Source organism: Dryobates pubescens, chromosome 8, assembly GCF_014839835.1.
Source record: "Dryobates pubescens isolate bDryPub1 chromosome 8, bDryPub1.pri, whole genome shotgun sequence".
Taxonomy (NCBI): Eukaryota; Metazoa; Chordata; class Aves; order Piciformes; family Picidae; genus Dryobates; species Dryobates pubescens.
The window spans coordinates 38,571,577-38,673,727 of NC_071619.1; the positions used below are offsets into that span (position 1 = coordinate 38,571,577).

The 102,151-nt window shown below is 49.4% G+C and overlaps 3 protein-coding genes across 6 annotated transcripts; 2 read left to right on the plus strand and 1 right to left on the minus strand.

The window, feature by feature from the left end:
* Positions 1-15,887: 15,887 nt before the first annotated feature.
* On the plus strand, positions 15,888-53,848 carry LOC104298666 (galactosylgalactosylxylosylprotein 3-beta-glucuronosyltransferase 1). Of its 4 annotated transcripts, none has more exons than XM_054163226.1 (7): positions 15,933-16,049; positions 33,623-33,875; positions 44,160-44,308; positions 45,302-45,840; positions 47,499-47,795; positions 48,853-48,960; positions 52,731-53,848. In XM_054163226.1, exons 3-6 carry the CDS (start codon positions 44,197-44,199, stop codon positions 48,937-48,939), a joined length of 1,035 nt encoding a protein of 344 aa, XP_054019201.1. In that variant the 5' UTR covers positions 15,933-16,049; positions 33,623-33,875; positions 44,160-44,196; the 3' UTR covers positions 48,940-48,960; positions 52,731-53,848. The 4 variants fall into 4 exon arrangements, with proteins under 4 accessions (XP_009897058.1, XP_054019201.1, XP_054019202.1 ...); XM_054163229.1 differs by having other exon boundaries at positions 15,959-16,049; positions 33,619-33,875; XM_009898756.2 differs by lacking the exon at positions 33,623-33,875 and having other exon boundaries at positions 15,888-16,049; positions 44,164-44,308.
* Positions 53,849-62,041: 8,193 nt separating this feature from the next.
* LOC104298674 (beta-1,4-galactosyltransferase 3) lies at positions 62,042-85,404 on the plus strand. The gene is made up of 6 exons (XM_054163472.1): positions 62,042-62,326; positions 75,910-76,145; positions 77,302-77,492; positions 78,733-78,855; positions 82,791-82,895; positions 84,751-85,404. Exons 1-6 carry the CDS (start codon positions 62,089-62,091, stop codon positions 84,890-84,892), a joined length of 1,035 nt encoding a protein of 344 aa, XP_054019447.1. The 5' UTR covers positions 62,042-62,088; the 3' UTR covers positions 84,893-85,404.
* Positions 85,405-87,563: 2,159 nt separating this feature from the next.
* On the minus strand, positions 87,564-100,335 carry B4GALT4 (beta-1,4-galactosyltransferase 4). Its single transcript, XM_009898755.2, has 6 exons — positions 99,866-100,335; positions 97,114-97,346; positions 93,891-94,078; positions 92,341-92,463; positions 88,778-88,882; positions 87,564-88,196 (listed from the first exon to the last, which is right to left on the minus strand). Exons 1-6 carry the CDS (start codon positions 100,128-100,130, stop codon positions 88,055-88,057), a joined length of 1,056 nt encoding a protein of 351 aa, XP_009897057.2. The 5' UTR covers positions 100,131-100,335; the 3' UTR covers positions 87,564-88,054.
* Positions 100,336-102,151: the final 1,816 nt, after the last annotated feature.

Genomic DNA, 102,151 nt, shown 5'->3' on the forward strand with positions numbered 1-102,151 from the left:
ACGCTCTTCTACCTTCACCTGAACCAAAACATCCACTAGGGATTGCTGCAAGAGCATAACCCTGATTTCCTTGTCTCATTGTAATAGAAATGACTTGATCTCTACCTGGAATGACACAGCACAGCAAGAAACATCTCCTACACACCCATTTTCTCTTTTCAGGCAGGAGTGTTAGTCAAGCCACTTGGTTCCTTTGCAGTGAAGGCCCACTCAGTCAGATGAAAGGGACATAAGTGGGCTTTGGATTTAGGTGGTGTTTGAAGGGAGTAGGAGAAGGCTGCCAGATGTCTGAGAGAAGTGATTGCTTCCTTACTGGTGACCACTTGAGGAGGAATAATCAAAGTGGGACCATATAGAGATAGACCACAGGAGCAGACACCTGCACATATGGGGTGAACAGAGTGCTAAGGAGGGTAGGGGAAGGCTTCATCATGGTTCCCCAATTCTTCCCCCTTTCCCCACCACATATACTCCCTTTCTAAGGGGCTGCTTGCTGTTAAACATAATGTTTAGAGTAGAATAGAATTAATCAGGTTGGAAGAGACCTTTGAGATCATGGAGTCCAACTCATCACCCAACACTATCTAATCAACTAAACCATGGCTCCTGGCCCCTCCACACTGGGCATTTGACTGCAGATTTAACTCTTAACACTCAGCTCAGAGAGAAGTGGCAGCTTTGGATAATTGCAGTCTGGTCAACTGGAAAGCTGCACTGTCCATGCAGATGCCAACAAGCAGGAGATTCCCCATCTCCCCCAGCCAGCTCACACCTTACCGTGCCCGGACTGAGCACTGAGCTGCCAAGAGAGGAATCCCTCACTCGCTCCCTGACAGCTGCTGAGCCCTTGGAGAGAAGAGCACTTGGTAATGATGTGCACGCTTTGCTCTGTCAACATGAAGATTTGTCCCCCTGCTACCCTCCCCAACCTCACCCTGAGGCTGGATTTCAGCCAGCAGAAGCCCTTTAGAAAATGGAAATGGATGCATCTTTCACAGTCATTAGTGTGGATTGTGCTAATGGGATGTCATGATAAATACTGACAGTTAGCTGAGGGCAGCAGCGCTCCCTGTGAGACTCCAAATGAGAGGGCGGCAGATGCTACAACGAGCTTCAAGTGTGCCTGTGGAGGGGGAGGATGCAGTGGGAAGGCAGAGGCGAGCTGGCTGGCAGGTGGGCTGGTGATGGGGGAACAGCGCTTGCTGCTTCAAGGTCACCAAGCCTGAGAGCAGTCCTGGGTGCTGGCAGTGCCGCAGACTGGGAACAAGGGACACAAAGCCCTGCAATGGGTGGGGACTTGGAATGTGAGAAAGGTGAAGTGCTACTGAAACCTCAGGAGGATCCCACATCACAAAAGATGTTAGCCACAGAGATGACGAGGGGGCTGGTGCATCTCTCCTGTGAGGAGAGGCTGAGAGACCTAGGACACTTTAGCTTGGAAAAAGAGCAGATTGAGAGAGGATATTATCAATGCTTAGCAATACCTAAAAGGTGAGGTTGTGAGGATTGGGCTGGGCTCCTTCCAGTGGTGCTCAGTGACAAGACAAGGGGCAGTGGGTACAAACTAGAACACAGAAGGTTTCACTCAAGCTTAAGGAAACACTTGACTTGAGCAGAGCACTGGACCAGGCTGTGCAGAGAAGCTCTGGAGTCTCCTTCTCTGGAGACTTTAAAAACCTGCCTGGACATGTTCTTGTGCAACCTGCTCTAGATGAACCTGGTTTAGCAGGGGGGTTGGACTAGATGATCTCCAGAGGGCCCTTTCAACCCCTAACCATTCTGTGATTCTGTGATATGTGTGGGGCAGGGCAGGATGGGCAGAGGCAGGATCATGTCAATGCTACTTCTAGCAAGGGTAATTTCAGGGGAGAGCTGAGATGCTGATGTTCAGGGGAGGGGATTACTTGACTTGCATTATCATTTGAGCTCGCCTGCACAGGAGGAAAAAATGAGCTTAGAGCTTTGGTACCTCAGGGAACTGACCAGCATAACTATAGTTAGATAATTATACCATTAAATCTATGCTAATACTACTAAGGCTGGTCATGAATTTTTTAACAAACCAGGGTTGCATTGGAAAATAACCAACTGATTGGACCAGAGATGGAACTTTGCTCAAGGACAGGCACATTGCAGCTTGAAAAAAAATAAAGAAAATAATAATAAGTAAAAAAAAAGGAGACACACTAGGAGTCAGAGCACACACTTCTTATACTCATGTGTTTCCAGGACATTTCTCTCTAAGTAGGATTTCCAAGTAAATGGAATTCACCCATGAATCAGGCAATCACAGTATCAGTCAGGGTTGGAAGGGACCACAAGGATCATCTAGTTCCAAACCCCCTGCACCCCACACTAGATCAGGCTGGCCACAGCCTCATCCAGCCTGGTCTTAAACACCAGTTCTGGGCCCCTCAGTTTAAGAAGGACATCAAGACACTTGAACGTGTCCAGAGAAGGGCAATGAGGCTGGGGAGAGGCCTTGAGCACAGCCCTGTGAGGAGAGGCTGAGGGAGCTGGGGTTGCTTAGCCTGGAGAAGAGGAGGCTCAGGGGTGACCTTATTGCCCTCTACAACTACCTGAAAGGTGGTTGTAGCCAGGAGGGGGTTGGTCTCTTCTCCCAGGCAACCAGCACCAGAACAAGAGGACACAGTCTCAAGCTGCACTAGGGGAGGTTTAGGCTGGAGGGGAGGAGGAAGTTCTTCACCGAGCGAGTCGTTCGCCATTGGGATGTGCTGCCCAGGGAGGTGGTGGAGTCACCATCCCTGGGGGTGTTCAAGAGGGGATTGGATGTGGCACTTGGTGCCATGGTCTAGTCATGAGGTCTGTGGTGACAGGTTAGAATCAATGATCCTCGGGGTCTCTTCCAACCTTGGTGATTCTGTGATACTGTGATACTGTGACCTCCAGGGACCTCAAGCTGTGGATCCTCTACTCAGAGTGGACACTGATCAGCCAGCTGCTAAGGAGCTCTTCCTGCCCCCTTTGATTTATTTCCCCCCCAGGAAATCTCCAAAGAATCCAATTTTTATTCCAGTGCAGATCAGAAAGCAATGTTTTGCATCCTGAAGTTTGGTAAGGCAGGAAAAACTAGTTCATTCTCTGCTCTTAGTATAAGTCACCCTCAGGGAAACACTGTTCTAGAATAAAAGCATTTTCTTACTTTGGAGTAATTACTCTTATTCCAGAATAGATTAGGCACATGAGGGAGTTAAAATAACATAGCTAGAGCAATAACTCTGATTCTATTGCCACACTACTCAGATTCCCAGTACATTCAAGCCTTAAAGGATACAAAAGGACATGTGTAATCTGCTTCCTTATTGAGTGTTAGCTCTGTCACACACACAGAATGGTAGAGGGATCTCTGGAAATCATCTAGTCCAACCCCCCTACTAAAGCAGGATCACCTTAGGTCAGTGTTGCATAGTCATGTCCTATTGACAATAGTAGTTTTGCCTGGCAAAATTAGACCTGCAAAGACAGGTGAAGGATGAAGCATGACTCAGGAAAGATGCTGAGTTGCTGGCAGGTGTCCAGAGAAGGGCAACAAAGCTGGGAAGGGGTTTGGAGCACAGCCCTGTGAGGAGAGGCTGAGGGAGCTGGGGTTGCTTAGCCTGGAGAAGAGAAGGCTCAGAGGAGATCTTATTGTTCTCTACAACTGCCTGAAGGGAGGTTGTAGCCAGGTGGGGGTTGGTCTCTTCTCCCAGGCAAGCAGCACCAGAACAAGAGGACACAGTCTCAAGCTGTGCCAGGGGAGGTTTAGGCTGGATGTTAGAAGAAGTTCTTCATAGAGAGAGAGATTGGCCATTGGAATGTGCTGCCCAGGGAGGTTGTGGAGTCACCATCACTGGAGGGCAGACTGGATGGGGTGCTTGGTGCCATGGTTTAATTGATTAGATGGTGTTTGGTGATGGGTTGGACTCGATGATCTTGGAGGTCTTTTCCAACCTGGGTAATTCAATTCAATTCAATTCAATTCTATTCTATTCTATTCTATTCTATTCTATTCTATTCTATTCTATTCTATTCTACTCTCCTCTATTCTGTTCTAGTCTAGTCTAGTCTATGACTTGCTTGAGGAGTTAACATCGACTTTACTTTTTGAGCAGCACTGCTGTTCAGTGCTGGTGTGCACACATGTCGCTGTATGGACACACCTGCATGCACGTATACATGGAGCCTTTATACATTCGTGCTTCTTCCCTGTCCCTGGCATGATCCTTGGCTGATTCTGAGATGGGCAGTACAGAAATCAGGAGGCCTTTCATCACAGGTATGACAGAAATAAGGAGGGGATATGAGGTGTGTATGGTGTCAACACATTACGTTGCATGACATGCACCTATCATTTTTCTCCCGATGTTTTGCACTAGAAGCAGCTCTGAAGACATCACAATAATGACTATTGGCAGGATTTGTGTGGGTGAGGTGCTGAGAGCCAAATGAGCCCAAAGTCTGGGTTGCCATTTGAATCTCCCACGCAGAGTGGCCTCTTCAGCACTGAGATGAGGTCAACAGATGGAGGAGGATGGAAAGGAAGGGAATTCCATATCAGTGCTCATGAGCTCATCCCATTTCTTTGCACAGAGAGTATTTCCACATCTTCCAAGATGGGTGAAAATGCCTCTTGTTCTTAAAGGCAACCCATCAGCATGAGCATAATTCATGCAGAGGATTGTCCAGGGGTCTAGAAGGCTTTGTGAGGCTCCCTATGGCATTTTCACATTAGAATCATAGAATCAACAAGGTTGGAAAAGACCTCAAAGCAACCCCAGCTCCCTCAGCCTCTCCTCACAGGGCTGTGCTCCAAACCCCTCCCCAGCTTTGCTGCCCTTCTCTGCACACCTTCCAGCAACTCAATATTTGTGCTAAACTGAGGGGCCCAGAACTGGACACAGGACTCAAGGTGTGGCCTGACCAATGTTGAGTACAGGGCACAATGACTTCCCTGCTCCTGCTGGCCACACTGTTCCTGATGCAGGCCAGGATGTCATTGGCCTTCTTGGCCATCTGGGCACACTGCTGGTTCATGTTCAGCTGGCTGTCACCCAGTACCCCCAGCTCTCTTTCCTCCTGGCTGCTCTCCAGCCACCCTGACCCCAGCCTGTAGCACTGCTCTTGTCTGTGCTTGGTCCCCACTGGCTCACTGGATTAGTGCTTGGATGTGAGTTTGAGCATGCCAGCAGTTTTCTGGATTTGCAGCTTCAAAGTCACAGAGTCACAGAATGGTAGGGTTTGGAAGGAACTTCTGGAGATCATCTAGTCCAACACTCTTGCCAAAGCAGGATCACCTAGAGTAAATCATCCAGGAATAGGTGCTCAGGCATTTGAAAGTCTCCAGAGAAGGAAATTTCACAACCTCTCTGAGCAGCCCAGTCCAGTACTCCAGCAGCCTTGTAGGGAAGACAGTTTGCCTGATGTTGAAACGAAACCTCCTATGTTCTAGTTTGTGAATGTTGCACCTTCTCCTAGGCACCACTGAAAAGAGCCTGGCCAAGTCCTGTATGACAGACCTATACTTGAAGGTCAGAGAGACAATTTCTCTTCATGCTGACCTGGGTATCAGCTCTGATGGCATTCCTTGGTCTTTAAATAAGAGGCAGCCATGAATCCCTGTGGATTCTGCACACTAGCTGCAGATGAAGCATGAGCATGCAAAGAGATCTCACAAATGCAGCAGAAGCTTTTGATCACCTTCTGCTAGAACAGAATCTGCTTTGGGCTGTGGGTTAAGGACACACATGAGGATGGGTGCTGGTCTTTGTTGATATGCACTCAGCTATTTGTTCGTCCAGTTTTCTTGTGCATGTGGTTACACCTGACTGTGTCAACTACCAACACAAGTCTTGCTCATCCAGACAGCTGAGTCTGGGCAGTCTGGGCAGTCTGGGAAGTCTGGGAAGTCTGAAACCATTGATAAGAGAGCAGAAATTATCAAGGCAAAGAAGTATATCATAGAATCATAGAATCAATAAGGCAGACGACGCCAAGGTGGGAGCAGGTGTCGATCTGTTAGAGGGCAGAAGGGGTCTCCAGAGGGACTTTGACCAGCTTGACAGATGGGCAGAGTCCAACATGATGGCATTCAACAAGCCTAAGCGCTGGGTGCTGCACTTTGGTCACAACAACCCCATGCAGTGCTACAGGCTGGGGTCAGAATGGCTGGAGAGCAGCCAGGCAGAAAGGGACCTGGGGGGTTCTGGTTGATAGTAGGCCGAACATGAGCCAGCAGTGTGCCCAGGTGGCCAGGAAGGCCCCTCAGTTTAGGAAAGATGTTGAGTTGCTGGAATGTGTCCAGAGAAGGGCAACAAAGCTGGGGAGAGGCCTCGAGCACAAGCTCTATGAGGAGCGGCTGAGGGAGCTGGGGTTGTTTAGCCTGGAGAAGAGGAGGCTCGGGGTGCAGTTTGCCTTGCAACATGGTTTCCTTGAAGCCTTTAACCTCCTCCTCCTCGAGATGGACAGTCTGCACCACTCCAATGTACTCCTGCTCAGGTTTCTGCTTGGGGAATAGTTCGGACATTAGTGATTCAGTGCATTTAACGTTTCTCACTTTCTCTCTGGAAACCTCCTGGGCACTGCTCAGGACAAGGTGATTACAGCTGTGCTGAGTGGCATGGCTGGGGGGGGAAAAAACCCCACAATAAAAAAGAGCTGAATGCAGTTTCCATGCCAATCAGTATTGATGAAGTATGTGCCCATGGGATAAGCCAGGACTTGCATAGGACATTAGGCTGCAAATGTAAGGGTCTCTAGAAGAACAAAGGACTCTTGCTGATTGGTATATTGTGCCACCCTAGCAAATGGGAAGGTCACTGTGCCAGGCTTTTTCTTAAAGGCCTCTCAACCTTTAAGCTGTCATTTTTGAGTGCTTGTAATGCACAGCCAGTTAAGGATTTTTTGCAACATGAAACTCTCTTTCCAGCTTGAAATAGAGCATCACAAGGTGATGCTTGGACAATGTTCTGGGCCCCTCAATGTAAGAAGGATATTGAGACACTTGAGAAGGGCAATGAGGTTGGGGAGAGGTCTTGAGCACAGCCCTGTGAGGAGAGGCTGAGGGAGCTGGGGTTGTTTAACCTGGAGAAGAGGAGGCTCAGGGGAGACCTCATTGCCCTCTACAACTACCTGAAGGAAGGTTGTAGCCAGGTGGGGGTTGGTCTCTTCTCCCAGACAACCTGTGACAGACTAGAGGACACAGTCTCAAGCTATGTTAGGAGAGGCTTAGGCTGGATGTTAGGAAGAAGTTCTTCACAGAAAGATAGACTGGCCATTGGAATGCGCTGCCTGGGAAGGTGGTGGAGTCACCATCACTGGAGGTGTTTAGAAAGAGACTGGGTGAGTCAGTGCCATGGTTTAGTTGATTAGATGGTGTTGAGTGATGGGTTGGACTTGATGATCTCGAAGGTCTTTTCCAACCTGGTTAATTCTGTATTCTGCAAGTCCTGTCCAGCCCATCAATGTTGCAGAGATGCAGCACTGCATGTTGCAGAGATGCAGCACTGCATGTTGCAGCAGGCAGCAGTGCCCTGCCTGGCATTTGCCTCCTTCCCCGCCTGGATGTATGGACTCTGCCCCCCTGCGTCTGGTGCCAGGAGCAGAGCCAGCCTTGGGGCGCACACAACTGACGGTGATTGTGTGTCTGCAGGACAAGCCCATACTGTGTGAGACAGGTTCCAGCCTGTGCAGGCAGCGCTATTTGACCCTGCCGCGGCCCATTCATCCCCCTCACACAAAAGAAACTCTTGTGTAATTCGACGGCGCTGAAAGATGTGGAGCGGAGAGAAGCTCAGAAACAGAAGCCACTTTCTCATATAGCCAAGGAGCTGGGTGACAACTGCCCTCTGTTCTCCACCCCCCCCCCCCCCCCCAGCCTCCCTCCACCTCCCAAAGGCAACAGACAAAGGACATGTCATGATCTGCTCTTGGAAAAAGGAGGGCTTGACATGGCTGTCAGTGGAGCGGCTGTGGATAGCGGAGCCCTCCGCATCCTCCTCGAGGCAAGATTAATATTCGCTGTTAGGAGTGGCGGCACAGAGAGATCTGCCGTGGTCACTGTGTGTTGGGTGGCAGCAGTTCTGGGCCCCTCAATTTAAGAAGGATGTTACAGTATCACAGTATAACTAAGGTTGGAAGAGACCCCAAGGGTCATCAAGTCCAACCTGTCTCCACAGACCTCATGACTAGACCATGGCACCAAGTGCCACATCCAGTCTCCCCTTGAACACCTATTGCAGCACTCAAACGTGTCCAGAGAAGGGCAATGAGGCTGGGGAGAGGCCTCAAGCACAGCCCTGCGAGGAGAGGCTGAGGGAGCTGGGGTTGCTTAGCCTGCAGAAGAGAAGGCTCAGGGGAGACCTTATTGCTGTCTACAACTACCTGAAGGGAGGTTGTAGGTGGGGGTTGGTCTCTTCTCCCAGGCAAGCAGCACCAGAACAAGAGGACACAGTCTCAAGCTGTGCCAGGGGAGGTTTAGGCTGGAGGTGAGGAGAAAGCTCTTCCCAGAGAGAGCTGTTAGCCACTGGAATGTGCTGCCCAGGGAGTTGGTGGAGTCACCATCCCTGGAGGTGTTCAAGAGGGGATTGGACATGGCACTTGAAGCCATGGTTTAGTTAGCCATGAGGTGTTGGGTGACAGGTTGGACTTGCTGATCTCTGAGGTCTTTTCCAACCTCATTGATTCTGTGATTCTATGACCTCCTCAGGGGTTCTGGGACAGCCTTTTCAAAGGCTTCTCCTGCATCAGTTCAGTATAATGGCATGGATGAGCCAGCCTGTGCTTTCAACAGATAGCTCACTTAAGATGTAGCTTCCTATAAAAGCAGTTTCTTCCCTTTATGAAAAAGCCTTATTGAATTTAACAGAGTTGAGACTGACAGGATGGCATAGACATTATTCTTAAAGCTGACATTTTAATAGGGATTGACTTTCTTTTTTAAGCCATCCTATAGAAATCAGCCATCAGGATCTAAATCTCTGCTTGACATTAGAGGACAGCTCATAACTCAGTCGAAAGATAAATACACATTTTCCCTCTGCAAAACTTTACCAGAGGGGTGAGGTGCTGGTGTGCCATCCCCCGGGTGCACATGGAGCCCCCCACCCAAAGGGCTCAAGAGTTAAGGGAGACCAGAAAGGCTGGCTGCTCTGATTTTGTATCTTCAGGTTACTCACCTGCTGCTAGGGCTAGGGACAATTCAATCTGATTTTGTCACCTGAGCTGGGGTTTCTTTAAACTTCTCCATCAGTACAACACTCCTTCTCAACTCTCTCTTCCCATCCTATTCTCCCCCCATCACCTGGGAACATTCCCTCTTACTGGGGTGAGACCAAAGCTTGAGACTGCCTTCTGTTCTGCATTTCCTTGGCTGGTGGGCAGGATCAATCTTGTTTTGTAGGAGCTGGGGAAAGGCAGTCAGTGTCTCCAGCTTGTCATGGGTAGACCCCATGCCAAGGGTGCAAGGTATGTGCAGAGGCAGGCAAATAGCTTATCCCACACAGGAGTGTGATTGATGGTTGAAGGACTTGAACATCTGTCTTAAGAAGAAAGGTTGAGGGATTTAGGACTTTTTAGCCTAGAGAAGAGAAGACTGAGAAGGGATCCTATCAATGCTTATAAATATACAAAGGGTGGGTGTCAGGAGGATGGGGCCAGTATTTTTTCAGTGGTGCACAGTGACAGGACAAGAGGCAATGAATAGAATAGAATAGAATAGAATAGAATAGAATAGAATAGAATAGAATAGAATAGAATAGAATAGAATTAACTAGGTTGGAAGAGACCTTTGAGATCATTGAGTCCAGCCTATCACCCAACACCATCTAATCAACTAAACCATGGCACCAAGCACCCCATCCAGTCTCTTCCTAAACACCTCCATTGATGGTGACTCCACCACCTCCCTGGGCAGCACATTCCAATGGCTAACATCTCTCTCTGTGAAGAACTTTCTCCTCTCCTCCAGCCTAAACCTCCCCTGGTGCAGCTTGAGACCGTGTCCTCTTGTTCTGGTGCTGGTTGCCTGGGAGAAGAGACCAGCCCCCAGTAATGGGCATAAACTTGAACACAGGATGTTCCATCTAGACATGAGAAAGAACTTGTTTACTTCAAGGGTGGTGGAGCAGTGGAACAGGCTGCCCAGAGAGGTGGTGGAGTCTTCATCTCTATGGTCATTCAAAGCCTGCCCAAACATGTTTCTGTGCAAGCTGCTCTAGGTGACCCTGCTCTGGCAAGGGAGTTGGACTGGATGGTCTCCAGAGGTCAGTTCCAACCCCTACCATTCTGTGATGCCTCTGCCATACACACAGCAGTCCTTACACACACTCAATAACTGTAAGAAAATTCCCAGAGGTGTTTTGTTTTGCAAGCTCGCAGCTCCTCTGCAGTGATGGTGTCTCATGGATGGCTAGGAAGGAGACAGAGAGCTCTGGGAGCACTGAGCTGAAGCCTTCTTGGAGGCTGCAAGCCCAGACCTTGCAACAGCTCCTTGCTGTACCTTTGCAGTTGTGCTGCCAAGAGTCACCTCCCAGCTGAAGAGTAACAGATGCATTTACCACACATCAATCTGTCTCTGTCTGGGTCCTTGCACGGCCCCCATCATCATCCTATTCAAGAGTCTGCAAAGTGTTTAAAAATAGCATTAACACCAACAATCTCTCTTTCTTTCCTCCCCAGCTTGTAGCAGAAATAGCTTGATTAGTGCACAGCTCTGGTGCTTCAAGGGGGAGAGAAATGAAACTGCAGAGCTTGCAGAGCGGCTTTTCAGCTTTCTTCAAGCAGCAACTGCTGGCTGCTTGGCTGAAGCACAGACTCTTCAAAGGCTGGCAGGTTTTAGATCAAGGACTGTTTGTTCTGTCACACATCTTTCAAGGCAGATTTAAAATGAAGAGAGAGACACTGCTGCAGCTTTGGACCTTGGGAGAGAGGCACCTGACCCCCGCCCCCCTTTTCCCACCTCCTGCCGTCACTCCTTCACCACGTCCAGAAAAATGGACAGAGAATGAGTTGTGAAGGGGGTCTGTCCTAGGCACAGAGGATAGGGTAGGATAGGATAGGATAGGATAGGATAGGATAGGATAGGATAGGATAGGATGGAATAGAATAGAGTAGAATAGAATAGAGTAGAATAGAATAGAATAGAATAGAATAGAATAGAATAGAATAGAATAGAATAGAATAGAATAGAATAGAATAGAATAGAATAGAATAGAATAGAATAGATTTAACCAGGTTGGAAGAGACCTTTGAGATCATTGAGTCCAACCTATCACCCAACACCATCTAATCAACTAAACCATGGCACCAAGCACCCATCCAGTCTCTTCCTAAACACCTCCAGTGATGATGACTCCACCACCTCCCTGGGCAGCACATTCCAATGGCAAATTACTCTTTCTGGGAAGAACTTTCTCCTCACCTCCAGCCTAAACCTGCCCTGGCACAGCTTGAGACTGTGTCCTCTTGTTCTGGTGCTGGTTGCCTGGGAGAAGAGACCAGCCCCCACCTGGCTACAACCTCCCTTCAGGTAGTTGTAGAGAGCAATAAGGTCTCCCCTGAGCCTCCTCTTCTCCAGGCTAAGCAACCCCATCTCTCTCAGTCTCTCCCCATAAGCCTTGTGTTCCAAACCCCTCCCCAGCTTTGTTGCCCTTCTCTGGACACCTTCCAGCAAGTCAACATCTTTCCTAAACTGAGGAGCCTGAAGGGAGGTTGTCATGAGGTGGGTGTGGGTCTCTTCTCCCAGGTAACTAGTGATAGAATAAAAGGGAATGACCTCAGGCTGAATCACAGGAGGTTTAGACTGGACATTAGGAGGTTTTTTTTCCACTGAAGGGGTTCTCAGGCATTGAAGCCGGCTGCTTGGGGAGGTAGTAGAATCACCATCCCTGGGTATGCTTAAAAGCCATGTAGGTGTTGATGTGGCTTAGTGGTGGACTTGGTAGACTAGGGTTAATGGTTGGACGCTATGATCTTGAAGGTATTTCCCAACCTAAGTGACTCCATGATTCTACACCATCAAGGTCCCTGATGCCATGTAGCAAAATCCCTTGGCAAAAGGAAGGGTGGGAAGTGTGAAAAATTCACTCATCCACTCCCAGAAGGTGCCTCAGACACTCATGGTGCCACACCACTCAGTCCAGCTGGAGTAAGCCCTCAGGAGGCTCACAGTGCTGAGGCACTCCTTTGCAGCACGAGTCAGGGAATGTTTTCCACAGCATTTCTCCTGCTGTGCATCATCACTGCTGCAAGGCTCAGGGATGTGGGTCTGCCTCCAGGCTGACACAGCATCAGGTCCCTTAGGGCATAGCAGTGAAAAAGCAAGAAAAGCAAACTTCAGGAATAACTGGTGTATAGATTGGTGACAGTAAGCTACCCTCTCCAGCAGCATCTCTTCCAGGATCTCAAAATGCTTACCACTTGGGAAGGAGCTTAGCTTTGTGATGACCTTACAACGGAGATTCCACTGAGTTTTTCATCTCATGTTGTGCTTTCTCTGGAGGAAGTGTGGGCAGAGAGGGGCAGATGACATAGGAAGGCACAGTGTGCCGGGGAGAGCTGCCACCCAAGACACGGGAGTGGGGATTGCTGCATATGTCTGGGCTGGACACAGCCATGGTGGCAGTGGAAGGAGGTAGGACTCACACTGCCATGTAGCTGGGAACACAAACTGCCCCAGAGAGTGCTTTCAGGACAGATAAGGAAGATTATGATGCACTGGATACTCCTCTGTCCTCTCCAACAAATCTACTCTGGCTGCTCTAGCACAGGCCCTCATTCCCAGACCTGAATCTTGGTTCAAAAGCTTCTGCAGGGAGGCAGCTCTGACCAGGTGGGGAGAGCATTTTCCTTCAGATCCTCCAGTCCAGCCGGGGTGCACTGACCAAACAGTGGCTGTGAGTAGCAGTAAAACCATCATGTCAAAGGTTGCAGAGATACAAAGGGAAACCATGGAGTATAAGAAAGCAAAAGCTGAATGGTTAGGGCTTCTAGAGTTGCCAGAAGCCTTTGCACTCAAGAGTGATCCCAGGAGTGAAAATCCTTCTTAAACAACCTCTCCTAGAGAGGTCCCAGGGTTAAGGTGTTCACCCAAGAGTCATCTTCAACTCACTGACCACACAAGGTGTCTGTGATAATGAGTCAGTTGTCTCCTCTTCAAGTCCCTTCCCCAAACACAGAAGGACAAAATCTCTGTCCTGTCCCAGGGGATGCTGAGAGACTCAATGCCTAGCAGGAGCAGGCAGTCAATTCCTTCCATGCAGGTCTGCTAATTCTTGCAGCACAGTAAATGCTTCTGCCAGTAGAGCAGGAGCAATTCAGACTTCTGCTGTGCCATCTGCAGGGAAGCGTCTCGCCGTTTCCTGACACCCACATGCTGGCTTTCAGCCCTGAGCATACAGCACTCCTCGGGGCCCACCATACAACCTGGGGACTTCATGCCTCCAGCACTGAGGACAGTTGGGTGGGTGGGTGGGTAGGTAGGTGGATGGATGGATGGATGGATGGATGGATGGATGGATGGATGGATGGATGGATGACTTCCTCCCAGTGAGGGCAGCCTGGGATGCCAGGGAAGGATAGTGCCAGCCTTCACATATTTGGTGAAAGACAGCAGTGATTCATGCCCTGCCCTGGCCAAGGGAGGGGTGTGTGAGGACGCAGGCAGTGAGTCTACGTAGCTGTGAGCACAGCAGCAGTGAGCGTGGCAGCAAGTGCTGCCAGCACTGAGCACATCCAGCTCAGAGCATCCCTTTGGCAGAGGGAGAAGCAGGTGAGCGAAGTCACTGGCACACACAAGCCTGCTGCTTTGCCTGTATTGGGTTCACCTCTGTGTTGTACTTCTGTAAGTGTCATTTGGGCTGTAAAATGTCACTTGATGTCTTTCTTTCCAAGGTGTTTTCAGCAACATCTGCTCCAGAAGCGTGGCTGAGACCTGCCAGCAAACCCGAGAAGACAGACTTCCCTTGTTCTTCTCCAAAAGCATTTGCCAGCCAAGAATCTCAGAAACATTTTGCTCTGCCCAGTGTATCCCACAGCAGGAGCTTTGTTACCTGAAGCCAATCTTGATCAACAAGTCCACACCTGAGCCTGGGACTGTGCTACCTTCTGTGCCTTGTGGTTTGCCAAAAGCTATAGCAACCTCTTCTGGAGAAACTCCTAGGATATGGCAGTCACAGCTACAAGAAAGACATTGAGTTGCTGGAGTGTATCCAGAGAAGGACAACAAAGCTGGAGGAGGAGCAGCCAAGGGAAGTGGGCTTCTTTAATCTGGAGAAAAGGAGTCTGAGGGGAGACCTTCTCACTGTCTACAGCTCCCTGAAAGGAGGTTGTAGAGAGGCGTGGGACTGCCTCTTCTGCCAAGTAACTAGCAATAGGACAAGAGGAAATGGCCTCAAGTTGTGCCAGGGGATGTTTAGGTTGGATAGTAAGGAAAATTTCATCACTGCAAGAGTGGTCAGGCATTGAAACAGGCTGCCCCAGGGTGGTGGTGGAGTCACTATCCCTGGAGGTGTTTAAAAAACATGTAGACATGGCACTTTGGGACATGGTTTAGTGGGCATGGTGCTGTTGGGTTGATGGTTGGATCTTTGATGCCTTTCCCAGACTTAATGATTCTAGGAGAGTAAGCAGGGATTGGAAGTGTGCTGCTCATTCCTGTGCAAGAAGGTGGCTGCAAAGAAGTCTCTTAGAGTAGGGCTGGGGTGTGACAGCCCTCACTTCTCCTTCTACCCTGTGTGCATTTAGCCCCAGGTGAAAGGTTGAAGAGTTGCTTCATACAGACCACTTCAAGCAGTGTGGTGACTTTATGGCTGGGAGACACAGTTCATAAGGGAGACAGTCAGGGATAAAACAAAGCAGGGCTGTCTTCTCCCACATAATCTGCTGCTGGGTGGAGGCTGAGAGATAAAGCATTGGCTGTGGCTACTCATGTGGCCAAAGAAATCATCCAAGGGTCAATGCAGAAGGAAGTGGTTGCACTAATGTTCCTTGCCCATCTCACAGCTAGAAGGGAAACTGAGGTACACAGCAGCCATTTGAGCCATCAGGCAGCAAGCGGGTAAATCTTGTCAATGCTGATCAACATCTTAAGGGTGTAGGTCATGAGGATGGGGCTGGGCTCTTTTCAGTGGTGCCCAGTGATAGGCGCAACCCACAACAAGGGAGATTTCACTTGAACTTAAGGGAGCACTTGCTTACTTTGAGGATGCCAGAGCACTGGACCAGGCTACCCAGAGAGCTTGTGGCGTCTCCTTCTCTGGAGACTTTCAAAACCGGCTTGGGCACGTTTATCTGTGATTTACTATAGGTGATGCTGCTCTAGCAGGGGGGTTGGACTAGATCATCCACAGAGGTCGCTTCCACCCCCTACCATTCCGTGATTCTGTGAAACCAAAACCCAGAAGCGCCGTACCCCCCGACTTTGGTCAAACCCTCACGGTCTCTACCCGTGGCAGGTGGCTCCTCCTTGGAGTAGCCTCGATGGGGTACGAGAAATCAAACCAGTACCCACTCACCAACTAAACGCCCCCCGAGACAGACAAAACGAATCCCAGCCCCTCCTGGGGACGGGCAAACCTCTCTTTGCAAGGGAAAGAAAGGAAAGCCCAACTGAGCGGCTCGGCGCTCCCGGTGTTCGGGGCGGCGGGAGCAGCTGGGCGGCGGTGCGGGGCCGGGCTCCGCTCCCCTTCGCTACCCCCCGTTCCCCACCCTCCGGTTTGCTTCTCGCCGGCTCCGCTCTCGCCCGTTCGCGGCTTTAAGGTAGCCCCGCGGGATGCGCGGCGCGCAGGAGCCGGCCCTCGGCGCTCCCCCCACCCCCGGCACAAGGGTGGCCTTAAATCGGCTCCGCGCCGCGCGTAACCGCATCGCCGGCGCTGTCTGAAGGCGGCCGCCTCCATCCGCCGGTAGTACGAACGGGCCGGTCCCGGGGCCGGTCCCGGTCCCAGCGCGGCTGTGAGGACACACCTTCGCCTGATGCTCCCCCAGCAGCCCCCGGTGCAGTGCAGCCCTGTGGTCGGTGCCCCAGCATCTCCGCCCTGACCGGCGCATCTCGCCAGGTAAGCGGGATTTCCCCCCGTGCTGAGGTGCCGGGGTTTAGGTTTGGTTGGTTTTTTCTTCCTGGGGGGTGGGGAGAGCGTCGGGGATGAAGGGGTGACCTTGTGGTCCCCCCGAGGTGCCCAGTGCTGGGTTCTGGAAGGGGTACCCTGCCCGGCGACCATCAGCCGACTACCCCAAACTTCATCTGTGCTCAGTGCCCTGGCGATTCCCGGGAAGCCCGTGTCCTTGAACCCCAAGACCCCCCCGTAACCCGGCCCGGGGATCTTCCAGAGGTGAAACATCCCACTCCCAGACTGGAATTTTCCAGCTGTGGGGAAATATCCCCTGGTGTCTGTCCACCCCAACGCTGCCACGATCTCCAGCCGGGTTACCAAAACGCAGGTCCCGGGAACCCCCAAAACGTTTCATAGTGCCTTTTGGAGACAGATCCTGGGAAGCCGGAGCACAGGGTGGGTGACAGGGTTTGTGTGCAGGCACACGCAGCCCCGGTGGGAGCCAACACCGAGCAGGCATCCCCGTGAGGAGCTCCGCAGAGGTGCATCTGGGGAAGGTCTCAACCCGTTTTCACTCTTGCCTTGTCTGAGGGATGCACTTGCTGTTTTGTTCTGGAGCAGAGTTTAGGGCGGATGCTCCTAGGTGAGTTGGGAAGTACTTTTATTCGTTGTCCTGCTGCCACTCACCCATCCAGCCCGGGGCCAGGACAGGAGGAGAAGTAGGCTCAGCAGCTAGTGCTGTGAGAGGAATAATGCAGATCCCACCTCCCGTCCCCGGTCCAGGTGCTGAAAATGTGGAGAGAATCCCAGAATAGTAAGGATTGGAAGAGACCTCTGGAGATCATCTAGTGTGACCCTCCTGATAAGACAGCCAGAGAAGCAGCTGGTTCCTCAATAACTCCCCAGGAATACCTGCCAAGGGCAGTTTCTGTGCACACTTGGGAGAAAGGCTGTCTGGATCAGTGGGGCAGCACTAAGCATCCCTTAGCAGAGCAGCAATGGCAAGCAATAAATACCCAGCTGGCAACTTCAAGCCTGCACGGCTCAGAGAGTGAACCTACCAGAGGTTCAGCTTCTGCAGGTGCTTTCAGCTCCTTTCCTGGATCCAGACAAGGCCTCCTTGTGGAAAGCATGAACACAGAGAGCATAGCAGAGAAAAAGTGGCTTCACATATGAGTCTGAGTGCCCACCTTTGGTCAGGCTCAAACTTCACCTGGTGCAAAAGGGGGAAAAAAAGATGGTGAGGTTTGTGCTGTGCATCCCTGGGCTGCCAAACAGCCTTAGGTAGGGCAAGGAGCAGGGGCCACAGAGCAAGCTAGGAGATGGGTACACAAAAACAAGCGGGATGGGATGCTCACAGAAGGGAGGCCATCGTTGCTCCAAAATGAGACACCTAGGTAGATGATGGGGAGATCAGTCTCAGGTTTATAGAGAAGGTTACAAGGCAGGAAGGGTCCACTGGCAGAGCTGTGTGTGACAGACTGTGGCACATCTGTTTGCAGCTGTGCATGCTGCCAATCCCCTTCTCTCCATGCCTTGAAGCAGGATGCAGGGGCCAGGATCACTTTCGGTCGATGCCTGCTCCGAGGCTTCCTGGAAGCTATCAGTTAGTGGGCACACCTGGGGCACTGGTGGCTGAGGTCTGGCTGTGCTGGGGCAGTGCAAGGCCAGGAGGCTGGTGGCAGTGACTCCTCACTTCCCTCCTTCCCTGGACCAACTTCATTATCTGCTTTCAAAGCACTTCAGGCTGTGCTGAGTTAAGGCTCCGCAGGGCAGATGATGTGCAGAGGTAGATGCTGAGCAGCTGACACGTCGTGTCGGGTGCTTCAGGAACTGGGTGAGATCAAATTAAAGCTTGTGGCTTCCTTGACATTTTCAGTGTAGCAGTAATAATAATAACAATAATTACAATGATTGATAAACCATTTAGGCAACCTTGTAATCCCAAAGCAAAGCAGCCAGCTGACAGATCAGGGCTGAGATGTGGACACCTTTGCAGCAAAGGGCTTCAGCCTGGCTCACAAGATGCTCACCAGACACTCAGCATTTGGGCTGAGAATACTTGCTCCTGTGGCAGAGCTTTCTAACCAGAGAGGTTCCCACACCTTGGGGCTTTGTTGCGGTGTCATTTGGGAAGGCTGTTGCCTAGGGAGCTGCACAAAGCTGTGCAGCAGCTAAATGTATGCGACACAGAATAGACTTCCAAATTGTATAGCCCTTAAATTCACATTCTTTAGCTTTCTTTCTTTCTTTCATGTGATTTGAGAACCTCTTTCTGAACAGTGTTTGTGTCCTCTAATGGTATCTTCTATGCAAGGTGTCCAAGATGGTACTTGACAGCTGAACGCTGCATCTCCTGTGTACCCAGCATCCTTTCTTCTTGCCTGTGAAGCACCAGTAGAGGTGCTTTCTGGCAGGGAACCTACCTCTGCTTCAGCAGCAGGCCAGGAGATGACCTTAGTGGCTGAGAGCAAAGTCATACCTAGCAGGCAGCTTGCTGGCAGGAGCCTGGAGTGGATTTTCCCCAGCCATACCCCCAGATGTTTTTCCTCCCCTCTTCACCACAAGAATCACCTGCTAGCGGCACTGCCTTGCACACTCCCCTGTTTCTCACTGCTTCTCTCCCTTGGGATGCTGATTCTGCAAGCACAGCCACCCAGCTTCCCACCAGTGCCTTGGGAGGCAACATTACTGCCCTGGCTGTGAGGACCCACCTCACAATCTCATTCACCTCCCAGAGCATTTTTCCAAGGCCTCTTCTTCCTGCTCTTGAGCACTCTCAGTTCTCTCTCCTATTCCCAAAATTTGGGAGCAATAAAGAGATCTCCTGAGGTATGCTGCAAGCCTTTGTATGCATGCCTACAAGGGATGAGATATTTGATAGTCCCTAAAGATGCCCTTTACTGAGTATGCAAAATTGCTCTGGGAAACCTCTGCAATTATTCTGCAGGATGTACACAGGAAAGATGATATCTGTCCCCTTCCTCCTTGCATATAATTATTCCTAATAAAAGAAGAAGCCTAAAAAGGTGGTAATAAGCCAGCATGGAAGCCAGGTCCCACACACCTGCAGGGCCCTGAAGTAGTCCAGATTCCCTCTGTCCTTTTTGCTCCTGGCCTTTCTCTCTAATCACAAAGCATTATGCACGTCTGAGCTGCTTCCCATCCCGAGATCTCAGAGTACTCTGCATACGTGATTGAGAGCACTCCCTGCCCACATAGGGAGCTGTTTGTCAGAATGACTATCCCCACTTTACAAGGGAGACACTGCAGATGAGGGTGGCACAGCTGAGACATCCCCACATCATCTGTCTCCCAGGCAAGGTCGCTGCATCTCTTGAGAAGCACTTGCTGGGAAGCAGCTCAGCTTGACAGGACTCGGACCAATACTGTAAGAGTCTAATCAACAGAGCACGTGGATGAGACCTGTGGGTACCTGCAAATTCCTCTCAGGTGTAGATGACTGCCTAGAGCCAGCCCTTTGAAAGGGCTGCTGGTCAGACCCAACTTCCAGGTTGGGTTACGTGTCCAAACTGCACCCAGACCAGGAGCCAACACATTCATGAAAACTCGGTCCCTTATCCTTTCATGCTGTTTGAAGCTCTGCAAGCTCATAATTAAGAGCTTGAAGTCTCTTCTAGCTCACTCTCATGTGACATTAGTGCTCCCAAAGGTCTTTGCTTAAGAGCTCAAATTTATCTACTTTGCCAGCGTTCCCAAGTGTTCAATCAACTGCCTTGTTGGCTTCCTCCACTGCGCAGCGTGAGGGACTGCCTGAGATCCTTCTCCCCGAGATAAAAACACTGCACTCTGCAAGTTCCTCAGGTTCATAAAATGTGAGCTTAGTTTCCTCGGGAGACACAGCTTCCCAGGGCTGTGGCACAGAACTTGGATCCACAGCTCCAGTACAGGGACCTTCAGATTTCCTTTGTCGTTCATTCCCCCCTCTGAGCAGGTAATCCCACTAATGCCTGAGGCACAGAGAGAGTCATTAATACAGGGTAGTTGGCTCAGGGAGACAAACGAGGGGGGACATTGGGGTGAAAAACAAAGCCATCAACAATGTGGAAGAAGGAAAACAAATGCCTCTCTGCCTGGCTTTTCTGGGTAGAGCAACTGGATTGCATTGTGGGCAATGTGAAAGGTAGCAATTGGATGATAAAAGTAAGTATTTTCCCGTGCTGTGCTTAGTGGCTCATGGAACTCGCTGCTACAAGATGCTGCTGTTGCTGAGCCTAGGATTCAGGAAAAGGGGAGACATTTTGATGGATAGTAGACCATTCATCACTGGACAGGACAGCTGATCTGAAATAGCTCTGAATCTTCAGGATTCAACCTCTTACAATTGTCTAGCAGAGGATTTCTTATGACTTCCAAAACCCACAGCACTGATGAATGTGAGGGACAAAGGACAAAAGGAAACAGACATCTCCCAGTGGAGATCACTGGACAACCATTTCATTTCCATGCAGAAGCAAAAAAATAAGTGTTTTCCACACCGTGTGCTGACACTTGGCTCTCACAGGTTTGATTCTTGTCAGATGGAGCAGGTTCAGGTTAAGTTCTGGTGAGATTTGGGCTGATCCAGTGGTGCTTACACTGATGCTTCTCCTGCTTGTGCTGTGGATTTTAACAGAATGCCAGCATCCTGGCAACTGAGTGTGGTGCTGGTTTATGAATAATGCTGCATCACAAAGGAAAATGGTATTGTCCTATTCTTTGGATATTGCCCCTTGGCAAGGAAAGCAAGGGCATTTATTCCCAGTACAGCCAGCCTCTAGCCAAGCAAAGTGCTGGGATCACTTGGAGCTGAACAGAGTTAGCAGTCAGACAATCCCAGCTCTGGAGAAAAGATTTTAGAGCAGCAGTGTTGTCTCATGCTGCAAGTTCACGGTGGGTTTGCGTGTGGGAGTGCAGGGCACATGGGAACTGCATTCTGCTAGCAAAGCGGGATTGCTCTTCAGCGAGCCTCGTGTGGGAGAACTTGGAGGGGAAAAACCAAGGCCCAGGCAGGCAGCAGCAGCTTGCTCCCTGTGCAGTGAAGCTCCTCCTGTGGTGTGGCAGGGCAGCCTGGCTCCTAAAGACATTGTCTCTAAGGGCAGGGGTAGAGATGTGGTGTTAGCAAGGTCTTCTGTGTCTGACAAAAATCTCATGGCGCCTCTTGCTAGAAACAGCACACTTCATCCTTGCCTGGCAGGAGCAGAAGCTGCTGGCTCCAATCCCCTTCATGCCCCAGTCATTAAAGTAGGGTAGTTAATACTCACCTCACTCTGATCTTTCCTCAGCCTGAAAGTATGCTAGCAAACAGCTGTAAGGGGTAATTCATCCTACAGCTCACCTACAGCTCACAGATATACTTTATTCTTATGGTTATGTTTATAGCTCTGAGTGAAGCAACAGTGCTGCGCTCCATGAAAGCCCTGGCTGTGACCACAGCAATAGGACTGCCGTTCACTGGGGCAAAACTGCACAAAGGGCCACCTCAGAGATGAGTGCTGGGCAAGCCTAAGTGACAGCAAAGGATCCTCTCTGCAGTGCTGGGGTGCTTTCCCCACTGGAGGTGCCCCAGCCTAGCACATTCCTTGGGTCCTCCCCTCCACTTTCTCCTGCACACACCGTCAGCATGATCTTAACTTTCTCCCTCCTGATACTCCATCCTCTGTGTCCCTCCCTGCCACAGCCCTTCCCCCAGCCCAGATCCACACAAAGGTGAAAAGGAAGGAGGCACCGATGCCTTTCCTGTATCTGCCAGCTTCCCTCTCCACCTCTGACGTGAATGAGGCCCTTCATTTGCTCCTCTTGAGCAAACACAGATGCTTTTGTTTTATGGGCTGGTGGGACGGGATGGAATTAATAAATCAGAGCGCCAGTGCTGTGCTGCCACATTCCTGCCATTTTAAGGCAGGATCACATACAGAAAATAAGGCAGAAACAAAATAGGCAATCTCTTCAGAGAGCACTCAGATGCTTTGACTGTGCCCCCTGCTTGCTGTCCCACTCGGTCACCTGCTCCCTCACCCTTGCCGATTCCTCCTCCTTTCTCCTGTTCTTTCATTCCCATTAACCTCATCTTTCCTCCAGTACTCTCTTCTTTTGTCAGGAACCACTTTCAGTCACACTTTAGTATCTTACCCACATGCATTTTTCTTCCTTCATCTTCCTTTCATCTATGCTTCCTTTATGCCCACCCCACACTCAGGTCCACCCCAGGCTTGTCCCTTCAGGTATGAAGTTCAATGTTCTGCATGCAATCCTAAGAACAAGAAACACTTCAACTCTTACACTGTGGACCAAAACATCTCCTTTTATACCTGCTTCCTCCACCCTGTTTCAGTTTCTCCTCATGAGGAGAATGGTGCTACCTGAGAGATTCAGTGAATGATTCTGGGAATAATAATAGTGTGGCCAGCAGGAGCAGGGAGGTCATCCTGCCCTCGTACTCAGCACTGGTTAGGCCACACCTTGAGTACTGCATCCAGCTGTGGGCTCCTCAATTTAAGAAGGACATTGAGACACTTGAATGTGTCCAGAGAAGGGCAACGAGGTTGGGGAGAGGTCTGGAGCACAGCCCTGTGAGGAGAGGCTGAGGGAGCTGGGGTTGTTTAGCCTGGAGAAGAGGAGGCTCAGGGGAGACCTTACTGCTGTCTACAACTACCTGAAGGGAGGTTGTAGCCAGGTGGGGGTGGGTCTCTTCTCCCAGGCAACCAGCACCAGAACAAGAGGACACAGTGCCAGGGGAAGTTTAAGCTCAAGGTGAGGAGAAAGTTCTTCACAGAAAGTAATTTGGCATTGGAATGTGCTGCCCAGGGAGGTGGTGGATCACCATCCCCAGAGGTGTTCAAGAGGGGATTGGACGTGGCACTTGGAGCCATGGTTTAGTTAGTCATGAGGTGTTGGGTGATAGGTTGGACTCGGTGATCTCTGAGGTCTTTTCTAACCTTACTGATTCTATGATTCTATGATAATAGAACACATGAAGTATCACTGTTCTCCATTCACACGTGGTACAGAGCAGAATTAGATCCTGCCCCAGAACTGGCAGGCCCTCTTTCTCCTTGAGGGGTAACCAGAAATACTTTACCAGGCTTTGCTTAAATTAGATCTTTTGAGCTAGATAGTAGCATTTTAACATCTCTACTTGGCTACCATCTGGTGGTATAGGTCTAAAAGATCTTTTTTCTCCCCTATCATAGAATCATAGAATCATAGAATCAATAAGGTTGGAAAAGACCTCAGAGATCATCAAGAGCTACTTATCACCTAACACCTCATGACTACTAATCCATGGCTTCAAGCGCCACGGCCAATCCATTTTTGAACACCTCCAGGGATGGTGACTCCACCACCTCCCTGGGCAGCACATCCCAATGCCCAATCACCCTTTCTGGGAAGAACTTTCTCCTCACCTCAAGTCCAGCCTATCACCCAACACCTCACGACTACTAAACCATGGCTTCAAGTGCCACGTGTACTTAGCTAACTGTACATCAGCTTTGAGAAGGCAATGGGAACTGTTTAGTATAAGAACTGTTCAGTATAAGCTACTGACAAGGGGCTGAGACACCTTTTATTCACTGCAAGGCTTGTTTTGATTTTTTCCTCTAATGAGCTTAAGCACTTGAAAGTCATTTCCCCAGAGTGTTTATGTGTTGTTGTGCTTATCTTACCTGTGGGGCAACTGAGGCACTGAAGCAGGTGAAATGAGTTGCTCAGATCCATACTGACTGCGGAGTGGAAGGCAGGAAAAGAACCAAGAAATCTTGTTTCACAGCTGAGTGCTTTATCCTCTGGCCTCAGAGGAGGCCTGTAAAGACCTTTATCTTGTTTAGATGAGTGGATAGTCATTCCAAGAGGACGCTGGGGCAAGGGTATCTTTCTGCACTAATACATGCCTTAATGAGTGCTGTTGCTGAGCGGCTTCAAGGATGGATCATGCATCTTCTTCACTAAGCATTGAAATACATTTTTAATTATTAAAGCTAATATCAAGTCCTCAGAAACATCCAAATCTCGCAGCAGGGGCTCAAATTAGCAAGCAAACAGAAACCAAATCCTGATTATCCCTGTGCACCTCTACAAAGCTCACAGGCAGCATCTGCTGAACTCAAACACGAGCCTGGCTGAGCCGCATCTCAGAGCTGGGCTAGGCAGTCAGAGGCAAGCTGACAAATTCTGCTGCTCCAGGGTGCACAGTAAGATTCTTTCCTGCCTCAGGCATGCATGATGCCAGCTCCTTCTCTCTGTGGAGCAATAGGAAAGGAGGTAAGGGCATTAACCACTCACTCCAGGTAGCAGAGGTGTCCTTTGGCAGACCTTTAGAAAGGAGAAGGGCAACAAGGCTCGAGCACAAGCCCTACGAGGAAAGGCTGAGGGAGCTGGAATTGTTTAGCCTGGAGAAGAGGAGGCTCAGGGGAGACCTTATTGCTCTCTACAACTACCTGAGGGGTCATTGTAGCCAGGAGGGAGTTGGTCTCTTCTCTCAAGCAACCAGCACAAAATGAGAGGACACAGTCTCAAGCTGCACCACGGGAAGTTTAGGCTGGAGGTGAGGAGAAGGTGTTTCCCTGAGAGAGTTGTTAGCCATTGGAATGTGCTGCCCAGGGAGGTGGTGGAGTCACCATCCCTGGAGGTGTTCAAGAGAGAATTGGACATGGCACTTGGTGCCATGGTCTAGTCGTGAGGTCTGTTGGGACAGGTTGGATTTGATGATCCTTGGGGTCTCTTCCAACCTTAGTTATACTGTGATACTGTGATCTCAGCCTGGCCAGCATTTCTCCCCCACTCCATTGTTTTTATTTCCCCTTAGAACTGACTCTTCCACCCTACTCCGTTCAACCTCTTGCAGCTTCTGTTTTGTCAACAACTAGAAATGTCAAGTGTCCTCCCCAGCCCAGCCTCCTGCTCTGCCTTCACTCGCTCATCTCTCCACCACCGTGGAATACCAGCGCCTCTTGCACTGCAGCAGTGCGTAGGCTTCTCCATAGCTCCTCCACTAATCCCAGCATTTTTTCCCAGTTCTGGCTAGCAACTCTCATGCTGTTTTGTGTTTTCCTCAAACTTACAGCACTTGGCAGTTGTGTTTTCAAATTCTAACAGGAGCCTTCTTTACAGCAGAAGTGGTGTTTCTAATTTCTATGTTAGAAGAGGAGTCTTGGAGCATTGAGGAAGACACAAAGCTCTTAGGGACGACACTGCTAAGCACTTTGCTAAGATCCAGTCACCACTGCTGGTCTCTTCTCCCAGGCAACCAGCACTAGAACAAGAGGACACAGTCTCAAGCTGTACCAGGGGAGGTTTAGTCTGGATGTTAGGAAGAAGTTCTTCACAGGAAGAGGGACTGGCCATTGGAATGTGCTGCCCAGGGAGGTGGTGGAGTCACCATCACTGGAGGTGTTTAGGAAGAAACTGGATGGGGTGCTTGGTGCCATGATTTAGTTGATTAGATGGTGTTGGGTGATAGGTTGGACTCTATGATCTTGAAGGTCTTTTGCAATCTGGTCTATTCTATTCTATTCTATTCTATTCTATTCTATTCTATTCTATTCTATTCTATTCTCTATGCTATGAAAACTTTTGTGGGTATAAATAGCCTACCCCTAAGGATTCTTCAGGAAAGGATAGTTTAAAATTGCTTTTACCACTTCCAGGAGCCTTCATTCATGGCACTCCCTTCTTTTGTCACTTGAGAATAAATCCAGTGCAGTGCATGCATTAGATCCAGACCCCCCAGTTGTGCTCCCCATCACATTAGCCACTGCAGGCTTCATCCCACCTAGCAGCTTCCTCTGGAGGTGCTGCAAAGGACCTCTGTGGCTCTCCTGTCAACACCTGCTCCCATTCAGCAGTATATAAACTATCAACAGCAAGTTTTATTCACAGTCCAGCAAGCCGAGCCACACTTGGATTGTAGCATCCTGGAAGTCAAACCAAGACCTTTATCTGTTAAACACTGGTGCATAATAGCTACCAGGCATGGTTTCTGCTCTTTTGTACTCCCTTCTGCATTGCACCTCTCAGCCAGATAAAATCTGACACTAGGTATTCCTCTCCCAACCCACACATGAGTCCTGACCTGAGCATCAGGACAAAGACAAAAGGCCTAGAAATTAGTTACAGCATCAGAAGCAGGAAGTTTCTTCCCTCTTCCTCCCCAAGATGTTTCAGCATATTGCTCCAAATGATCTCCCTAGAAACTGTTGCTGGACCTTCAGGAGTACTTTTTTCAGAACTGATAAGGTATGGCAGCAGTTTGCACATGGTAAGCTGGGAATGCCTCACCTGGCTCTCTGACTTCCACAAATGCCTTTGCTTTTGGTTCCACCCTGCTGTATCTCAGAAAGACCAAGGTGGGATCTGGGGAGGAAATGGATGGGAGCAACATTAGTAACATCATCTTAAGGCTATCCCAATTTGGATAACATCCAACATCCTTCTGCTGGGAGGGAGTTAATAAATTGAAGGAGACTTTATTGCAAGAGGAGGGGAAAGACTGTTCACCAGTCACATACTGCAGGGAATCTGGTTAAGGACAAACACTGTGAAAGGCAACTGTAAGTGCTTTCTGGGGGCAGGAGTTCATTGTCTAGAAAGGACAACTCAAACCTCTGCTTAAGGCATTCCTGAGCATCTACAGATCCATTTTCTGGTTCTGCAGCTGCCTCTTCTATCAGCATCACTGTCCTTGGGAGACTATGAACTGACCCAATGCTCAGAAAGCTTTTTGATAACCAGAGGGTGCTTTCTTCCCCCCAGCACAAGGAAAGAGACAGGTTCACCCCAGAATCCACCTCTAAGAGTCACAGTTTGCAGCCCATTTCTTGTTTCAAAGAGAGATTCCTCTTTGCCTGCCATGACGTTTCAGGCCAACCTGATCTGCCTTTGAAGTGAGTTCAAAGGCCTCTCAAAGTTAAAAACCAAGCCAAGTTCATCTTTCCTCTCCAGAGAGGTGCCTGTTCCTCGGTTATTCTGCCTAAGGTCAACTGGTCGCCCATACACATAGAAGAGAGGTAGAAAGAACAGCACTCCCCAGCAGCCTTGAGTGCAGAGAAGCAGGAGCTGGGGAGAAGCATCTCCCTGTATTTTGTTACTGGTATTTGTGCAAAGATCACACTCAAAGCAAGACAGAGCAGATAACTTGCCAGCTTGGAAGGCAGCGTCAATAAGGGTAGCATCCTGTATTGCATCCAGACCTTGAGCATCCTGAAGCACACAAATTCACAGTGTAAGCTGAACTCCCTCCCAAGAGAAGGTTTATAGACACCATAGGCAAAGACCACTTTCAGCCCAAGTTACTTTAATGTGCAATTCAGGAGCAGAGCAGAGAGCTGTTTCTACACAAGCAAGCCCTAAAGCAAGTCTTCTACACTCTAAGAGAGAGAGAGAGTCTGAAGTTTGCTTCTTGAGCTGTGAGCCCATCAGCTTTCAGTTCCCTCAAAGTCTTCCTTGCCTTCCCAACAGACAAACTTCTTCCATTTTACCAGTGCAAGTCATGGGAAAAAAACCACACCTAAATAAGCCAAACCCTGCACCTTTTATTTCTGATAGGACTAGATGCATATTAGAAAAGGGCAGTCGGCTTTTGATACTCCTCAGCTCCATCTTTTGGCCAAATGCATCCACTCTGCACTTTTTCTATAAGGAAAAGCTTATTTCTCTCATAGTATCACTAAGGTTGGAAAAGACCTCAGAGATCAGCAAGTCCAACCTATCACCCAACACCTCATGACTAACTAAACCATGGCACCGAGTGCCACATCCAATCCCCTCTTGAACACCTCCAGGGATGGTGACTCCACCACCTCCCTGGGCAGCACATTCCAATGGCCAATCTTTCTGTGAAGAACTTTCTCCTCACCTCCAGCCTAAACTTCCCTTGGTGCAGCTTGAGACTGTGTCCTCTCATTCTGGTGCTGGCTGCTTGAGAGAAGAGACCAACTCCCTCCTGGCTACAACAACGCTTCAGGTAGTTGTAGAGAGCAATAAGGTCTCCCCTGAGCCTCTTCTCCAGGCTAAACAATCCCAGCTGCCTCAGCCATTCTATGATTCCATAGCAGAAAACAGAGCTGCAAAGGCTTTTAGCTACCACCAGGAAACAAAGGAAGCTGCTGTGAGCCTGCAGTGATGCAAACCCTGCCAAAGCCTGGCTTGTCCCATAGAATCATAGAATCACCCAGGTTGGAAAAGACCTCGGAGTGACTCCACCACCTCCCTGGGCAGCACATTCCCATGGCCAATTACTCTTTCTGTGAAGAACTTTCTCCTCACCTCAAGCCTAAACTTCCCCTGGTGCAGTTTAAGACTGTGTCCTCTTGTTCTGGTGCTGGTTGCCTGGGAGCAGGTGATGTAGGGTTATCTTCTGGCAGCTGCTGCTGGTGCCTAAGTTATGTATTTCAGCAATTGCTCTGACTGCTTCGCTGGAGCAGTCCACCCCGGAAGGTAGGCTCACATATGAGTCTCTTGACCTACCTGTGTCATCCAGAGTCAACAGAGCTTCCATATTAGGACAGGGAAGGAGATCAGACTCTTAAACATGTGGTGTATGTTTCATGAGATTGCATGGCCAAAAAAAAAATAATCAAGGGGACAATGGGAAATTCAATTCTTAGGAATGCCCTGCAGGCACACCCAGGACTAACAGTTTGTGATTTGAAGGTCAGCACTGGCTCTTCAATTTATGTGGTTGCAACCACAACCCATGAACAACGTAGCTCAAGGCTGCAGAAGCTGTTGCTTTTGTGCCTGTGCCTTTGGATATGTGCTCACAATGTGAACTGTGTTCTGTCTCTCAGCCTGGAGACCAGGGAGTTGGTGGAGTCATCATCACTAGAGGTGTTGAGGAGGAGGGGTGCTTGGTGCCATGGTTTAGTTGATTAGATGGTGTTGGGTGATAGGTTGGACTTGATGATCTTGAAGGTCTCTTCCAACCTGGTTTATTCTATTCTATTCTATTCTATTCTATTCTATTCTAAATGTTGTATCTTCTTGCTACCACAGCATCTATCACTCTCAGAATCAGTCCAGAAACATCTGTTGGAACAGTGCACAAGCTTTACTCTCGATGCTCATTTTCTTACCTGGATGCTAACTTTGTCTGCCAGATATTTAAATTGGATTTTGTTACTGCTTTGCATCAGTAAAGGAGAGACAGGGTCATCCCTGGCTGCCCAGGGAGGTGGTAGAGTCACCATCCCTGGAGATGTTCAAAAACCATGTAGACATGGCACTCTGGGACATGGTTTGGTGGCCATGGTGGTGATGGATTGAATCATCGAGTCATAGAATCGATAAGGTTGGAAAAGACCTCAGAGATCATCAAGTCCAACCTGTCACCCAGCACCTCATGACTAACTAAACCATGGCACCAAGTGTCATGTCCAATCCCCTCTTGAACACCTCCAGGGAGGGTGACTCCACCACCTCCCTGGGCAGCACATTCCAATGGCTAACAACTCTCTCGGTGAAGAACTTTCTCCTCACCTCAAGCCTAAACTTCCCCTGGCACAGCTTGAGACTGTGTCCTCTTGTTCTGGTGCTGGTTGCCTGGGAGAAGAGACCAACTCCCTCCTGGCTACAACCTCCCTTCATGTAATTGTAGACAGTAATAAGGTCTCCCCTGAGCCTCCTCTTCTCCAGGCTAAGCAACCCCAGCTCCCTCAGCCTCTCCTCACAGGGCTGTGCTCAAGGCCTCTCCCCAGCCTTGTTGCCCTTCTCTGGACACCTTCAAGTGTCTCAATGTCCTTCTTAAACTGAGGGGCCCAGAACTGGACACAGCACTCAAGGTGTGGCAGTTGGACTTTGTGATCTTAGAGGTCTCTTCCAGCCTTTATGATTCCATGATTCTGTGACAACCCTAGCAGGACACTGGCTGTCACCTTCCTGCCCCTTCCTTCCTTCCCTCCCTCCCTCCCTCCATTTTCATTTGATGTGCAGAGGGCAGGAGAATAACCACTGCAGCCCTCTGACTCTGATTTTCATTCTGGTGTTTCTTTTAACTGAGTCCAAGCTATACAAATCAGCTGTGGCATTTAAGGTACAAATCAAGCAGTGGACCATAACATCTATCTATTGCAAGAGACAATTCTCTAGGTGCCACTTTATTTCTCCATTCTCCATTTGTTTTTAAGAGTGTCTGCATGGCACTTGGGTGTTGCATAGCAAGTGGCAGGTCTAATGAGTGCAGATGATTCATTTGGAGGAAGAAATCAGAATTAGCATTTTGGACTGTCTCGACTAGTTACAGAATGAGCACATTTCACACTGCTTGGGGAGCTGCAACAGCAAAAATGTCCATCAGTGTCCACTCTGGTCTGCTCTTTCCACCTCTCATCTAATGAGGGCCTGCCTGATGTGGTGGGGCCTGCCTGATGTGGTGGCAACTCATCAGTGCCAGTCCACATCCGTTCTGGGTTACTCTATGGAGTGGCCATCCATGACAAATGTTCTGCCCAAATTTTTCATAGACTCATAGAATCAATAAGGTTGGAAAAGACCTCAGAGATCATCAAGTCCAACCTGTCACCCAACACCTCGTGGCTAACTAAACCATGGCTCCAAGTGCCATGTCCAATCCCCCCTTGAACACCTCCAGGGATGGTGACTCCACCACCTCCCTGGGCAGCACATTCCAATGGCCACTTTGGTCTCCTCTTTTCACCTCTCCTTTAAGCAGGGCCTGCCTGCTGTGGTGGTGGTGTGGGTTGGAAGGCAGATTCTCCCTTGTCTCCCACTGGGGCATCAAAAACAAGACTCAGACAAACAGACTGCAGAAGTGGTGGAAAGTTTAAATGGAAAAGCAGTGAGTGTTTTACAGAGAGCCACAAGCACAGTGACACAAAGGAGATCCCAAAGCATACCCAGAAGCATCCCAACACTCCCCTCTCCCCACCTGAGGGTACACCCAAAACCCCCAGGTCTCTTTCTTCTCCCCCCTCCACTGTTAGGCTAATCTCAGCTGGCCAGATCTGAGGTTGCCCTTCCCCCTTCTCCTCTTGGCATTAGGCCTGGCCAGGCCTAAAAGGCCTCGAGATAACTCCCCCCTCCATCACCAGACAGGGAGCATCTCCCATGGTAGCGGTGAGGGAAGAAAGAGGAAGTGTGAGACCTTGCAGATGGATTTATAGGGAGCAGGACATTATGGGAATGAAATAGGCAGCTTCCTGTGTCCACCCACTGGGCACCAAAGGTGTATCTCGTGTGGTAGCAGCAGAAGGCACCCAGCCTAAACTACCACAGGTGGCAACTCATTGGAGCCAGCCAGCATCCATTCTGGGTTACTCTATGGAGTGGCCATCCATGACAAATGTTCTGCCCAAATTTTTCCATTTTGTCTGTTTTTGTGTAAGCCAGTCCCAGGGAACTTGCATTTTTTCATGTTTACTGTTAACAAGCCCTGTGAAAGTCTCATCTTGCCTATGGAAAAGGAAAACAAAAAGGACAAATAAATCTGGGCATAACCAGATAATAGGCCTGGGAGAAAACACTGTTTCAAAGCCTTGCAGCCCAGGGCACAACAGATGTTTGGGATCTCCTTCCTTTGCTTCCCAGCCACCAGTGAAGGACCACGACTATCCATCTCAATTGTCTGATGTAGGCAGTGTAAATAAACAGTGCAGGAGGCTGGGGAAACCTGAAGAGGAAGATCACAGAATCATAGAATCAACAAGGTTGGAAAAGACCTCAGAGATCATCAAGTCCAACCTATCATCCAACATCTCATGACTACTAAACCATGGCTTCAAGTGCCACATCCAGTCCCCAGTCACCAGGGATGGTGACTCTACCACCAGCCTAGGCAGCACATTCCAATGGCCACAACTCTTTCTGTGAAGAACTTTCTCCTCACCTCCAGCCTAAACTTCCCCTGGTGCAACTTGAGACTGTGTCCTCTTGTTCTGGTGCTGGTTGCCTGGGAGAAGAGACCAACCCCCACTTGTGAGTGTTTGTCTCTTCTACATAGCAGCAAGTGATAGGAAGAGAGCAAACAGTCTCAAGTTGTGCCAGGGGAGGCTTGGAATGGGTATTAGGAAAAAAATTCTTTACTGAAAGAGTGGTCAGGCATTGTAACAGGCTGCCCAGGGAGGTGGTGGAGTCACCATCCCTGAAGGTGTTCAAAACTATCCAGACATGGCACTCATAGACATGTTTTAAGTGGGCATGGTAGTGTGGGGTTGACAGTTGAGGATCTTAAGGAGGAGGCTCAGGCAAGGATCTTGAGGAGGCTCAGGGGAGACCTTATTGCTCTCTACAGCTGCCTGAAGGGAGGTTGTAGCCAGGTGGGGGTTGGTCTCTTCTCCCAGGCAACCAGCACCAGAACAAGAGGACACAGTCTCAAGCTGCACCAGGGGAGGTTTAGGCTGGATGTTAGGAAGACATTCTTCATAGAGTGAGTGATTTGCCACTGGAATGTGCTGCCCAGGGAGGTGGTGGAGTTACCATCACTGGAGGTGTTTAGGAAGAGACTGGATGGGGCGCTTGGTGCCATGGTTCAGTTGATTAGAAGGTGTTGGGTGATAGGTTGGACTCAATCTCGAAGGTCTCTTCCAACCTGGCTAATTTTATTCGATTCGATGGTGTTGGGTGATAGGTTGGACTTAATGATCTTGGAGGTCTCTTCCAACCTGGTTGATGCTGTGATTCTGTCTTTTCCAACCAAGGCAATGCTGTATTTCTGTGATTGTGTTATTTGCACAATGCTTTTATTGATCCCATCACTCAGCCAGTGCTCCCAAATAAAAACTCCAGGGAATTGTTGCCCGTGCATCCTCTGCCCACAATTATTTCTCTGCAATAAGTGGTCTGGGCTCTGATTCTTCAGGGTGCCAGCACACAAGTGTAACCATTAAAATGTCAGTGTTTCCACAGGGTTTTGGGGGAAGACTGCATTTTAAAGGGCACAAGTGCTGTTCCACTCATTTGCAGTGTGATTTCAGCCCAAGCAGCTTTTTCAGCTAGGAATAACTGGGAAGTCCAGCAGGGAAGAGCATTTTGACATTGCCTTTGAAAGCTGGAGGAAAACAAGCTGTCCAAATCAATCAAGGGTGTGCATTAGCAATAGTGTGTTCCTCTGGAGGTCTGCATTTGATGTCATATTGACACGTAGCTAAGATCAAAGTCTGTCTCTGCATCCTGGCTGCTGCCAGAGGAGCAGCATTGGCCTTTGGGCCTCATATCTATTTACAAGGAGCTTGTGATCAGCGTGTTGGGTTGGTTGCTTTATTTCTGCACCCCCCCTCAGAACAAGCACCTCTGAAAGGTAATTATCCATCAAATAATGCCTAATGCCTTTTCCTCTGGTGGTGGTGGTGGTGGAGGGGGGGGAAGTAGTGTTCTGGAAGCAAACACTGGGGGTTTTTCCTTTTGGCTTTTGTGAGCAGCCTGTGAAATGACAGCTCCCACTCCTGCTGAACAGGCATCAGCTGTTAACTCAGTAGGCAAAGCACTGGATGAGATGTACAGATGCTTTGGAACAAGCCAGGGTTGTTTCTGCTTCCTTAGAATTATTTTTCCTTCTTGGAGAAAAAAAAAAGAAAAAAAAAAAAGGAATTTCTTTCTTTATTTAATTATTTCTTTTAATGAGGCAGATATTGGGGCTGATTCACGCTGGTACATGTGGAATGATTATGCTGTAACAGTCATCAGCATCTCAAAAGGACCTCGGTTCTGCCAGAGCTCAGCAGCGGGGGAGAGAAGTCAACATTTGAATAAGCCCCCGACTTCCCTTTCAAGAGATGATAACTCCAAGCAGAGAGGTCTCTCAGGGGAGAGCTGGCTTTCTCAGGAGACATCTGGCACCTCCTGCTTCTCTTCAGGCCTGAGCTGCCAACCTTTCTCCAGGTATTTCTGGCACCCCTGGATTACGGCTCTGCGGCACAAGGGAATTGGGATGGGGCAGAGGGCTGTGTCCCTCTGAGTCACAGCCCACCCTTGCCAGAGCTCAGGGGAAGGTGATGACAGGGTCACATGGACCGATCGTGAAGGGCGTTTGGGTCTGGGCTGAGTAAAAATAGCCTGGTTTAGACTTCCTTTTGCAGGCTCCAGAAGGCTCCCTGCATAGCTGGGCTTTGCAGCCAAGTTCAAGGTCTAGTCTATATCCGAACTGGGTTATCTCCATTCCTGCTGATAGCCCAGATAGTGCCTGGGTATCCTTGATCTTTCTGGGGATAGCAGCCTGAGCCATGCACTGTCTCAAAAGCACTGGCTCCCACAGGACCTAGCCAGCAGATTTAATTAGCTCCACCAGTGGTGCTGTTTTGGTTTCTGTTGCATTTTGTGTGTTTGTTGCCTTTTTCTCTTATTTATTTTTTAACCTGGGAACAAATCCCTTTGTAAGATATCATCCTTGGAGTTGTCTCTGTGCTACTCAAACACAAGCCCCACATCTGGGATAAGGATACTCTCAGGAAAGGTGTCGTGCTGAGCTGTCTAAAGACCAATGTTGGAGGCAAGATGCTCGGCTTGCGTTTACAGGGGTGGTGGAGGGATGAGGGGGGCTGCACAGCATGTTCCCCAAGGACAAGCCTGGTTTCTGGGCTGAAGTAACTGCAGTCCCATATGGTGAAGGGATTAGAGCTGGCAGTGAGAAGATGAAGCCTTACTGAGGAAGAAGTGTGGGGGCCTGGGAAGGGCAGCTGCTTCACTGGGGGTGACTCACTTCCCAGGGAAGTTGTCCCTGCAGGAGACTGCACACTGACAAGAGCATAGATGGGGCTAAGCCTTGAAACCCCACAGCTGCTGGTAGCTCCACTCTTCCTGCCCTGGGGAAAGACCTTCCCTGTATTGTTTAATTATTTGCAGTTCTCTAATTTTGGTCTCTCTGGTGGGGCTCAGTTAATTTTGCCTTGCCCTCTGTCCCCATGAGCAGTAGGGAAGTGCTCACCTCCTTCCAATGGCAGGTGATGTTTACCCAGAGCCATTCACAAGGTCTGTGGCAGAGGAAACATTCAGACCCCCAGCAGAAGAGCACCCTTCCGTCTTTGGACAGGACTGAACTGGCCTCTGCATTTCCTGTGTACTGGGATGTCAAGATCCCAGTTGTGGGTTTAGGAAAGAGCCTTTCCCTTCCCTGTTTCATCATTAAAATTTCCCTGTCTAGAAAAAAATACTCTTGCTTTTTCTTTTCTTTTCTTTTCTTTTCTTTTCTTTTCTTTTCTTTTCTTTTCTTTTCTTTTCTTTTCTTTTCTTTTCTTTTCTTTTCTTTTCTTTTCTTTTCTTTTCTTTTCTTTTCTTTTCTTTTCTTTTCTTTTCTTTTCTCCTTTTCTTTTCTTTTCTTTTCTCTTCTTTTCTTTTCTTTTCTTTTCTTTTCTTTTCTTTTCTTTTCTTTTCTTTTCTTTTCTTTTCTTTTCTTTTTCTTTTCTTTTTCCTTTCCTTTCCTTTCCTTTCCTTTCCTTTCCTTTCCTTTCCTTTCCTTTCCTTTCCTTTCCTTTCCTTTCCTTTCCTTTCCTTTCCTTTCCTTTCCTTTCCTTTCCTTTCCTTTCCTTTCCTTTCCTTTCCTTTCCTTTCCTTTCCTTTCCTTTCCTTTCCTTTCCTTTCCTTTCCTTTCCTTTCCTTTCCTTTCCTTTCCTTTCCTTTCCTTTCCTTCTTTTTTTTTCTTTTCTTTTTTCTTTTCTTTTCTTTTCTTTTCTTTTCTTTTCTTTTCTTTTCTTTTCTTTTCTTTTCTTTTCTTTTCTTTTCTTTTCTTTTCTTTTCTTTTTCTTTTCTTCTCTTTTCTTTTCTTCTCTTTTCTTTTTTCTTTTCTTTTCTTTTCTTTTCTTCTCTTTTCTTCTCTTTTCTTCTCTTTTCTTCTCTTTCTCTTTTCTTTTCTTTCTCTTTTCTTCTCTTCTTTGCTTTTCAGCCACCCAGTTCCAGCAGAGTTTGGGGGAGAATCACAGACTAACAGAATGGTAGGGGTTGGAAGGGACTTCTGGAGATAATCTAGTCCAACCCCCCTGCTGTCACAGATATACCTAGAAATTGCTACTTATGGAGCAGAACCCCAAATCTCTGCTTTCCCCATCTGTTTACCACCACCACAGAAAAATACAGCTGGATGTGACCCCTTGGGCTCTGCCCCTTAGACCCAGCCTGTCCTTCCACTGAGAAACGTGCTGTTGTGGCTGTGTTTGCACAGAAATTGCCCCTGCTTAACTCAGAACAATAACCTGCTCCACCCACTGCTGTGGTTCCTTGAAACCATCCTCCCCCCTCACTGTGCGCATCTCAAACCGGCAGGAGACTGCCCGGCGAGGGGAAGTGCTGCAGTAGCTTGGCGTGTCTCCGTTTTGAAACGGCATTGAAGTTTGCCCTGAAGGCTCTGACGGGCCTGAGGGGACGGTGGGGACAAGGGACAGCAGCGGCTTGTGGATTTCAGCAAAGCAGAGGCAGAGCCGCTGCTGATCACCGCAAATACCGGCGCTGCCATGAATTATGCATTCCTTGTTTAAAGAGAGGTCGCTCTCATCAATAATTGAAAGCTCCCTGCTCTGCCTTCAGCATCACATCTCCCACACCGGGAGTTAGGGAACTCATGAAATCTGCATGGACTTCCTCAAGGTGGCTAAGGGGCGGACGGAGCGAGGCAGCAAAATGCAGCAAAAGCAGAGCAAACCCTTCTGACAGGTTTGGGGTGTGAAATTAAGCCATCTGCACCTGCCAGCAGTTCTGCTCCAGTTGTGCCCCTCACACCCCTCTCTCCTCCCCTCTCCACACCTCACACCTCTCTCCTCCCAGAGTATGCACAAAATGGAATCATAGATTCAATGAGGTTGGAAAAGACCTCAGAGATCAGCAAGCCAAACTTGTCAGCCAACACAACACCTCATGACTAACTAAACCATGGCACCAAGTGCCACGTCCAATCTCCTCTTGAACACCTCCAGGGACAGTGACTCCACCACCTCCCTGGGCAGCACATTCCAATGGCTAATAACTCTCCCTGTGCAGATGGTAGGCTTGCTAACATGACACAAACCAAGATTAGGGGGTGTTTCTTCAAGGTTTTGGCTCCATCAGCTGATACTAGTCTGCTTTGTGTGCTTGCCTAGAAAATCTCTACACTAGGCAGTGGGATGTTCACAGGGGACATTTTGAACTGTGAAATTTGTCCCTGTGGGTAGTTCCCCGTGTGAGAACTGAAAGGAGGTTGTAATGAGGGGGAATTGGTCTCTTCTGCCAAGTTGGAACAGAATGGAATGGAATGGAATGGAATGGAATGGAATGGAATGGAATGGAATGGAATGGAACGGAACAGAATGGAATGGAATGGAATGGAATGGAATGGAATGGAATGGAATGGAATGGAGTAGAATAGAATGGAATAGAATAGAATAGAATAGAATAGAATAGAATAGAATAGAATAGAATTAATCAGTTTGGAGAAGACCTTTGAGATCATCAAGTCCAACCTATCACCCAACACCAGCTAATCAACTAAACCATGGCACCAAGCACCCCATCCAGTCTCCTCTTAAACACTTCTAGTGATGGTGACTCCACCACCTCCCCAAGCAGCACATTCCAATGGCCAATTACTCTTTCTGGGAAGAACTTCTTCCTAACATGCAGCCTAAACCTCCCCTGGCACAGCTTGAGACTGTGTCCTCTTGTTCTGTTGGTGGTTGCCTGGGAGAAGAGACCAACCCCCACCTGTCTACAATCTCCTTTCAGGTAGTTGTAGACAGCAATAAGGTCTCCTCTGAGCCTCCTCTTCTCCAGGCTAAGCAACCCCAGCTCCCTCAGCCTCTCCTCACAGGGCTGTGCTCCAAACCCCTCCCCAGCTTTGTTGCCCTTCTATGGACTAGTGGAGAATGCAGGCAATAGAATACTAGCAACATGGCAAGAGGAAATGGCCTCGAGGTGTGCCAAGGGAGGTTTAGATCAGATATTAAGAAAAAATTTCTTTACTGAAAGAGTGTTCAGGCACTGGAAGAAGTGGCCCAGTGGAATCACCACCCATAGAGGTGTTAAAAAAATGTGTAGTCATGGCACTTTGGGACACAGTTTGGTAAGCATGGTGCTGTTGGGTTGACAGTTGAACTTGATGACCATAGATGTCTTTTCCAACCTTAATGATTCTGTGGTTCTATGATCATGATCTTTAGAGCATGTGTCTGAGACTACAGACATACAGCCCTGGGGCAGGTCTTGGTCCAGCACTCACAGTCTTGTAAGCCTGGTACAGACAGGCTGGCTGCCCTGAACCAGCCTGCAAGGTTTTTCTTTCTTGCAGGGGAAACTTTTTCAAAGGTGCTGAATCTGGTACTGAACCAGGAGACCAGAACTAAAACCTCAAAAGAGAAGAAGTTGTTGGCCATTGGGATGTGCTGCCCAGGGAGGTGGTGGAGTCCCCATCCCTGGAGGTGTTCAAGAGGGGACTGGACGTGGCACTTGGTGCCATGGTTTAGTAGTCCTGAGGTGTTGGGTGACAGGTTGGACTTGCTGATCTCTGAGGTCTTTTCCAACCTTGTTGATTCCATGATTCTATGATAATTCTTACATAAGGTGTGAAGCAACTACCAAAGCCTGTGCAGTCCTAACTGTTTCTGGGTTACCAAAGAGGATGTAATCAAGCAGCTTTTCAGCCCAGCTATAAGAAAATTGCAGGCACTTAAACTCACATGCCAGCCTTAGCATCCCCAGTCAGATGTGCTTCTATCTAACTTCTACCTTTCTCTATCATTCACCCAACATTTCACAGAATCAGAGGATGATAGGGGTTGGAAGGGACCTCCAGAGATCATCAAGTCCAATGCTCCTGCTACAGCAGGTTCACCTGGAGCAGGTTGCACAGAAGTACCTCCAGTTGGGTTTGGAAAATCAAGAGACTCCACAACCTCTCTGGGCAGCCTGGTCCAGTGCTCCAGCACCCTCAAAGGAAAGAAGTTTCTCCTTAAGTTCAAGTGAAACCTCCTGTGTCCTAGTTTGTGCCCATTGCCCCATGTCCTATCACTGGACACCACTGAAAAGAGCCCAGCCCCACCTTCATGTCCTCCACTCAGAACTGGACACAACTTCAGGCACGTTGCTGCCTCAGTAGTGAACCCGTTATCCACCAGCACTCCCAGGTCCAGCTCCAGGGAGATGCTTCTCTTTCAAACTACTCTGCAGCTCACAAAAAAGGTCACATATGTGACCTCTTAAAGTTGTATCTGAAGAGTAAGGCCTACTGGGATGTTCTCTAGCCTGGGAATCCTTATCCCTCTCCCAACAGCTGAGGTGCTCTACCTGTAACAAATTGTACCCTGTTGGTGACAATAGTTAAGGGCAATGAAAGGATGGGTCACACAGGATGCTCTTGAACCTCAGACAGGTCTTGCTTCCCTTCAGCATCAGTCTAGGGCATCTAGGCTGGGCTCTCACTCAGCATGTGCTTCTCTCATTCTCTGCTCCTGAATCCTTTCAGATGAACGCCCTCTGCATGAGCACGTGAGCTTAAGTGGGGACTGGATGGTGCTGTGCTCTGGGAATTGAGGAGTTTGACAAAGCAGCATGAGGCAAGAGGAGTATGAGAGACATTTTGTCCCTATCATACTCAGCTTTGTGCTCTGTGTATGCATTTGTTCATTCTTTAATGGGGAACAGAAGATTGATGGATGAAATTAAGAAGAGGGATGTATAATTGGAAAACAGCTCGGGAAGGCTACAGGCAGCATATTGAAGGCATCCATCAAACATCCAGCTAATGCTGTTAGGGGTGCATAAAACAAACAAGGGCAGCAGGAGACACTGGGTAAAAAAGGCAAGAGAAAGGGGAATAGGTGGGAAAGGAGAAATAGCAAGGGAGGAGAAGAGCTAGTGGGAGAGGACAATCGCTAATATCTGTGGCAATCACATCCAAAGGCTCCTGTTGGGATCAGCACAGGACTGCTCAAGGCCATTAAGAGACAGTCCCTGCCCTCTACAGCTTAAACCTGGGAATTACGGATGGGATGGTGGCAGGATCTCGGTTTAGTGATCGCTGGATCCCAAGGTTTTCAGGGCAACGAGGCTGGGGAGAGGTCTTGAGCACAAGCCCTGTGACGAGAGGCTGGGGGAGCTGGGGTTGCTTAGCCTGGAGAAGAGGAGGCTCAGGGGAGACCTTTTTGCTCTCTACAACTATCTGAAGGGAGGTTGTAGCCACGTGGGGGTGGGTTTCTTCTCCCAGGCAACCAGCACCAGAACAAGAGGACACAGTCTCAAGCTGTGCCAGGGGAGGTTTAGGCTGGAGGTGAGGAGAAAGTTCTTCACAGAGAGAGTTGTTAACTGTTGGAATGTGCTGCCTGGGGAGGTGGTGGAGTCCCCATCCCTGGAGGTGTTCAAGAGGGGATTGGATGTGGCACTTGGTGCCATGGTTTAGTTAGTCATGAGGTGTTGGGTGACAGGTTGGACTTGATGATCTCTGAGGTCTTTTCCAACCTTATTGATTCTATGATCTTGAATCTCATTTAATAGGATCTACTCTGAATGGGTTTAAAGGCAGAAGGCAGGTAGCTGGTTGTGCCAAGAATACCCAGAGCAGTGCCTGCCAGCCAGGCAATTAATCTGAGCCTCTTTGGGTACTTTGGTTTTAATTATAAAATGTAGGTTAAAGCATGTGCAGTAAACCTCTGGAAGCCCCACTGGGACCATCAGCAGGCTACCCAGAGGCACTGGCATGCAATTGGGTTGTGATGCTGTGTTTTTCCCAGAGGATGGGCTGATGCTTTCATGGATCACTTTGTGGGAAATACTCCACACAGGGTGGACATTAAGAAGATGCAAAGAACTTTTCTGTGGGGAAAGAGAGAGGTTAAGAGGCTAACATTACTGGTGAGCTTATAGTCCTGGAAGACTAGCAGGTAAGAAGAGGCACTCTTAAGGACTGAGAAAAGGCAAGTTCAAGATGAAAAGGAACAGAGAAGAGCATAAGCATGATGAATAGAATAGAATAGAATAGAATAGAATAGAATAGAATAGAATAGAATAGAATAGAATAGAATAGAATAGAATAGAATTAACCAGGTTGGAAGACACCTTCAAGATCATTGAGTCCAACCTATTATCCAACACCATCTAATCAACTAAACCATGCAAACAAGCACCTGAGCAAGTCTCCTCCTAAACACCTCCAATGATGGTGACTCCACCACCTCCCCAAGCAGCACATTCCAATGGCCAATCTCTCTCTCTCTGTAGAACTTCTTCCTAACATCGAGCTTAATCCTTCCCTGGTGCAGCTTGAGACTGTGTCCTCCTGTTCTGGTGCTGGTTGCCTGGGAGAAGAGACCAACCTCTGCCTGGCTACAACCTCCCTTCAGGTAGTTGTAGAGAGCAAGAAGGTCTCCCCTGAGCCTCCTCTTCTCCAGGCTAAGCAACCCCAGCTCCCTCAGCCTCTCCTCACAGGGCTGTGCTCCAAATCCCTCCCCAGCTTTGTTGCCCTTCTCTGGACACCTTCCAGCAACTCAACATCTTTCCTAAACCGAGAGGCCCAGAACTGGACACAGGACTCAAGGTGTGGCCTAACCAGTGCAGTGTACAAGGGCACAATGACTTCCCTGCTCCTGCTGGCCACACTGCTCCTGATGCAGGCCAGGATGCCATTGGCCTTCTTGGCCACCTGGGCACACTGCTGGCTCATGTTCAGCCTACCATCGACCAGTACCCCCAGGTCCCTCTCTTCCTGGCTGCTCTCCAGCCACTCTGACCCCAGCCTGTAGCACTGCATGGGGTTGCTGTGGCCAATGTGCAGAACCCAGCACTTGGATGTGTTCAATCTCATAGCTTTGGATTCTGTCCATCTGTTCAGCTGTCGAGGTCCCTCTGCAAAGCAGGAGGTGGCAGTAGGGGAGAGAAGGAAATTATTTAAAGAGAAAATAAAATATTCCAAGACATTTACTGAAAAAAATGGGTTAACGTAATGCCCTCTGTGAGGTTCCCAAGTGGCCTGGTGCTTTATGTGGGGTTGAAGTTCTTCAGCATTGCATGCTTTGGAAAAGCAATAGAGAGAAGGTATACACAGAAAGAAAGGGACAAGGAGCACCTTGGGAGCTGCACACACAGACAGCACCTTCCACTCATTTGTGGTGTTTGGGAAGCATGAACAGGGTTGACCATGAGGAGGAGGATGAGAAAGGACTAGAAAGGTAACTGCTTAAAGCTTTATAAACCTGATCACCTCTCCTCTGTGCTCTCTTGGTAACGCAGCTGCCACCACCACCTCCTCTTTTTCCTTCCCTCCAGCAGCAACCCAAGTTTGCAGCAGTGGCAGGACCATGCATGGAAACTGTGCCAGTATAATTAAGGTCTTCTTTTAAAGGGAAGAAACACTGACTGCCTGATTCTGATGCAGGGACATTTGTACTTGCAAGCATACTAGAGGAAGCAAGGAGCTGTGATGATCCTGAGCCAGGGCCCATGTGAACTTAGGTCTCTGCTGCTGTGATGAGACAGAGCAGAGCACTCCTTGGACCAGTTTCCCAACAGAAATATCTCTGCAGGAGGCTAATCAGAGTTTTTGCTCCCTTTAGCCTCCTAATGAGCATCACTGTGGTAGCAAGGAAGTCTACTGAGAGAAGTATGTGGAATCAGAAAGGTAATAGCAGAGGAAACAGATTACAGATGTTACCCAAGGAGAGAGAGTGGATTAAAATCCAACCGTGGAACATCTGGCATCCTTTTTTGAATGACAGCAGAAAGTCCTCAGATGTTAACAAGTACCTTTGCTCTGTACCCCTCAGTGTTTCTATGGGCTGCTGTTCTACAGTACCAGAAATGGACCCCTCTTTCTGAAGCACTGCATTTGTTGCTGGTGTGTAATAACAGAACCAGGAGATTTTGTACTCAGAGAGGGACCAAAAGAAAAGCTCAAAGTTGGAGGAAAATCACAGAATCACAGAATCACCAAGGTTGGAAGAGACCTCAAGGATCACCAAGTCCAACCTGCCACCACAGACCTCATGACTAAACCATGGCACCAAATGTGACTCCCTGTGGCAGAGCCATGCAGACACCAGCACGTACACTAGCCATGTGTGCTGGGCTTCCACAAGTAACCTCTAGCATCTCATCTTCAGATGATTTAGTGCACACAGGCTGCAAAGGTCTTTCAAAGAGGAGAGCCAGGAGCAGGATCACATCACACTATGACTTTACACAGGACAGAGAGATGTCTTCAGTTCAGGAGGCTCAGGGAACTACTGGAGAGAGTCCAACAGAGGGACACAGTGACAAGCAGGGGACTGGAGCACCTCTCTTACAAGGAGAGGCTGAAAGACCTGAGGGTATCTTATCAATGCTTACCAATATCTAAAGAGTGGAGGCCAAGAGGATGGGGCTGGGCTCTTTTCAGTGGTGCCCAGTGCCAGGACATGGGGCAGTGGGCACAAACTGGAAGGTGGGAGCTTTCACTTGAATTTAGGGAAAAACTTTGCTGTGAGGGTGCTGCAGCATTGGACCAGCCTGCCCAGAGAGGCTGTGGAGTCTCTCTCTCTCTCTGGAGACTTTCAAAACCCATCTGGACTCAATTCTGTGCAACCTGCCCTAGGTGAACCTGCTTTGGCAGAGCAGTTGGACTAGATAACCTTCAGAGGTCTCTTCCAACCCCTACCATTCTGTGATTCTGTACTGCTGTATAAGGAAGAGGAATTAAAACTGCAGGACTGAAAGAGATGCTGGCTGCCTTGAGGATGCCTGGCATCTTCTGTTTTGTCCCTTCACATAGGCAGAAACCCAAATCTTGCACACAGTTTTTAAAAGTGCTGTTAAAAGAAGGAAATGAAATGGTCACCACAGAGCTCAGAAATAAATACCAGCCCTGGAGGCGGGGGGCAAGTAACAATCTTGTTTGGCTTCGGAATCAGCAGTGGGGACAACCCTAAAGCCAAGGGCAGAGGGTTCATCATGGGGCAGCGGGAAGCTCTTTATAGCAACATCAATAGATAAAAGCCTCTATTCAATAGCACAGGAATTGGCCAGGGCAGCTGGATAATGGTCTGGGCCTGTAACATTAATGGGGCTCCTTGTAAAGTTAGACAAAGGCTGTGCTGCATCAGGGCCCAACATTTATCACATCTCCCTCCAAGCAAGCCAAAGGCAGTCTATTAGTTTGGCCTCTAGACTTACTGTCCTAATGTTTGTGGTGGCTGATATTTCAGAGGCCTTACTTAACTCTTTTCTCTGCTCTGAAAGGTAGAGAGATGCCTGGGCATTGGAAGCTCTCTGCAGCATGCTGAGGAGACGTAACCTTCTTACCACGCTCCTGATTGCCTTGCCATGGGCTCTCCTCCTAACCTTGTGGCACCAGTACCCAACCACCCATTACCTCAGCCTGCTGAGAAGTAAGTGCAAGAGTTCTGTGGTCAGTGTGGTGGCAGCTGTGGTGATTGCTGGTGTGAAACCTCGGTAACAGACACTCTCTCCTGGAATGGCTTAATGAGAGACAAACCTGTCTGAAGGCACCCTCAAGGTTTGCCTACAAGCCAGCACACAAGCTGTACTTTAGAGCACATTAATCAGTCACCTTAGGCTGGCTCTGGGGAGAGAGTGCTGGTAGATGGTTGTGCCAAGAATACCCAGAGCAATTCCTGCCAGCCAGGCAGGCAATTAATCTGAGCCTCTTTGGGTACTTTGGTTTTAATTATAAAATGTAGGTTAAAGCATGTGCAGTAAACCTCTGGAAGCCCCACTGGGACCATCAGCAGGCTACCCAGAGGCACTGGCATGCAATTGGGTTGTGATGCTGTGTTTTTCCCAGAGGATGGGCTGATGCTTTCATGGATCACTTTGTGGGAAATACTCCACACAGGGTGGACATTAAGAAGATGCAAAGAACTTTTCTGTGGGGAAAGAGAGAGGTTAAGAGGCTAAAATTACTGGTGAGCTTATAGTCCTGGAAGACTAGCAGGTAAGAAGAGGCACCCTCAAGGTTTGCCTACAAGCCAGCACACAAACTGTACTTTAGAGCACATTAATCATTCACCTTAGGCTGGCTCTGGGGAGAGAGTGCTGGTGTGCTGAGCACTGGTTCCAGACAGACCTGTCCCTGACGCTCCCCATAGAGGAAGCAGCCCAGCAGTGATTAGTTTTTAACATCTTTCTCCTTCCTTCCTTCCTTCCTTCCTTCCTCCCTTCCTTCCTCCCTTCCTTCCTCCCTTCCATCCTCCCTTCCTTCCTTCCTTCCTTCCTCCCTTCCTTCCTTCCTTCCTTCCTCCCTTCCTTCCTCCCTTCCATCCTCCCTTCCTTCCTCCCTTCCTTCCTCCCTTCCTTCCTTCCTTCCTTCCCTCCTTCCTTCCTTCCTTCCTTCCTTCCCTCCTTCCTCCCTTTCGCTGCAGAAGAGACAGATGAGAATGTGACCTCTAAAGCTCTCCTCAATGGTACCTCTGCACTGAGAGACGAAGGCTTCCCATCATGCACTCGGCAGCAGCAAAGCCTAGGGGCAACACCTAAAGTCATCCACAATTATGTGTACTCCAGGCCTCCTCCATGGTCAGACAGCCTGCCAACCATCTTCGTTATCACCCCTACCTACACCCGGCCCGTGCAAAAAGCTGAGCTGACTCGTCTGGCCAACACCTTCCTACATGTACAGAACCTGCACTGGGTGGTGGTGGAGGACTCTCCCCGGAGGACCAACCTGGTATCCAACCTGCTGGAGAAGGCAGGCCTCAATTTCACCCATCTCAATGTGGAGACACCCAAGAGTCTGAAACTAGGACTGTCCTGGATCCCATCCCACACCCCAAGGGGGACACTGCAGAGGAACCTGGGGCTGCACTGGCTGAGGGACAGCTTCAGCAACACTGCACCACCAGAAGGGGTAGTGTATTTTGCTGATGATGATAACACCTACAGCCTGGAGCTCTTTGAAGAGGTAAGAGCCTTAAAATGGCATGGGACAGAAAAGCAGGGTAGAGCTGCAAAACCTCTCAAGACCAGATTGCACTTGCAAAGACCTTTAAGTTAGGACTACCATATAGACTAATAGCATTAACTGGAAGACGTTGCCTAGAGCCTTCCTCGCCCACCCTGCACTCAGTGGGACCTGGGTATAGGGCAGATGAAAACCTAGAGTTGATCTAACCCAGTAGTTATGCTGCTAGGAGCACATCTGCCATGGTATAGGCTGCAGATGTGAGTAAGTTCAACAAGGGAAGTGTAGGGTACTGCACTTAGGGAGGAATAACCCCCTGCACCAGTACAGGTTAGGGACTGACCTGCTAGAAAGCAGCTCTGGAAAGAAGGACCTGGGAGTGCTGGTGGGTAACAAGTTCACCAAGAGCCAGCAATGTGCCCTCATGGACAAGAAGGCAAATGGCATCCTGGGCTGCATCGAGTGTGGCCAGCAGGTAGAAGGAGTTTTGCCTTCCCTTCTACCCTGGTGAGGCCTCATCTGGAGTACTGTGTCCAATTCTGGGCTCTGTGGTTCAAGAGGGGCAAAGAACTCCTTGAGAAGGCATGGTAAAGGGCTACAATGATGATTAGGGGACTAGAATATCTCTCTTATGAAGAAAGACTGAGGGACTTGGTGCTTTTTAGCATAGAGAAGACTGAGGGGGGATCTTGTCAATTCTTCTAAACACTTAAAGGGTTGGTGTCAGGAGGATAGGGCTGGTTTTTGTTTCTCAGTGGTGCCCAATGACAGGGCAAGAGGTAATAGGCACAAACTGGAACACAGGAAGTTCCACCTGAATATGAGGAGAAACTTCTTTAACTTGGAGGTGGGTAGAGCACTGGAGCAGGCTACCCAGAGAGGCGCTGGAGTCTCCACCTCCACAGTCATTCAAAACCCACCTGGATGCTGCCCTGTGCCAAGGACCAGAGCATGTTTATACCCTCAGGGAGAGATGACCTGATTTAAAGAAGCACAAGAGACAAAATTCTGGCAAAGCACAAATCTGAAGTGTTTTAGGCGTGTGATGGGTAGAATAGAACAGAACAGAACAGAACAGAATAAGAATAGAATAGAATAGAATAGAATAGAATAGAATAGAATAGAATAGAATAGAATAGATTTAACCAGGTTGGAAGAGACCTTTCAGATCATTGAGTCCAACCCATCACTCAACACCATCTAATCAACTAAACCATGGCACCAAGCACCCCATCCAGTCTCTTCCTAAACACCTGCAGGGATGGTGACTCCACCACCTCCCTGGGCAGCACATTCCAATGGCCAATCTCTCTTTCTGGGAAGAACTTCCTTCCAACATCCAGCCTAAACCTCCCCTGGTGCAGCTTGAGACTGTGTCCTCTTGTTCTGGTGCTGGTTGCCTGGGAGAAGAGACCAACCTCTGCCTGGCTACAACCTCCCTTCAGGTAGCTGCAGAGAGCAATAAGGTCTCCCCTAAGCCTCCTCTTCTCCAGGCTAAGCAACCCCAGCTCCCTCAGCCTCTCCTCATGGGGTTTGTGCTCAAGACCTCTCCCCAGCCTTGTTGCCCTTCTCTGATTCTCTGATTCCATGACTGTATAATGGGTTGGGACAAAGGTGGCAGTGTGGAACTCTCAGCACTGTTTCTTTCTGGCACACAGATGCGCTACACCAGGAGGGTGTCCGTCTGGCCTGTGGCTTTCGTTGGGGGGCTGCGCTACGAGTCCCCGAAGGTGAGCCCGGCAGGGAAGGTGGTGGGCTGGAAAACCGTCTTCGACCCCAACCGGCCCTTCGCGATTGACATGGCTGGCTTTGCCATCAGCATCAAGCTGATTTTGGAGAAGCCTCAGGCCAGTTTCAAGCTGGAGGGAGTGAAAGGAGGCTACCAGGAAACCAGTCTGCTGAAGGATCTAGTGACTATGGATGGGCTGGAGCCCAAAGCAGCCAACTGCACCAAGGTGAGTGTGGTGGTTTAAGCCTTAACTGGGAGTTAAGAGCTCAGATGGGGGCAAGGCTGAGAATCTCTCCCCGGCTCCCCCTTCCTCCCTCCCAACAGAAAGGGGGAAAAAAGGGAAGAAGCAAATCCACCAAGCAATAATTTGGAGTCAGCCTGGAAGTAGAGAGGTAAAGAGTTTTCTTTAAACTATATATATGTATATATATATATAACAATAACAGGTAAGGTTCACAAGGGCAAGGAACAAGGATGGATGGGAGGGGGACAAAGAAGAACACAAAACCAGTCTCTCTCTGAAGAGGCACAGAGGCAGCAGGGAGAAGGATCAGGCCTGACCACGTGGCAGAGGAGCAGGAAGGCAGCTGCAGTAGCTCTCATCCACAAGAGGCAAGAGCCAAAAGGAGACCTAATAGCTGCAATGCCCTACTTTTTATATCCTAGCTGGGCAGGGAGGGGGGAGTGGAACAGACTCAGTTTCCCAGGGGGAAAACACCCTGCAGGGAGGGCAAAGCACCCGGAAGCCCTCCCCCCTGTTTTGGTTTTGTTTTCAGAGTGGGCCTTGACCCACCACAGTGAACTTGGAGATGCACTTTCCTTGTAGGGTCCTGGCTTCTTTTTTTCAGCCTCCTGCCATGCTTCTCCACCTTCCACTGTGCCTGCCCTGTGCTGGCAGGAGTCAGTGCAGAATGGTGTTAGAACAGGCAGGCAGAGCTTGCCAAATTCTTCATAGATGCAAAGCTCAGAGAGCACTGAGGTACCATTAGTGTTATGCACTCTCTTAACAAAGAGCCTCAGATGTACACTTCGTGCCCAGATTGTTTTTCCAATATCCAGGAGGATTGGCAGAGGATTGACTCTGGGGTTTCAGTCCAGAATGATCCTTTCTTCTTCTCACTGTTTCATGGGCCTGTGAAGTCTCTCCCAGGTTTAACCCCTTTGAATTGCGTGCTTCAAACAGCTGTGAGCCATGGGTTGCTGAGGATCCCACCTGATGAATGCACTGCTCTCAGCGTTTCCATGGCATCCAGAGTCCCTGAACTCTCTGTGATTCCCTCTAGGTGTTGGTCTGGCACACAAGAACTGAGAGGCCCACTCTGGTTAATGAAGGCAAGCGTGGATTTACAGACCCCAGAGTAGAGGTGTAAGCAGAGAGCCTGCTCCAGGGTGTGAGTAACCTTGTCTTGATTGGTTTGGGAGAGAGAAGCTGCACTTGTTTTCTTATTTATGTGATTATTCCCTTAAAGACTGCATATATGTTTGTCCCAGTAACTCCCTTACCATGCCACCCTTTCCACAAGAAGTAGACCCTCAACTTTACCCACTTGTGATCAATATTTCATACTTCCTCAAGTCTCCTTGCAGCAAGGCTGGTGAAAAGCCTCGAGCACATGCCCTATGAAGAGAGGCTGAGAGGGCTGGGGTTGTTTAGCCTGGAGAAGAGGAGGCTCAGAGGAGACCTTATTGCTCTTTACAACTACCTGAAGGGAGGTTGTAGCCAGGTGGGGGTTGGTCTCCTCTCCCAGGCAACCAGCACCAGAACAAGAGGACACAGTCTCAAGCTGTGCCAGGGGAGGTTTAGGCTGGATGTTAGGAAGAAGTTCTTCCCAGAAAGAGAGATTGGCCATTGGAATGTGCTGCCCAGGGAGGTGGTGGAGTCCCATCCCTGGAGGTGTTTAGGAAGAGACTGGATGGGGTGCTTGGTGCCATGGTTTAGTTGATTGGATGCTGTTGGGTGACAGGTTGGACTTGATGATCTCAAAGGTCTCTTTCAACATGGTTCATTCTATTCTATTCTATTCTATTCTATTCTATTCTATTCTATTCTATTCTATTCTATTCTATTCTATTCTATTCTATATGGAACCTCGGCCTGAAACCAGAGAGAGAAAAGTGGCAGAAGAACATCACAAGCCAAATTCCTTGCTCTCCTATTTCTGCCAGCTTCAGCCTCCCTTTAGTGTCAAAGTTGTCCCCCAGTGTGTAGAAACAGACCACACCCCTGTGAACCTTGCCACCTCTGCAGTGCTTTCTGCATCTACCTGCAGCTTTTAGCCTGCAGGGACAACCGTGGTGTGGGTGCAGCAGGGAAGGGCTGAAGGGACACTTAGAATAGAATCATAGAATCATAGAATCAATAAGGTTGGAAAAGACCTCAAAGATCATAGAATCATAGAATCAGTAAGGTTGGAAAAGACCTCAAGGATCATCAAGTCCAACCTGTCACCCAAGACCTCATGACTACTAAATCATGGCTTCAAGTGCCACTTAGACCACTTCAAAACAGGAACCAGGAAAGCAAAACCTACACCAGCTCTCACAGAATTTGAGTGGTTTAGCACCAATTTTTCCAAAGCTAGGAATATATCTGCTGCTGAAGAGAAGTAGTAAAGGCACTGGGAATGCCTTTGTGATCCACAGAGCCAGGTCAGCAGGAGGATGGGGGATTATGGCCACCAGAGGTGAATGCTGAAATGTATCAGAGATCAGTGATATGTTCCAAGAAATAAAGACTGGTGAAGAATAAGCCTCAGCAGAGCTACAACCTCCTCTGCCAACTGCCACGCTTTCTGACCCCAGTGTCTGCCCTGAGCAGATTCCTAGCCCAACAGTCCCAAAGGAATAAAGGTATCCAGTCTGGCAGTACTCAGCTGTTTCTGGAATGACTCATATCAGTGGCAGGCATACAGGATGCTGAATGATTTACTCCTACTTTGGAAGATACGCCAGGGCTGCTTTCAGTCCTGACCCCAATAGACACCTCAGCTCAGCTCTGCTGGTAGAAATAAAACTGACAGCTTTCATACAGGCAGCTGTGAGTACTTCAGCTTCTGCACTGATCTGCTGTGTGCATTACCAGTAGCTGCACACTGCATTGCCACATCATCTCATCGGGAGTGACAGCTGTACAAAGAGTGCAAAGCAATCCCAGCGCCTGCATGCTCAGCGACAGATGGGAGGGACAGGTGTCACTTGCCTAAACACAGACACCTGGTGTCACCACAGGGACCCTGGGGTAGCCTACCTGTCCCTCCTTTAGGGCACAAACTCCTTACCATCCAGAGGGACCTTGACTGGCTGGACAGATGGGCAGAGCCCAACAGGATGGCATTCAACAAGTCCAAGTGCCAGGTGTTGTACTTTGGCCACAACAACCCCATGCAGAGCTACAGGCTGGGGTCAGAGTGGTTGGAGAGCAGCCAGGCAGAGAGGGACCTGGGGGTACTGGTTGACAGTAGGCTGAACATGAGCCAGCAGTGTGCCCAGGTGGCCAAGAAGGCCAATGGCATCCTGGCCTGCATCAAGAATAGTGTGGCCAGCAGGAGCAGGGAAGTCATTGTGCCCTGTACTCTGCATTGGTTAGGCCACACCTTGAGTCCTGTGTCCAGTTCTGGGCCCCTCAGTTTGAGAAGGACATTGAGACACTTGAATGTGTCCAGAGAAGGGCAACGAGGCTGGGGAGAGGCCTTGAGCACAGCCCTGTGAGGAGAGGCTGAGGGAGCTGGGGTTGTTCAGCCTGGAGAAGAGGAGGCTCAGGGGAGACCTTCTTGCTCTCTACAACTACCTGAAGGGAGGTTGTAGCCAGGTGGGGGTTGGTCTCTTCTCCCAGGCAACCAGCACCAGAACAAGAGGACAGAGTCTCAAGATGCACCAGGGGAAGTTTAGGCTGGAGGTGAGGAGAAAGTTCTTCCCAGAGAGAGTTGTTAGCCATTGGAATGTGCTGCCCAGGGAGGTGGTGGAGTCGTCATCCCTGGAGGTGTTCAAGAGAGGATTGGACGTGGCACTTGATGCCATGGTTTAGTATTCATGAGGTGTTGGGTGACAGGTTGGACTTGATCTTTGAGGTCTTTTCCAACCTTATTGATTCTATGATTCTATATCTGCCAGCTTTTGATTAATATCTCAGATATCCCAGCAACCCACAAATGATGCTAGATGCAACCCACAAATCATAGAATCATAGAATCATAGAATTAATTTGGTGTGGAGGTCCTTGCTGTCAATGCTGCTGAGCTGCAGAACCTTGGCACACATGATCTGGATAAGCCAGTGGTGAGAATAAAAAGAGGTAAAATTGCTCCCCTGAGGATGTTCTGTTCTTAGGCACATCAGGGACAGTATTTCTGTCTTTCCCTCCTGGTGGTTAGTCCTTGTTGAGGATCTGATCAAGCCTTTTAACACCAGCATATGGGAGGCAGGCTGACATTACTTGGTTTGCATTCGGTGCTCTAGTTGGACCATTTGCTTGCCACATGGAATGTGCTGCCCAGGGAACTGGTGGAGGAGAGATTGATCAACAGACAAATGACCATGAGCCACCAGTATGCCCAGGTGGCCAAGAAGGCCAACAGCATCCTGGCCTGTATCAAGCCAGTGTGTCAAGCAGGACCAGGAAGGGATTGTGTCCCTGTACTCACTATTGGTAAGAGCACAGCTTGAATACTGGGCTCAGTTTTGGCACCCTCACTACAAGAAAGACATTGAGTTGGTGGAGGAGGTCCAGGGAAGGGCAATGAAGATGGAGAAGGGTCTGGAAACAGGTCTTGTGAGGATGGCTGAGGGATCTGGGATTGTTTAGTCTGGGGGAAAGAAGACTGAGGGGAGTCTACTCACTCTCTACAGCTCCCTGAGAAGAGGTTGTAGTGAGATGGATGTCAGGCTCTTCTCCCAAGTAACAAGTGACCGGATAAGAACCAGTCTCAAGCTGTGCTAGGGGAGGTTTAGATTGGCTATTAGGAAACAACTTCTTTACTGAAAGAGTGGTCAGGCATTAGAACAGGCAGCCCAGGGAGGTGGTGGACTCACCTTTCCTGGAGGTGCTCAAAAAACCATGAAGATATGGAGCTTAGGGACATGGTTTAACGGCCAAAGGGCTTTTCAAACCTTAGTGATTCTATGGTTCTATGACTCTTACCTCATCTCATGTTTGCTTTAACAGAGGCAGCAAGCAGTGATCCTGAACTTTGTCAGCAACAACAGCAGCTGTGTGCCCCTGCCTGCTCTGTCTAATCCTCTGCCCTACTGATGAAGGATGATAACCACCCCCAAAAACGTCTCCATGTCAGCGAGCTCCCACTGCACAAAAGGTGGTAACAACCAGGGACAGAGCTGAAGTGGTGCCCTGCAATCCTATAGCTCTTCACCTTTAACTTGATGCAAAATCTCTTGTTGCCCACCTGGGAGAGCAGTGCTTCTCCTCCCCTGCAGGTTCTGTGTTTTTAACCATTCCTTAACGTTTATTCCATGTGATCTCCACTCTCAGCTGTGCCAGTATAGAGGCTGAAATCCAGGATGGGTGCAGGTGCCTCTGAAGGTTTCTCCAGGCATATCATAAAACCTGAACTTCAGTACAGCAGCTGTGGAGCTGCAGTGGTTCAAGGACATGAGCTGTTGCACAAACACAAACGTGGACCTGTTACCCTGAGGCTGGTATGTTCTCAAAACCACCTTAAAACAAAGCTAGTCTGAAAGAGGCTTTTCCTCTGAAGGATGCACCCAGCTAACTCCATGGATCAGCCTTCAGTATTGGAGAGGAGGCTGAGCTGAAGCACCTCATTTGGGGTTTGTGAGTTCAGAAGGGATCTGGAGCCTGTGCCTTTGCTGACAACTTGAACTGCCCTCGCTTGACATTGTTTTGGAAAATGCCATCCCAGATTCCCAGAGCCATCTGGATAAATATCCTCTCCCTCTCAGGGAGACCCAGGAGGTACTGCAGCTCAGAGGCCATGCCTCCATGTCTCACTGGAGAGACCAGAAAGGAGGGGCAAAGATGGGTAGACTGACAAGTGTTGTTTCTAGCCTGGAACCCTGCTGCAGCACCATCAGGAACTTCAGTAGCCTCAGATCACAGATTTGCTTCCTAGACCTTCAGAAGGGAAAACACCTCTCTGAGCTGGGGGTGGGTGAGAAGTGCTCAGAGAAAAGGAACTCTCAGCCTGCACTCCTCTCCTGTGAGGAGGAATCTGGAGAGACATCATTGAGAAACATTGTTTTGAGCATGTAGATGATAAGTGAAATAGCAAATGTGACATGGGTTTCCAGTAGAGCGCTGAAAGCCATGGGAAATGAGAGAGGATGGTGGCATGTGGAGGGGTTTCCCTTTCCCTCAATAAAACAGGAAGGCAGCCAGGTGGAAGGCAGCCCACAAAGGAGGAGGTGGCAAATGAGGACTACAGGAAGGATGCACTGGATTAAAAGCACAAGTGTTGGTAGCATGTGTGTGCGTGGGGAGTGGTGTCGCTGTGACTCTCCCGGGAAGATTCCTTGAATGACCCAGAAACCCCTCTGAAAACCATCCTGAAAAGCCTCCTCACTCAGGCCATGAGAAACAAGGCTGTAGGCATTCAAAAACACATTGAGGGTTTCACAGCTGGGGAAAAGTTGTGAGCATTTGAGTCATTCCCTGCCCAAGGAATTCTAGGCTGGCAGGAACCTTATTGATTTGTTGATTCGTTTACGCTGGGATTCTTCTCTGCCCCCTCCTCATTTCCTTTTCAGCTTAGATCACCTGACATGTTCATGAGGAAAGAATATTCTCACCCCAGAACTGTAGAGCCTGGTGCTCACTGATGAATGTCTTATGTTCTGCTCTCCCTGGGGTTTCTTCACAGTGGTGTCTTAAACTGGCAAAATAATCAGGATCACAGCAAGGAGGAGAATGGAGCAAAGGGAATTACGGTTCCTTATTGAAGAGACGTGGGTGGCACTAAGTTTCTGGCTCCTGAGCAAATGTGGCAAGGTAAAAACATGTGCAAAGGAGTACCTCAGTCATCAGAGAGTCCCCATGGGACCTTGGGAAGCCTCCATGAAGGGGGTTCTTCGAAGGGTATCTGAGAGAGGAAGCCAGGCTTCAAACGGGGAACAAGCAGCTGCACAATCTGCTATAGAGGGAGGCTAAAATGCAGGAGGGGGCAAAGAGGATGAGATGCCTCCTGTCAGAGATGGTTGCAGGAGAGAGCAAAGAACAGGCAGTAAATAGAGAAATGGAGGCTGTGGCCAGGAAATGGAAGGCTTAGGTCAGGGACTTTCTACATGAACACAGCCTGCTAGCTATGTCAGAATGAAGAAATACTGAATGGGCTGTGAAAACAGTGTCTGCTCTGGACCCCAGAAATGTCCTTGCAGAGGAAGGGTCTGGCATACTGGCACTAGATAGCATGAACGAGGCCTGGAGTCCACAGAACACTTCTTATTCTCCATTTGCCAGAGCTTTGTGCACAGGTCTTGCACTCCAGTGGATGCTGACAACCCATCCTACAACCAGAGAAGTGGGCTCAATGCTTCCATCCAGCACTAAACCAAGACTAAGTCCCTTTGTTTGTGTTTTTGAGGAGTTGATCAATGATGCTCCATTTTCTCCTCTGAGATGGGCATGGGTTTTGCCCATATGAACAGGGGTGGGGAATATGGGGTTAAATTCCCTGATCTTTAACCTTGTACAGGTCCTACACAGGGATTTTGGCACTGACAGTGGGTGTTTGTATTAAGGATCTATTCCCACCGTGAAAGATACCCTCACACATGTGTCTCTAGAGGGTTGTTCTTTAGTCATCCTTACAAGAAAGCAAAAGTGGGGTCTGGCTTCCTGTGATGTGCATTATACTATCAGCTCACTGCCAGGCAGGCTGGCCCCAGCACACCATCTCTATTCTTGCCCCAGCCTGGCCCTGTGGTGGAGAGTTTCTATCAATCAAGAAATTCTGTCAGCTGCTAAATTGTGCAGGACCAAGACCTCGTACGGACAGCATGGATGTACACAGCCAATATTCCAGGCTAGCAGGCATTTGGACCTGGTCAGCACAGATACTCCCATTCCTGTAGAGCAGCTTAAAGACAGCAAGGACTGCTGCTGGTCAAGGTGTATCAGTGAAGGGTAGCTGAGTAACAGACATCACCATTTAGGAGAGCTGTTTGTTGGCAGAGCTGGGTTGGGAAGCACAGGGATGGAGGAGCAGTCAGAGCTACAGGCTTCAAGGAAAGCAAATGCTGTGAAGGAGGGAAGCTGCAGGCCAAGCCTGAAGTATTTAGAGAAGGCACCTCAGCACCTGGTTTTTACTAGCATATTAGTCTCTGATATTCATGTTCTCTGAGATTCATCCAGCTCACCAACCAATGGATACTACTAACGTTTTCTGTTGCAGAAAATCCTGTGGACAAGGGAAAGAAAATGTCAAGGAAGTACTTTTTAATGGTTATTTATTTATATTGAATGGTACTAGAGCGTTATTAAATATGATGTGAATAGTATGTATAGAAGCTGTGCTGTTCTCTTGTCTGCTCCCTACCCAGGAAAACACAGCCTGGACTCCATTATGGAGAAGATATCAGTCATAGAATAGAATAGAATAGAATAGAATAGAATAGAATTAACCAGGTTGGAAAAGACCTTCGAGATCATCAAGTCCAACCTATTACCCAACACCATCTAATCAACTAAACCATGGCACTAAGTGCCTCATCCAGTCTCTTCCTAAACACCCCCAGTGATGGTGACTCCACCACCTCCCTGGGCAGCACATTCCAATGGCCAATCTCTCTTTCTGGGAAGAATTTCTTCCTAACATGCAGCCTAAACCTCCCCTGGTGCAGCTTGAGACTGTGTCCTCTTGTTCTGGTGCTGGCTGCCTGGGAGAAGAGACCAACCCCCTCCTGGCTACAACCTCCCTTCAGGGAGTTGTAGAGAGCAAGAAGGTTTCCTCTGAGCCTCCTCTTCTCCAGGCTAAGCAACCCCAGCTCCCTCAGCCTCTCCTCACAGGGCTGTGCTCCAAATCCCTCCCCAGCTTTGTTGCCCTTCTCTGGACACCTTCCAGCAGCTCAACATCTTTCCTAAACTGAGGGGCCCAGAACTGGCCACAGGACTCAAGGTGTGGCCTAACCATTGCAGTGTACAGGGGCAGAATGACCTCCCTGCTCCTGCTGGCCCCACTGTTCCTGGTTGCTACCTTCCTCTTCCTGTGAAAGAACCCCTGGCAACTGGGAGGCCAGTGGGTAAGACCCATTGATCAGTACTGCCCGAGTGCCCTGCTTGGTGTCACTCTGTTACACTAGTGCATCCTTCCTCCCTTCCTTGGGCCCTGCATTTTCAAGGCCAAGCTTCCCAGCCACTTTGCTGCATTTTCAACAGGGATCTGGGGCAAGCCCCAAGAGGCAAAGCAGAGAGGAGAAGGGGGAAAAGAAAGAGAAAGCAAGAATGAATCCTATTAAATGGAGCGAGGTACTTCTCAGTCTCTCATCATGTTTGGGGCTGATTGGAGGTGAAATTACAGTTGGAGAGAGTGAAAGCCCCCTCCCCTGGGACAATCCAGAGGCTCTCACACAAACTTAATTTCAAGCTCTGCTGCAGATGGTGTTTGTCTTTTCTATTTTTTTTCCCCCTTGTATACATTCAATTTAATTTCTCAGGCAGACATGTGAAAATGAGAAAGGCAGACCTTTGACTGTGAAGACAGCCCAGTGCTGGCTTCTTACAAACCCAGCCTCACATATTTTTTTCCCCCCCTTCCTCACCACTCTCAATAAATTTGTGTGCAGGTGTTGCTACAGTGCCCAACACCTCCCTTCCATGCTTCAGTGGAGACACATTTGTTTGGGGTTTTTTTAATGCATTTAAGCAATCTGATTCATTTTTCATTCAAAACACAGCCCAGTCATCCACAGCTCAGTTTAAAACAGGAGCACTGTGACCTTGAAAAGGCTCTGACCTGCTGGCACCACAAAATTCTGATCTGTACTCTGCTTTCCAGTCCTTACTTGTTTGCTCTCTTGTGAGAAAAAGGCTTATAGTGGTTTCTGATTCACCTGTTTCAGTGACAAGAGCTGAAGGGTAAGGAGAGGAGCTGCATTCAGCTTTGGAAGGCTCCTGAGGGAGGGATTCCTGGAGAATGGAATGGAATGGAATGGAATGGAATGGAATGGAATGGAATGGAATGGAATGGAATGGAATGGAATAGAATAGAATAGAATAGAATAGAATAGAATAGACAGGTTGGAGAAGACCTTCAAGATCATCAAGTCCATCTAATCAACTAAACCATGGCACCAAGCACCCCATCCAGTCTCTTCCTGAACACCTCCAGTGATGCTGACTCCACCACCTCCCTGGGCAGTACATTCCAATGGGTAATCACTCTTTCTATGAATAACTTCTTTCCAACATCCAGCCTAAACCTCCCCTGGCACAGCTTGAGACTGTGTCCTCTTGTTCTGGTGCTGGCTGCCTGGGAGAAGAGACCAACCCCTTCCTGGCTACAACCTCCCTTCAGGTAGTTGTAGAGAGCAATAAGGTCTCCCCTGAGCCTCCTCTTCTCCAGGCTAAGCAACCCCAGCTCCCTCAGCCTCTCCTCACAGGGCTGTGCTCCAAACCCCTCCCCAGCTTTGTTGCCCTTCTCTGGACACCTTCCAGCATCTCAACATCTTTCCTAAACTGAGGGGCCCAGAACTGGACACAGGAATTCTCTCGGCCCACACAGAAACACATGCCGTTCAGCTGCTCTGCAGACAGCTGATCTAGGCAGTTTTCTGTTAGTTTTCCAGTCTTCAGAGAACACACAGAGAGATAAAAATTCAGCTTCAGGGAGGTTGTTTCCTTTCCAGCTGACCTGCTGCTGCTTCCGCCCAGAAACTGACAGAGGGTGACCACTTTTACAACTAAGCTCTGACTACAAGGAAGTTAGGAGAGCCACTGGAGCTGGACAATTCCAGTGGGCTTCAGCTTTTCCCTGTCTCCAAGACAGATGGAGGCAGACAGGCCTTGCCTAAGTTATTCCTACATCATGATTTCCTACTGTGACCCAAGGCAGGATTGCAAGCAAAGCATGAAGCATAAAGCAGTACCAGGCTCTATAACAATTGGTGTCTGCAACCCTAGGTCATACCATGAAAAGCTTGGTTCCTCTGTTTGTTTCATGGTTGACACAGAGATTAATTCCTTCCTGTCCATGGCATTGTACTTCCCAGGCCTTCCAGCAGAACAGTCATTGTTGCTTTGTTTTATGGAGGGGAGAACAGGCAGGGTGGGTTTGCCATGGGGCAAATGGCACAGGGAGAACATAAATGGTGGAAACTCACAGCAGCCTGCAAGAGCAGTGGGTGGGTTTCAATAAAGCAAGACTTTGCCTAGGCAGAAGAAAGGTTCCATTCATTTTTCATTACAAAAAACCCAATTAATATTAAATGTGACAATTTGCATCCAGGCCTTAAGCAATGCACTTAAACTGAGTAACAGGTTGGTCTACACAGCAGAATGACTGAGGTGATGTTTCCTATAGATGTGTCCCCTACATCTTCACCCAGTTCTGAAGTGTGAGTACTCCAAGCTCCCCATATAGATAAAATCATATCATCATTTTGGTTGGGAGGGACTGTGCTTTCCCACATACCACCATCAGGCCTGGTGTCATATAAAACCAACCATGATCAAAGAACCTAAAGCCCTGCCTGTAGCACCAGTCTCTGGGCCAAGTATTTACTGAATGCATGCTTCAATGGAATGGAATGGAATGGAATGGAATAGGTTCCAGGTTGGAAGAGACCTTCAAGATCACTTGTCATCACCTGCAGCTGGAAGAAGGGAAAAGAAAATATCTTGCACCCCAGACTCTTTCACCAACTTCCCCAAGGCCCTGAATTCTCTCTTCATTCCTCTCAGGTTACAGGGTAGCTTCTTCCTTGCCTGCCTGGAAGATCAGTAGTGGGTAACAGTCTGACAACCACACCAGGCTGGAGAATTTCCTAGTGGTATTCCTGAGTCAAGCTCCAGGAAAAATACAGACTTCCTTATGATGAGGGTCAGCCCAGCACTTTGGGCCCTCTGTTCCTTTTAGGAGTAAGTCTCCAACAATTACAAGTCTTCTTCCTTGGGGAAGAGGTTGTTATATGGCTAAAAGCTCTGCCACTCTGTCGAGGCTAATCTCAGCTGATCCAGAGGGTGATCTCTGCAATATGACCAACAGATGCAACTTGAAGTAATTTCCACTCATCCTATCACTTTTTACTAAGGAGAAGAGATTGACATCACCTAGCTACAGCCTCCTTTCAGGGAGTTGTAGAGAGTCAGAAGGTCTCCCCTCAGACTCCTTTTCTCCAGGCTGAACAACCCGAATTCCCTTTAGCTGCTTCGCATAAGACCTGTTCTCCAGACCTTCCACCAGTTTTGCTGCCTTGTCGGCAATGCTATCCCCCATCTTTTACCCATGCCATCCTGATGGGAGACATATAATATTGGCAGCACTTATTTTTGTCTCCCAAATTGAAGTGAAAATGGGCAACATGTTAAGAATCCATCCCAAGAGCATGCAGACAGACTGACCCCACCATCTCATAAGCCCTATTGTGTTAAGAAACCAGCTGGGAAAGAGAGGGGTGACCTCATTGCCCTCTACAACTACCTGAAAGGTGGTTGTAGACAGGAAGGGGTTGGTCTCTTCTCCCAGGCAACCAGCACCAGAATAAGGGGACACAGTCTCAAGCTGTGCCAGGGGAGGTTTAGACTCGAGGTAAGGAAAAAGTTCTTCACTGAGCGAGTCGTTCGTCATTGGAATGTGCTGCCCAGGGAGGTGGTGGAGTCACCGTCCCTGGAGGTGTTCAAGGGGAGATTGGACGTGGCACTTGGTGCCACGGTCTAGTCGTGAGGTCTGTTGGGACAGGTTGGACTTGATGATCCTTGGGGTCTCTTCCAACCTTAATTATACTGTGAAAAGCCAAAGTTTTGACTGGCACTGAGTCCATGACAGGAGGCTCCTCGCTGTGTCCCTTCAGACACTGGCAGAAAGCAGCACATGCATTTCAGAATCACAGAATTATACAACTGTTAAGGGTGAGAAAGACCTTTTGGATCATCAAGTCAAGCTGTGAACTCAACACTACCATGCCCACTAAATCATGTCCCAAAGTACCATATCTACACAGTTTTTAACTGGTTAGGGGTTTGGAGCACAAGCCCTATGAGGAGAGGCTGAGGGAGCTGGGGTTGCTTAGCCTGGAGAAGAGAAGGCTCAGAGAAGACCTTATTGCTCTCTACAACTACCTGAAGGGAGGTTGTAGCCAGGTGGGGGTTGGTCTCTTCTCTCAGGCAACCAGCACCAGAACAAGAGGACACAGTCTCAAGCTGTGCCAGGGGAGGTTTAGGCTGGATGCTAGGAAGAAATTCTTCACAGAGAGATTGCCCAGGGAGGTGGTGAGGAAGAGACTGGATGGGGTACTTGGTGCCATGGTTTAGTTGATTAGATGGTGTTGGGTGATAGGTGGGACTCCATAATGTCAAAGGTCTTTTCCAACCTCGTTAATTGTATCCTATCCTATCCTATCCTATCCTATCCTATCCTATCCTATCCTATCCTATCCTATCCTATCCTATCCACTCCACCACCTTCCTGAGCAGCCTGTTCTAACACCTCACCACTCTCTCAGTAAAGAATTTTTTCCTGATGTTGGATCAGTCCTTTAACTAATTTACGCCTGGAAGAGCGGCACCCATCAGCATCCACCCTTACCCTTCTGCCCACCCCACAGCGCCGCTTGTCGCCGGCCGCCCTGTCTGAGGGCCGTGCTAGCGCCTGGCGCTGGGGAGAGCCCGGGGCCTACCTTTCCCAGAATGCCCTTCGGCGGCAGGGCCGGGGCGGGCTGTGCCCTGCTCCGCGTTGCATGCCGGGAGCTGTAGTCTCGCCAACGCAAGGGAACGACGGGCGCGGGTTGTGGTGGCGGTTGAGGCTGCGTGGTAACCGGCCTCAGCGCTGCCTGGCAGTTGCGCGGCGGGGTGAGGACTCTCTCCTCCCCTACCCCGAGCTGGGGCGGAGCAGGGGAGAGCTGGTTTGCCCTGCGCGGGGGATGACTACAGGCGAGTTTGGCTGCCTCCCCACACACGGTTTCCCCAGCCCCGGCCCGGAGGTGTGCCGCTCGGTCCCGTGCGGTCGGTAGTCCCCCGCAGCCGCCGGCATCCCGCCGCTGGGGCTCTCTCGGAGGGCCCGTCCGGCGGCAGGCGTAAAGGGGGTGTGGGAGAACGGGAGCTGCGCCTGTGCCGCTGCCCCCCTTTCCCCTCCCCTCCCCCTGCCTCTCCACCCCCTCCGGGTATCCTGGAACGGCTTTCCCCCTCCTTAAGCCCGCTCTGCAGAGCTTGTAGCGAGAACGGATTTGGCTCGAAGCACCCTGGCGAAGCCGTGTTAGGAGAGTACGCTGCCGCCTCGGAAAGTTTGAAGAGGAGGTGGAGATCTTCCGCGCACAGCGATGTAGCCCTGAAAGGCAGCCTGCAGAAGGCAGCTCCACACCTCGCTGCTCGGATTCCGGAGCATGGGCGATAAGCTATGTCCCTCTCTCGTGTCGAGAGCCCTTGCTTTCTGTGTTTTCTGTTCGTCTTCCAAGCGATATTTATCCTGATCCTCTACCGAGGTGCACCTTCAAATGTGTTCCGTGGGGTTTTAGACTCGAAACAGGTTCTGGACTACTCCAAAACTCACGATGTCTACACCAACCTCAGCCTCTTCACCCAAGCTCCTAATGAAGAGACGATGCCGTACTGCTCAGTGCAGTCACCGATATTTGGTAGGTATGAACCCATAGTGTTTGAGGTGTTGCTTTGGTACACGATTGAAGCTGAGCACTTAATAGTTATGTAGTTCTAAAACTTACCCATTAACCAGAAAAAAATGCTATACTGATGTAATACACTGACAAAACTTGTGTTAATTAACTCCCTGCTATTGGTGTTAATGAGGAAAAGTAGTTTACTGATCTAAAGACCTCCAATAGTAGGGGTTTGGCATCATAGAATAAGTAAGGTTGGAAAAGACCTGAAAGATCATCAAGTCCTCAAGCACAAGCCCCATGAGGAGAGGCTGAGGGAGCTGGGGTTGTTTAGCCTGGAGAAGAGGAGGCTCAGGAGAGAACTGTCTATAACTGCCTAAAGGGAGGTTGTAGCCAGGTGGGGGTTGGTCTCCCAGGCAACCAGCACCAGAACAAGAGGACACAGTCTCAAGCTGTGCCAGGGGAGGTTTAGGCTCGAGGTGAGAAGAAAGCTCTTCATAGAGAGAGTTGTTAGCCATTAGAATGGGCTGCCCAGGGAGGTGGTACAAGAATGAAAACAGTACATGATGCCAATACCAAGATACAAATTGATTAAGTTGGTTTTAATTATCATTTATATGAGACTGTAACTCGGCGCCCTGCTCTTTGTGGTGCTCTTTCTGGCCTATGCTTGTGTGCTTTAGACTTAGAAACTTCTCTTTTAGACTTAGAGGTCTGGTCATGGGTTAATTTGTAATTATGCTAGGACCAAATTACACCTGATCCTGGAGGCCTCATTAATCCAACTGCTAAACCAGTTGACAAATATGAAGTAAAGGTTAAGTCAAATCCATAAACCAGGTCTGTTGGTAGCATCTCTGGTAATAGTTCCACACAGGCAAGAATGGATGAGTTCTGTAAACATGCAGTTCCAGCTGCTTTGGGGACATCTGCTTAGGCTACTGTGTTGTGAGTTCCCTTGTCTGGTTTCCCATATTGAACAGGTTCCAGCTTATCTTAGTCTTGTGTCTACCTTGAAGCATTACTTAGTAGTTGCCCCACTGTTCTAGGAAAGCCGATCACTGCATGTGGAGCAGAGAGAGCAAATGGCCGACCTCAGTTCACAGGTGGAAGTACTGTGGAAAGCCAGTGCTGTGGTTACTCTTGGGTGAAGTTGCTTGCTTCAGTTAGAGACCACTGCTGAATGCTTTGGGCAAGCCTTTTTAGGCTGAGAACACGTAACAGTGCTTGTTCTTTTGGGAAGTTCTGCCTCCAGTTCTGGAGCCCCTATTACAAGAAGGATATGGAGGTGCTGGAAGGTGTCCAGAGAAGGGCCATGAGGATGAGCAGAGGGCTGGAGCACCTCTCCTGTGAGGACAGACTGAAGGAGTTGAGGCTGTTCAGTCTGGAGAAGAGAAGGCTCTGAGGTGACCTAATTGTGGCCTTCCAATATCTGGAGGGGGCCTACAAGAAGGCTGGGGAGGGACTTCTCAGGATCTCAGGTAGTGATAGGACTAGGGGGAATGGAATGAAGCTGGAGGTGGGGAGATTCAGGCTGGATGTGAGGGGAAGTTCTTCACCGTGAGAGTGGTGAAGCCCTGGAATGGGTTGTCCAGGGAGGTGGTTGAGGCCCCATCCCTGGAGGTGTTTAAGAGCAGGCTGGATGAGGCTGTGGCCAGCCTGATCTAGTGTGGGGTGTCCCTGCCCATGGCAGGGGGGTTGGAACTGGATGATCCTTGTGGTCCTTTCCAACCTTGACTGATTCTATGATTCTAATTTTCCTTCCTTCCTCTGTTGAAGAAGTTAAATGAAATATGGGCAGTATGTATGTATGATGAAATCAGGTAACTTTGGGGTATATGCCTCAGCATTTTCCTTGGAATCAGCTCTACTAAGTAAATACTGAAATACTACTAATAATACAGAACCTTTTTGCACAGGTACCAGTTGTAAAGGCCTTGGGGCAGTCTCTGGTCATCAGTAGCAGCAGCCCATCCTCAGTTCTTTTGGGAAGGTACAATTTTGTGGTTTAGACTGAATTACAGTATCACCAAGGTTGGAAGAGACCTCAAAGATCATCAAGTCCAACCTGTCACCACAGACCTCATGACTACACCATGGCACCAAGTACCACATCCAATCCCCTCTTGAGCACCTCCAGGGATGGTGACTCCACCACCTCCCTGGGCAGCACATTCCAATGGCGAACGACTCTCTCAGGGAAGAACTTTCTCCTCACCTCCAGACTAAACTTCCCCTGGTGCAGCTTGAGACTGTGTCCTCTTGTTCTGGTGCTGGTTGCCTGGGAGAAGAGACCAACTCCCTCCTGGCTACAACCTCCCTTCAGGTAGTTGTAGAGAGCAATGAGGTCTCCCCTGAGCCTCCTCTTCTCCAGGCTAAACAACCCCAGCTCCTTTGTTTTACTTGGAAAAAACACAACAGAAATATGCCTGCACCCTACTTGTTTCACTGCTGATTATGATCTGCTGTCCTGAAAGGAGCCAAATGAGAAAGCTTTGGTCTTACAAGAAAAGAAAACCAAACAAAACTAGGTGTAATTCTGTGCACTGGCTGCAAACCATCAGATAAGGAGTAGTGACGCAATGGAGGAGGCAGAGTGAAATTACACTTATCAGTGCACTTCGATTTGTGAGGTCTTATCAACACTTCTGCTCACTGTGGCCCCTGCTGAGAACAGAGGGGACGGGGAATCAGCCTGCATGTGGTGTTTCAGAGTTAAATGAAAGCTTGATGTTAGTTACAGGCAGAAACAAAACTCAGCACCTTGAGTACTGTGTCCAGTTCTTGGCCCCTCAATTTGAGAAGGACATTGAGACACTTGCATGTGTTCAGAGAAGGGCAATGAGGCTGGGGAGAGGCCTTGAGCACAGCCCTGTGAGGAGAGGCTGAGGGAGCTGGGGTTGTTTAGCCTGGAGAAGAGGAGGCTCAGGGGAGACCTCATTGCTGTCTACAACTACCTGAAGGGAGGTTGTAGCCAGGTGGGGGCTGGTCTCTTCTCCCAGGCAAGCAGCGCCAGAACAAGCAGACACAGTCTCAAGCTGCACCAGGGGAGGTTTAGGCTGGAGGTTAGGAAGAAGTTCTTCCCAGAAAGAGAGATTGGCCATTGGAATGTGCTGCCCAGGGAGGTGGTGGAGTCACCATCACTGGAAGTGTTTAGGAAGAGACTGGATGGGGTGCTTGGTGCCATGGTTTAGTTGATTGGATGCTGTTGGGTGATAGGTTGGACTCAGTGATCTCAAAGGTCTTTTCCAAGCTGGTTAATTCTGTTAATTTCTGTTAATTTCCTCTGAGGAGGAAAATAAAAGCAACAAAAAGGAGGGAAATTAATTGTGGAAGTTTTGCTGCATCCAAGTCTTGGGTTGAGCTTCTGAAGCCTTTTTGCTGTTAGACACAAATCGTTTGGAACATTGATTCAAGTTCAGCTGAAGGAAAATGAGCACTCTTGTTACAGCCTCACTTTTACTCAATGATACTTCCCCTTGAAGTATCAGAAGTAAATGATTGCCTTTTGTATGTGATGTGTGCATCTCAATAGAAATGTAAATACTTCATAAATGCCTTGATTGGTTGTTGTCATCTCCTCTCATGGGACTGATCTGTCTTGGAAGCACATTCTATCAGAGAGAAGGATGCCTTTTAATGTTCATTTCATAAACTTCATTAAATGAGATTTCAAATCCATTCTGGAGGACTCCAGTTTCCAATTCAGAGCTGCTAATAAGTCACTGTGTCCACTCCAAAGAGTGCTAAAGGAAGTGGAAGAATGCCAAATGGCTTAAATGGTTTCCACATCAGGGCTTTTATGAAGTGCAGCACTTTTCCCACTTATGTATGTAGTAGATCATTTTGATAACTATTTGAATGTGAGATCAGCTTGCTGCTCATCTGTCTTTTCCCAGCCTCCTTGGAGCTGCAGTGTCTTGGTTCTTCCAGGACTGTGGAGCAAGAATTAATGTGTAATTGCTAAACATCTCTGCCCTGGAGGAGCTAGACTCTTGCTGGCTACTGCTGCTTTTTAAATGCTTGGTAGTGTCCATTGAACCTTCTGTGACCAACAGCTTTAACAGAATTGTATTAAGTGTCTTCATCAATACTTTGAACAAAATTACTGATGTTCCCTTAAAGGTCTGCAGAAAGGGACCTGGGGGCACTGGTTGACAGTAGGCTGAACATGAGCCTGCAGTGTGCCCAGGTGGCCAAGAAGGCCAATAGTATCATGCCCTGCATCAGGAATAGTGTGGCCAGCAGGAGCAGGGAGGTCATTGTGCCCTGTACTCAGCACTGGTTAGGCCACACCTTGAGTCCTGTGTCCAGTTCTGGGCCCCTCAGTTTAGGAAAGATGTTGAGATGCTGGAATGTGTCCAGAAAAGGGCAACAAAGCTGTGGAGGGGTTTGGCGCACAGCCCTGTGAGGAGAGGCTGAGGGAGCTGGGGTTGCTTAGCCTGGAGAGGAGGAGGCTCAGAGGAGACCTTATTGCTCTCTCCAACTACCTGAAGGGAGGTTGTAGGCAGGTGGGGGTTGGTCTCTTCTCCCAGGCAACCAGCACCAGAACAAGAGGACACAGTCTCAAGCTGTGCCAGGGGAGGCTTAGGCTGGATGTTAGGAAGAAGTTCTTCATAGAAAGAGAGATTGGCCATTGGAATGTGCTGCCCAGGGAGATGGTGGAGTCACCATCACAGGAGGTGTTTAGGAAGAGCCTGGATGAGGCACTTGGTGCCATGGTTTAGTTGATTAGATGGTGTTGGGTGATAGGGTGGACTCAATGATCTCAAAGGTCTTTTCCAAACAAATAACCATTTGCCTGTTTCCTCCTCCTTTGGAAAAAACCAAGGGGCTCATATGCTAGAGGTGTGCCCGTTCAATCATAACGAAGTAGTAGTTGAATTCAAAGTCTAACTTTCTAACATTGCATGCAAATTGGGTGGTTTCTCATTTACCAGGAAGAAGCTTCATGCCATAAAGACTCAGGTTTTCTTCTTTGTTTTTTTTTTTCTTTTAAGAGGTGCCTTGATGAATGATTTGTGCTGAGCAGGTTGGTTTGGCCCTTGAGGTCACCCTCCCTGGAGGTGTTCATGAGGGGATTGGATGTGGCTCTTGGTGCCATGGTTTAGTCATGAGGTCTCTGGTGATGGGCTGGAGAATGGTAGGGTTGGAAGAGACCTCTGAAGGTTGTCTCATCCAACTGCTCTGCCAAAGCAGGTTCACCTAGGGCAGGTTGCACAGAATTGAGTCCAGATGGGTTTTGAAAGTCTCCAGAGAGAGAGAGAGACTCCACAGCCTCTCTGGGCAGGCTGGTCCAATGCTGCAGCACCCTCACAGCAAAGTTTTTCCCTCAATTCAAGTGAAAGCTCCCACCTTCCAGTTTGTGTCCATTGCCCCATGTCCTGGCACTGGGCACCACTGAAAAGAGCCCAGCCCCATCCTCTTGGCCTCCACTCTTTAGATGTTGGTAAGCATTGATAAGATACCCTCAGGTCTTTCAGCCTCTCCTTGTAAGAGAGGTGCTCCAGTCCCCTGCTTGTCACTGTGTCCCTCTGTTGGACTCTCTCCAGTAGTTCCCTGAGCCTCCTGAACTGAAGACATCTCTCTGTCCTGTGTAAAGTCATAGTGTGATGTGATCCTGCTCCTGGCTCTCCTCTTTGAAAGACCCTTAGCAGCCTGTGTGCACTAAATCATCTGAAGATGAGATGCTAGAGGTTACTTGTGGAAGCCCAGCACACATGGCTAGTGTACGTGCTGGTGTCTGCATGGCTCTGCCACAGGGAGTCACATTTGGTGCCATGGTTTAGTCATGAGGTCTGTGGTGGCAGGTTGGACTTGATGATCCTTGAGGTCTCTTCCAACCTTGGTGATTCTGTGACTTTAATAGTTGAATGTTCTGACTGTAACTGCTGTTGCAATTTACTCATGCTATGGAAGAGTTTTTGTCCCAGCCCTTCTTACAGCAGTTACTCCCTTTCATTCCCATCTCTCATAACCTTTGCATGACTGTGACCATCTGGTGTGGTAATGAGTTGCTCCTGCTGCATTTCCTAATTGGTGCTCTCCTACTGGAGTTTCTTCTCTTGGATTTGAAGGGAAGTATAAAGATGGCAATGCTGGGCTTTATTTTTGTCTGCAGTTGAGGCAGTGTTGTGTTCTGCCATTAGCAAACAGTGCTTAAATTAAAGCTGTCAATCTGCCTTTGCTTTTTTTGCCTTCATTTTTTTCCCCCTGCCAAACAGTGGTGGAATCATACCAATGTGACTCTATTAATGTGGTGTGTGGTACTGCACTTTCTCACTGAGGTAGAATAGAATAGAATAAACCAGGTTGGAAGAGACCTTCAAGATCATCATGTCCTACCTCTCACCCAACACCATCTAATCAACTAAACCATGGCACCAAGCACCCTATCAAGTCTCTTCCTAAACACCTCCAGTGTTGGTGACTCCACCACCTCCCTGGGCAGCACATTCCAATGGCCAATCTCTCTTTCTATGAAGAATTTCTTCCTAACAGCCAGTCTAACCCTCCCCGGCACAGCTTGAGACTGTGTCCTCTTGTTCTGGTGCTGGTTGCCTGAGAGAAGAGACCACCCCCCACCTGGCTACAACCTCCCTTCAGGTAGTTGTAGACGGCAATAAGGTCTCTCCTAAGCCTCCTCTTCTCCAGGCTAAGCAACCCCAGCTCCCTCAGCCTCTCCTCACAGGGCTGTGCTCAAGGCCTCTCCCCAGCTTTGTTGCCCTTCTCTGGACATGTTCAAGTGTCTCAATGTCCTTCTTAAATTGAGGGGCCCAGAACTGGACACAGGACTCAAGGTGTGGCCTAACCAGTGCTGAGTACAGGGCACAATGACCTCCCTGCTCCTGCTGGCCACACTGTTCCTGATGCAGGCCAGGATGCCATTGGGCTTCTTGGCCACCTGGGCACACTGCTGGCTCATATTCAGCCTACTGTCAACCAGTACCACCAGGTCCCTCTCTGCCTGGCTGCTCTCCAGCCACTCTGACCCCAGCCTGTAGCACTGCATGGGGTTGCTGTGGCCAATGTGTAGAACCTGGCACTTGGATGTGTTCAATCTCATGCCCTTGGACTCTGCCCATCTGTCCAGCCTGTCAAGGTCCCTCTGCAGAGCTCTCCTACCCTCTAACAGATCAACTCCTGTCCCCCAGCTTGGTGTCATCTGCAAATTTACTGATGATGGACTCAATCCCCTCATCCACAGAAAGAGAGATTGGCCATTGGAATGTGCTGCCCAGGGAGGTGGTGGAGTCCCCATCACTGGAGGTGTTTAGGAAGAGACTGGATGGGGTGCTTGGTGCCATGGTTTAGTTGATTAGATGGTGTTGGGTGATAGGTTGGACTTGATGATCTCAAAGGTCTTTTCCAGCCTGGTTAATTCTATTATATTAATTCATGCTGCCCTTCCTGTTTGTTTAGTCTGTGAAAGTTCTGCTTATTCTGTTTGGACTCAGTTCAGTTATAGCTTTTGGCTCTAATTGTGCAGCAAAGGGCTTAGAAGTCATGTAATTTCTTCCTGAACAGCTAGATCTGGTCAGTGTCAATAGATCCCCCTGACAGTGAAATGTGTTGGCCAGAAAGTAAGGCAAGCAGGGATCATGCTGTCACTGGGCATCAGCTAACAATACAGACAGGGAATTGTGAGGTTGAACTCCACACACCAAGATTTCCATTTAATTAAATGTGATGATGCAGGCACAAAAAGAGTTCAGGAACTGAACTAAGGAGACATTGCCTGGATCCATCAGGGTGTTGATTCTGTACTCTGTCTGAAGTGGCATCCTGTGCTTTCTAATATGTCCAGGCAGGGTTTTTCCTCCTTTCCCAAAGCTGTGTTTTATTTTTCCCTATTGGCTCCAGCTCTGTTCACATCTGGGATTTAATTGGAGTAGAGAGCATTAGCCTTTTCTTGGCTGGCCAAGAAGGAGACCTGAGAGCCCTAGAATTTCACCGTCCCCCACAGCAAACTGCTGGCCAAGCTGTCAGCCCCTGGCTTGGACAGCAGCACTCTGAGCTGGGTTAGGAACTGGCTGGAGAGCTGAGCCCAGAGAGTGGTGGTGAATGGTGCCACATCCAGCTGGCAGCCAGGCACCAGTGGTGTCACCCAGGGATCAGTGCTGGGCCCTATCTTCTTTAACATCTTCATTGATGATCTGGATGGGGGGATTGAGTCAGTCATCAGCAAATTTGCAGATGACACCAAGTTGGGAGCAGATGTTGGTCAGTTAGAGGGCAGAAGGGCTCTGCAGAGGGACCTTGACAGGCTGGACAGATGGGCAGAGTCCAACAGGATGGCATTCAACAAGTCCAAGTGCTGGGTGCTGCACTTTGGCCACAGCAACCCCAGGCAGAGCTACAGGCTGGGGGCAGAGTGGCTGAGAGCTGCCAAACAGAGAGGGACCTGGGGGTGCTGATTGACAGCTGCCTAAACATGAGCCAGCAGTGTGCCCAGGTGGCCAAGAAGGCCAATGGCATCCTGGCCTGCATTAGGAATAGTGTGGCCATCAGGAGCAGGGGAAGTCATTGTGCCCTGTGCTCCGTACTGGTTAGGCCACACCTTGAGTACTGTGTCCAGTTCTGGGCCCCTCAGTTTAAGAAGGACATTGAGACTCTTGAACGTGTCCAGAGATGGGCAGCGAAGTTGGGGAGAGGCCTTGAGCACAGCCCTGTGAGGAGAGGCTGAGGGAGCTGGGGTTGCTTAGCCTGGAGAAGAGAAGGGTCAGGGGTGACCTCATTGCTGTCTACAACTACCTGAAGGGTGGTTGTAGCCAGAAAGGGGTTGGTCTCTTCTCCCTAGCAACCAGCACTAGAACAAGGGGACACAGTCTCAACCTGTGCCAGGGGAAGTTTAGGCTGGAGGTGAGGAGAAAGTTCTTCCCAGAGAGAGTTGTTAGCCATTGGAATGTGCCGCCCAGGGAGGTGGTGGAGTCCCCATCCCTGGAGGTGTTCAAGAGGGGATTGGATGTGGCACTTGGTGCCATGGTTTTGTCCTGAGGTCTGTGGTGACAGGTTGGACTTGATGATCTTTGAGGTCTCTTCCAACCTTGGTGATACTGTGGTACTGTGAATGTAGGGCAGCCAGAGGTTTTGGGGCTGTAAGTCACAGGCTAACCTTTTTCCTGTGCTTCCTTGGCACATACTAGATTGAGTTGTTGAGGTATGGAGCCAGGCATCTCTGGAGAGAATGTGCCATCTTGAAACACCTGAAAAATGCAGCTGTTACCCTCATGAGTCACATGCTTGGGCATAAAAGGGGAAAGGGAGAAACTATTGCACACATTACTCATCTCTTCTGTCCAAATTTAGGTTTGATTGATTGTATTTATTTAATTTAAGGATTATTGCTCCAGAATCTTACTCTGCAATACAAAGAGCCTTGGTTGTATGAGAGGAAACAAAGCCCTGCCTTAGTGGTACAACAGAAGGGAGTAATTCTCTTTGCTATATTTTTTCCCTTGGAGCAGTGATCTGTAGTTGAAATTTTACATTCAAATTGCCTCTCTTTTTTTTGTTTAGCATGCTCAAGCTGACATCAAATCAGCAGTTAATGCTGCTTCATTTAAATGACCTGCTAATCAGGGACTTCATAAATCTAAAAAGCAACATAATTCACCATGTTAAAACCAATGCTGGACCGAAACATGGTGCTCTGAAAGGCAGGAAAAAGAATGGAGTTGTGGAATGCTTTGGGTTGGAAAGGACCTTTAAAGATCTAGGCCAACTCCTGCAGGGAACAGGGATGTCCTCTGTTACATCAGGTTGCTCAAAGCCCTGTGTTCAACCTAACCTGGAATGTTGCCAGGGTTGGGTCATCTATCATGTCTCTGGGCAACATGTTCCATATGTTTATTCTATTCTAGTGTTAATTCCACCCCATTCCAGTGTTCACTCCACTCCACCACACTCCAGTGTTCATTCCACTCCACTCCACGCCACTCCAGTGTTCATTCCACTCCACCCCACTCCAGTGTTCATTCCACTCCACTCCACCCCACTCCAGTGTTCATTCCACTCCACTCCACCCCACTCCAGTGTTCATTCCACTCCACTCCACCCCACTCCAGTGTTCATTCCACTCCACTCCACCCCACTCCAGTGTTCACTCCACTCCACCCCACTCCAGTGTTCACTCCACTCCACTCCACCCCACTCCAGTGTTCACTCCACTCCACTCCACCCCACTCCAGTGTTCACTCCACCCCACTCCAGTGTTCATTCCACTCCACTCCACCCCACTCCAGTGTTCACTCCACTCCACTCCACCCCACTCCAGTGTTCACTCCACTCCACTCCACCCCACTCCAGTGTTCACTCCACTCCACCCCACTCCAGTGTTCACTCCACTCCACCCCACTCCACCCCACTCCACCCCACTCCAGTGTTCATTCCACTCCAATCCACCTCACTCCAGTGTTCATTCCACTCCACCCCACCCCACTCCAATGTTCATTCCACCCCACTCCACCCCACTCCAGTGTTCATTCCACTCCAATCCACCTCACTCCAGTGTTCATTCCACTCCACTCCACCCCACTCCAGTGTTCACTCCACTCCACCCCACTCCAGTGTTCACTCCACCCCACCTCACTCCAGTGTTCCCTCCACTCCACTCCACCCCACTCCAGTGTTTCACCATCCTTGTAAAAATGCTCTTCCTTTTTTCTAGTCTAAAAGGAGACTGCATAGAAGTAGGTAATAAGACCACAACATGCTAACTGTGAGTGTGACCTAGATTTATGGCTCTCTGAAGAACTGCTTTGCTGTTCCTGTTGCAAAAGTACAGCACTGCACACCAGAGTGTGGTGCTTTAGATGCCACAGGAAGGACTGAAAAGTGATGCTTCAGAGACAGCTATTGCAGGAGCTTGCTGACCAGCAAAATTCAGGTCTTCCTTTCAAAAACAAACCAAAACCCAACTCACCAACAAAACCAACCTGTGAAGTGGGATTCCTTGTTGGGGTGCTCGGTGCCATGGTTTAGTTGATGAGATGCTGTTGGATGATAGGTTGGACTTGATGATCTCAAAGGTCTCTTCCAACCTGGTCTGGTCTGTTCTATTCACTGTGGCTAGTGATGGTAATCACCATCACTGAAAGTGTTTAAGAGGACTGAATGAGGTACTTGGTGCCATGGTTCAGTTGATTAGATGGTGTTGGGTGATAGGTTGGACTTGATGATCTCAAAGGTCTCTTCCAACCTGTTCTATTCTGTTCTATTCACAGTGGCTAGTGATGGTAGTCACCATCACTGGAGGTGTTTAAGAGGACTGAATGAGGCACTTGGTGCCATGGTTCAGTTGATTAGATGGTGTTGGGTGATAGGTTGGACTTGATGTTCTCAAAGGTCTCTTCCAACCTGTTCTATTCTATTCACAGTAGTTAGTGATGGTGGAGTCCCCATCACTGGAGGTGTTTAAGAGGAGACTGGATGAGGCACTTGGTGCCATGGTTTAGCTGATTAGATGGTGTTGGGTGATAGGTTGGACTTGATGCTCTTGAAGGTCTTTTCCAACCTGGTTTATTCTATTCTAGGCATTTTGGGCAGCATGAGAAATGGGATCAGTCACTGTTCAGATCAGGAAATGCTGTTATGAGTGTTCCTTGAGAGGGGGTGGGGGAGGGAAAGGACACTTTTACTGAATAAGAAAACCCAACCCAAAAAAGCAGTGGAAGGCTGTTGCTTCCTTCTGTGTCAGTTAAACAGGATGTGGGTGAACAGAGGCTCCGCTGGTTGTGGTTCGAATCGTAGCAGACACTTGAAGGGAGGATGGGCTACAAGGAGCTATCTTCTGGACTCACCTGCTTAAATACTTACATTGGACTTCCTTTCCCAGCTCAAATGAAAGCTGCTAAAAACTGGGCCTAAATATTTGCTCTCCTTCTCTTGAGCTGCATTGTTTGGATTTTTTAGAGAGAATACTTCATTTCAGTTGTGTAAGAGGCAGCCTTACTTTCCCAGCTCCTGAAAACTTGCTGTATGCCTGCTGTAGCATTAAATGTGAGCTTGAATGATAAAGAAGGTCTGTCTTAACTATTTAAAAACCAAAGCAAAGCCACCAAACCCTGGTCTCTCAGGCTCTTGATGCAAACAAATGTTTTGAGTAGCGTGGCCTGCAGAGGAGTCCTGCTTAAAGCTGTCATGTGTCAGCTTTTCATTGTGATTTAGGTGAAGGCTTGTTCTTAGTTCATTTAATTAATGCTGGAATGGCTTAGGAGGGAAGGAACCTTAGAGATCATCCACATTCAGCTGGCAGCCAGTCACTAGTGGCATCCCCCAGGGATTAGTGCTGGGCCCCATCCTCTTTAATATCACTATTGATGATCTGGATGAGGGGATTGAGTCCCCCATCAGGGAATTTGCAGATGACACCAAGCTAGGGGCAGGAGTTAATCTGCTGGAGGGTAGGAGAGGTCTGCAGAGGGACCTCGACAGGCTGGACAGATGGGCAGAGTCCAAGGGCATGAGATTGAACACATCCAAGTGCTGGGTTCTGCACATTGGCCACAACAACCCCATGCAGTGCTACAGGCTGGGGTCAGAGTGGCTGGAGAGCTCCCAGGGAGGGACCTGGGGGTACTGGTTGATAGTAGGCTGAACATGAGTCTACAGTGTGCCCAGGTGGCCAAGAAGGCCAATGGCATCCTGGCCTGCATCAGGAACAGTGTGGCCAGCAGGAGCAGGGAGGTCATTGTGCCCTGTACTCAGCACTGGTTAGGCCACACCTTGAGTCCTGTGTCCAGTTCTGGGCCCCTCAGTTTAGGAAAGATGTTGAGTTGCTGGAAGGTGTCCAGAGAAGGGCAACAAAGCTGGGGAGGGGTCTGGAGCACAGCCCTGTGAGGAGAGGCTGAGGGAGCTGGGGTTGCTTAGCCTGGAGAAGAGGAGGCTCAGGGGAGACCTTGTTCCTGTCTACAACTACCTGAGGGGAGGTTGTAGACAGGAGGGAGCTGGTCTCTTCTCCCAGGCAACCAGCACCAGAGCAAGAGGACACAGTCTTAAGCTGTGCCAGGGGAAGTTTAGGCTGGAGGTGAGGAGAAAGTTCTTCCCAGAAAGAGTTGTTAGCCATTGGAATGTGCTGCCCAGGGAGGTGGTGGAGTCACCCTCACTGGAGGTGTTCAAAAAGGGATTGGATGTGGCACTTGGTGCCATAGTTTAGTTGTCAGGAGGTGTTAGGTGATAGGTTGGACTTGATGATCTCTGAGGCCTTTTCCAGCCTTATTGATTCTATGATTCTATATATCCCTGGAGGTGTTCAACAAAGGATTGGATGTGGCACTTGGAACCATGGTTTAGTTGTCAGGAGGTGTTAGGTATTGGGTAATAGGTCTGAGGTCCAAACCAGGTCCATCCTGGTTCATTCTGTGATTCTGTGCTGAGCCTAACACCCTTTGGTGTGGAGTCATGAGAAGGTGACCAGCAGTCAGTGGTGGAATTCATGCTGTGTGCTGTTGGCTGTTCTGGGGTAGGGCTGCTGCCTTCGGTAGCAAACGTATGTCGACAACCTGATCACTTGGGAGGACAGCTGAGAAACAGCACTGATTTTTATTTTTTTTTCCTTTTTTTTTTTTTAATTGTCTCTTTTTTCCTGTCTCTCCTCACAGTTGGTCCATTAACCATCACCTTCAGGGTGCTCCCTAGTGAGAGGCTGATCATCAAGAAGAATCCTTTTGTTCAGGCGGGCGGCCGCTACAGACCGCCGCACTGCTTGGCTCGCTACAAATCAGCCATCCTGGTGGCCTACAGCAACCAGCAGAAGTACCTGCACCACCTGCTCTACTACATCCACCCCTTCCTGCAGCGCCAGCAGCTCAGTTACAGCATCTACTTGATTCAGCAGGTAAGTCTGAGTAAGATCTGTCTGGTGGTGTTGCTGAGCTTCCCCTAGTTATGGGTTAGGTTCTGACGGAGGTGTGTGAGTCTTCTTCTGTGGAACTAGAGGAGAGGCTGAGGGAGCTGGGGTTGCTTAGCTTGGAGAAGAGGAGGCTCAGGGGAGACCTTATTGCTCTCTACAACTACCTGAAGGGAGGTTGTAGCCAGGTGGGGGTTGGCCTCTTCTCCCAGGCAACCAGCACCAGAACAAGGGGACACAGTCTCAAGTGCCACGGCCAATCCCCTCTTGAACACCTCCAGTGATGGTGACTCCACCACCTCCCTGGGCAGCACCTTCCAATGGCCAATCTCTCTTTCTGGGAAGAACTTCCTCCTCACCTCCAGCCTAAACTTCCCCTGGCACAGCTTGAGGCTGTGTCCTCTTGTTCTGGTGCTGGTTGCCTGGGAGAAGAGACCAACCCCCACCTGGTTACAACCTCCCTTGAGATAGTTGTAGAGAGCAATAAGAATGGAATAGAATAGAATTAACCAGGTTGGAAGAGACCTCTGAGATCATCAAGTCCAACCTATCACCCAACACCATCTAATCAACTAAACCATGGCACCAAGTGCCTCATCCAGTCTCTTCCTAAACACCTCCAGGGATGGTGACTCCAACACCTCCCTGGGCAGCACATTCCAATGGCCAATCTCTCTTTCTATGAAGAACTTCTTCCTAACCTCCAGCCTAAACCTTCCCTGGCACAGCTTGAGACTGTGTCCTCTTGTTCTGGTGCTGGTTCCCTGGGAGAAGAGACCAATCCCCACCTGGCTACAACCTCCCTTCAGGTAGTTGTAGACAGCAAGAAGGTCTCCCCTGAGCCTCCTCTTCTCCAGGCTAAGCAACCCCAGCTCCCTCAGCCTCTCCTCACAGGGCTGTGCTCCAAACCCCTCCCCAGCTTTGTTGCCCTTCTCTGGACACCTTCCAGCACCTCAACATCCTTCCTAAACTGAGGGGCCCAGAACTGGACACAGGACTCGAGGTGTGGCCTGACCAGTGCTGAGTGCAGGGGCAGAATTGCTTCGTTATTCTGGGATAGGGTGGGGTTTTTTACTGACATCACTTGCAATGGAGGGTTAGCACCTCTGTGGTTTTGGTGGAGAAATGCAGGTTTCTCTTGCAGGTGGGCAATGGCACGTTCAACAGAGCCAAGCTGCTGAATGTTGGTGTCCGGGAAGCCCTGAAGGATGAAGACTGGGACTGCCTCCTCCTGCACGATGTCAATCTAGTGCCTGAGAATGATTACAACCTCTATGTTTGTGATGAGCACTATCCCAAGCATATGGCCAGTGCCATGGATAAGTTCCAGTACACGTAAGTGCCTCTGTCTGCTCTCCCCGCTCATTGCAGGGGGGTTGGACAAGATGACTTTCCAGGGTCCCTTCCAACCTGATGCATTCTAGGATCCTATTCTCACTGCTGCACTTTCTGCATGGAACTATCTATGGGGGCAGTGAAAGAGACAACCTTGAAGGGTGGTTTTTGTTTGGTTTTGCAGTAGTGACCTCCCCAGAGCAAGGTGTTCTTGGCCTAAGCATGCAGCCTTGAACTGTTCCTTGCCTGCAATTCCACTGTTAGCTCAGCTTTGCAAATGTGTGGCTGATTGCTGTTTGCCTTTCCTAAGTATAGGGTTGGATTATTGGGTCATGTGGGAGATGCATCAGGAATAGTGTGGCCAGCAGGAGCAGGGAGGTCATTCACCCCCTGTACACCACACTGGTTAGGCCATACCTTGAGTACTGTGTCCTGTTCTGGGCCTCTGAATTTAAGAAGGACTTTGAGACACTTGAATGTGTCCAGAGAAGGGCAATGAGGCTGGGGAGAGGTCTGGAGCTCAAGCCCTATGAGGAGAGGCTGAGGGAGCTGGGGTTGCTTAGCCTGGAGAAGAGGAGGCTCAGGGGAGGCCTTATTGCTGTCTACAACTACCTGAAGGGAGGTTGTAGCCAGGTTGGGGCTGGTCTCTTCTCCCAGGCAACCAGCACCAGAACAAGAGGACACAGTCTCAAGCTGTGCCAGGGGAAGTTTAGGCTGGAGGTGAGGAGAAAGTTCTTCCCAGAAAGAGAGATTTGCCATTGGAATGTGCTGCCCAGGGAGGTGATGGAGTCACCATCCCTGGAGGTGTTCAAGAGGAGACTGGATGTGGCACTTGCTGCCATGGTTTAGTTAGTCAGGAGGTGCTGGGTGACAGGTTGGACTTGCTGATCTCTGAGGTCTTTTCCAACCTTCTTGCCTCTCTGATTCTGTGTGTGAGAGGATGCAGGTAATTGTAACTGCCCCAAAATGGGAATTTTAAACCCACCTTTACTTTGGTGTGCTGGAGGGGAAAGGCTGGGGGTGGGGAATGATGGAGGGAATGGAACATGCTGGGAACAACACTGGTGTTGCTATTTTGGGAGGTTGGCATTGTCATGGTAATGTCTGTCAGGTGCACAATTAATGGATGTGTGACTTGGCTCCCATTGTTAGTTTGTGGGGGACTGGTATTAGCATATTAGCCTGCATTATTAATGTGGGGGGGTTTTCTCCCCCTTTTTCTCTGGCTTTTCTCTTTCAGACTGCCATACAAGTCCTTTTTTGGAGGTGTATCTGCTCTGACTCCAGACCATTACATGAAGATGAATGGTTTTCCAAACACATACTGGGGCAGTGGTGGTGAAAATGATGACATTGCTACAAGGTAATCATGCACAGAATAGGCTTAAAATAGAACCAGACTGGCTGGTGAGACAGGGAGCATTACCCTAAGGGAGGAGCTAAGATGCTGTCCTTCTGTGTGCTTGTGGTGTCATTAGAGTCCAAAACACTGCTGATTAATGTCAGAAGATGCTCAGAACCTATGAATCCAAACATTGTGTGCTGAGAGGACAAAGTGTTCCTCAGACTCTGGAGGGCAGAATGTTACTTCATATCCTTGGGCCTCCCCTCACTCTGGAGTGCATCCAAGGGCTTATAATCACCAATAGCTGACAAGCTGACTCCATTGACATTATCAGCCCCAAGGGAGGGAAGGAATCTGCAAGGCTGGTGAATAAGAAAACCAAGAGGGTACTTAGCAATTCTCAGACAGTTGGGAATTTAAGTGATGTTAAGTGCATTTGGGTTGCTCCAGGTATTACCTAATCACCAATACTTGGAATGAAAGAACTCAAACTTCTGTCTGCAGTAGTGGGTGATGGAGAAGCCTGTGTGCTGCTGCAAGTCTGATAGCAAGATCTGATGGCTTTTTTCATGTACTTAGTTGCCATGGCAGCAACAGACTACAGAAAGGAGTATAATGAGTTTAGTTCTAGGTACTCTGCCTAAGGCAGATTCTTAGAGTACAAAATCATGGCTGTAGAATAGAATAAACCAGGTTGGAAGAGACCTTGGAGATCATCAAGTCCAACCTATCATCCAACACCACCTAATCAACTAAACCATGGCACCAAGCACCCCATCAAGTCTCCTCCTAAACACCTCCAGGGATGGTGACTCCACCACCTCCCTGGGCAGCACATTCCAATGGCCAATCTCTGTGTGAAGAGCTTCTTCCTAACATCCAGCCTAAACCTGCCCTGGTGCAGCTTGAGAGTGTGTCCTCTTGTTCTGGTGCTGGTTGCCTGGGAGAAGAGACCAACCCCCACCTGGCTACAACCTCCCTTCAGGTAGTTGTAGAGAGCAATAAGGTCTCCCCTGAGCCTCCTCTTCTCCAGGCTAAGCAACCCCAGCTCCCTCAGCCTCTCCTCACAGGGCTGTGCTCCAAACCCCTCCCCAGCCTTGTTGCCCTTCTCTGGACTCCTTCCAGCAACTCAACATCTTTCTTTGTTCAGCTTTACAGTTGTAATGTGCACCTTCATCATCCAGGACTGAGGCAAGATCACCAGCAGTTTACAAAACTAAACTGGCAATGAAGGCCTTGTGTGCTTTTTGGTGTTGCCCAGTGTGATAACTTAGACAGTTGTGGTGGCACCTTCTGCTGGAGGCCTGCAGGAGTCTTTTACAAAGCAGCATTCTGCTGGGAATTGGGAGTTGGATTTTCTACCACTGAATTCCTCCTCCTTTCAGAGAAAGCTAACTAAAAGGGTGTGTGATTGTTCAGACATTCAGCCTTGACTAAAGGAATGGAATGCCAGGAAAATAGAGCTTAACATCAGGCACAACAATTGTGGGTCTGTTCAGCTGTTCTTAGTACAACTTCAGCAAGTACTGTGGTTTTCAGTGCCATGGTAAAGAGTCATGCCAGTCACAAGTAGGAGTGCACTGCCTTACACAATCCTCTCATGGCAAGTATGTTCTGTAGATTCCAAACTAGCCTTGGGAAGGGAAGTAAATCATCTGTTGCTCCTCTGAAAACTTAACACTGGGGATTATCACAGTGTCAGTCAGGGTTGGAAGGGACCACAAGGATCATCCACTTCCAACCCTCCTGCCATGGGCAGGGACACCCCACACTAGATCAGGTTGGCCAGAGCCTCATCCAGAACTTCAGAACTGGGAAATGTTAGTCCTAGCAAACAGCAGAATTGACCTTCAATGAGAAGAGAACACTACTTGGAACCACTCCTGTGTTAATGTTACTTGAAGGTGTCCAGAGAAGGGCAACAAGGCTGGGGAGAGGCCTTGAGCACAGCCCTGTGAGGAGAGGCTGAGGGAGCTGGGGTTGCTTAGCCTGGAGAAGAGGAGGCTCAGGGGAAACCTTATTGCTCTCTACAACTGCCTGAAGGGAGGTTGTAGCCAGGTGGGGGTTGGTCTCTTCTCCCAGGCAACCAGCACCAGAACAAGAGGACACAGTCTCAAGCTGCACCAGGGGAGGTTTAGGCTGGATGTTAGGAAGAAATTCTTCCCAGAAAGAGTGATTGGCCATTGGAATGTGCTGCTTGTGGAGGTGGAGGAGTCACCATCACTGGAGGTGTTTAAGGAGAGACTGGATGAGGCACTTAGTGCCAAGTTTTAGTTGATGAGATGGTGTTGGGTGATAGGTTGGAGTAGATGATCTCAAAGGTCATTCCCAACCTGGCTAATTCAGTTCTATTCTGTTTCGTATAATGGTTCCAGTTCAATCTTGAATGGAAAAACTCTTAACAGCAAAGCTAGGATAGTGGTTTTGCTTTGAAGGTACAGTAAGCTTCTGTTCAGAAAACAAGGAACCTTGTCTAAAACTCAGTTTGAAGTAAGTGTGTCTCGCTGTCAGTGAAGTGGTGTTGTGATGCCTCTTAGATGTGCAAACCTTTTCAGCTCTGTAACACTCCTGCTTCAGTGCAGCCTGCTGCTCTACCAGATCTCAGCAGAAGGTAATCAGATGGTGCAAATGTGCCAGTTAGATAACCTCAGCTGAGCAAACACTCATTCCTTCCTGCCCAGGAATGTTCTCTGCACAAGAGCTGCCCTGTGCTACCAGAGCTCTGCTGGCCCTGGCGCCCTGGCAGGTGCTTGTTGTTCATAGACCCACGGAGATGGCGTCAGCAGGGGGGTGCTTGAAAGTCACCCCCAAAAGCTGATCTTAGCAACTCTCTTCTGGAATTCTGAGCCTGCAGGGTGCTTTTGTCTTCTCTGTCATGCAGCTGAGCAGCTCACAGCTAGGGGTCTGGTGCCTGTATTTATCACTAATCTTTAATGAAGCCTGATCTCTAATCAGGCTATTGCTCAGAGGGCCTTAATCTGGAGCTGAAACTCAGGACTGGCTTGCTTTCACAAGCTGCAGGTTTGGGTTCAGTTGGGGTTTTACTAAGTGTAGTTGATGCACCTCTAGGCAGTAAGGGCTCTGCTCTTACAAGGAAGTGAAAACAATACTGCTGCTCTGTCAGAGTCCTGGGAATTGTTCTCAAATGCTCTGTATAGAATAGAATAAACCAAGTTGGAAGAAACCTTTGAGATCATTGAGTCCAACTTATCACCCAACACCACCTAATCAACTAAACCATGGCACCAAGCACCCCATCCAGTCTCTTCCTAAACACCTCCAGTGATGGTGACTCCACCACCTCCCTGGGCAGCACATTCCAATGGCCAATCTCTCTTTCTGGGAAGAACTTCTTCCTAACACCCAGCCTAAACCTCCCCTGGCACAGCTTGAGACTGTGTCCTCTTGTTCTGGTGCTGGTTGCCTGGGAAAAGAGACCATCCCCCACCTGGCTACAACCTCCCTTCAGGCAGTTGTAGAGAGCCATAAGGTCTCCTCTTGAGCCTCCTCTTCTCCAGGCTAAGCAACCCCAGCTCCCTCAGCCTCTCCTCACAGGGCTGTGCTCCAAACCCCTCCCCAGCTTTGTTGCCCTCTGGACACGTTCAAGTGTCTCAAGGTCCTTCTTAAATTGAGGGGCCCAGAACTGGATACAGTTCTCAAGGTGTGGCCTAACCATTACTGAGCACAGGGGCAGAATGGTTCATTCCCTGCTTGCTGTACCCAGCTCTTTGTACCCTGGCAAAGCAAGCTGCAGATGGGAGCTTCCTAGCCAAAGCCTAGTCAGAAGCTACTAGAGAACAGAATGCAGCACTGTGGCATTGAGCTCACTCCTGTCAGCTTCTCCATTTTGTTCTGATTGCATTCACACTGAAAATCACCTTTAACTTTGCCATAACTAAGCCTCCAAGTAGCCCCTGTGTGCCTAAGCAAGCATTTTGTTTGTTGTCTTACAGAATCCAGTTAGCAGGAATGAAGATAGTCCGGACCTCACCTCACCTGGGACGCTACAAAGTGATGGACTACAATGACCAGGCAGAGGGACAACATCCTTGGAGAAGGTAACACTTCTGGGGCTGGCAGTTAGGAGGCTACCCTTTGCCCTGTTGCAGGTTGACTGTTGCCATGATCTTCCTCAGAAAGTTGACTTAAATGCCACCACTTTTTCCTGCTTCATTGGGGTTTTCTCTTACTTCAGGGTGGCTGCTGAAAAAGCCTCCCAAGGCCTGGAGTTCATCATCTTGCAGATGACACCAATCTGGGGGCAGGAGTTGATCTGCTGGAGGGTAGAGAGGCTCTGCAGAGGGACCTCGACAGGCTGGGCAGATGGGCAGAGGCCAAGGGCATGAGATTGAACACATCCAAGTGCCAGGTTCTGCACATTGGCCACAGCAACCCCATGCAGAGCTGCAGGCTGGGGTCAGAGTGGCTGGAGAGCAGCCAGGCAGAGAGGGACCTGGGGGTGCTGGTTGGCAGTAAGCTGAACAGGAGCCTACAGTGTGCCCAGGCAGCCAAGAGGGCCAATGGCATCCTGGCTTGTATCAGGAACAGTGTGGCCAGCAGGAGCAGGGAGGTCATTGTGCCCCTGTACACTGCACTGGTTAGGTGACACCTTGAGTCCTGTGTCCAGTTCTGGGCCCCTCAGTTTAGGAAAGATGTTGAGTTGCTGGAAGGTGTCCAGAGAAGGGCAACAAAGCTGGGGAGGGGTTTGGAGCACAGCCCTGTGAGGAGAGGCTGAGGGAGCTGGGGTTGCTTAGCCTGGAGAAGAGGAGGCTCAGGGGTGACCTTATTGCTCTCTACAACTACCTGAGGGGAGGTTGTAGCCAGGTGGGGGTTGGTCTCTTCTCCCAGGCAGCCAGCACCAGAACAAGAGGACACAGTCTCAGGCTGCTCCAGGGGAGGTTTAGGCTGGATATTGGGAAGAAGTTCTACACAGAGAGAGTGATTTGCCATTGGAATGTGCTGCCTGGGGAGGTGGTGGAGTCACCATCATTGGAGGTGTTCAGGAGGAGACTTGATGGGGTGCTTGGTGCCATGGTTTAGTTGTTTAGGTGGGTTGGGTTAGTTGATAGGTTGGATGTGATGATCTTGAAGGTCTCTTCCAACCTGGTCTGGTCTATCCTATTCTATTCTACTGCATCCAGGTTTCTCCTAGTTTCCTCCTGTTAAGGATTTGGGCTAGCTAGGGAGCTCACTCCTATCAGATTTAAGTATCAGATGATTAAGGAGATAAAACTTTACCCCTAAAAAGATACTGCCTGCTTTATCAACAGGGAGAGTTCATTCTGAAGAGGCACTTCCTTACAATTTCCCTCTAATAAAACCTGGCTCTCCCATCTGTCTGGATTTACAGCATGCCATGAAACTAGTAGAGAGCTGTGTGTTAGTTTGAAGACAGGAAGCAGGTGCTGTGAGTTACCTTAGCAAAGACCCAGTTTTACAGGGAAAAGCTGGAGGAGGGTGTTGGGTCAAGTGCTGGTGGCAGCTTCTCCTCCCAACAGTGCTGACTTCCCTGTCATCTCAAAACTCAGGTTTCCATAACAACCCTCCCTTACAAGCTACCTCCAGCAGCCTGTGTACACTGTTGCTGCCAGCCTCTCTGTGGCACTCCCAGGTCTCTCTAAACTGCTGCCAGATTCACTGGGGGCTTTTTGCACCCAGTTGGCACCGCACTGGACTTCCTGTCAGTCCAAGTTGTCCCTTGTTTAGAATACTCAGTATGAATTTCTTCTAAGCTGTGTAGACTCATGAAATGCCTTCTCTCTAGTCTGTGTTAGGTGAGAAGAATTTTCTTGGGGCTCCTCTGCTAGTAGCTTTCTTCTGTTAAGCCTTCTGGGGAAGTCCTTGATCTGCAGCTTCAGCTGCTCTCATCACCTTTCTTCTTCTAGCTAACTGCAGCTTTTCTTCCTCCTTCAGGCCTGCTCCCCGCCACAACACCAGAAAGACATGGAAAGATGATGGGATGAATTCTTTGGAGTTCAAGCTCCTTTCCAGGAGGAAGCATCCTCTTTACACCAACATCACTGTGGACATTGGCTATGTTCCCCCCTTTTCTTGAGAGAATTGCAACAAAAGCAGAGTTGGGTCTCAGCAGGGCAATGTGTGTGTTTGCACTCAGCCTCCTGTTGTGGAGCCTGCAGCACCTGAGCCCAACCCTGGTGTTGTTCATGCAGTTCACTTTTCTTCTGCCAGTTTTAAGAGTGGGAAGGAAAGGCTTCAGGACTAGGGTGACAGCTGATAAACAGACTGTGACTTGCTCTGAAATTGCCAGAGCACTGTGCAACTAACTACTGAGGTCGCCCTCAAGGGCTGAAAGTCTCCCTTGACAGTAAGTGACCCAGGTTTTCAGGGAGATGTGTTCCATAGCTGGGCAACTTTGTCCTGCTTTGTGTGCTTAAGTGTTCATTGGGATGCAAGCCATGCTGGCAGATGGGCCTCTCAAGGGCTGTGTTTTGAAAGTGTTGAAGCCATTTAACAGTTCTGTAAATACCTTTTGTGAATCTTGACTAAAATAAGTTAACTTACAGGCTTGGGTTAAGAGTGCCAGAATAGTTAATAAGAGTATAAATAAAGGAGAAAGTTGCCTTTGACTATACAGAAATAGAGACTCAGGCCTTGGGTTTATTTCTAGCTTGATCCCTCGGTGTCAAAATGTGGGGCTTGTGTAGTTCTGGGTAATTCAGGCTGGATGTGGCCTAAGGCTGTCACCTAGCCTAACCTCCTGCTCAAAGCAGGGACATCAGCCCAGTTTTTCAGTTCAAACCTTCATTACCTTTCAAGGTTGCTCTGTCTCCAACAGAAAATACTTCTGAGAAACGGAATACTGGAGGAAAAACTTAAACATGTCAAGAGGGGAGCTGTGCCCCTGGAAGGAATGGTTTTGTACTTACCTGACTCTGAGACTGACACAGCCTGCCCCAAACCTTCCCCCTTCTGGTGTCTGTCTTCTATAAAGTCAGTCAGCAGCACTGCTGCCCCAGCCTCATTGTTTTGCAAGTATGACACAAGGTGGTTTTTGCATGTTACAAGTAGATACCAGAATGCCCTGCTCTCTGAAACAGCTGCAGCTCTCCCCTTCACTCCCTACAACTTAAAACTTCAGTCTCCTTTCCAGTTAGAATAACATGTCTACCCCCTAGAAGGCCATTCTTCAATGTTAAGGTAAGCAGAAGTTGCCTTTTGTCAGGGAATTCTTAAACATTAGACTAGAATAGACCAGGTTGGAAGAGACCTTGGAGATCATCAAGTCCAACCTCTCACCCAACACCACCTAATCAACTAAACCAAGCAGTCAAGCACCCCATCAAGTCTCCTCCTAAACACCTCCAGGGAAGGTGACTCCACCACCTCCCCAAGCAGCACATTCCAGTGGCCAATCTTTCCATGAAGAATTTCTTCCTAACATCCAGCCTAAACCTCCCCTGGCACAGCTTGAGAGTGTGTCCTCTTGTTCTGGTGCTGGTTGCCTGGGAGAAGAGACCAACCCCCACCTGGCTACAACCTCCCTTCAGGTTGTTGGAGAGAGCAGTAAGGTCTCCCCTGAGCCTCCTCTTCTCCAGGCTAAGCAACCCCAGCTCCCTCAGCCTCTCCTCACAGGGCTGTGCTCCAAACCCCTCCCCAGCTTTGTTGCCCTTCTCTGGACACCTTCCAGCAACTCAACATCTTTCCTAAACTGAGGGGCCCAGAACTGGACACAGGACTCAAGGTGTGGCCTAACCAATGCTGAGTACAGGGGCAGAATGAACTCCCTGCTCCTGCTGGCCACACTGTTCCTGATGCAAGCCAGGATGCCATTGGCCTTCTTGGCCACCTGGGCACACTGCTGGCTCATGTTGAACCAGTACCCCCAGGTCCCTCTCTGCCTGGCTGCTCTCCAGCCACTCTGACCCCAGCCTGTAGCACTGCATGGGGTTGTTGTGGCCAAGGTGCAGAACCTGGAACTTGGATGTGTTCAATCTCATGCCCTTGAACTTTGCCCATCTGTCCAGCCTGGCAAGGTCCCTCTGCAGAGCCCTTCTACCCTCTAACAGGTCAATACCTGCCCCCAGCTTGGCGTCCTAAAAGACATAAAAAAGCATTGTCCTAGAAGAACCTCTCCCAAGCCTGGCTTCACATCTGCCTTGCAGGGGATGCATATCCAACAAGCAGAGGTCAGGCCACTGAGGTGTAATGGAGCAAGGACAAGGCTGTAAGCAAGAGGTTAGCAGAAATCCTGTAGCACAGTGGTAGACAGTTTATTATCACAGAATCACCAAGGTTGGAAGAGACCTCAAAGATCATTGAGTCCAACCTGTCACCACAGACCTCATGACTAAACCATGGCACCAAGTGCCACATCCAATCCCCTCTTGAACACCTCCAGGGACGGTGACTCTACCACCTCCATGGGCAGCACATTCCCACAGACTTTTCAACAGTCTTCTGAACCAAGCACCACAAACAACAACAGCCTGGCTCTGTGTAGAGGTCTGCACTCTATAACAGTGTGGCCCAAAGCAGGCATAGATGTAGACAGGAATTTCTCTCCATCTAAGCTTTCCTGCATTTACTTCCCCATCACTCCAGACCAGCACCCAGCTTGCAGCCTGCTGCAGAACCAAGACTCTCCTTTTGCCACAGGACATGTTCAGCAGTCCCACAGCTGGGGGAGCTGAGCTCACGAAGGAGACAGGAGGAGAAGCCTTCTGACTTCAATGGACTCTGTTTATTGAGAGATTGAACCTGTCCTTTTATTGCCATTCCCTCACACACAAGCAGTTTCTCTCTTTATTTTTTTCCACAAGCCTAAAAAGAGGCCAAGCTTTTCCAGCAAGCTTGTAGTTGGTGAAGAAGAGTTCTGCTTTTAATGAGAAAACATTGGCCTATGCCTTTTGAAGTCACAAGGCAGCCCTCCCCCTACAAAAAATACAAAGGTTGGGAAGAGTTGCAAGAACAAGTCCCTTTTTCCAGGAGACTTCCATGGGAGCAGCCCCAACAAGGACACTTTTGCACATGTCCCAGCAGAAGGTGCATAGAAGAATGTGAAGACCTGTCCCTTGGCTCAGTCCACTTCTCTAGTCCTCACACAAGGCAATTCTCAACAGAAATCAGCAGGCACTGTGAAGGCCCTCTCTTTTTCTGTGCCACTGAAGTATGCTGGAGTGCTGGGAGCCAGCTGCTGTACCAGCAACCACAACCCCCACCTGTTGCCACTTCCCAGAGCCTGTGTGGTGTCTTGTCCTTAGGAGGTCTGGGGACCCATGCTGAAGTCCACTGTGATGTTGACATATAAAGGGTAATGCTCCACTGAGATCAGCTGATAGGAACAAGAGTTCAGCCCATCTCTTTGCCATGTTTTAGATACCTGACGGAGAAGCTTCATCCTGAGGACAAAGAGAACACAAATCATCATTAACAGCCAGGGGGAGAGGAGTTCTGAGCTCTTTCCCCCTGCTAGTAAACTTGGGAGGCAGAGCTACTGCCATTGTTTAGCTAGTGGGAAGGTCAAATGATGTTCTTCCTGTCCTCAGCAGGGGCAGAAAAGCCCTTTGATTTAATCTCTCAGATCACATCCATGTAACACTGCAGCTTTGGAAGTGTCTAAGGACCACCACCCAGATCCCATGTACAGAAGGAGAGCTGCCCTCCAGCTTTGGAAGTGTCTAAGGACCACCACCCAGATCCCATGTACAGAAGGAGAGCTGCCCTCCAGCTTTGGAAGTGTCTAAGGACCACCACCCAGATCCCATGTACAGAAGAGCAGCTGCCCTCCAGCTTTGGAAGTGTCTAAGGAACACCACCCAGATCCCATGTACAGCTGCCAGGGGTGAAGTGGTGTCACAGGGGTTGGGCTCTGGGTACCACAAAATGCCTGTTTGGCCTACAGCAGAGAGTTTGGACCTTGAGTACCTCACTTGTGGACATATACGAGACAACACAAGGTGGAAGACAATTCTTGACTCACCTCCCTCTGTTCTCCTCATTTCCTTGGTCTCTTTTGTGGAAGATCATGGTGTACCTGCCTACAGCAGCAGGTGGCCTCACCACTCTCATTTTCTGCATCTCAACCCTGGAAGAAGCAACAGTGCCATGAGCAAGGTGGTCACCTCTGAACAAGGGCTTAAGGAGAAGACAAAAACCCAGTAACAATAATCAACATTTGGAGACTTTCTCTCTTGTAGATGCCAGGGAATAAGGAACTGTAGGAAACAGCTCTGTCTTTCTTCCACAACCCATTTTTGCTAGAGCAAAGGGGCTCAGAGTTGTGTTTCTGGAGAACAGGATGGTGATAGATACCTTTTTCTTTTGAACAGAAGCAAGTAGCTGCTCCAGTAGAGGTCACACAGAGCTTTAAGCACACCTGACACAACTCAGTACATTTAAATTAGCAGTGTCTGCACCAGTTTGTTTAAGCCCTGAATTAACCTAAAGAGGTCTGTAGCAAGATTCCACACATAGTGCAACACATTCATCTCAACTCCTGCAATAGAGCCCCAATACTTGATAGCTCTCCACTAAAACAAACAAGAAAGCCAAACAAAAGGAGCACAAGCCCTAGGAGGAGAGGCTGAGGGAGCTGAGGCTGTTTAGCCTGGAGAAGAGGAGGCTCAGGGGAGACCTTATTGCTCTCTACAACTACCTGAAGGGAGGTTGTAGCCAGGTGGGGGTTGGTCTCTTCTCCCAGGCAACCAGCACCAGAACAAGAGGACACAGTCTCAGGCTGCACCAGGGTAAGTTTAGGCTGGATGTTAGGAAGAAGTTCTTCCCAGAAAGAGAGATTGGCCATTGGAATGTGCTGCCCAGGGAGGTGGTGGAGTCACCATCCCTGGAGGTGTTTAGGAAGAGACTGGATGGGGTGCTTGGTGCCATGGTTTAGTTGATTAGATGGTGTTGGGTGATAGGTTGGACTCGATCTCTGAGGTCTTTTCCAACCTGGTTAATTCTATTCTAAAACTTGTTTCTCTTTCTGAGTGCCAGAAACACTAAACCCCATGGCACATACTCAAATGTCTGACATCAGGAACTTGCTTGGAGCTTTTAGCCTTAAACACATCTGTGGAGCACAATTACTTTGATGTCAGTAGAAAGGGTTAAGATCATGACAGAGGAATAAAAGAATAGCCCAGATACTTTGCTTGTCACATCAGCTGAAAGAGTAACAGGAAACCAGGAAGCTGAAGCCCTTTACAGATTTCTAGTGACTGTTTGGAGCAGTAAATTATCAAACAAATGCATCAGACTGTGAGAAATCTCTTTGTGATGCACACTGTAAGACAAGGCCAAAAAGTGTCCATCACGTTTAGCATAGATAAGAAGGACTCCAAGAGGTTTCTGGCCCCGAGATCTTGAAGATACTGAAGGGGATGCTGCCATCTGCTGCCTTCGCTGAGAAAGGCTTCAAGGAGCCTTTTGAAACCAAAAAGTTGTTATGATAGAATAGAATTAACCAGGTTGGAAAAGACCTTTGAGATCGAGTCCAACCTATCACCCAACACCATCTAATCAACTAAACCATGGCACCAAGCACCCCATCCAGTCTCTTCCTAAACACCTCCAGTGATGGTGACTCCACCACCTCCCTGGGCAGCACATTCCAGTGGCCAATCTCTCTTTCTATGAAGAACTTCTTCCTAACATCCAGCCTAAACCAGCCCTGGTGCAGCTTGAGACTGTGTCCTCTTGTTCGGGTGCTGGCTGCCTGGGAGAAGAGACCAACCCCCACCTGGCTACAACCTCCCCTCGGGTAGTTGTAGAGAGCAATAAGGTCTCATCTGAGCCTCCTCCAGGCTAAGCAACCCCAGCTCCCTCAGCCTCTCCTCACAGGGCTGTGCTCCAAACCCCTCCCCAGCTTTGTTGCCCTTCTCTGGACACCTTCCAGCAACTCAACATCTTTCCTAAACTGAGGGGCCCAGAACTGGACACAGGATTCAAGGTGTGGCCTAACCAATGCTGAGCACAGGGCAGAATGAATTCCCTGCTCCTGCTGGCCACACTGTTCCTGATACAGGCCAGGATGCCATTGGCCTTCTTGGCCACCTGGGCACACTGCTGGCTCATATTCAGCCTACTGTCAACCAGTACCACCAGGTCCCTCTCTGCCTGGCTGCTCTCCAACCACTCTGACCCCAGCCTGTAGCACTGCATGGGGTTGTTGTGGCCAATGTGTAGAACCTGGCACTTGGATGTGTTCAATCTCATGCCCTTGGACTCTGCTCATCTGTCCAGCCTGTCAAGGTCCCTCTGCAGAGCTCTCCTGCCCTCTAACAGATCAACTCCTGTCCCCCAGCTTGGTGTCATCTGCAAATGTACTGATGATGGACTCAATCCCCTCATCCAGATCATCAATAAAGATATTGACCAGGATGGGGCCCAGCACTGATCCCTGGGGCACACCACTCAACAAACCCCACAAAAACAACAAACTGACCAAATGATAACCCATGTGCCCTAGCAAAACCTAGGCCCACCCAACAATGTGCTGTCACAAGGAAGACCTGGTCTCGGGCATGCTTGACCTTTGCAAAGAGGAAACTGTTCACAACACTGCCTATCACACTCCCAGTCCTGCTTGGAATTGAGGGCTCCTGTAGCATGCCACTTTTGGAGGCCAGCTGTGAAGTCACACTGATTATTTTATTTCTAAACCCAGTTCCATTCTGGGCCCCTCAGTTTAAGGACATTGAGACACTGAATGTGTCCAGAGAAGGGCAACAAGGCTGGGGAGAGGCCTTGAGCACAGCCCTGTGAGGAGAGGCCGAGGGAGCTGGGGTTGCTTAGCCTGGAGAAGAGAAGGCTCAGGGGAGACCTTCTTGCTCTCTACAACTACCTGAAGGGAGGTTGTAGCCAGGTGGCAGTTGGTCTCTTCTCCTAGGCAACCAGAACAAGAGGACACAGTCTCAAGCTGCACCAGGGGAGGTTTAGGCTGGAGGTTAGGAAGAAATTCTTCCCAGAGAGATTGGCCATTGGAATGTGCTGCCCAGGGAGGTGGTGGAGTCACCATCACTGAAAGTGTTTAAAAAGAGCCTGGATGAAGCACTTGGTGCCATGGTTTAGTTGATTAGATGGTGTTGGGTGATAGGTTGGACTTGATCTCAAAGGTCTTTTCCAACCTGGTTAATTCTGTATTCTCTTCTGGCCTCTGTCACAAGGGCACATTGCTGGCCCAGATCCCAGGCTGGAGGTGAGGAGGAAGTTCTTTCCAGAGAGAGTAATTGGCCATTGGAATGTGCTGCCCAGGGAGGTGGTGGAGTCACCATCCCTGGAGGTGTTCAAAAAAGGACTGGCTGTGGCACTTGGTGCCATGGTTTCGTTAGTCATGAAGTGTTGGGTGACAGGTTGGACCTGATGATCTCTGAGGTCTTTTCCAACCTTATTGATTCTATGACTCTATTCTAAGTGTCCCACCAGCCCTTCCTTGCTGCACCCACACCATGGTTGTTCCTGCAGGCTAACAGCTGCAGGTAGATGCAGAAAGCACTGCAGAGGTGTCAGGACTCACCCTCTAGGCTTTTGAGATTATTTATTTACCTGATTCGAAGGTCATCATCTTCTCCTCCCCAGCCCCAGTAGCTGTTAGAGAATCCATTCACCTTGGAAAACTGATCTCTTGTGAGAGCAGTTACACCTCCAAAATACCCACTGTACCGCAGCCTAGGAGCACACAAGAAGAGAGAAGGAAGAATTAGGAGTCAAACTCTACCAACAACTGAAGTATCACCCTGAAAAACCTGCATCTAGATTATCCTTCTCAGAGTTAGGTGAGACAATGGAGCCCTCTGCAAGAGTTTCTCTCTCATTACAGGATTCCCTTCACCACCCCAAAAGGCACATCACCTCAAGGACTCAGAGTAGAAAAGGAACAAACCCAGGCACTAATGCAGCAAAAGCTTGGCAATAATGAGAGCAAGCCAGGGACTGTCTTGAAGCTGAATCCAAACAACCTGGAATGAAATCAGATCACAGCCAGGAGGCATGGGCTAGGGGATACTGCAGGACCAATTCCAAGGGAAGGCAGAGTGGAAGGTGGTGAATGGTGCCACATCCAGCCGGCAGCCAGGCACTAGTGGTGTCCCCCAGGGATCAGTGCTGCGACCCATCCTGTTCAGTATCTTTATTGATGATCTGTATCAGATACTGATGATCAGTAAATTTGCAGGTGACACCAAGCTGGGGGCAGGAGTTGATCTGTTCGAGGGTAGGAGAGCTCTGCAGAGGGACCTTGACAGGCTGGACAGATGGGCAGAGGCCAAGGGCATGAGATTGAACACATCCAAGTGCCAGGTTCTACACATTGGCCACAACAACCCCATGCAGTGCTACAGGCTGGGGTCAGAGTGGCTGGAGAGAGGCCAGGCAGAATGGGGCCTGGGGGTACTGGTTGACAGTAGGCTGAACATGAGCCTGAAGTGTGTCCAGGTGGCCAAGAGGGCCAATGGCATCCTGACCTGCATCAGGAACAGTGTGGCCAGAGGGAGCAGGGAGGTCATTCTGCCCCTGTACACTGCACTGGTTAGGCCACACCTTGAGTCCTGTGTCCAGTTCTGGGCCCCTCAAATTAAGAAGGACATTGAGACTCTTGAATGTGTCCAGAGAAGGGCAACGAGGCTGGGGAGAGGCCTTGAGCACAGCCCTGTGAGGAGAGGCTGAGGGAGCTGGGGTTGCTTAGCCTGGAAAAGAGGAGGCTCAGAGGAAACCTTATTGCTCTCTACAACTGAAGGGACGTTGTAGCCAGTAGGAGGTTGATCTCTTCTCCCAGGCAACCAGCACCAGAACAAGAGGACACAGTCTCAAGCTGTGCCAGGGGAAGTTTAGGCTGGAGGTGAGGAGAAAGTTCTTCCCAAAGAGAGATTGGCCATTGGAATGTGCTGCCCAGGGAGGTGGTGGTGTCACCTTCCCTGGAGGTGTTCAAGAGTGGATTGGATGTGGCACATGAAGCCATGGTTTAGTCAGTCCGGAGGTGTTGGGTGACAGGTTGGACTTGCTGATCCTTGAGGTCTTTTCCAATCTTATGGATTCTATGACCATCAGCAACATGGCATTTCCCCTTTTAGAGTCCTTCTGTATTCCTGGTTTCCTACCTGTATCCAGTACTGTTCCTGCCAACTACAAGGTGCTTTGGTTGTCTGTCACACATGTAAGTGTTAAAGTCATTTTCTGGCACCAGATCCACGTCATGGAAGATGAAACAGTCCCAGTTTGCTTCTTTTAGGGCTTCTAGGTAGCCTACATTCAGCAGTTTGGCTCGATTAAATTTGGTGTTGCCAGCCTGTGGAAGAGAAGAGAAAGAACCTCTGAAGAAGGGGTCAAACCTTTTGGACCAGAACTGCTTCCAGGCATTTGTTCTGATCACATAAGTTCAGAACTGTGTTTGGGTGTTGCAGCCTTTACAGCAGCAGCTACACAAAGAACTGCCCCATAAGATGGGTACAGCATCCAAGTGGCCTGTGGTGCAAAGTGCTTCTTCAGGCTCTGCTTGTCATGGACAGAGCCAGGGCAGGGATGGCTACAGTCATCTGGGCACCAGAAGCATGTGTGCTGCATGATGCAATCTCAGTGCTATTGCTGCTCCAGTCCTGGTGCTCCCAGCAGGCTACATAACACAAGAGGTATCAGTAAACAGCTTAGAAACTGGCACTCCATAAAACTCTGTCGGTAAGGGTCATGGAATTGATCTTTAAATACCAAAACCAACCAAAAACCCCCCACACTAGAACCATACTAATTAGGGTACAGGTGTCAGCAAAACTGTCACAGATCAAGCTGTGCCAGGGGAGGTTTGGGCTGGATGTTAGGAAGAAATTCTTCCCAGAGAGAGTGATTTGCCATTGGAATGTGCTGCCCAGGGAGGTGGTGGAGTCACCATCACTGGAGGTGTTTAAGGAAACACTGGATGGGGTGCTTAGTGCCGTGGTTTAGTTGATTAGATGGTGTTGGGTGGTAGGTTGGACTCGATGATCTCAAAGGTCTTTTCCAGCCTGGTTGATTCTATTCTATTCCTGCTTGTATGCTCAGTTTAGAGGACAGCCGAGCTTAATGAGTTCACTGTGCTTCCTGAGGTCACACAGTAGGTGGCAGAGTGGGACAGAAAAAGCAGGTCTCTTCATTTGCAACTCCTCTATCTGTAGCTTAGCTGCTATGCTGCATGCAAACTCCCCCTAGCACAGAGCTTCACCTGACTTGGACGTGCTGGAAGGTGTCCAGAGCAGGGCCACGAGGATGATCAGAGGGCTGGAGCACCTCTCCTGTGAGGACAGACTGAAGGAGTTGGGGCTGTTCAGTCTGGAGAAGAGAAGGCTCCCAGGTGACCTTATTGTGGCCTTCCAGTATCTGAAGGGGGCTACAAGAAGGCTGGGTGAGGGACTTCTCAGGACATCAGGTAGTGATAGGACTAGGGGGAATGGAATGAAGCTAGAGGTGGGGAGATTGAGGCTGGAGGTGAGAAGGAAGTTCTTCCCCATGAGAGTGGTGAAGCCCTGGAATGGGTTGTCCAGGGAGGTGGTTGAGGCCCCGTCCCTGGAAGTGTTTAAGAGCAGGCTGGCTGAGGCTGTGGCCAGCCTGATCTAGTGTGAGGTGTCCCTGCCCATGGCAGGGGGGTAGGAACTAGATGATCCTTGTGGTCCCTTCCAACCCTGATTGATTCTATGATACTTCTATGATACTTTTACTAGGCTTCGTTCGCTTCTGCTACATCAGTGCACCTCTGCACCATTTTTCACCTCTGAGGTATACATCCACACACACACCTGGCAGTTTGGTCAGCTTACCACCTCACCATTCAGGCTGGAGCAACAGCAGTGCTTCTCTTGCTATTCCTTTGTTACTGGGCTGTACACAGGTGCCAGCCGTAGGAAGCTTTCTGCTCCTCGAGGACACGGTGATGAGCTGCCTCAAGGTCCCACCTGGGATCCAGAGCACCATGCCCTGTGTTCCCTGACATGGACAGGGCAGTCATTTTCCAGAGCTAGGAACATGATGGGCTTGAAAAAGAACATAGTAACAACCCCAAACCAACAACTTTCAAGAGAAAGGAATCATTTGCTAACAAGGTGCCTGGACTGAAAGAGGCTTCGTGGAAGATGAGAAAGAAGCCCCAAGAGAAGACTGGGTGCAGGCAAAAGCAGTTACATGCAAAGCATGTGTCATTGCTCTACAAAGTGCTGCTTTGCTCTGAAGCAGCATGTTGTTCACCATCACTAACAGTCATCTGCTCCTGCAGAAAGATGTATGGGGATTTATCACTCCATATCTGCAGCCAGGGCAGCTGGCCAACAGCATCCTGGTCTGTGTCAGGAAGAGTGTGACCAACAGCAGGAGTAGGGAAGTGGTTGTCCCCTGGGCTCAGCACTGGTGAGGCTGCACCTTATATCCTGGGTTGTTTGGAGGCTCTCACTGCAAGACAGACATTAAGGTACTGAAGTGTGTCCAGAGAACAGCAACAAAGCTGGTGATGGGTCTAGAGAAGAGGTCTTGTGAGGAGTGGCTGAGGGAAGTGGGATTGTTTAGCCTGGAGAAAAGGAAGCAGAGGGTAGACCTTATTGCCCTTTAGAACTCTCTGACAGGAGACTGAAGCATGGTAGGTATCAGCCTCTTCTCCATAGTAACTCATGACAAGACAAGAGGATATGGCCTCAGGTTGCATCAGGGGAGGTTTAGGTTGACTATTAAGAGAAAAATCACTATAGGGTTTCTCAAAGATTGGAATAAGCTCCCTGTGCAGGTGGCTGAATCCCCACATCCCTGGAGGTGTTGAGAGGATGCAGAGATGTGGTGCTGAGCAGCATGGTTAGCACCAGCCTTGGCAGAGTTAGGTAACGGCTGGACTCGATGATCTGAAAGGCCTTTTCCAACCAAAACAGTTCTATGATGCACACAGCTTATTAGGCACAACAGCCAGCAAACAGAAGAGCAGAGCTAAATACAGACTGAGGCCTTTGATCCAAACAACTCCCAATTTAAAGGCAGAAAACAGGTCAGCCCAGCTCTGTATGTGTGTAGGGCAAGAAAAACGAGCTGCATCAGGAGTGCAACAGATGCTTACCTTGAACAACAACTCAGAAGGAAGTTACTTAGACTGGGACAGGGATACCAGGTAAAGATAATGTTAAAGATAATGTTTGGTAACCCTTCCCAGCTTTGCCCCACCAGCAGCTGAGACCCTGTAGTGCTACCATGCATCCCTCAACAAGTGTTTGAAGCAGGCATGGAGGACTGATGTTAAGCAGCAGGAGCAGCACGACTCCTCAGTCTGCAGAGCACAGATATCATCCCCTCCCAAAACACTTCACTGCACAGCTGCCTCACCTGGTGAATAACATAGATGCCATAGTCCAGCTGCTGCCTTTGTAGGAAGGGGTGGAGGTGCTCCAGAAGGTACAGCAGGTGCATCTCTCTGTTGCGGAAGGGGATGACGATGGCCACACGCTGCAGTGCTGAGCACTCTGTAGGGTGATACCTGCCTCTGGCTACTCCAGGGTTCTCCTTTTGGACTTCTTCTAGTGTGAGAGATGCTTTGAAGGAGAGTTTGCTGACACCTTCTGTAGGAGAAGCAAAGAGAAGCTTTCCTGAGTTGTCATTGTGGCTAGTCCAGTCACCTAATGAAGCATTCTGCAACCAGCATAAACAGACCCCAGCATCAAACCCCCCAGTTTGTCTCCCTGCCTTTGCAAGAGCAGTGCTAAAAGGATATTACACAGGCAGAGGAAGGAGAGAGTATTGAGAATTCAGTTGGTTAAACTGATTGTAGAGTATCAATGAGTAGACAAAAAGAAGAGGGGGGGAAGTACAAGAAGTTGAAAACCAAACCAGCTGCAAGGGCAAAGCAGAGGTGAGGGGAAGGGTAAGAGACAGGATTGTTGCCATGAGAATTCATCTCTAATTGAAGTGTGAACAAAAGCATCACAGGCTTAAGGCTATCCATTTTGGAAAGGTCATACACCAAGGCCTTCTGTAGCCAAATGAAGTGTTCATAACTTCTCTTGCATGGAGCTATCACTCCTGCCCCTCCAGACTCAACAAACCCATCCACAAGAAGGGTAGGATGGAGGAACCTGGAAACTCCAGACCTGGCAGCCTGACCTCAGTGCCAGGGAATGTGATGGAGCAGATTATCCTGGTGGCAATAACTGCACACCCGAAGGATGGCCAAGGGCTGAGGTCCAGCCAGCATGGATTTAGGAAGGGCAGGTCCTGCCTGACCAACCTGATCTCCTTCTATGATCAGGTGACAGCCTGGTGGATGTGGGGCAGGCTGTGGATGTAGTCTACCTGGACTTCAGCAAGGCCTTTGACACCGTCCCCCACAGCAAACTCCTGGGCAAGCTGTCAGCCCCTGGCTTGGACAGCAGCACTCTGAGCTGGGTTAGGAACTGGCTGGAGGCTGAGCCCAGAGAGTGGTGGTGAATGGTGCCACATCCAGCTGGCAGCCAGGCACCAGTAGCATCCCCCAGGGGTCAGTGCTGAGCCCCATCCTCTTTAATATCTTCATTGATGATCTGGATGAGGGGATTGAGTCAGTCATCAGCAAATTTGCAGATGACAGCAAGTTAGGAACAGATGTTGGTCAGTTAGAGGGTAGAAAGGCTCTACAGAGGGACCTTGACCGACTGGACAGATGGGCAGAGTCCAACAGGATGGCATTCAACAAGTCCGAGTGCCGGGTGCTGCACTTTGGCCACAACAGCCCCATGCACAGCTACAGGCTGGGGTCAGAGTGGCTGGAGAGCTGCCAAACAGAGAGGGACCTGGGGGTACTGATTGACAGCCACCTAAACATGAGCCAGCAGTGTGCCCAGGTGGCCAAGAAGGCCAATGGCATCCTGGCCTGGATCACGAATAGTGTGGCCAGCAGGAGCAGGGAAGTCATTGTGCCCTGTGCTCAGTGCTGGTTAGGCCACAGCTTGAGTCCTGTGTCCAGTTCTGGGCCCCTCAGTTTAAGAAGGACATTGAGACACTTGAATGTGTCCAGAGAAGGGCAACAAGGCTGAGGAGAGGCCTTGAGCACAGCCCTGTGAGGAGAGGCTGAGGGAGCTGGGGTTGCTTAGCCTGGAGAAGAGGAGGCTCAGGGGAGACCTTATTGCTCTCTACAACCACGTGAAGGGAGGTTGTAGCCAGGAAGGAGTTGGTCTCTTCTCCCAGGCAACCAGCACCAGAACAAGAGGACACAGTCTCAAAGTGCACCAGGGGAAGTTTAGGCTGGAGATGAGGAGAAAGTTGTTCACTGAGAGAGTCATTTGCCATTGGAATGTGCTGCCCAGGGAGGTGGTGGAGTCCCCATCCCTGGAAGTGTTCAAGAGGGGATTGGATGTGGCACTTGGTGCCATGGTTTAGTCCTGAGGTCTGTGGTGACAGGTTGGACTGGATGATCTTTGAGGTCTCTTCCAACCTCGGTGATATTTAATAATGAAAAGGGGAAAAACTGAAGAAAGGAGAAAAGACTTGGGCCCAAGATCAATAAACATTTTGAAAAGGAAAAAGCTGCATGGATAAGCAAGGCAGAAAGAGAAATGCATTTGTTATTTCCCATTGGCAGGCAGGTGCCCAGCCATGTGCAGGGAAGCAGGGATTCAGCACACAAGGTAGTTGCTGGGAAGGCCAAACACTGTAACCACAAACCACCCCTTCGCCTTTCCCCGAGCTTTCACTGCTGAGCATGACACGTGGTATGGTCATACAGGATGGAATATCCCTTTGCTCACTTGGGGTCAGCTGTCCAGCTGTGTCCATGCTCAACCTCTCACCCAGCCCACCACATTTCAGGGGGCCAAGAGGGAGACACACAAAGGCTCAGTGTGCAAGCACTGTGCAGCAGCAGCCAAGTCAGCGGCGCGCTAACAGCGCAAACGCGCAGCGCTGTGCGGGCTGCTAACCCGGCCAGACCCAGCACAAACACACTGCCACACGTCAGTGCCTCAGCCTGGAATGCTGACTGCAGCTGGTTGTGCTGAATTTGTTTCACAGGAAAAGTGGCTAGCTGTAAAATGGCCAGGAAGAAAACCCAGTCAGCAGTACCAAAGCAGACGTCGCTTGTTAGACAGGAGAAAGTACCATCACTTACTCAAGTATGGAGAAGGAGATGGGCAGTGACCCTGAAATGACTTCTCTATGGGAACTGGCACAGTTGATTCCATCTCTTCTTTTTGACTGTCCTCCAGGCCAGGTACCTTTCTGAAACTTTCCACCATGCTCCCAGCTTTAGTAATTTCCTGTCTGAAGTCCACAAAGTAACTGAACGCCACCCATAGCACCGTGAAACACAAAGTGACAAGCACCCACGCTTTCAGCTTATGGAAGAAGGGAAAAACATGCAAGCTGAAGGCCATGGCTCTCTCTGCTCTGCAGACTGCTTCCTCTGCTCTAAAGCCAAGGCAGGCCACTGCCACCCAGCAGGGCTGAAAACAAAGGTCCCAGGAAGAACGTCACAGTAAGGAAGAAAAGCTTGAGGTGAGGAGGGCTGCCACGCTTCCTGTGGTTTCACAGTTCATGGAGCCATGGTGCTGTTTACTCTTCAGAGGTCCAAAAATATGACTTAACCTGGACACACACACACAAAAAGAAAAAGAGAGTTAGTTTCTACCACCATCCACAGCTGCACCTTCAGTGACTTCATGAAAACAGCTTGTGACAAAACATGAAAGGAACAGCCTGAGCCATTAGTCAGAAATTAAGACCTTTAGTCCTAGCTCAGCCACAAGCCAGCTGCATGAATTTAAGCAAATCACTTCCCTGCTTTGTTCCCTATTCCCAGTCCTCTGAGCTAAAAAAAAACACCAAACCACCACTGCTACCCCATATTATGTCTGCAAGCAGTGCCTGGCAATACTCAGACTGTGCTGCATCTATTCCAACCAAAATCAACGGCAGCTGGAAGGCAGGAGATCCTGCTGGCTATGAGTAAAGTTAGCTCTTCCCACTAGGATGAGAAACACATGAATCCCTGCAGAATGAAACTGTTTTCTTCTGAAGGCAGTGTGATTGTTACCAGGCTGCTCTACACAATGCAGTGTGGGCCCTGTAATATTTGAATGCCATCAGAAGTTGTTCTTTTATATCTGCTGCCTACTACAGAATCAATAATGATGGAAAAGACCTCAGAGATCATCAGGTCCACCCTATTACCCAACACCTCATGACAACCATGCCACCTTGTGGGTCTTTGCCCAGTATTCCGCTCTCACATGCTGCTGCAGGAGGCAAATCTTCCTTCCTTTCAAGGAAACAGTTTGGTTTTTCAGTGTTAGGCCTGTGGGGATCCAATCCTTTGTTCTGTTTCCCACCCTCTTTCAAGACCTCCAATTTCATACAGCCTTCCACTGCCACCATACTGGGAAGTTACTGTGCTACAGGCTAGGGGCAGAGAGGCTGGAGAGCAGCCAGGCAGAAAGGGACCTGGGGGTACTGGTTGATAGTCAGCTGAACATGAGCCAGCAGTGTGCCCAGGTGGCCAAGAAGACCAATGGCATCCTGGCCTGTATCAGGAACAGTGTGGCCAGCAGGAACAGGGAATTCATTCTGCCCTGTGCTCAGCACTGGTTAGGCCACACCTTGAGTCCTGTGTCCAGTTCTGGGCCCCTCAGGTTAGGAAAGATGTTGAGTTGCTGGAACATGTCCAGAGAAGGGCAACAAAGCTGGGGAGGGGTCTGGAGCACAGCCCTATGAGGAGAGGCTGAGGGAGCTGGGGTTGCTTAGCCTGGAGAAGAGGAGGCTCAGGGGAGACCTTATTGCTCTCTACAACTCCCTGAAGGGAGGTTGTAGGCAGGTGAGGGTTGGTCTCTTCTCCCAGGCAACCAGCACCGGAGCAGCAGGACACAGTCTCAAGCTGTGCCAGGGGAGGTTTGGGCTGGATGTTGGGAAGAAATTCTTCATAGAAGGGGTGATTGCCCTTTGGAGTGTGCTGCCCAGGGAGTTGGTGGAGTCACCATCCCTGGAGGTGTTCAAACAGGGATTGGACGTGGCACATGAAGCCATGGGGAGATCTTGGGGGACAGGTTGGACTTGATGATCTCTGAGGTCTCTTCCAGCCTTATTGATACTATGATTCAATATCCATTATCTCATAGTGGAGAATGAATTAAACTTTATTAGGAGAGAACCCACATGGGTATCTGCCTGATTGTTTTAAAAAGCCCCCAAAAATTAGGTTAATGCTCCCATTTACACCCTTTCCCCTGATATTCCACAGGGGAAATCATTAGCCTGTAAAGGTATTGACAGCATGAGTCTCCACTACTCTCCAAGAACAAGATGAAGAAAACACACAAGAAAATTACCACCTGTGAGAAGAACAAGGACTGAGGCTAAGGAGGGGAGACCTTGCTGTCTACAACTGCCTGAAGGGAGGTTG

Excerpts from the sequence above, each read along its gene's own strand:
- LOC104298674 (XM_054163472.1), top strand. The coding sequence starts at position 62,089 with ATGTCCCTCTCTCGTGTCGAGAGCCCTTGCTTTCTGTGTTTTCTGTTC. Across the intron at positions 76,146-77,301 it reads GCATCTACTTGATTCAGCAG|GTGGGCAATGGCACGTTCAA; the intron begins GTAAGTCTGAGT and ends TTTCTCTTGCAG. Across the intron at positions 77,493-78,732 it reads ATGGATAAGTTCCAGTACAC|ACTGCCATACAAGTCCTTTT; the intron begins GTAAGTGCCTCT and ends TTTCTCTTTCAG.
- LOC104298666 (XM_009898756.2), top strand. The coding sequence starts at position 44,197 with ATGCTGAGGAGACGTAACCTTCTTACCACGCTCCTGATTGCCTTGCCA. Across the intron at positions 45,841-47,498 it reads GCCTGGAGCTCTTTGAAGAG|ATGCGCTACACCAGGAGGGT; the intron begins GTAAGAGCCTTA and ends TCTGGCACACAG. Across the intron at positions 47,796-48,852 it reads AAGCAGCCAACTGCACCAAG|GTGTTGGTCTGGCACACAAG; the intron begins GTGAGTGTGGTG and ends GATTCCCTCTAG.
- B4GALT4 (XM_009898755.2), bottom strand. The coding sequence starts at position 100,130 with ATGGCCTTCAGCTTGCATGTTTTTCCCTTCTTCCATAAGCTGAAAGCG. Across the intron at positions 94,079-97,113 it reads GCATCTATGTTATTCACCAG|GCTGGCAACACCAAATTTAA; the intron begins GTGAGGCAGCTG and ends TCTCTTCCACAG. Across the intron at positions 92,464-93,890 it reads AGGAACAGTACTGGATACAG|GCTGCGGTACAGTGGGTATT; the intron begins GTAGGAAACCAG and ends GTGTGCTCCTAG.